The sequence below is a fragment of the Megascapheus bottae genome, chromosome 2, assembly GCF_031878675.1.
Source record: "Megascapheus bottae isolate mThoBot1 chromosome 2, mThoBot2.hap1, whole genome shotgun sequence".
In the NCBI taxonomy this organism is placed as follows: domain Eukaryota; kingdom Metazoa; phylum Chordata; class Mammalia; order Rodentia; family Geomyidae; genus Megascapheus; species Megascapheus bottae.
The window spans coordinates 9,681,054-9,825,232 of record NC_143510.1 but is presented as its reverse complement, the minus strand read 5'-3'; positions in this window follow the sequence as shown (position 1 = coordinate 9,825,232).

Here is a 144,179-nt window from a genome sequence, read left to right as displayed (position 1 = left end):
TTCCACCTCACTCCAGTTAGAATGGGCATGATTAAGAAATCTAAAAACAGCAGATGCTGGCAGGGATGTGGCCAGGAGGGATCACTACTACACTGCTGATGAGAGTGCAAACTCGTTCAACCAGTATGGAAAGCAGCAGTATGGCAGTTTCTCAAAAGACTAAACATAGAGCTCCCCTATGACCCAGCAATTCCACTACTTGGCATTTACCCAATCGTCCAGAAACAAGTACATGCTAAATCCACTAGCACAGCGATGTTCATTGCAGCACTATTCACCATAGCAAAGATATGGAACCAACCTCGATGTCCCTCAGTTGATGAGTGGATCAACAAGTTGTGGTATTTGTACACAATGGAATTCTATGCTGCGGTCAGAAAGAATGACATCGCCCCATTTGGAAGGAAATGGAAAGACTTAGAAAAAAATCATAGTAAGTGAAGTAAACCAGACTCAAAGGAACATAGGCTCAATGGTTTCCCTCATTTGTCAAAATCAGTAGAAACCTTGGGCTCTTCTAGCAGAGATTTGCAATAGAGCAAAACCTAGACACATAAGGTCTGTATACAGTATGACGCTAAATGAAAGGACCTCTAGGATATAGAAACAAAAGCCATATAATGAGTGATTATTGTCCTTAATGTGCTATGTTATCTCTCATCTCTTTTGCTGTCCCTTCGTTATCTCATATTGTTACAGTATTTCGCCGGGTTATCTGATATATTGCATACATGCGTATTTGCTTATTTGAAGTCCGACAGGAAAGGGGGGAAAACAAGATGAGGGGCGGGGGTAGGGGGAGGGAAATGGGGACCAAGACATGAGAAAGGGTATCAATGTTTGTGAAGTAATGCACCCTGTATCTGGTGAATATAATGTAACCCTTTTATTAATTACAATAAAAATATATTAAGAAGAAGAAGAAGAAGAAGAAGAAGAAGAAGAAGAAGAAGAAGAAGAAGAAGGAGGAGGAGGAGGAGGAGGAGGAGCAGGAGGAGGAGGAGGAGGAGGAGGAGGAGGAAGAGGAGAAGGAAGAAGAGGAGGAGGAGGAAGAGGAGGAGGAGGAGGAAGAGGAGGAGGAGGAGAAGGAGGAGGAAGAAATTGCATGCCCTGGAATGCATTCTAAATTATTCACAGAACTAGTAATTGTCTTCACAGAATCTGTCAATAATTAATTTTCCTAACTTAATGCATTTCAACAGAATCTCTCTAAATTTCCATATTCAAGAAAAATGTTTATAAAATATAATAAATATAAGTACAAAATTTGATAAAGTTTCGGCAAAGTTAGATATATGATAAACATTGGGAGCTCAGGTCTATAAGTGTGACATATTGTTTTCATTCTATTTCTGGCTTCTCTCTAGAGAACAGTTAATGTAGAGATCACATCTCTAGAGCTCATCTCTCTAGCTTGACCCTTCCTTATTTCTTATATCCATTCTGATAATGTGCACCTTCATAATATACTTTTTCATACTGTAATTGCAAGGATTGGAAAAGGGGTAGATTTAGTTTTTTTGACAATAGAGGTGAATTCTACGGTGATTATATTTAACGTAATTACTAGCTATCCACATTGGTGGAAGCATCACCTTGACAATAAAATTAAATTAAAAATAAATAAATATAAAATATCTAAAGCCATTCGCTCTAAAATCAGGAATGAGACAAGGATGCCCACTCTCTCCACTACTCTTTAACATACTACTAGAATTCCTAGGCAGTGCAATAAGGCAAGAAGCAAGCATAAAGGGGATCCAAGTAGGGAAAGAGGAAATAAAACTATCCCTCTTTGCAGATGAATGAAATGAAGAATTTGATATATTATTATATGTTAATCTTTTAACACAGTCATGAATTCTGTTTCTAAAACACCGAGTAGTTGGGCAATTGAAATAAGCACACTTTAAGACCAGCACAAAATTTTTTCCTACAGTACTTACAATTAAACCTCATTTTAGTAACATCACAATATTCGCGAAAAAATCTTAGTCTCTCTTTCAGATAGATATACTAATTAATTATATTCTCTTCATCAAACAAAATAGTGGGATTAGATCAATGCTGTGCATATTTATACAAATAATATAACCTTCACTTTTTGTGAGGAAAGGAATGCCCTACCAAATGAGGACTAGTTAAAATGTGGAAGAATATACCCTTGGTAGTGGGGTAGCTATTTTTACAATGAAACCTGAACTTTGTCTAACAAGTTCCCTGGGGAATTAAGAGAAAAACACATTGAAATAGAGAATATAAATTTTAGCACAAAATTACATGGACTAACTTTAGACTTTAGAGTAAATATTCACATTGTATACAACAGGACTGAATTTCTCATGAATAAAATATACAAAATTATCAATACTTAATTTTGTCTAGAAAGTAAAATGCATAATTGCCCAAACATTTCTCACTGGTTTTTAAAATGTACATGATACTTCAGATGATGACAGTTTTTGGTATTGGAAATGATTATACAATAAATTCTAACTGGTCTGAAAAAAAGGAAGTAAAGTGCAGAGGAAAGCAATTCATGAGGGGCCGAGAGCATGGCCTAGTGGTTGAGTGTTTCTCTAACATTCATGAACCCCTGGGTTTGATTCCTTAGTACCACATAAACAGAAAAAAGCTGTAAGTGGTGCTGTGGCTGTGGTAGAGTGCTAGCCTAGAGAAAAACACAAGGACAGTGCCCAGGCACTGAGTTCAAGCCCAGGACTGCCCAAAGGAAGAAGCAATTAATGAAGGAAGCATGTATATCTAAGTCATCAATGGCATAGAAATGATTTATTTTATGGAATACATTTTGACTCATATGTCAAGAATTTTTGTGACTCAGAAAATGCATTATTTGGGGCTGGGAGCATAGCCTAGCAGTAGAGTGCTTACCTAGTATTCTCAAAGCCCTAGGTTCAATTCCTCAGAACCACATACTTAGAAAAAGCCAGAAGTGGTACTGTGGCTCAAGTGGAAATATCATTTTCACCCAGTATAATCTCAGTTGCAATCAAACTATAAACAAATGGCTTTGTCCTAACAGACATGTATTTCCAGGTTTCACATCCTTATAGTCTACAAAGTTACAAAACTAATGTAAATAAACATAGTAACCATAAAGGCTTTTTCTTGCACTCAAATGGCATAGCAGTATTCATTTTATATACTCATTAGAAAAGTCCCACAGAAATTCAATACTGTTGTCAGAGGATGCTTGGAAAATGGTGGCTCTATTGAACACCAACTTGGTTAACTTGTTTTCATCAGCAGTAGCTGAGAATAGCAGGAGGACAGGACCTACAAGAGACAAGCAAGGTTCTATCTCCTTTATCCATCCAAAGGAGACACAGTTTCTCTGCATCAGAGGCAAATTTTGACAACAGTGTTATAGATGCTAGAGGGTTCTTGCAGGCCTGAATTTGTAGCCCATAACTCCTCTAGTAATTACAGGAAAAGTAAATGGAAAGCACCCAGTGCCTGACACTGGAAGATGAAAGAAGAACGGAAATAAGAATGTTCACTTCAGAACATCCAGAGGTGACAGACTACTGCCAACTACTGTAACCTCAGGTCTCATGTGTGAAGAGCAAAGCAACTTATATTCCTTAGAAGTTCCGTCCATTAACGTACTGAGGAAGTAGTGTGAAAAAAAATTACCACAAGTTCAATGGAACCCAACTTTAAATAAGATCATAAGAGTACATCAATATATTTAAGAAAAGAATAAAGCAAGTTCCTGGAAACTGACTACATCATCATAACAAGAAGATATAACAAAAGACATGGGAATCTCTTATCTACTTTTCTTAAAAGACACAAGTGGTGCTGTGGCTCAAGTGATAGAGCTCTAGCCTTGAGAAAGCCCAAGGACAGTGCTCAGGCCTCTGAGTTCAAGACCCAGGACTGGAAAAAAAAATCATCAACATGAACTCTTGTAACAATGTCTGAAACATGATTGATTCTCAATAAATTTGTTGGTGTTGAATGCATAAGCAGGTAAGTGATTGAACAAAGTTGACGCATCAAGTAAACTTTGTGGTTCCACATCCTCAATTACATCCTCAATTTTAGTATGGTGCTGATCTCTTTTACAAACTACCAGAAGGCATGGTGGAATTTGTGTAGGGTGACTGCCGTGAACAGTGAGTGCTGAGTGCTGAAATTGTGGTCTTTCATTCAGCAAAAGTCAGTGAATGCCAGGCAGACGCCATGCCTGTGATAGACAGCCTCGTTTGTGCACAATTACTTTCTTGAACCTTTCCCACATTTCCTTGTAGGCAGAGTATCATTCTTGCTCCAGTGATTTCAGGCTCAGTCCAGTCACTTGCTACAGCCAGCAGAAAGCCCCTGGCTGTGATTTTTTTGCTGCCTCTGGGCACAAGTGGGAAGGGGAGTGGTATGGTGTGCTGATCCCTGGCTCTGAGAAATGCATCATGGGAGCAGCATGCTCCAGATGGTGATTGGCTGTATCTTCAGCTTGGGCTCTGAGTGAAAAGACATACGGAATGCAGGCAATCCCATCAGGATGAAAGCTTTCCACAGCCTCATAACATGAACCAAAAAAATCATTTTTGTTACATGCCTCTGGATATACTGGGGTTGTTTCTGCTGCATAATAACTAGAGAATAGCATTAACTATTTCAGTGTCTACTGTGAATGCTGGAAAAGATGAGAACACATTATTCGTGGTCATATCTGCATCCCAGAGGCCAGAGCCACATGTCTGGTAGCCTGGTGACATTTGTCAAATGAAAGGGATTATACAAATATCACAAATGCCTGTAATGAGCTTGAGAAGCCTGAACCTCATCTGTCAGCACTTTGCAACAGCTTCGCATTGCCATGAGCAAACCCTTTCCAGGGAGTATGCCCTGCATTTCCCATCTAGCAGGCAGACATTGCTATACTGTCAATTCTTTTCCCTCAGCCACCATACTTGAGTGAGAGTGTGATTGCCTGGGTGGGTATGTGTGGGTGAGTTCACTGCTGGTGTGGTATCATCAGTACATTCCCATACTCATAGTCAGCATGATTCTCACCAGCTCTACTCTTCTGTGAGCCCATACTGCTTCTTAAAATTTGGTCAGAGTATAATGCCTGCTGAAGTCCTTTTAATTATTCTTCCCTATACCTTCTTACTATCAGAAGAAGCTTATTTAGAAGGAACCAGGGCTTAATGAGCTATTTTATCCAAACTAGCCACATAGCAAGTAACAAGTCTCACACCGCTTTGATAACTCAATGTATATACTCCAGCAGAAAGACCAGTTTAAAAATTCTGAAACTGTTCTATCAAACCACTAGCATTTCCCCCCCCCCACAGCCCCCACCCGTCTTGGCTTTCCCCCCTTATGTTTGGTATGGTTCATCAATGAAATGTTATGTTTTAAGCTTTTCTCCTAAATGACTGTATGTCATTTCTACATTCCATTTCTTCATGATTAAATGCATAAGTGTTTTATGTTTGTAGGACTGTTTCCCAGTTCCCCTAGGTCAATTATTTTTCTTTCAGATAATTGTTATAAATTCTAATGGTCCTTTCTCTTTCTGAAACATCCATTGTAATACCTCCTCTCTTTTTATCTAATTTTATTTAATTTTATATTGTTTATTTCTTAGTATAGATGAAGGACTTTAATATTTCTTTTTTTTCCAGTCCTGGGTTTGAGCTCAGACCTTAACACTGTCCTTGGACTTTCTCAAGGGTAGCGCTCTACCACCTGAGCCTCAGCACCACTTCCGGTTTTTCTATGTATGTGGTACCAGCAATCGAACCCGGATCTTCATGCATGCTAGGCAAGCACTTTAACCACTAGGCCAAACTCGCGGCCACTGAAGGACTTTAATTTTTTTTTTAAATTTTTTATTGTAATTAGTAAAAGGGTTACATGATATTTGCCAGATAGGAGGTGCATTAATTCACATACATTGATACCCTTTCACATGTCTTGGTACCCATTGCCCTACCCCTCGCCCCCCCACCCATCTTGGTTTTCTCCCCTTCCCTATCCAATTTCAAATAACCAAGTACAACTAAATTCAATATATAAGATAAGAAAGTGAGATACTCTAACAATATGAGATGACCAAGATAGAGCAAAGGAGATGAGAGACACCACAGTACATTAAAGACAACAATCATTCGTTATATGGCTTTTGTTTCAATATCCTGGAGGTCCTTTCAATTAGCTTCATACTGTATGGCCTTATGTATCAAGATTTTGCTCTATTGCAGATCTCTGCTAGTAGAGCCCAAGGTTTCTACTGATTTTGACAAATGAGGGAAACCATGGAGCCTAAGTTCCTTTGAGTCTGGCTTACTTCACTTAATATGATTTTTTTTAAGTCTTTCCATTTCCTCAAAACTAATCTCCAAAGTAACAACCATCCCATTAAAAAATGGGCCAAAGACTTAAAGAGAGTCTTCTCTGAAGAAGAAACAAAAATGGCCTATAGACATACGAAGAAATGCTCAACATCTCTGGTCATAAAAGAAATGCAAATCAAAACAACTCTAAGATTCCACCTCACTCCAGTTAGAATGGCGAGGATCAGGACAACGAATAATAACAGATGCTGGAGGGGATTTGGCCAGGAGGGATCACTACTACAATGTTGGTGGGAGTGCAAACTCGTTCAACCACTATCGAAAGCAGTGTGGCACTGCCTTAAAAGGCTAAACATAGAACTCCCCTATGACCCAGCAATTCCACTACTTGGCATTTACCCAATCATCCAGAAACAAGGCATACTAAATCCACTAGCACAACCATGTTCATTGCAGCACTATTCACCATAGCAAAGATATGGAACCAACCTTGATGTCCCTCAATTCATGAGTAGATCAACAAGTTGTGGTATTTGCACACAATGGAATTCTTTGCTGCTGTCAGAAAGAAGGACTTTAATTTTTATAAGAAATAATTATTAGTTCACTGATTTTTGTCTTTACTGATTTTCCATTTTCTTTGTTTCTATTGTTGTTTTGGTTCTACATTAAACACTAATTTCTGCAAACTGGAATTCATTTGTCGTTTTTTTTCAATGTCATTATAATGTGTAATGTATAATGTTAGGTTACTTATTTGAAACACTTCTTGTTTCTTTTTTGACTGTCCTGGGTTTTGAACTCAAGGTTTTATGTTTGCTAAGAAGGTGCTCGGTCACTTGAACCAAAACTCCAGATCTATATTGCAGTTATTTTTAAGATAGAGCCTCAGTGATGGACCTTGATACTCCTGTCCACTCTTCTCAGACTAGCTGGACTACTAGCACATGCCGCCATTCCCAGCACCTGTTGAAGTGGGATCTCATGAAAGCTTCTGCCTATACTAAATTCTGATTTTCCAGATCTCTGCCTCCTGTACAGCTGGGGTGATAGGTGTGTGCAATTGGTTATGAGAGATCTTATGACCTTTCTCCCTCCAGGATGACCTTCAATGGCCTGGGCAGTTTTGCTTTATATATTTACTCTTATGATAGTGATCATGTATTTACCACTATTATGATTTCTTGGTGAATTGGAACTTACATAACTACATATTGTTTCTGTTTATGTCTTAGAACAATTTTTACTGAAATTCTACTCTGTATGATATAAATATAGCCACTTCATTCTTTTTTTTTGCTTGCCTTTTGCATGGGACGTCTATTCTTTTCCTTCACTTTCAGCCTACACATGCCCTTAAATGTAAAGTAAGTTACTTATAGCCAACATATAGTTTGATTTTAAGCTACACGTGCACATGCACAAATACATATAAAATTTTTGAACTCAGGCACGCTTACTTGATTTACGTGGTTGGCCAGAACTCTACCATTTAAGTCAGTACAGCCCTGCTCTTTGCTTGTTATTTTACAGATGTGGTCTAGAAAACTCCTCACTGACTGGCCTTGGACCACAATCCTTCGGATCTCAACCTGCTGAGTAACTATGATTACAGGCCTGACACACCAGTCTCCAAACTCATCCTGTTTTCCATGTAGCCTCTCCAAGACAATAGTAATGTAAATGTCTCTTGTGCCATGAATATTTCATACTTTCTTATTATCACATTTCTCTCCCTTCCAAGGTAACTTTCTTTGTTTTAAAGTTCATGTGATCAAATGGGGTCTACCTAAATTTTACAATTGAGGAGAGTTTCCTTATTTTAAAACCTGGTCTACAAACTTAATCCTATCTGTAAGGCCCTTTTTGCTATAGAATGCAACATATTCATAACTTGTAGAGATTAGGAATCATTATCATACCTACTACAGTCACAAATCCAAGAAACAAATACTCATGAATACTACTTACACCGAACAAAACAGATCTGTTGTCCTAATCATAACTCAGGGATCTCTAGGAAATAAATGTCATCAACAGAATATTACTCTTAAAATAAAGCTCTTAAATTAACTTCATGAAGATAAATACATTATTTAATTTTACAATCTTTATCGCTATATGCAGTCGCTAGTACTACACAAAGGTCAAGGTGCTGTGGTGTGGGATATATGAATAGTTAATAACCAACATTTGTTCTCAGTCTTCCTCCATTTGGAAGAATAGATGGAGTCATTACTATTGTGTACAGTGCCTTGAAGCCAGTATAAATAAGTCACTTTTTTATTGGGCTTGATTTATATAAACTATTAAACATTTTCAATGGGTCAAAAGACAATATTGCCCCACAGAGTCATCTGTCATTTGTTTATTCTCATTAGCTGTATGAAAAATAAACCATGGAACTACATAAAAATATATTGGCTACTTTATGTCCCTCATTGTAGTTATCTACCTAAACAGGCTTTTTGTGAGGTTTTGTAATCTGAAGCAAGGTCACTGTCATCTAGTTATCACCTTGTCTTGGGTCCAAAAAATAGAACACAGTCCTGTAACAAGTTCTACGAAGTAGGTTTATTAGTTACAAGAATAGGAGTCCAAGATCCACTGCAAGCTGGTTCCTAACGCTAAAGAAAGCTCTCCACAGCAGTCGCCTCACTTGCACCACAGGTGAAGGATTCCCCAAAAGTTTCATCTTAAGTTTTACACGAGGACAGATGAGTTTCTGTGTTAAAGGGCATCTGTCTCCTAAATGGGACTAGAATGAGCACAGATGTTTTCATCATGACAAATTTATCATCTTGATAAATTGCATTCCTATACAATACAACCTACAGTTAATTTTGAGCATTACAAACGATGCAAAGGAAAGAAATGGGTCTCTCTAAGGCCACTCAGAAAAATGTTCCACAGAAATGAATTTAACTAATCGAGAATTTATTTACATGTGCTTTTGAAAGTTTAATACCTTCATAACCCATTATTTTATATAGTATTTTGTCTCTTCAAAGTAAAGGACAATATAACAGCTTCCATTTACTAAGTACACACTGTGTACCAGCATGGCCCTTAGTGTTTATGAATATCTGCTCATCTAATGTTCACAGAAATTTGAGGCATTTACTCTTAATAACCTCGGAGGTTTTTCAAAGAAAACAGTGAAGCACAGAGTGGCTTGTTCAAGGTCATCTAGGTTGTAAATGAATGCAGTAAGTTTTGAAGCTAAGCAGCAGCTTTCAGAACCCATATTTACATCCATTAAGCTACAATGCCAAGGATGAAAGCCTAAAAAGGGGTAGATATACCTCTGTACTCCAACTACCATTTTTAAGGTCAGTGTAAATGTTTGGAGGTGTGTAAGCAAAATTGCAATTGTGCCTTTCTTCAACTACACTAGATATAAAGTGCATGCTATAAGTAGAAATGGCAGAGTAAGGGTAAGAGATGACAGGAGATTAGGAAGAGGAATGAATATTTTGACTAGTTAGAAAGGCTGGTAGCGCTAAGAAATGTCTGAAACACAATGAACTAGATATAATCCCGGAATTCTAGCTCTGCTGCTATTGTGGGGCACATCTTCAACTAAAATAAGAAGTGGAATCTAAAACCCAGACTAAATTAGACTCATAGTTTCTAAAGATTATCTAATTTAATTATATTATTATATAAATTACAGAAACACTGCCTTTGGCCACGAAGTCAATTTACTATTTTTTTCATCTTTTTTTTTTTTTAACATTTCTCTCTTTACTTTTTTTTTTTGCCAGTCCTGGGCTTGAGCTCAGAGCCTGAGCCCTGTCCTTGGACTTTCTCAAGGCTAGCACTCTACCACTTGAGCCTCAGCACCATTTCCAGCTTTTGTCTATGTATGTGGTACCAAGGAATCGAACCTGGGTCTTCGTGCATGCTAGGCAAGCACTTTAACCACTAGGCCAAACTCCCGGCCCCAAATAGATTTTGGTAGCTCTTTTTTTTGCCAGTCCTGGGCTTGGGCTCAGGGCCTGAGCACTGTCCTTGGACTTTCTCAAGGCTAGAACTCTACCACTTGAGCCTCAGCACCACTTCGGGGTTTTTTCTATGTATGTGGTACCGAGGTTTTTTCATCTTTTTAACAAGATTCTCTTAAATGAAATTTTTCATTAAATTAATGCATTCATGTAATTTTACTCAAGCCAAGAAAACTGAATAGATATTATCATCTAAAGCAGGGAGTCTGGGACCACAGTGTCCTGGACCAGTCCACTCTTGTCTGTAAAATTCAGTGTTTCAACCAAAAGGGATTATTTCCACATTCCATTCTGATAGAATGTTTTGCTCAGGGTCCAGTAAGAACTTCTGGGAAAAGGTATTCTGTTTAGCCATTTATTAAGCACCTTAATTCATAAATAAAAACAACCCCCAAAGGATCAACAGTTGGTGAAATTATGTAGGACAGATATATAGACAGGAAGACTCTGGGCATTACATCTTTTGTAAAGGCTCATGGAGAAATAGTAGCTAAAAACTCCAGGATTTAGCTTCCTGTGTTTCTGATTTCTCTGGATGGGGAACTTTCTATGACTAATAGCACCCTCTGGCATCTGTTTCCCTAGGGGGAAAATACATTAGCCATAGAAAGATTAAATATAATGATTGTGATTTCCATTTCTGGGACAAGGCCTTTTCATCAATAATTATGATTCGGTGCCAAACTGGCAATCTTTAAGCACTGGCCCTATCGTTCATAATAATGAGCAGATTCATAACCCATGCTCCTTAGCTGTAGAAGGCTAATTAGGACTTTAACCAAAAACACCACTCATGTGAACTGCTCACAGAGGTCACTGGCTTCAGAACACCAGTTCTGGCCAAATGAACTCCATGTGCTGATCAGGAGTAAAGAGTACCTGCACTAGAAAAGAAAGTTACAGCTCAGAGTGTAACCCTCAGAGAGAGGCAAGTTTTAATTCCTGCAGGAGTATGTACTTAAACATGCAAATGGAAATCACAGCCAAATCAAATATTCCAAAGGGCAGTGAACAACTATGGATAAAATATGAAACACCACATGCTCACAGGTGGATGAGGACAAAATAAGTCAAAACATTAAAATTTATTAAATATGTATGATGATAACAAAAGACCAATTTTTGTCTGAGCTTTTTTTTGTTTACCTAAGATATCTACTAACTGCAGAAAAGATTTTAAAATATATTACTCGTCTAATATGCAGGCTACCAAACAGTACTCACTGGATTTGCTCTGACACTGCACTTTCTAATTTATAAGTCATTAATCACACATTTTCTGATGCTTTTCAGTCTCACTGTTGTCCTACAACAAGCCCTGCAGGAAAAGGATTTATTTATTCTCACAGTATCCCCAAGAGCCTAGTTAAGAGCTTGCCACTGCATGTCACTTGTATATTACACGTACACATTTTATCTATTCCACAGGTCATAATGAAGAAAATTCATGAAGGACCTCCCTGCCTCTCCGTCAAAGGAAAGCAATGAGGCTTCATTGGTCAGACCATAAAGTGCCCTGCAAAACACACGGAGGACGAGAGAAACTTATAAATGAGTTTTTGGCTGTAGAGTGGAAAAGCTTATAATTTATTTTAGGCTCTTTACCAGAATTTTGCTCCCAGGAGATAACAAATGGTCAACACACCACCAGGCCACCACTCACTAGCTATTCCCTGGTCTGTTTGAAGCACACATTGTTGATCTACTGCCTCTCACTCCCCTTTACATTGTAATTTGGTAAAGTAACAATAAAGTCTGGATTAAAGTTCATTATGTATGAAGCTAACTGTAGTAATCCATATGCTATGCTTCATTTGCACAATTCACTGTACCTATTTCCAGTGGTCGATTTTACCTTTTATTATTGATCCAATGTTATTTCAGGAGCTAAGGTAAATGAATGCCTTTGCAAGTTCGTACAATGGCTCATATCTTCTTGGTGCAGAGTGTCCTTGAACTTTTGCTGAATTACTGTAAGGAATCAGAATTCCCAATTCTATTTTCACAGTATAGTATCCTAAAGAAAACCTACTAGTTGCTTTTATGAATTTTGAAGCAGTCTAAAAGCTGTAAGAAGGAAAGAAGCCTGAAAAAGATCAGAGGTGACTGAAGAATCCATCCGAAGGTCATTCACTAAACAGGCATGACTTTCTCTAAGTCGGAGACATGAGTATCTGTGTAATTCACAGATTGTGACAAAAGACAACATTTAGTGCCTCTCATAGCTATTCCTTTCTCATACTCTGTACTGAGAGAAAAATATGGTGAGATAAAGGTTGTTTACAAAGTGCAAGTGTATAGGCAAAAATGCAACTCAGATACATGCCTATTAATTTTCAAGAGGCCACAAACAAGAATTGCTCTAAAATTTCCTTGGCTTAAAAATACCATGATAACTTTCAAAACTACTGAAAACTTTAGAAAGCATATGATTATGTGAGCTATATCAACTTATATTTTTCAAATGTGAAGTTGAAATCAAGTAACTAAAAACAGTTTGGTTATTCAACCATCTTGTAGGCCATGTTCACAAGAATTATATATTTAATGAGCTACTGATATACTCTAACAAAAATATGTGGTGAAAACTGCATTAACTTTTGACAAATCGTACACATCTCTCTAGCATTTGACTTGATAGAAGACAATATTTCTTATATTTTGTTCTGAATTAAATCTGCTTGGATTTGTCATTCTGGTTATGCTGCATGAACAAAATTTGAAGTTATTCAGATAAGAAAGTTAGAAAAGGGATATGAAATCAAAAGAGTAGTTTAGCTTACAATCTGATCAAGTATCATCATTCCAGCAGAAGTACTTTGTGAATGAGTCTCACCATGCCACACAAACTGTTTAAAAGTATGCACTCAATGTACTGAGATTTATTGACAGTATCTCACTACTCTACAAGGACATGGGGTTGTCTGATCACAATTAGGCCTGAGCACTTGGTAGTAACAGTTACAAAAACTACTAGTGTAGTGTCCTTTCAGTGATATACTAAGGCTTTACAGTGCCTTTGCCTATTATTGAGTTTGTACCAGTGAAGCAAACCTCAAACACACACAAAAAAACAGCAAATAATGCTTTATCATTACTATGGAAACCTTATCTTCTAACCTCCTAAAATCTCAAGGAAACCTAGGGGTCTGAAAACTCCATGTTGAGTCCCATCGTCTTAGCATGTAGCAGATGCAAACACTATGCTCTGTGTTTAACTAAGAATACAAGGAAAACGGGGATGGCCTATGGTCTGCATTTTTGTTCAACCTGTCAGCCTGCTCTAAGTTAATTGTCACAGAAATGAAGCTTCAGCAAGCCAACAGAAGCATTCCACATGCAAGAACCAAAAACAAAAATTGATAAGAACAAATGACATCATTTAAGTTGCCCAACTCACAGCTAAATAATGTCGTATGTTTGTATGTACAACTCTCTTCAGCCACACTATCCTCTCATGAACACGTTCCAGTTCCTACTCCCTCTGCTTCATTCCTCTTTTAATCCAACATACTTCTCATCATAAATAGCAGTTTCCTGATTATGTTTTGCTAACACATACTAAAGCATTCTTAAAATATTATCTCTGGGTGGCTTAACTACATTTAAAAGCTGTATTCTAGCCCAAAGCAATTAAAAATGGTGTAATCTAAATCTCTGGATGATAAAATTCTAAGGAGAAAACAAAATGCATATAGTTCCTAATTATCTTTGCATGCATTTTAAATCTTTCCAGAGGACAGAATATCATTTAAACATGAATAATTGTACTGCAGAGGAAATGAGTTCATCCTAGAATGCAATCTGCAAAGATAACAGTTTACTTCACTCAATGGTGGTTGAAACTTTGGCTAAATCAAATATATGAGTAAAAATCTCTTCAGGAATAAGGCAGAAAGTTTGAGAGAAGAAAGATGCAATCAATATTTCCAATTCTAAATTACAGGCTTACTAACCTGTACCATACTGCAGGTGTTGCTTGATGTGTTATAAGCAAACGATAGCAAATTTCCTCCTACACAGAATAAAATTATTACCTTGGCGCAAATTTTTTTTTAAAAGAGATGATGTGAGACCGGGAGTTTGGCCTACTGTCTAGAGTGCTTGCCTAGCATTAACAAAGACTGGGGTTCAATTCCTCTGTACCACATACATAGAAAAAATGTGGAAGTGGTGCTGTGGTTCAAGTGGTAAAGCACTAGCCTTGAGAAAGCCCAAGGACAATGCTCTGGCCCTGAGCTGGCAAAAAAAAGAAAGATGATGTGAGATAAAGTGATTATCTCTCACTAAGTTACAACTTGAAAATTGGTCCCAACTGAAATCTATTCTGCCTTTAGGCATTAAAACATGGTTAATGATACCTCATATCAGTCACTTACGTGCTATTTAGGTCTTCATAATTGAATAATATTTTATCATAAAAAGGAGTACACACTGAGGTTGGGTAATTTTCCCAGTATATATTTGTTAAAGGACTTTCTGTGTCCAACATTATGGCAAACAGACGGATGAATTCTTTGTTATAAGTACCTACAAGACAGAAGAAATTTAGTTATGTTCTTCCTAGGATCTTAGTACAATAATCTATATATCAAAGACCCTAAGAGAAATGGATATTGTAATTTTGAATGTTCTGATAAAATTTAAAAGACAAATTTTAATACTTATACATAAGAATTATGCCTTACATTTTCTAGAATTCCTGTAATGCAAACATAAATATATACCAGCTGAGTGGTGTTTTATTCAATAAACAGCTCTAGTTTAATTTCAACAAACAAAAAATGGAATCCTGTATACTTCCTGTCAATCTTTCATAGCCTTTAGCAGTTCATATTAATAAGAACAGTACAGATTTCTAGTTGTGGTGTTACAAAGCTTTATTATCTAGCATTTAGGGATCTATAAATGTAGGTGTCTTATTATCATCCAATGTTCAGATTGTAGCCACAACATAATTATTACATATTGGAACTTTATTTATAACATTATTTTTCAAAGATTATCAAAACTGTCTCTGAAACACTGGCTAAAATATTTATGGTGACATCTTTCTTTGACCCAAAAATTTAAAATCTAAACTAACCTAACATTGCATAACCTACAGAAAAAAATGGAACAAAGTGCCACTAAGAAATTAAAAGACAGACCAGAAATCTTTTTCCCTATAAGTATGGGCTAGAAGATTTTGGACAACTCATAGAAATAGAATGTATCCGGATCATCACTCTTACAGCCAATTTTTTCTCTCTCTCTCTCATTTTGTTTTAGTCCATCATGGACTAGAACTCTGGTCCTGGGTGTGTCAAATGAGACAAAGCATTGGAGTTTTTGGTTTTTTGTGGGTTTTTTTTGCCAGTCCTGGGCTTGATCTCAGAGCCTGAGCACTGTCCTTGGACTTTCTCAAGACTAGAGCTCTACCACTTGAGCCTCAACACCACGTCCAGCTTTTATCTATGTATGTGGTACCGAGGAATTAAACCGGGTCTTCGTGCATACTAGGCAAGCACTCTACCACTAGGCCAAAAGCCCAGCCCCAGGAACTGGGTTTCTAACTAAACTATCCTTCCATAGAAGTATTAGAATTGTTACTTATTTATAGATCTAAATATCTGTATGTAATATTTGATTTTAAACAAATTTGTATTTCTCTATATATGCAAGCAGAAATATAGAAACAGATACACATATATATGAATATTATATACATATTTTGGGGCACAAGGCTGGTACTCTACCATTTTGATCCACATCTACACTTCCTGATTGTTAATGGAGTTGAGAGTCTCATGGATTTTCTTAATGAGTGCTGGCTTCGAATCTTGACTCAAATATCGCAGCCTCCTATTAGTAGCTAGGATTACAGATATGAGTCACCAGTACATGACTTCCAACAGTGTTTTCAAATATTCTGATCTGAAAAATCTCCACATTAAAATCTTTTAAATTAAAATTTCATTACTTTTAAGTACCTGCTATAAACTTAAGAAAAAATGGATTTATCTTTCTTGGTAAAGAAATAAGAATAGTTTACATATTTGTCTATTGGTTATCAGTTTAAAAAGTGTACCACTTTACTTTGTCAAAAACATTTGTCTATTAATTATCAGTTTAAAAGGTATATTACTTTACTTTGTTAAACTGCATGGAGGAAAAATGGCTAGTAGTAAACATTATCACCAGCAACTTATATTTATAAAGAATTTTATAAAGTGAAATAAGTTCAAATTACCACCATTATAAATTTATGAAGTAGTGAAAACAAATTACCATATAATTACCATCCAAGTTCATCCTGATTAATAAGTACATTTCTAAGAAAAACAAGGTTTTTGAAAAGGATGACCATACTTAGAATTCAAAAAGTACTCTTTTTCCCATGAGTCCTGCTGAGATGGATAAACTGCCACTCACATTAGGTACAGTGGCTTGTGGCTGTCTGTAATCACAGCTACCCAGGAAGATTGAGCAAAAACATTAGTTAAGGCCTGGTCTCAAACCATGAGACAAGTGTGTCAGTTCATACCTAGCATCCCAGCTACAAAGAAGTCCATGAGAAGGAAGGCCAGTCCCAGGCAACAACACAAGATACTATTCAACAATAAGTAAAGTGACAAGGTCTGAAGGGATGGCTTGTGTTGACCGCCTGACTAGAAAGCATCAAGTGTTCAGTGTAAGTCCCAATACCAGTAATGATAACAACTGTCCAATAGCTGATATTAAAAACTTCCAAAGTCCCTTCAGTTACAGTGGTGTCTTTAGAGACTGGAAATCCCCATTCTCTAAACAAAAGCTCACTCTGGACTCCACAGGAAGAATATCTGTGGTGGTCACCCAGCTTCCACTCTAAAAAACTGCCAGGGCTCCCTTGACTTTCCAAATGCTCTAAGTAAAACTGGTCCAACCATTGTGAGACCCAAACAAACGGTAAACAATGAGAGGAATGTGTTTTATTTCTCACACTGAGCAACTCCTTTCTGAAAACCTTTTAATAAAAATCTTATGATCTGAATTTGATTATTTGAAATAGGAAAGGGAAGGGGGAAAACAAGATGATTGAGAGTGGGTGGGGGAGGGAAATGGGGACAAAATATGAGAAGGGGTATCAATGTATGAGAAGTAATGCACCTACTAGCTGGCGAATGTAACCTTAACCCCTCTATACATTACAATAAAAATATAAATAAATACTAATAAACATTTTATGATCTCTATAAAAATTATGAAAAATATCTCCAAATTATCATATGATGTGAAAGAATACAATCTATATGGCTTCATCACATTAGGATACATCAATAAATTAAACTTACAAGACACTATCACAAGATAATTGATACACTGATAATAGAGAAATATCGAAATTGTTACTCTAGAACTAAAGGATTCGTTTTAGCGTTAAAGAAATTGCATGCCTAGACATCTCTAGCCATAAAAGAAATACAAATCAAAACAACTCTAAGATTCCACCTCACTCCAGTTAGAATGGCCATGATTAAGAAATCAAAAACAGCAGATGTTGGCAGGGATGTGGCCAGGAGGGATCATTACTGCACTGCTGATGAGAGTGCAAACTCGTTCAACCAGTATGGAAAGCAGCAGTATGGCAGTTTCTCAAAAGACTAAACATAGAGCTCCCCTATGACCCAGCAATTCCACTACTTGGCATTTACCCAATCGTCCAGAAACAATGACATGCTAAATCCACTACCACAGCGATGTTCATTGCAGCACTATTCACCATAGCAAAGATATGGAACCAACCTAGATGTCCCTCAGTTGATGAGTGGATCAACAAGTTGTGGTATTTGTACACAATGGAATTCTATGCTGCGGTCAGAAAGAATGACATCGCCCCATTTGTATGGAAATGGAAAGACTTAGAAAAAAATCATAGTAAGTGAAGTAAGCCAGACTCAAAGGAACATAGGCTCAATGGTTTCCCTCATTTGTCAAAATCAGTAGAAACCTTGGGCTCTTCTAGCAGAGATTTGCAATAGAGCAAAACCTAGACACATAAGGTCTGTATACAGTATGACGCTAAATGAAAGGACCTCTAGGATATAGAAACAAAAGCCATATAATGAGTGATTATTGTCCTTAATGTGCTATGTTATCTCTCATCTCTTTTGCTGTCCCTTCGTTATCTCATATTGTTACAGTATTTCGCCGGGTTATCTGATATATTGTATACATGCATATTTGGTTATTTGAAGTTCGACAGGAAAGGGGGGAAAACAAGATGAGGGGCGGGGTATGGGGAGGGAAATGGGGACCAAGACATGAGAAAGGGTATGAATGTTTGTGAAGTAATGCACCCTCTATCTGGTGAATATAATGTAACCCTTTTATTAATTACAATAAAATATATTAAGAAGAAGAAGAAGAAGAAGAAGAAGAAGGAGAAGAAGAAGAAGAAGAAGAAGAAGAAGAAGAAGAAGAAGAAGAAGAAGAAGAAGAAGGAGGAGGAGGAGGAGGATGACGAGGAGGAAGAGGAGGAGGAGGAGGAGGAGCAGGAGGAGGAGGAGGAGGACGAGGAGGAGGAGGAGGAGGAGGAAGAGGAAGAGGAGGAGGAGGAGGAGGAGGAGGAAGAAATTGCATGCCCTGGAGTGCATTCTAAATTACTCACAACACCTAGTAATTATCTTCACAGAATCTGTCAATAATTAATTTTCCTAACTTAATGCATTTCAACAGAATCTCTCTAAATTTCCATATACAGGAAAAATGTTTATAAAATATAATAAATATAAGTATAAAAATTTGATAAAGTTTCAGCAAAGTTAGATATAAGAAAAACATTGGGAGCTCGGGTCTATAAGTGTGACATATTGTTTTCATTCCATTTCTGGCTTCTCTCTAGAGAACAGTTAATGTAGAGATCACATCTCTAGAGCTCATCTCTCTAGCTTGACCCTTCCTCATTTCTTACATATCCATTCTGATAATGTGCACCTTCATAATATACTTTTTAATACTGTAATTGCAAAGATTGGAAAAGGGGTAGATTTAGTTCTTTGACAATAGAGGTGAATTCTACGGTGATTATATTTAAGGTAATTACTAGCTATCCACATTGGTGGAAGCATCACCTTGACAATAAAATTAAATTAACAATAAATAAATATAAAATATCTAAAGCCATTCGCTCTAAAATCAGGAACAAGACAAGGATGCCCACTCTCTCCATTACTCTTTAACATAGTACTAGAATTCCTAGCCAGTGCAATAAGGCAAGAAGCAAGCATAAAGGGGATCCAAGTAGGGAAAGAGGAAATAAAACTATCCCTCTTTGCAGATGACATGATTCTGAATTTAAAAAATCCTACAGACTCCACTCCCAAGCTCCTTGAGCTGATTCAAAACTTTGGAAGAGTAGCAGGCTATAAAAATCAACCCTCAAAAATCAACTGCCTTCCTTTACACCAACAGTGAGAGGAATCAGGAAAGCAACTCCTTTCACAATAGCCTCAAAGAAAATGAAGTACCTAGGAATTAGCTTAACTAAGAATGTAAAGGACCTTTTTGATGAAAACTTTAAAACCCTAAAAAAGAAAATTAAAGCAGAACTAAGGAAATGGGAAAACCTCCCACGCTCCTGGATTGGAAGAATCAACATTGTGAAAATGACAATCTTGCCAAGGGTTATCTACAAATTCAATGCAATACCCATCAATATCCCAATGGCATTCTTTAAAGAAATAGAAGAGGCAATTCAAAATTTCATATGGAATAATAAAAGACCCCATATAGCAAAAACACTTCTTAGCAGAAAGAACAGCGCTGGAGGAATTTCAATTCCAAACTTTAAGACTCTATTACAGAGCTATTGTGACTAAAACAGCTTGGTACTGGCACAAGAACAGGCCTGAAGACTAATGGAATAGAACTGAGGACCCAGATCCTAAACCACAGACCTATGGCCACCTAATCTTTGACAAGGGAGCCAAAAAAATAGAATGGAAGAAACACACCCTCTTCAACAAGTTGTGCTGGCAGAACTGGGTAAGCACCTGCAGAAAACTAAAGTTGGATCCTTCTTTGTCACCTTGCACTAGAATTAACTCCAAATGGATCAAAGACCTGGAGGTAAAAGCTGACACATTGAAAAATTTACAGGAAGGAATAGCTGTTACACTAGGCCTCCTTGGCACAGGTCGAAACTTTCTTAATAAGGACCAAGAATCACAACAAATCAGAGAAAGGCTGGATAAGTGGCACTGCATTAAACTGTGGAGCTTTTGTATGGCAAAGGACATAGGTAGTAAATTAAATAGGAAGCCTACAGAGTGGGAGAAGATCTTCACCAACCAAACAACGGACAAAGGCCTCATATCTAAAATATATCAACAACTCAAAAAATTCAATCAGTCCAAAACTAATCTCCCAAGTAACAACCACCCCATTAAAAATGGGCCAAAGACTTAAAGACAGTCTTCTCTGAAAAAGAAACAACAATGGCCTATAGATACATGAAGAAATGCTCAACATCTCTGGTCATAAAAGAAATGCAAATCAAAACAACTCTAAGATTCCACCTCACTCCAGTTAGAATGGCCAGGATCAGGAAAACGAATAATAACAGATGCTGGAGGGGATGTGGCCAGGAGGGATCACTACTACACTATTGGTGGGAGTGCAAACTCGTTCAACCACTATGGAAAGCAGTGTGGCAGTGCCTCAAAAGCCTAAACATAGAACTCCCCTATGACCCAGCAATTCCACTACTTGGCATTTACCCAATCATCCAGAAAAAAGGGCATACTAAATGCACTAGCACAACAATGTTCATTGCAGCACTATGTACCATTGCAAAGATATGGAACCAACCTAGATGTCCCTCAGTTGATGAGTGGATCAACAAGTTGTGGTATTTGTACACAATGGAATTCTATGCTGCTGTCAGAAAGAATGACATCGCCCCATTTGTTAGGAAATGGAAAGACTTAGAAAAAAATCATATTAAGTGAAGTAAGCCAGACTCAAAGGAACTTAGGCTCAGTGGTGTCCCTCATTCGTCATAATCAGTAGAAACCTTGAGCTCTACTAGCCAAGATATGCAATAGAGCAAAATCTTGATACATAAGGCCATATAGTATGAAGCTAATTGAAAGGACCTCCAGGATATTGAAACAAAAGCCATATAATGAACGATGGTTGTCCTTAATGTATTATATTGTATCTCATCTTTGCTGTCCCTTGGTTATCTCATATTGTTACAGTATCTCACTTTGTTATCTGATATATTGAATTTAGTTGTACTTGGTTATTTGAAATTTGATAGGGAAGCGGGGAAAACCAAGACAGTGGGAGGTGGGGGGATTGTAATGGGTACCAAGACATGTGCAAGGGTATCAATATATGTGAATTAATGCACCTTCTATCTGGCATATATCATGAAACCCTTTTACTAATTACAATAAAAATTTTTTTTAAAAAAGTCTAATAATTTATCACTCAAAAAATAAAATTTAACAGCAAAATTTTGCCTGTCACCTGTGGCACACTTTTATATGGTAAAAGACTTAAAAGTAAAACAAAATACATAAAAATATCAACACGTGCCTAACACATAAATAATATACTTCTTATTGTTTGCAATAAACATATTATTCAACTGGCTAGTATATGTTTGACACGGATTGCATTCACTAATTGCATTTGTCATCTAGTGTGGTGAAAATTAAAGTGTGCTGGGACATATGAACCTTTAAATGAACGTAATTAATAAAGCGCATTCATGAACACTCATCGCAAACAACCATATATAATTACGTCCTTAAGAATTAAAAGCCTTAATCTCATCATTATTTCTTCAGAGTAATATGTAAGAATTTGATTAATAAACTCTAAATACTTATTAAGCCATCTACTTCTCTCTGGATTCAATTCTCGATAACTCACTGTAAGTGAACATCATTAACGCTAATGGTCATTGCTGAAAATATATGTGACTGTTCTTAATATCTTGGCTATCATCATTAGCAAATTATACAATTCCTCTCCCAGGCTTTAGGGGTTTGATTTTGTTTTGGCAAAATGGAGAAGTATTTAGCATAATCTGATTACAGCTCATACTTGAAATAATGAAAATTTCCTTATTTTCCAAAGTTCCATGCTATACTATATACATAGCACAGTTATGAAAAATTAAAACATAAAAATATCTAAGTACACTATTTATTAAGGTGGAAATTAATGAATATTCCTATTTTGAAAAATGAACAATAATCTCTCTATATAGCCTAGTTCCTGAAAACATGAAAAAGTGCAATTGACAAAATCTATGTACCAAACTTAAAATCAGTTACTTTAACCTAGATGGCAAAGGAGTACTTCATTTTTTCTGTATTATTACAAGATACATTTTTCTTGCTTAACTTTGATTAAATATAAAAAGAATACCGCTCAGTGCCCCAATTTCAAGATAAGAATCCTTTAGTGTCTCCTTATCATATTTGGGGAAGTTAGGTATTCTAATTCTTACAACACTTAAAGACAAACAACAGTATCTTCATTTTTCAGACTGAGAAAAACAAAAGCAGATCCAGAACCGGTCTCAACTACCATTCCCTAAGCCATATAGCAGACACTAAGTAGACCCTGTCTGACTCTAAAGCACGATTACTCAATATTCCTTCAATAAGCCTATCTTGGTATGTTCATAGAATAATCTCACAACTGCAAATATCAAAGGACTAAGTACTATATGGCCTTGTACTTTAATGAGACACTATATCTTTTTTATGTTTCTTTTTAATTCTAAAGGTGATATCCAAAGGGATTATTAATTATATGTCACTTCAAACGTAGTGTCAAACATAGTGTCTAGTGAGTATCATTGCTGAATTAGGTCTCCTTGGTTCTACCATTTTTGTGATTTTTCCTTCTTCTCCCCTACTCACTTACAAGACAAAGGGTAGAGAAATCAAAAACAGAGACAAAAGGGAAAAATCAGAAGATAAAAAGAACCACAAACAGTATAATAAAAAGAAAACATCTTGTTTTCATTTCTTGGAGTTCAATTCCATAAGCAGCAACGTTTTCTATGATCATATGCACATAATTACTGAGCCCTTGTGATCCTCTCCTAAGAATATCCTCCTTTAGTCTCCCTGTGTGAATGCTTTAAAGTCCTGACCAAAGTATAATATTTTGTCTTTTACTATTCATAAAGTTTACATGTAGATTTATAAGCACATTCTAATTATTACACGTGAGGAAAATCATGCACCCTATGTTTCTTTTGGTCTGGCTTACTTCATTTAATATAATTTTTTCCAAGTCTTTCTATTTCCATATGAATAGGGCAATGAGACACTACCTCTTGAAAAAGTGGTGAGACCTAATAAACTGACATGCATATAATACTGGGTGACTAGGTCAAAGTGGACAGTCACAACATTCCCTTCACCATTAATCTGTGGGCACTCAGCAGCATTCCTTGGATGAATGACATCAGTCCCTAGTTTAATATAAATGTATCATTGCCTCCTAGTATTAAAATGTGTTTGCCAGGACTGTGTGAAGGTACTTTCATCTATTTCATGCAAAGAATAAGCCATGAAACATTTTTCTTCATTTAGTGCACATATACCATTGTAAGCTCTAAGCTGTATTATTCCCTTTGTCACTAAGAGAAAAACCTATAAACTGTCTGGTTAGGAAAAGTGTTTTGCAGGTCATCATACAACAAAAGAGATCACTGGCAAATTTGGCAGTTAATTGCCTCTGATTCCCAGAAGAAGCCACATGCTGACAATGATACAAATTGCTTTAGAAAACTACTTCTAAATAGAAGATATCAGACCAGAACATAAACCCAAATGAAGTGGATAACTTTACATGCTTCCCTAATCATCTTCATTCACAAGGAAGAAACTGACTGTTTTTTGTATAGTGAGAATTGGTGTCAAAATAATCACATTTGTTAGATCATTTTTTGTGGTATATAATAGGCTTTTTTTTGGCTAGTCCTGGCGCTTGTACTTGGGGCCTGAGCACTGTCCTTGGGCTGTCCTCAAGGCTAGCACTCTACCACATCAACCACAGTATCACTTCTGGATTTTTCTGTGTATGTGGTATTGAGGAATCAACCCCAGGGCTTCTTCAAGAATGCTAGGCAAGCACTCCACCACTAGGCCACATTCCCAACCCCCTATTATAGGCTTTTATGCCAGAATCTATATTACGGTTCCATACTCATAAAATAATTAATTTAAAATGCTTTGGACTCCAAAGAGAACTTTTCAGAGATTACGTCTAGTTGACTGAGCCACTCAATCAGAAATAAAACACAAAATTAGTTGGCCCATAGTTTTTCCAAAAATATGATACTATAATTCTAATTTAATTTTTTATTAGTCAAACTTATGAACATACATTCAAAAAGTTTTACTACTAATGAGCCACTAATTCATACAAAAAAACAAATGCTTCTATTGTATTTGACCTAGTCTGCAATTCATAAATTGTGAATAAAAATAATAAAATATCTGAAATAGGATAGGAAAGGGGGAATACAAGATGAGGGGATCAGGGGAGGGAAACTGGGCCAAAAACATGAGAAGGGGTATCAATGTATGTGAAATAATGCACCTTCTTTCTGGCAAATATAATGTAACCCTTCTATTAATTATAATAAAAAGGAATATAAAATAAAAATTATAAAATACACAATTTAAGTATATAGTTATGAATTAAAAATTACGATAATCTCCATTTATTAATTCATCTACTTATCCAAAGAAATAAATGTTAAAAATCAATTATTAATAAAATAATTCATTAGGTATTGAATATTTAGGTACTAAATATTTAAGTTTATTAATCAATAATTGCTTTAACTGCAACTATTAAAGATACCAACTAAAACTGCAAGTTTTAAAATAATCAAAAAACTTAGGAACCAATGTACATAAAAGATTTTGATGTCTTTTCAATATTTATTACACTAAAGTCTGACCATTTAATTGATTAAATGTTATCAATGTTTCTGCATTTCAAAATCCTGAACATTTTGACGAATGTGCAAGATCATTAGTTGTACTGAAATTTCCTGGAGACACTATGAAATGTGTTCTCAATGGGATATTAATTAATTCAGAAATAAGTTTCTGTTGATTATCCTCGAGCTAGACATAAATATTAATAGAAGATCACTGCTTAAGAGATGATGAGATGTTTTTAAATAAAATGGACTGGAAGACTGGTTTTTGTCTTTATTTTTTTAATGCCTCAATTGCCTGGCAATCACAGGGTTCTTTATTTTTTCTTTTCTTTTAATTGTATTTTATTGTCAAAATGATATATACAGGGGTTACAGTAACATTCATCAGGTAGTGGGTACATTATTTCTTGAACATTGATACCCATTCCCATGTGTTTATTTCATCTATTGCCAACATAGTTAAAAAGTAAAAGCAAGATTCTTAATTTACTCCATTGTATAAATTTCAGGAATACTGTGAAGAAGAACTACAGAATTAATCATACCATGGTGGTCAACTTTACTACAGATATCAGAAAAATGTTCTCATAGGAAATGTCACTTAAGCAAACCAGTAGTTGTCATATAGCAAAAGTGGTATAGGTAAAACTAGGAAGATAGGTTGGGGAGATAAAGCATGCCAGGTCTATGGGAAGCTCTGAGGCTGGAGAAGGCATAAAAACACATGAGGCTGAAGGTAGGTGACTGTAAATGGAATGAACAGGTATGGGAAAGCCCTTGCTATATGAACTCTTAAATATGTGTGTATGTATTTGTAGGGTAATGTGCAGAGGGTTGCTGTTACATAAGTCAAGTATTGAATACATTTTTAACAGTGTCACCCGTTCCCTTGCTCTCTCCCAGTTTTTTCTCTCATCCTCACCTGGTGAGTATCACTGCTGCAATTTTTTAACCTTTAGTCCCATCCTCTTAAAAACAGATTAACAAAACAAAAACAAACAGCAACAAATTATTTTTTTTTTGCCAGTCCTGGGCTTGAGCTCAGAGCCTGAGCCCTGTCCTTGGACTTTCTCAAGACTAAAGTTCTACCACTTGAGCCTCAACACCACTTCTGGCTTTTTTCTATGTATGTGGTACTGAGGAATCGAACCCGGATCTTCATGCATGCTAGGCAAGCACTCTACCACTAGGCCAAACTCTTGGCCCAACAAATTTTTTAAAATACCCTCTTCTTTCTGCTTCCTGGAGTTGAATAGATATTATTTTATATGCACATAGCTATTGAATCTTTGTGATCCTCTGTCAAGATTATCCTCCTTTGGTCTCACTGTGTCAATGTCTGGAGACCAGTGTATTTTTTTATCTTGTAATATTGAGTGTGTTTACTTGCAGATTGATAGGCATATTTTAGTTACCACAAATAAGAGAAATCAAGCAGTCTGTTTCTTTGGGTTTGGCTTACTTCACTTAATATACAGAAATACAAATACAAAGAAAGTTGAGCTTCTACCTTACTGGAGTTAAAATGGCCATTATCAAAAAAGTAATAACAACAAATACTGGTAGGATGTGGCCAAAAGGAACTCTACTACACTACTGGTAAGAATGGGAACTTGTTCAACCACTCTGGAAAGCAGTACAGAGGTTCTTCAAAGTTGAAACATTAGAGCTTCCCTATGATCCAGCAATTCTACTTCTGGGCATTTATCCAATATAACACAAAATGCAATTCTACTCTTCCATCAGAGAGAATGATTTTGTACCATAGAAACACATAAATCAAAACTGAAGCCCTGATCTTTGTCCTGGGTGGCAGAGGAATGTAGTACAAGTCTTCAAAGTGTGCTGGCAATGAGAAGGAAGGGTTTGGGCAGGAGTTGGTAAAAGGTTATGGCATCAAATATGGCTTTACTTTACCAAGATGTTTAATCCCATGTAATTACAGGGATATTTTCCTACTACACTAATTGCAGAGAGAGTTATTCTTAAATTTCAAAATCCTTTCATGTATGCAGGGATATGAACTACATTTACTGTCACAGAATTATTACACACAGATTACTTCTTACTTTCTAATTTATCAATCATTTTATCATGACAACTTTTGTACAGTTTTAAGATCTTCAGAATTTCATATCATTACTAATTATGATAAAAAGAAATCATGTATCATGTAACCTTAACCTATAGGTGAGTCTTGACCCCCAGAGGAAACTAGCTAAGTCCCTTCTCACCTAACTACAAGATTCTCTCCCAATTTCCCTGCCACAGAGCCTCCTAGATCAAGGTGATTTGCACGAGTCCTGCTCTTTCCTGAGATTTATGTATCAGTTCTGTGCATGCCCTTAAAATGCCTCAAAAAAGGTAAACCCTTCCACACACAGGAACAGAGGGCATCCATGCCTGAATCTAGTCATCTCCCACAGATCCTGTCTTCTCATACAATGTCCTTCTTCCTGTAAACTTGAGTAACTATTATAAACTACTGCCATGTCCATCTGTCCAATGCTGTGATCCCTATATTCATCCATCTCTAGAAACTTGAGGCAGAATCTATCCACCACAAAGGACATGAGCAGGCAGTCATTAAACTAACAATTGGAGAAAGAAAACAGCCTGGGAAAATATGTTTGAAAGTGATGAAGTGCTTTACAAATATAAATGAGACCTCTATATTAAGCAAAGTTTCCCGATTTTTACTTTGAAAGTACCCTGCACTGCTTTATAGATAATTGAGGCCAATACAATGAACTTGTTTCTTTCTAATGGTTGTTTCTCCCAAGATCATACAATTACTAAGCATTAAAGCTGGGATTTAAAATGTTTTGTTTGTCTGAACCCCAGGCCTTTATTGCTTCTATTCTGCCATTTTGCTATCATGTACCCCTCCCCCACACTCCTTCAAGAACAAAATGCAATAAATGATTACTATTTCTATTTAAAGGAATATAAACAATCAAGAATTGATTTTCTTAAAAATAATTTGTCATTATTCTCCTACTATCCACCCAGAATTGTAGGAAAATAACCATATACAAAGCTTTTAGGCCTAGTTCCTCCATCACTGTCATTTTCTGACAGGTACAAATAGAAGATCTAACACATGAAAGGGCTAACACACACACACACACACAATAACACAACACATGAAAGGTTTAACACACACACACACACACACAATAACAAAATACATGGCTACGATTGCTGCCTACTCCACACAGCCTTGTGAAATTGCTAATTCTCATATAAAGAAGAGGAGGTTTTTCTCTACTCAATCAACACAGAGTGCATGTGCACCAAAAAGAAAGTGTAGTCATAATATTTTAACTGGGAAACCACAGATTATGCTGTTACTCTTATAATGTTTAAATGTGTTCATGACACCATTTATTTAGCACCCAACTTGGCCAATGTCTTGGGAAGATGTTTCAAAAAGCAAAGTCTAGTGTGTTAAGAAAGTACTGATAAGTGAACGTGATCATTACTCACGTGTGCCAGGGTCTGATGTGTGGACTGTTAGGCCAAGGGAGGGTCCAGAATGCAGTGCTGGGACAATCCTGTGGCCAGCTTCAATCTGGAAAATAAAAGATGACCACGTTATCTTACACTAGCAAATTAAATACAGATATTGCTCATAGTATCAGGAATCAAAAGCAAGCTTGTGCTTCTTCTACATAATCTTCAACGTGGAGAAAAGACTTTCATGTCTATTGTGACATTTACATTGCACATATGCTTGTATAAAACTAAATGGCAATATAAAGTATTTAGTCATGATTAGTCAGAATTAACAACAATACAAAACCCAAGTTAGCAGAGTAGAGAAGCTCTTTCTTCTCAAAAGTCAGCTATGCCTTCTATAACTGTACACACACACACACACACACACACACACACACACACACACACACACACACTACAAGTGCATGCATTTTGCCTTTCTAAATTCATCCTACTCAGGCAATTTTCCAAATAAGAAAAATTGTAGAAAGAGGAGGAAGCGCTGGATTTTATTTAAGCCACCAGCATCTACTGAGTGTCTAATGTCTACTTGGAACCTGGTGCACTTTGAACATGTATGTTAACTCAAATGTACACCATCTCTCAAATATGCCCCATGGTTAGCAAGAAGCAGAGATCTGCCCACCACTTTATTCTGACTGTTTTGATTCCATACCGTTCACTGGTAAACATTTGTGTCTTTCCACATGCGAACTGGCTGCTTCATCACCAGATGGAAAGCTCATTGAAGAAAGAACTCCTTCCTATCTGCTCCATGCACAGCTGTACACCCTGCCCTCCATAGGGACCTTCTATGTTGAATATGTACTATAATATGAAGAGGTTTCCCATACAACTCTCAGCAGCAATGATTCATCAGAACTCAACAATTAAGCAAAAAGCTGTATTATTTGGGGGGATAGTTTATTACAGCACAAACAGACTATTACTAGCAAACAAAAAAAAGCCTCCTCCTATGACAAGGTCCAGAGACCAAGCACGGTTTCTGTTATCCTCTCCCAGTGGACTAGCACAGACCATTCTTAATTTCCCCAGCCATGATGTATGACAACCGACATCAAACATTGTCAGCCAGAGAAGTTTACTTGAGCCCTCTTGTCCAGGGGTCTTGCCCCTGTTAATCAAATAGGAATAAAACTCCTATGAAACTGACATTATCAAGCCAATCTCTAGCCTCTTCTAAGGCCAAAATGATAAGGCAATGACCCCATCAGCCTCAAGTGTGAGTCAATACCTCATTGCACAGAGTCAATACTTCAATGCTAAGAGAATGCAAGGTGAGGGATTTTTGCAAACAGAGTGCAACAACACCATAAAAAAAAGATGGAGCCTCGTTCTGAAAATATGAGAAAATATCCCTGTGGACACTGGTAGATACCCAGATCTGGAACATAAATGGGGGTTAACAAAAGCCAGAGGTTTATAAATGGAGGCCAGAGGGTTAGAAGTTTGGCCTAGTGATAGAGTGCTTGCCTAATATGAACCAAGACCCGGATTTGATTCCTAAGTACAACATACACAGAAAAAAGCCAGAAGTGGTGCTGTGACTCAAGTGGTGGAGCTCTACCTTGAGGAAGCCAAAGGACAGTGCTCAGGTCCTCAGTTAAACCCAGGACTGGCAAAGATAAATACATAAATAAGGCCAGATGTATAAAGAGATAGGAAAAGAGAGGTGGCAGAGGCATGCAAAGTGAACAAACAACATATGAAGATCTGGAGACACAAATTTTCAAAATGTATGCATTTAAATTCATCTTTCAACTCTTAGGTGCATCCTTTTGTATTTTATATCAAGGAAAAAAACAACTCCTTACTTTGGCCAATGCATTTTAAATTCCAGTCTTAGTCTTATGCTGCTCTTTATCTAATCAAATATGTTTATTGAGAGTTACTATGTATTAAACATAACACAGAATACTGTCAATATAACTATAAACCTCAGTTCTCACTATTAATGGGGCATTTTATCTAAAACGAATTGGCGCTGTTTTACAAGTTGGGATTATAAAAGAAAGGAAAACTATAAATTGGAGTAATAGGCTAAGTCATTAAGATTATAATGATCTAAAAGGAGTTAGACAGGTAACAGACAGAGGATAGGAAGAAGACAATGGACAGCAGTACTGGAAAAGCTTCACTGCAGCATATGAAAGGAACTAGTCGGGGAAACTTGAAGTGCTCCAGGAGCAAAAAGGAAATTAATACTCCTGGGCAGACAGCAAAAGAAATGGTAAGGTAGACATCTCATGGTAGAAGGCCTTCTGGAAGAAGGAAAGGAAGAATCCTTAGTTCTTAATGCAAAGTGAGGGTTACAAAGGGATTTCTAGAACTATTCAGTTTTTTTGTAAGAACAGCTGTAAGTTTAAGGATATCTGTGAGATAAATTTCTGTCCTGAACATGGTGTTTTCTCATCATCCAATACGGCACCACAGACACATGCATGTACATGAACACTCTCTCCCTCCCTGTCTCTTTCTCTGTCTCTCCCTCTCTCTCTCCCTCCCTCCTGTCTCTGTCTCTGTCTCTCTCTTGCTCTCCCTCCCTCCTGTCTCTGTCTCTGTCTCTCTCTTGCTCTCTCTGTCTCTCTCCCTTCCTCCTGTCTCTGTCTCTGTCTCTCTCCCTCCCTCCTGGCTCTGCCTCTGTCTCTGTCTCTGTCTGTCTATGTCTCTCTTGCTCTCTCTGTCTCTCTGTGTCTGTCTTTCTCTCTGTCTCTGTCCCTGTCTCTCTCTCTCTGTCTCTGTCCCTGTCTCTGTCTCTGTCTCTGTCCCTGTCTCTCTCTCTCTCTCTCTCTCTCTCTCTCTCTCTCTCTCTCTCTCTCTCTCTGAGTGATTTTGTGCCTTTCCAAGAGCAGACTAGTGCTGTATGACTCCCACCAGCTATGAGACAAGAAGAGGTCCTGCATTTACTTAAGAAGGGGCAGAACCCAGGAGTTGTGGTATTTGTACACAATGGAATTCTATGCTTCTGTCAGAAAGAATGACATCGCCCCATTTGTTAGGAAATGGAAAGACTTAGAAAAAATCATATTAAGTGAAGTAAGCCAGACTCAAAGGAATTTAGGCTCAATGGTTTCCCTCATTCGTCATAATCAGTAGAAATCTTGGGCTCTACTAGCAGAGATCTGCAATAGAGCAAAATCTTGATACATAAGGCCATATAGTATGAAGCGAATTGAAAGGACCTCCAGGACATTGAAACAAAAGCCATATAACGAATGATTGTTTTCCTTAATGTACTATGTTGTCTCTCATCTCCTTTGCTGTCCCTTGGTTATCTCATATTGTTATAGTATCTCACTTTATTATCTGATATATTGAATTTATTTGTATTTGGGTATTTGAAATTTGATAGGGACAGGGGGAAAACCAAGACGGGTGGGGGGTGTGGGGGGTAGGGTAATGGGTACCAAGACATGTGAAAGGGTATCAATGTATGTGAATTAATGCAGCTTCTATCTGGCAAATATCATGTAACCCTTTTACTAATTACAATAAAAAATAAATAAAGAAAGAAAAGAAACAGCATGTGCACTGTTTTGCTTGCAGGCATAGAAATTACATTATTCAAAAAATATTTTCTACATAGTAGGTAGGGTAGCTACACTGGACATGAAAGGGCGGGGACAATTAATATGGATGAAACAGTCCTGTTTCATTAACTTTCCACCTTATTGTTCATTTATTTTTTCAAATTTTGGGTTTGTCTGAGAGATGAGAGATTCTCTTCTCTCTTTGATTATATCAGAATAAAAATAGATATTGGTCTGGAGGTGTGGCTCAAATACTAGAGCAGCAGATGTGCAAGCAAGTTGAGCAAATATGAAGCCATAAGTTCAAACCAAGTATTTTCTAAAATCATCATCATCATCAATAAAAATAATAAATAGCATAAGCTGGGGACAAGGCAGAAAAGTTCATGAAATGTTAATTTCTAATTAATCAGCAAAAAGAAAAAATTCAGAAGTGGAGATATGGGCTCAAGTGGTAGAGCATGAAATAGTTGAAATAGCCAAGTGAGAGCTCAAGGTCCTGAGTTCATGTCCCAGTGGTGCTTCTCTTAATCATATATGAATGCACATATACACACAGGACTGAAAATGTACATGGTATACACTGCCAAATACACAGCTCACTCCCTCCAGCAGCTCCTAAAACCTGTTTTTAGGTTGCAGGTTTGAAGTCTATAGCAACTCCACATCTCTTAGGCACCTTATTTCAAAGAGGATTGAACAGAGGGACCAGGAAAAGACTTAATTAACTAGGGCAGTATTTCTCGAGATATTTGTTGTTGACATTGCAAAAGGGACAACATATTATATTTGATTTCCCATTTTCAAAGCAGAAGGAAAGGCAATCCACAACATAGGAAACATTTCACTTTCCTTCCTATTTTAATCAATCTTGAAAGAAAGACTGGGGTGGGAACACTTAAAGCATAATTCTGCGGTTATTGAAAACCCCAAGAATGATGAACTTCATGCATATGATGTTGAAATAACACACAATGAATTGTAGGCACTCTGAACGGCAGTGAAATTTACAACTCCTTTCCTCTGTTCCAAAATAAAAAAAGAATTTCTATCTTCCCAGCAAGTGGTCTCCAAAATAAATGCTGTTCTCACACCCATGAACAAAGAAATAACTTGGGGCAAGAAAGCACAGTGTGTTTTTATTTACAAATTATATACATCACATCACTTTACTAACATGCTGCCAAATATAAAAACTGAAAAATAAACTGTATGAGATATAAAATGCATAGCGTATTAGGCATCTCAGTATTTTTCCCCACATTGTCTGACATACTGTTCCACATAACTCAAATACTGACTATGATGATGTCTCGTGCATAACTATAAATTTCTACCTCCCTAAATATCCCTTCCACACAGCTGAAAACAAAAAACTTGAAGATAACTCTTATTGCTGGCATGCCTCTTTTAGAGAGCCTAAAAGGACAGAAATAAGTTGAGACCATAAATGATTCTCTCAATTTGGGTAGGTACGATACTAACTGAGTGCTTTCCAGGTGTGAGGCATTGTAATGTCTTGTGTTTAATTTTCCCCAAAACTCCATGTGGTAGATCATCTTCCCAGTTAACAGCTAAAGAAACTGAGGACTAACGTACCTTAGAATTGGCTAGTTAGAAAACAGTAGCAAACTGTGTAAGAATCCTTTCTTGACTGAATTTATTCTGGGTCCATGGCTCACCAGAGAGAAGCTTGGATTCCCAAGGGGATCCTTAGCAACATGGGAAGGAGGGGGAAATTTGGGTTGTCTGGAGGCACAGGGAGACGTCAGGGTTCCTCTCATCTTTTGGTAGAAGCGAGGGATGCTAATATTCTGACGTGGACAGGACAGTCCAAGAACATACCTACAGTGCTGTGGAGGGAGAATCAAGAGGTATCAGAGACGAATGACGAGCCAGATATGTTCATCACAGTGCAATTTGTAATAGCTGAGTATTCCAAGACTCAATAAATTACAGTGTATCTATTTATCAGAGCTCTGTGGCTACTAGCATGACACTTTTTCAAAAGAATAACCATATGAAAAAATTCACACTTCCTATTTACATGTGCAAAAGCAATATTCACCAAAACATTCATATTCACAAGTCCTAAAAGTAATCTGGTTAGCAGGGTTGTTGTGTTAGAAAAGTATTTATATGTTTATGTATGCACATGGGAAATACTTTGGAAGACATCAGCCAAAGTTTTAATTACTATTTGTTGCTGAAGTATAGTCGAGAGTCCATATAAAATATTTTATGACAGAATCATTATGAATAGCCACACATACCACTGTAAGAAGGAAACACTCATAAGTAATATAATCTATTATCTCAAAGTCCTTATGAATTCCGTAAGGCAAAGATTTGATACCCATCTTTTCAGAATGTGTCATTGGCAGCATTTTATTTCGTTTTATTTTCTGACATCAAGTTCTTTAATAATAGAAAAGAAAAGCACCAGGTGTTTCTCACCAGGTGCCTTTGCAATGGCAGCAGAGTTCACTGGTATTTTTTTCAGAGCCAGAATAGCACCTACTATTCACATGCCCTATCTTTAAAGCCTTCATTGTTTCACTATGATTCAAAAGTGAACTTACTCACTCCCGCCCACACAGCAAGAACAATACGATCACGACACTGAACTGAATAAATGCTTGAAACTTCATAAATACTAAGTATCTCATCTCAGAATGTCTTATGAGTAGAAATCATTCTGATGCTGTCTGCCATATAATTTATCATCATCATCATCATCATCATCATCGTTTGGGTTTTTGTTCTGGTACTGGTGATGGAACTCCATCACCTGAGCCACACCACCAGTCCAACATTTTGCTGGTTAATTGGAAATGAAGAATTTTCTGTTTGGACTAGCTTCAAACTGATCCTCCAGGTCTCAGCATAGTGACTAGGTAGGATTTCATATGTCAGCCACTGGTGTCTTGCTCAGAAGTCTTACTTTATTAGAACACAGTCTAACAAATTACCCTTTATTTTACTGACAAGTACCTCATTGTGACCTGGAAAAAAAATACAACTAAAATGGCAGCAAACCTTCAAAAATACCATGAGATTTATATCGGCCAAAAAAACTGCTAAGAAAAAGTTTATTCCCCAATACAGATGAAAAATTTGACTTACAGTAGCAAGACAAACAACAAAAAAGAAAGAGCTGGACAAATATAAAAAGAAGATAAGAATTGTGATTTCTTTCAAAATTGTAATGATTAAATAAAATAAAATTTGCTTATTTTCATCTTCAAGGAATCCAAATGGTTTACATTGTATCTAGCATACAGACTATTACTAAATAATAACAGTTAACAATATCACAAAGTATAAAGGTTTTCAGAAACATAAAAATGTTAGAAGGTATTTCAGAAACTTCTTTGATTCAAATTAGAGAAGATATATCTAATTATGACATGATATGAAAAGGAATGCTGTATAAACTAAGTAAGCAAAGATATTTGCCAGTAATATTAAAAGTAATTCCTGAATGTTTCTCAAGTATGTGAAATACAGAGAAAATCAATGCATAGCATGACAATGCCACTTGTCAAAACAGTCTGTTAATTATCTTTATCATGCTCTTGGCAAAATAGGATACTGTTGGACAAATAACATCTTCACATAATTTAAATCCATGCTATGTTTTATTAATTTATTTTTATTTTTTTTAAATTTTATGTTTTTATTGTAATTAGTAAAAGGGTTACATGATATTTGCCAGATAGAAGGTGCATTAATTCACATACATTGATACCCATTCACATTATTAATTTAGATCCTCCGTTTACCCCAAGAGGGGGTGGAGATGATTGGCTACATCTTCTGTTGCAAATATACACAAAGCCTTATTTGCAATGGAACAAAAACACAAATTTAGAATTGGATTGACGAATGTCCAAAACCCAACTCTACTACTTCAGTGCCTGTCTTTGCACAATTTACATAATACTACTGACCTTCCGTGTCTCTATACATTAAAAATAAACAGTGCCAATAATCAGATCCCTCATAGGGTCCTGTAAGAAAAACAATGAGATATTATTTGTGAAGTTCTGGCAACACAGTAGGGATTTGATTGCTGTGAATTTTTTTATCTCCTTCCCATTTTTACCTTTCTGTCCTTGCTTTCATACCTAGATCTTCACAAGGCAAGTTGATCTGGAGGGAAAACAGAAAGAAGGAAGAAATAAAGGGGGGGGAGAAGGGAAGGAGGAATAGAGGGAAGGAATGGAGGGAGGGAGGTAAGAAGACAAAGAGGAATTCACCTTACCAGAGGCTTACACCTGTAATCCTAGCTACTCAGGAGATTGAGATCTGAAGATGGAGGTTGGAAGCTAGCATGGGACAGGAAAGTCTGTGAGACTCTTTAACCACCAAAATTCAGACGTGGAGCTGTGGCTCAAGGGGTAGAACTACAAGGAACAGTGCTAGGTCCCTAAGTTTAAATCCTAGTGCCAGCACCAAAACAAAGAAACTCACCTTAAATTCAAAGAATGTTCTAGGGAAAAGGAACTGTAAACAGCAACAGGCTCAAATCCCCTGATTATACAGATTGTGAAACTGAGACCACATCAGGATCATTCTATACAAACATGCATGTGCAGGGACCATTTCCTCTTATCCTCCAGAAATGTCTAAAACTAGAGGCCATTGGGGAAAAAAACCCTTCAACTTCCAGGGCTCAAAGGGCTGATTGTTCCATGGCCACAAAGTTCCCTTTTACCCAGTTTATACAAGATGTGGAAGGTGGTAAACTAGGAGTTTACCACAAAGGCATCAAATTGGAACTGAATAACACATCTCCACCAACGAAAACCCTGTAACTCATAGAGATTGAACAACACATTGTTGAGTCACCAATGGGTCATCGAAGAGATCAGAACAGAAATCCAACAGTTTATGAAATTTAACAGTAAGGAGCACACAAAATACCAACTCCTTTGGGACACAGCAAAGGCAGTACTCAGAGGAAAATATATACAATATATCAGATAACAAGGTGAAACACTGTAACAATATGAGATAGCCAAGAGACAGCAAAAGAGATGAGACATAACATTAAGGACAACAATCACTCATTATATGGCTTTTGTTTCTATATCCTGGAAGTCCTTTCATTTAATATCATACTATATGACCTTATGTATCTAGGTTTTATTCCATTGTAAATCTCTGGTAAGACAGCTCAGTGTTTTTACTGATTATGAAACCATTGAGCCTAAGTTCCCTTGAGTCTGGCTTACTTCACTTAATATGATTTTTTCTAAGTCTTTCCATTTCCTTACAAATGGGGCAATGTCATTCTTTCTGACAGCAGCATAGAATTCTATTGTGTACAAATACCACCCTTGTTGATCCACTCATCAACTGAGGGGCATCTGGGTTGGTTCCATATCTTTGCTATGGTAAATAGTGCTGCAATGAACATCACTGTGCAAATGGACTTAGTATGTTCTTGTTTCTGGACAACTGGGTAAATGCTAAGTAGTGGAATTGCTGGGTTATAGGGGAGCTCTATGTTTAGTGTTTTGAGGAACTGCCATACTGCTTTCCATGGTGGTTGAATGAGTTTGCACTCCCACCAACATTGTAGCAGTGATCCCTCCTGGCCACATCCTCTCCAGCATCTGTTGTTAGTAGATTTCTTGAACATGGCCATTCTAACTGGAGTGAGGTGGAATCTTAGATTCCCTTTGGATCCTCTTTATGCTTGCTTCTTGCCTTATTACTCTGGGTAGGAATTCTAATACTATGTTTTTAGCGGAGTGGAGAGAGTGGGCATCCTTGTCTCGTTCCTGATTTTAGAGGGAATAAGGGCCTCTCTTTCTAAGCAGATTGCTGAAATTCCACTACATTTTTAAGATAAGGAAAAGGGAAAGATGAGGAAAAGCAGAAATGTTCTCTGTCGCTTCAGCTATAAGTACTCTCTTCCTTTCCCTAAAAGTTCCTACCTGTAGATCAATCTTTACTCTCCCAGAAATAAACAAGAAAAGGAGCACTATGAAACAAAGGATCAGGGATACTAGCAAGGCATTGAGTCAGAGCAACAACCTGGAAGGAAGACAAGCTTCAGAGGACTTCCCCTAGCCAAGAGCAAAATCTTGATACATAAGGACATATAATGTGAAGCTAATTGAAAGGACCTCCAGGATAGTGAAACAAAAGCCATATAATGAATGATTGTTGCCCTAAATGTACTGTGTTGTCTCTCATCTCCTTTGCTGTCCCTTGGTTATCTCATATTGGTATAGTATCTCACTTTGTTATTTGATATACTGAATTTATTTGTATTTGGATATTTGAAATTTGAAGGGGAAGGGGAAAACCAAGACGGGTGGGGGGTGTGGGGAGGAGGGAAACGGGTAGCAAGACATGTGAAAGGGTATCAATGTATGTGAATTAATGCACCTTCTATCTGGCAAATATCATGTAACCCTTTTACTAATTACAATAAAAAAATAAAAAATAAATAAAAAAAACAAAGTGAAATGTATTAGCTCATGTATCTAAAACACTTGACCATGGCACCAAAAGTTCTGTGTGTGTTTATCTTTATGTGTGAAGTTGGTTTTCTGTTGATATTATTTGGGATTTTTGTTGTTGTTTTGTCAGTTGTGGGACTTGAACTCAGGGCTTGGGGGCTGTCCTTGAGCCTCTTTGTGCTCAAGGCTAAAGCTCTACCACTTGAGCCACAGCATCATTTCCAATTTTGGAGTGGTTAACTGGTGGTAAAAATCTCATGGGGACTTTTCTGCATGGGCTGCTTTTGACCCACAATCCTCAGATCTCAGCCTCTTTTGTAGCAAGGATTACAAGAGTGAGCCACCCATGCCCAGATTTGTGTGCGAGTTTTCCCTACTTCCCTCCATCTTCCAAGATATTTATAGATCTACTAAGCTTCCCTCATTCACATTCAGTGGGGAAAAAGTCACCTTTTCTCCAGAATTTGGGCAAAGTGCCTCTTACTCAGATTGTACCAATTTAGATGACATAGAAACAGGGTGGCTGGCCTGAATAATCTCTTGCATACAGTTTCAGATAATACATAAATATCTATAGAAAGTGTAGTAAATCAAAATGGAACTCACTCTTCAGTAAAATCAAAGGGTTCAGATGACTACCCTTATTGGGTGCTGGAAACACGTCTACAATTTTAGCTATTCAGGAAGCTACTCGGGAAGCTACCTACAGCATTGTAGTTTGAGGCCAGCTTAGGTGAAAAGTCCATGAGACTATCTCTTCCAAATAACAAAAATCAGGACTGAAGGATGGAGTGTTCTGACTACAAAGCAAGCCAAATGAGGACAAGACTGTTGTAGGGAAAAGTTGAGTGTTAACCTTAGCTGCTAAGTATAAATTAATTTTCCACCTTTATTTTTAAAGGTAGTAATCTAAGAACAAAAGTTATTTCAACTTTAATGCAGCACAACAAAAAATATAAAACAAATAAAAACTGAACTATGAATTTATGGATAGGGATGGGAGGGGAAAATGAAAGAGGGCAAAGGAAGGGATGATACTAATCAAGAAGCACTGTACTCATAACCTGACTTACAAAATTGTAACCCTTTTATACAACTACTTAATAAGAAAAATAAAAAATACAAGAAATGAACAAGAAAAGAAACATAAAACAGTGTTATCATAACAGTCAGTAGAAGAACTGCTGCCCTCTGGCAATACAAAATCCATTACCACCAAATAAATATTTGAAAGTATTACAGGACCACTACCAAAGTATTTTTATAAACTATGATTTTAAATCTCAATACTCTTATGCTTATTTGTGTTTTTGATTAGCCACTTATGAATTCTAATGATAAAAGGTCATAGAGAATGTTGACATCCACAAAATAAAATTAACATTAAATATTAGAGAACTTCTTTGAATAATGAATTGCTTGAATAACAAGGTTTGCTTTAATTAGCATTTTTGGTGTATATTTATATCTGGACAAGGGAATAAATTACAATGCAAATTATTGAATCACTTCTCTGTAAAGTTTAGAGAAAAGGTAAACAAGCACCTTAAATAACTAGATAAAAAATGATAACTAGCTTTCATATAATGACCGTATCCTACATTGAAAGTACATATAAAATTATAAAATTATATACACCTGTGCCAAAAACAAAAAAAGACAACATAAGCCAGTGCTCCAAAAAATCCTTGCATATAGAACTTTAGGTACTGATAGCCTCTTTTACATAGAAATTAAACAGCAACAGTCTATAAAGTCTATAGTCCTTTAAAAAGTATATTCAATGACCTCTGTCTCCCTGAACTGGTCATCTTCACTCTGTCATTACTTTTACCATCTCCTCCATTCTTACAGCTTCTATTCCAATATCCATGCTCGGAATGACTCAGAATTCCTCAACAAGCCTCCACCTCAGACCTCTTCCTCATGAGGGAATACTTCTCAAACCTTTATGCCAACAAATTTGAGAATCTAGAAGAAATGGATGAATTCCTAGCCAATATTAACATACCCACATTGAACCAAGAAGAACTAACCCAACTCAACAGGCCTATTTCAATCTCTGAAATAGAAATGGCAATTAGAGAACTTCCAACTAAGAAAAGCCCAGGGCCAGATGGATTCACAGCTGAATTCTATAAGTTCTTCAAAGCAGAGCTCACACCAATACTCCTCAAGCTCTTCAATGAAAATGAAACCAAACGTTATTTACGAAACTCATTCTATGAAGCCAGTATAACCCTCATCCCAAACCAGACAGAGATTCATCAAAGCAAGAGAACTCTAGACCTATTTCTTTGAAGAACATCGATGCAAAACTTCTCAACAAAATACTGGCCAACCGTCTACAACAACTCATCAAAAAAATTATACACTATGATCAAACTGGATTCATCACAGGGAGGCAAAGCTGGTTCAACATATGCAAATCAATTAATATAATTCAACACATCAACAGGAGCAAGGACAAAAATCACATGATTGTCTCAATAGACACGGAAAAGGCATTTGACAAGATCCAACACCCCTTTATGTTAAAAGCTCTGGAGAAACTAGGAATCCATGGAACATTCCTCAATGTAATAAAGGCTGTGTATGAGAAACCTACTGCTAGTATTACACTTAATGGTGAAAAATCTAAAGCCATTCCTTCTTAAATCAGGAACGAGACAAGGATGCCCACTCTCTCCACTCCTCTTTAACATAGTACTAGAATTCCTAGCCAGTGCAATAAGGCAAGAAGCAAGCATAAAGTGGATCCAAGTAGGGAAAGAGGAAATAAAACTATCCCTCTTTGCAGATGACATGATTCTGTATTTAAAGAATCCTATAGACTCTACTCCCAAGCTCCTTGAGCTGATTCAAAGCTTTGGAAGAATAGCAGGCTATAAAATCAACCCTCAAAAATCAACTGCCTTTCTTTATGCCAACAGTGAGAGGAACGAGGCAATAATCAGGAAAGAAACTCCTTTCACAATAGCCTCAAAGAAAATAAAGTACCTAGGAATTAGCTTAACTAAGAATGTAAAGGACCTTTTTGATGAAAACTTTAAAACCCTAAAAAAGGAAATTAAAGCAAAACTAAGGAAATGGAAAAACCTCCCATGCTCCTGGATTGGAGGAATCAACATTGTGAAAATGACAATCTGGCCAAGAGCTATCTACAAATTCAATGCAATACCCATCAACATCCCAATGTCATTCTTTAAAGAAATAGAAGAGGCAATCCAAAATTTCATATGGAATAAGAAAAGACCCCGTATAGCAAAAACACTTCTTAGCAGAAAGAACAGCGCTGGAGGAATTTCAATTCCAAACTTTAGACTCTATTACAGAGCTATAATTCTCAAAACAGCTTGGTACTGGCACAGGAACAGGCCTGAAGACCAATGGAATAGAACTGAGGACCCAGTTATTAAACCACAGACCTAGGGGTGAACTGCAAACCTCAGATCTTGGACACCTTAGCAACTAGGAATACAGAGCACCATCACCTGGCAAAAAAAAAAAAACAATGCTTTCCACACATCCCCTCACACCCTAACCCCCATGCGCCATGCAAGATGTGGGCTGGGAGCAACATGTGTTGGGATCCATACAGCCCATCCTACATTTGAGTGTACACCCAGATCCCACACTTACGATTGATTCAAAGGTTCTGGAATCTTCATCTTTTCTCATCACAGCACCTACAGTGAAAGGAGTCTCTGAAGAACAAATGCTCAGCATCCCGAGGCATCTCTTCCGCTGAGCAGGATCTGGGGTAGTGCTGACAGAAGGAAAAAAAGAAAAAGCCACATAGACCACACTTTCTGCTCCCACCATCTGCTACCCCACCAAGCTCCTCATGAGGCAGATCCCAGGCCAGGGAAAGCGGCAGGCGGCTTGCCAGGCCTCTCCACTCTCCACCAGGCCCTAGGCCTTCTAAACTGAAAATTCACCGCTGACTGTGAGCTGCCTCTGGAGGTCTGGCTTGGGCCTAACATGTGCTCTTCAGGAAGAGCACAAAGAACGCACAGGGCTTGGCAGGCCACACTTCACACACCTTCACAGCCACCACCTGCCCATGCCTTGTATAGACCTGGCAAGAAGCACTGCTTTACCTCAAGAGCCCTGGCCTTCCTCACACACATGCAGCCTCTGAGTATAGATAGGCTCCTTCAGGTGTTTCCCCAAGAAGAAATGCTACCAGCAGCTTACAGGCTGGGTGAACACACAACAGGCCGAGAGTGCCCCGAGAGGCCCCGGAACAAATGCCGCTCTCTCAGAGGAAGGCGGCTGCAGTGGAGCCTCTCACAGGCCAACTGATCCCGGGCAGAACCGCCCAGAACCAGTTCAGCGTCCTCTCCCCGCCCCAGACCCCTTAAGTCCTCACTCAGCCCCACCACTCTCAGCCTCTGAACCTGCTAGCCCCGGCCCTGACGACTCACATCCTCACTCCGCCCAACCCCTCTCAGGCTGAACCCACAAACCCCGCCTGCAACCCCTCAAGTCCTCAGAGTAGAGGGGCAGCAGCCCAGACCCTGTTTGCTCTGACCCCTCCCTCCCGTGGCAGCACCGTCCCCAGGCCTGGATGGAGGAAAATAAAACAATAGAGGAGGCAGTGGCGGGCGTGCTGCCGTGCCTGTCCACTCACAACCAGGCCCTGGGCCTACACTGAAAGCTCACCACTGACGGACCTGGCTCTGGAGGCCTGGCTTCAGCTTAACATGGCCGAAGGCCCTTCAGGGAGAGGAAAAATGAAGCTGCTCACCCCACTTCTCCACACACTCACAGCCACCACGCACCAGGCCCCGGCTCTGCCTAGGCTAAAAAGCACACCTCTGACAGGGAGCTGGCTCCAGAATCCTGGCTTAGGCCTAAGGGCCTTCCTCTCACACATGCAGCGTCTGGGTAGAGATAGCCTCCTTCAGGCCCTTCCCCAAGAAGAAACGCTGCCGGCAGCTTACAAGACGGGTGAACACACAACAGGCCGAGAGTGTCCTGCCCTGCTCTTTAGGCCCCAGAACAAATGCCGCTCTCTCTCTCGCACTGGAGCCTTTCACAGGCGGACTGGTCCCAGGGCGAACCGACCAGAACCAGTTCAGTGTCCTCGCCCCGCCACTAACGCCTCACGTCCTTGCTTCGCCCCACCCCTCTCAGCCTCTTAACCTGTAAGCCCCAGCCCTGACCTCTCATGACCTCGCTCCGCCCAACCCCTCTCTGGCTGACACACAAGCCCCACCTGCAACCCCTCAAGTCCTCACAGTGGAGTGGCAGCTGCCCAAGCCCCATTTGCTCTGACCCCTCCCTCCCGTGGCGGCACCAGGCCTGGATGGAGGAAAATAAAACAAAAGAGGAGGCAGTGGTGGGCGGGCTGCCGCACCCGTCCACGCTCGACCTGGCCCTGGGCCTACACTGAAAGCTCACCGCTGATGGAGCTGGCTCCGGAGGACAGGCTTCAGCCTAACATAGGCGAAGCCCCTTCAGGAAGAGGAAAAATGAAGCAGCAGGCCCCACCTCATACACCTTCACAGCCACCACACACCAGGCCCCAGGCCTGCCAAGGCTAAAAAGTGCACCTCTGACTGGGAGCTGGCTCCGGAAGCCGGGCTTAGGCCTAATATGGCCTTCCTCACACACACGAGGCATCTGGGTAGAGACAGCCTCCTTCAGGTGCTTCCCCATGAAGAAACGCTGCCTGCAACTTACAGGACCGGTGAACAGGCAACAGATGCCCGGCCTCAGGCCGAGAGTGCCCGCCCAGCTCTGCAGGCCCCAGAACAAATGCTGCTCTTTCAGAGAAAGGCGGCCGCACTGGAGCCTCTCACGGGCAGAACCGCCAAGGACCAGTTCAGTGTCCTCGCCCCGCCCCGGACTGCTCACATCCTTGCTCCACCCCACCCGTCTCAGGCTCTGATCCCGCAAGCCCCGCCCCTGACCTCTCACGTCCTTGCTCTGCTCCAGCGCTCTCAGGCTCGGACCATGCAAACCCCGCCCCCAGACCACCTGTTCCGTGCCCTGGCTCCACCACCCTGGAGCTCTCCCTCCAAGCCCCGCCCTAGACCGCTGACCTCTGTTCCTCGTCCAGGCCCCACCCCCCCGGTACTCAGCACCCCTCAAGCCCCGCCCTTCTCAAGCCTCAGCCCCACCCCGGCTCCAGCCTGCCTTTTTCTCTGGCTGTTCTTCCCACTGCCTTTGGCTGCTCTCCTCTCAGCTCCACTTCTTCCCCTTCCCACCTGGAGAGGCGGGGCGAACAGAGCAGCAGCCTGTGAACCAGGACAGACCCCTGACCACAGACCACAGACCACAGACCCCCGACCCCAGACACAGAACCCAGACCCCCGACCCCACCCAGACCCCACACACCTGACTCCAGACCCCCAACCCCAGAACACAGATCCGAGACGCCAGACTCCCGACCCCCGACCCCCGACCCAAGACCCCAGACCAGTCCCTAGCCTCGGTCCGAGACCCCATATCCCAGAGCCCTGTCCTCAGACCCCAGACCCCCGACACAACACCCCCTACCTCAGACTCAGAACCCAGACCCCGGTCCCCCAACCCCAGACCCCCGACCCCAGACCCCAGACCCTAGAACCCAGACCTCAGGCCCTAGACCCCAGACCGCAGACCCAGAACCCCGACCCTAGACCTAGACACAGACCCCAGACCCCCGACCCCCAACTCCAGACCCCAGACCCCAGACCCCTGACCCCCGACTCCAGACCCGACCCCAGACCCCAGACACCAGACCACAGACCCCAGGCCCCAGAACCCGACCCCAGACCCCCGACCCCAGACCCAGGCCCCAGACCCCAGACCCAGGCTCCAGACCCCAAAACCCCAACACAGACCCCACCACCGACCCCAAACCCGTGACCCCAGACCCAGGAACCCAGACCCCAGACCCAGGACCCCTGACCCGTGACCCCACCCCATACACCCCGACCCCACTCCCCAGAGCCCAGACCCCCAACCCCAGACCCCAGACCCAGACCCCAGACCGCAGAACCCTGACCCCAGACCCCTGATCCCAGACCCCAGACCCCCAACCCCCGACCACAGACCCCGACCCCAGGCCCCAGGCCCCAGACCCCAGGCCCCAGACCCCAGACCCCAGACCCCAGACCCCAGACCCCAGATTTTGGCCCCAGCCCCCAGACTTCAGAACCCTGCCCCAGACCACCAATCCCAGACCCCCGACCCTAGACCCCAGACCCCAGACCCAGACCCCATCTCCAGACCCAGACCCCAGACCCCACACCCCGACCACAAACCCCCGACCTCAGACCTCCGACCCCAGACCCCCGAACCCAGACCCCAGACACAGACCCCAGACCCCAGACACCGGCCCCAGACCCCAGACCTCCGGCCCCAGACCCCAGACCCTAGACTCCAGACCGCAGACCCCAGACCCCCGACCCTAGACCTTGACCCAGACCCAAGAATCCTGACCCCCAACGCCAGATCCCAGACCCCAGACCCCAGACCACTGACTCCAGACCCTGACCCCACACCCAGACCCTGGCCCCAAACCCCAGAACCCACACCCCAGACCCCAGACCCAGACCCCATCTCCAGACCCAGAACCCAGACCCCACACCCAGACCCCAGACCCCCGACCCCAGATCACAGACACCAGACCCAGACCCCAGACCCCTGACCCCATCCAGACCACAGAACCCCGACCCCAGACCCCAGACCCCAGGCCCTGACCCCTGACCCCAGACCCTAGACACATGACCCCCGAACCCAGACCCCAGACCCTGACCCCAATCCCATACCCCAAACTTCCCGGAGCGCCCGCCTGACTCAGACCCCAGACCCCCGACGTCAGACCACTGACCCGAGACCCCAACATGCCCGGAGAGCCTGCCCGACCCCCAAACCCCGACCCCAATCCCAGACCCCGACCCCAGACCCAGACCCCCGAATAAAGACCCAGACCCCCGACCCCCGACCCCAGACCCCAGACCCAGACCCCAGACCCCCGACCCTACGCAGACCCCAGACCCCCAACCGCAGACCCCAGACCCCCGACCCCCGACACCACACCACAGACTTCTGATCCCACACCTCGGACCCCTGAACCCTGACAACCGACCCCAAACCCCTGACCCCCGACCCCAGACCCCAAATGCCAGACCCCAGACCCCAGACACTGACCCCAGACCCCAGACCCATACCCCCGAACCCAGACCCCCGACCTCATCCAGACCCCCGACCCCAGACCCCAGACCCAGACTCAGACCCCCGACCCCATACCCCCGACCCCAGCCTGACACCAGACCCCCAAACCCAGACCCCAGACTGCGACCCCAAACCCCTGACACCCGACCCCAGACCTGACGCCAGACCCCCAAACCCAGACCCCCAGACCCTGACCTCAGATCCAGACCCCAGACCCCTGATCCCAGACCCCATGCCCCAGGCCCCAGACCACTACCCCAGATCCTGATCTCAGACCCCAGGCCCCGGCCCCAAACCCCAGACCCCTGACCCCTGACCCCTGACCCCACACCCCAGACCCCAGACACCAACTTGCCCGGAGAGCCCGCCCAACCCTAGTCCCCCGACCCCATATCCCAGATCTCATTCCCAGACCCCAGACCCAGGACCCCAGACCCCCGACCACAGACCCCAGACCACGACCCCAGACCCAGACTCCAGACCGCAACCTGCCCTGAGAGCCCGCCCAACCCCAGACCCAAGAACCCCGACTCCAGACCCCAGATCCCAGACCCAGACACCTGATCCCCGAACCCTGACACCAGACCCCCGACCCCTGACCCCAGACCCAGACCCTGGTCCCACACCCCAGACCCCAGACCACAACCACAGGCCCAGACCCCTGACCCCTGACCACAGACCCTCGATGACCGCCCCCAAACCCCTGACCCCAGTCCCCAGACCCCAGGACTAGACCCCCAACCTCAGACCCAGACCCCAGACTCCCAACCCCATACCCCAGACCCCGAACCCACACCCCAGTCCCTAGACCCAGAAACCAGACCCCTGACTCCCGACCCCGGACCCCTGACCCCAGACACCAGACCCAAACCCTAGACCAGATCCCAGACCCCAGACCCCAGACCCCACCCAGACCCCAGACACCCATCCACCGACCCCAGAATCCAGACCCCAGACCCCTGACCCCAGACACCAGACCCCGGGTCCAGACCCCAGATTCCCGACCCCAGACCCAGACACCAGACTCCAGACCCAGACCCCAGACCCCAACCCCAGACCCCGACCTCTGCCACAGGACCCCAGACCCTAGACCCCAGATACCGGCCCCAGACCCCAGACCCCATACCCCCGGCCCCAGACCCCAGATCCCCAGCCCCAGACCCCCGACCCCAGAACCCAGTCCCCCAACCCCAAACCCCCGACCCCAGACCCCCTCCACCAGACCCAGGACGCCCGACCCCAGACCACAGACCCCCTCCACCAGACCCCAGACCCCCGACCTGAGACCCCAGACACCGGCCCCAGACCCAGACCGCAGACCGCTCAATGCAATACCCATCAATATCCCAATGGCATTCTTTAAAGAAATAGAAGAGGCAATTCAAAATTTCATATGGAATAATAAAAGACCCTGTATAGCAAAACCACTTCTTAGCAGAAAGAACAGCGCTGGAGGAATTTCAATTCCAAACTTTAGACTCTATTACAGAGCTATAATTCTCAAAACAGCTTGGTAATGGCACAAGAACAGGCCTGAAGACCAATGGAATAGAACTGAGGACCCAGATATTAAACCACAGACCTATGGCCACCTAATCTTTGACAAGGGAGCCAAAAAAATAGAATGGAAGAAAGACACCCTCTTCAACAAGTTGTGCTGGCCGAACTGGTTAAGCACCTGCAGAAAACTAAAGTTGGATCCTTCTTTGTCACCTTGCACTAGAATTAACTCCAAATGGATCAAAGACCTGGAGGTAAAAGCTGACACACTGAAAACTTTACAGGAAGGATTAGCAGATGCACTGGCCTCCTTGGCACAGGTTGAAACTTCCTTAATTAGGACCAAGAATCACAACAAATCAGAGAAAGGCTGGATAAGTGGGACTGCATTAAACTGCGGAGCTTTTGTATGGCAAAGGACATAGCTAGTAAATTAAATAGGAAGCCTACAGAGTGGGAGAAGACCTTCACCAACCAAACAACGGACAAAGGCCTCATATCTAAAACATATCAGCAACTCAAAAAATTGAATCACTCCAAAACTAACCTCCAAAGTAACAACCATCCCATTAAAAAATGGGCCAAAGACTTAAAGAGAGTATTCTCTGAAGAAGAAACAAAAATGGCCTATAGACACATGAAAAAATGCTCAACATCTCTGGTCATAAAAGAAATGCAAATCAAAACAACTCTAAGATTCCACCTCACTCCAGTTAGAATGGCCAGGATCAGGAAAACGAATAACAACAGAGGCTGGAGGAGATGTGGCCAGGAGGGATCACTACTACACTGTTGGTGGCAGTGCAAACTCATTCAACCACTCTGGAAAGCAGTGTGGCAGTGCCTTAAAAGGCTAAACATAGAACTCTCCTATGACCCAGCAATTCCACTACTTGGCATTTACTCAACCATCCAGAAACAAGGGCATAATAAATCCACTAGCACAACAATGTTCATTGCAGCACTATTTACCATTGCAAAGATATGGAACCAACCTAGATGTCCCTCAGTTGATGAGTGGATCAACAAGTTGTGGTATTTGTACACAATGGAAGTCTATGCTGCTGTCAGAAAGAATGACATCGCCCCATTTGTTAGGAAATGGAAAGACTTAGAAAAAATCATATTAAGTGAAGTAAGCCAGACTCAAAGGAACTTAGGCTCAATGGTTTCCCTCATTTGTCATAATCAGTAGAAACCTTGGGCTCTACTAGCAGAGATCTGCAATAGAGCAAAATCTTGATACATAAGGCCATATAGTATGAAGCTAATTGAAAGGACCTCCAGGATATCAAAACAAAAGCAATATAATGAATGATTGTTGTCCTTAATGTACTATGTTGTCTCTCATCTTCTTTGCTGTCCCTTGGTTATGTCATATTGTTATAGTATGTCACTTTGTTATCTGATATATTTAATCCCCCCCTTACATGAAGGAGTCTTGTCTCCCCAGGGAGCCAGGTGGCAGGAAGCCCTTCCCACTGTGAAGACCAGTTTGCAGAATTCCATGATTTGGGGGCTTGGGAAAAAGTCAAAATATGCAGTGTTTATGCAAAAATAAAGTCTATTCAATGAATTCAAACCAGTGTTTCCACATGAAAACACCAAGACTGAAAGAAAAATTATGAAATCCAAAGATTAAATATAAAAGTCACTTCGATAAGATTAATGCATTCTATGTGTAATAAGATTCTTAGCTTCCGTCCTTGCAAATTATCAGTTGCCAAAGTTAAGGTAAGTAAAGTTATTTTCTACAAGGACTGTTCCATTTTCCTTTGTTATATAGACATTCATTCTTTTCCAACTGAAAATTTCTTTCCAGAATTGCACATTGTAAGTGTAGATTCATAGTTCTCTATCCCCAAAAGAGAATCAAAGTAGCTCAATGTTTTTCAGTTAGCTAAGAGACTACTATGCCATGTTTCCAACAGAGCATCTCTCTGGAAAACGATACTTGTGAATTATAAATTACAGAAACAACCAACCCCTGGTTAAGGAAAAATCAAATGAAGTAATTCAGACTCTCCCAGAGTGACAAGAGAATAGCTTGCCTTGTTGTGTAAAAGAACAAGTTTCCTGTCTCCTGTCCTCTGTCCACTAAAGAGTCAACAACATTTTTATTGTTTCTCAGTACTCCATTTGGAGCATCTCAACTTGCTTTTTATATGCCTTAGTTTATGAAAATAAATGTTGTACTTTCCTGGTAGGACCAAAAATAAATGATGGATCATACTGTACGTGGGTTCTTGCTCATGACAATCCAGACTGCTAACAGATTGTTAATATGTTAACAGTTCTATTATAAGATGTTCAAAAATGGGGGGGCGGGAAATGGGTACCAAGACATGTGAAAGGGTATCAATGTATGTGAATTAATGCACCTTCTATCTGGCAAATATCAGGTAACCCTTTTACTAATTACAATAAAAAATAAATTTAAAAAAAAGATGCTCAAAAATATAATTTTAAGGCCATTTGTGGAGCTGGATTCTGCATGCCAGGGGTCATCAGGACTGACATAGCTGAGAAGCTGTATGACCTCTCCACTCAGGTGTCTGCAAAGGTGTGAAGGATGAGATAACCCAGCAGTTTAGGGTAGCAGTTTTCAAGCTGTTCTGTTTACCCAGGGGTAGCCATTTTGAGCAGAATGTTAACTAACATAATACAGTAAGTATGATCGAGTTCCTTTTGGTACAGAGCTACGTAAAATTAAACTAAGGGTATTTCACATCCAGAATTTTCTGGCAATGACAAAGGTGAAGAAAAATTACCAAAGGCTGAACTCAAAGAAATTAGTGTGTATTTTGCAGTTCCTATTCTCAAAGATATTGGCAGAAACATTTAATCATATGTGATCCAAAATACTTAGCTTTGGTGTTATTCACATGTTTTATTTATTATTTATATACGTTACTTAGAAATTACGAGGTGTTCCTACACAGATTCTTGATACTGATATTATAATGGGGAAGTCTAGCATTAGGTAGGAACCTCTGTGATATCACAAAGAAGAATATACAGAAACATAATTAGTCAGATAAACAGATAGGAGTACACTCCACACATTCATCTCAGTAAATTTTCACTGAATGAGTGGCAACATTTTGAAAGAAAATATTTAGTAGATGGTTGTTACCTACTGTCACAATTGCTACCCTCAAACACTAGATAGTAACAGCGAATTCCAGCTACTGATTTAGACTGACTCAGACAAATTTCATGCAAGTCAATTTTCCTCAAACACTTCAGTGCCATACACCACAGCAAATGTTTATACTCATAAATTTCCATAAGTCAGTGTGTACTCCTACCTTACGCTGTGTCATTCAGTATTTTTTTACAAACTAAAGTATTATAGAGAGTATTTTCACATTGTTATTATGTGTTTTACTTTAGTATTTGTGTATATTTATCATTTATAGAACTGAAATTGTAGGGGAGTGTTTTGGTTTTTCAGGTGTCCACACCCCACCTGCTCATTCTCTCCCTCACATTACTAGGCAGAGGTGATATTTCAAGTAAACATGCAGAGCTTCTGTTTGCCAAGGATATTTAAATATTTTCATGATGATAACTTTATTTGGAAGCCAATTCTTTAAAAAGCCTTTAACCAGTACTCCAGATTTCCCAGCCTAGTATGTTTTTCCAGTAATTGCATATAAGCGCATAGAGACAATTTCATGCTGATGCACTCTGACTGTTACAAGGCCCTGAGCCCAACTCTGAATTCCAAAGGTAGGTTCAGCATCACCTAAAACATACATTGAGTTCAAGGAAAAAATTCCTGAAAGAAACTAAAGAAGGCTCACTACTCCCCTAACTTACAACTAAATATACACAAAAACAATGGTAATATGCCAAGTGAGAAAACCCCAAATCAACTCAGACCCGGTGATCATAAGGCCAGTGGGATGTGTGCACTGCACTGCACTGCTGGCCACGGCCACTGGGCTAGACCTCATCCAGGTGAGGAAGAGGCTCCTTCTGATATGCTCTCCACAACTCACACGCAAGTCATTCCATACGTGAGAGCACATCTGTTTTCCTCACAATTGTTATGTGGGAATAGAGCTATCTTCTTCCTAAAACTATTAGAAAGGACTTCAAACTCCAAGAAAAAAATAGAACTATTAGTATTTTCTGGCAGTTTTACATTTGTGTTATTTAAATGTAAGAAAGAAAATGTTATTTTCTATAAGAATGCCTCCTATATATAACAAAGCAAAAGGGCTAAAGAGACCAGGCCGAGCAGGATTCACAATCTTCCCAGGGCTAGAAGTTCAGCAATAATGTTTGCCTAGCAAGCAAATCCTAGAGCTGCCAAATAGAAAACAAGCAAAACCTTTTCCAATTGTATTCCCTCTGAAACATTTAAAACTTCTGCCCAATGACAATCCTTCCTGAAAAGGCCTTCTGAGGTCAGAGATACTTAGAACTGTGCGGAAGTATCAAGTCACATGGGAACAATGCAACGATGCAGGTCTTATTACTTGTGATTAGAGTCAGATAACTAACCTCACACTATGACTTCTAATAATCATTTCTATACTATACTATAGTATTCTTGAAAGAACTCATACTGCTTTACACAAAACATCTGCAGCTGTGAGGAGGAAAATGTCCACTGACTCACGCTGGAGTTGGGGTATTTTGACATCATTTTCAAGGTAAGCAAACAGAGAGAGGTTAAATGACATTGGAAGGTCACATGTCTCCTCTTTCTGAAGGAAGATGATGGTTGCGTTCCAAATAAAGAGAACTTCAACCAGAGAGAATTAGTGGAGCAGTCACAATTTGACCTTTCACCCTCTGACTGTAGCAAGCTATTAGAATTGTGTATATATGTCATCGTTATACTATTGCATGAGAAATGAATTAACTAATTTCCACACTGATACTCGTGCTGCTAGAAAATCATGCTTCCATTCAATTTTACATAAAAGTATACCAATGAATTTAGACTGTTCTACTAAATCTCATGTAATGTTTAGATTTTTATTATGTCAGGTAACTGAAACCATGTTCCCCATACTTCAGAATTTAACGTATCAGAAAAGCATGGAGAAGATATACAAATGTTTAGCTCAGTTGACAAAACTCGGGTTCCTTCTGAATTACTGTTATGTTTTTACTGCTGTCCCTGTAAGTCGGCAGTGTCAATGAGAAGCCTACTCTGTATGAATCAATAGATAATGAGATGAGTGAAGGTTTAGGATTGGAGAACACTAACACTAGTTCTTTGATATAGACTTTCAATCCCAGTTACAATATAATTATACTAACCTTAATTTTCCAATGACAAATTTGAACATTTATTTGAGAATCACAAAACAGACGTTCCTCTGCTTACATGTTTCAAAATAGTACTCTTGTTGAATTTTAATGCAACCAAGACATAATTCATATCATAAAAGAGATACAAACTTGTATGAGACTTTACTTACAAGTAGTTATTTTCAGTAGTTATTTTGTATAAGAAAGACAAGGATGTTTGTATGGCACAGAAAACATGTAAAGGGGAATTTTTAGGGAAATCAAGACAGTCTTTACGACCCATTTGATTGAATAGTATTTGTTAGCAAGGGTTATGGGAGAATTTTTGGAACCAAATGTATTAAAAACTAGTTTGGAGAAAGAGAATACCATTAAATGAATATAGAAAAAAAAGATGATATGAGTACAAAAGGTGAGAAAAATCAGAGGAACAGCTGTCTTTTTCCTTGTTGGTATTCTTTATATCAGTTTCCCTTTGTCCTCCTCTATCAATCTTCCCTACCTGGGAGTAACAGAACCACAAAAGCAAAATGGAAAGTATCAGTGGTAAATTAGCTTTCTTAGCTAGTGATAGATGTCTCATAATCAGGAAAGAAATAGGACAGCAAACTCAAGTAGTTTGTTGTATCCAAACTACTGCCTATTCTAACAGGGTACTAGAACTAGAGGTAACAAGTTCTCATTTAACCTTCTCTTCATCTCTAAAAGCAGCACTCAAAAGTCTTCACGGCTTAACTTGACGTTCAAGATCATGCATTTGGGATGTATTTATCATTGTTCAGAATAGGGGAGGAGAGTGCCCAGGTAAAAGAAAGGCAATTTCGCAAAATGAATTAAAGATAATTCAAGAGAAAGGAGATTGACAAAGAAAGAAACACTTGCCACAACTGCATACATTTTACTTATTTAAGGTACAGATAATGAGATTTTATAATGACTCATACATAAGATTACCACATAAATAATTTTATTTTCTTAAAAAATGGGAAATGCCGACCAATTCTAATAGGTGAGAGATACCAGCCAGGTTTTTGAGGAAGTTATTTAGATGGGAGGAATGATGAGTACAATAAAAGGACTCTGGATACCCCAGAACAGAAGAGCATAATAGTAGGAAATGTTTAAATAAGGAACTGTTTTCAGCAAGAGGTCATGAAGGGAATTAGCTGTTCCCACGAGTCCAGATGCTCCAAATCCACAGGGGCAATGGTAAGAATTTTATGTTTCACTGATAAGGGAATGGGGGTGATAAAAGAATTAAGCTGAAATAGACATCCTAGGAGGAACTGGTACACATGCCATGCCCATACTCCAGTTATATTTGGAAAGAAACTAAATCAGAACAATGTAATTGGAGTTACATTTCTAAAGCAGAAAATAGATTAAAAAGTAACAAATGTATGGCTTCCTTCTGCCAAGTCCTGGGTAGAGAAGGAAAAAAATCCACAACTTCTCAATACTTCGCAAAGAACCACTAGTCTTGAAAATAAGAACCAGCATCCTAGCAAAAGCAGAAAATACAGGAAACAACATCACGAGACCGAGACGTGTCACTTACTACTCAAAGTAGTGAAAGATGCAGCAAACCTGCAGATTTTAACCATAGGGTTTTGAAATAGAACAGAAAATAGGGTGCTTGAAAAAGAACTCATCCTTCTCCTTAGAGTTGAGACCAATCTCCTAGCTTTGTTCCTTGGTTCTAAACAAAGTAGAAACAATCATAAGCATCTGGATAGAATATAAAATGATACATGTACACTCTTCATGCAAGATAGACACCAGGAAGAAATCTTGTATTCAAGGAAGTAGGGTTTGCCCTGTTGAAGAGATAGGAGAGTGAGTAGGTAGGTGCTGGAGAAGGATCTTCTGTAGAATTATGAGTCAACCCAAGAAAACTAAATTTCTGTATCATAAAATTAGCCAGCAAAACAGAAAGAACAGTTCAAAAACATGAAACTTGCTTGGCTTGATTTCTGTTTATATTGGTGAAGTACTTGCTCATTGAGGATCAATATTTCCACTGCAAACAACAAGCAAACTTGACTAAAATATAAAATGACTTACGTCTGGAAAGCACTGGGGAGATTCCAAGGTGTTAAGAATTTGAGAACCAAGATCAAGGAGAGAGAGAAAGGATAAAAGCAAGAGACCTAAATACCAAATCACCACATGGAATGTACAAGTTCTAACATACAAGGTGAAAATAAAATCATGGGGTAGTTGCTAAGAGATGGAGTAGGTAGATCCACTTTTAAGCTTTGTCACCAAGTTTATAAAACAAACTTTGACAGTCATAAAAGAGGACACGGGTATTTTCTGCATGATTTTACTGATGGTAAGGCTCTACTTTGCATAAAAATGTTGAAAGAAAGCAACATTTGATCGTTGGCAAGTGGCATGCAGAGATGGAGAAACTTGAGAATACATATACCATACTAGCAACACTCTCCTTTTTGAGAAGTGAATTTTAGAAGTGCCCTTAAGATAACAGTCCAATAAGTCACATTTTTATTAGTATTTGAAATGTATTTTTGTGTAAATACAACATATGTATGCAAATACATATGTATGTAAATACGATAAAAATTTGGCTATATCTAGTATCGGTAACATTACTCCATTTATGAGGCAGCACTGTCATGATGTAATGACTTTCTAAAGGACTCACCTCAACACAGCAATGAAATTCCAAAAGGGTATAGAGGAGTCATTCCACCTGCGAACATCCTGCCCTGGATCCTCCACAGTTCATGTTTAATTCATATCTTCTGCAAACACAGTATACATCCATTCTATACTCCATAGCTCCCAACATCCTCACGTATTCCAACAGCAACTCAACAGCAACTCACAGGTCCAAACTCTCAGCTAAATCAGACATAACTAGACCTAAAACATCCTGAGGCAAATTCTGTCTAGCTAGGATGTTTTAACTCAAAGTGTTAAGGTTAAGTGCTTCTCAAACACAGTGGAAGGGCATACATCAAAAAAGAAATGGACAACAGGACCCACGTAAATTCACACAGGGAAAGCAACATTAGACCCTAAACTCTATACCAGTTCTCTGCATGTGTTCTCTATTGGACACACAGTGGTGGTTGACACCACAAAGCCTTTGGCAACCCTGCTTCTTTGGCTTTGTAAGTTCATCTATCATATATTTTTCTTCCACAAAGCTCTAAAGCAGAGAGAGACTGCCGAGAGGATGGGTTTTACTCCATCTTCCAGGAAATTGTTCTCCATTTACACCATAGATTGGCTAACTATACTTCCATCAGCATTCTGTCAAATTACCTAAGCACTCTTCTTAGAGGATTCAGACTTTCTCTACAGCACCCTTCTTTCTCCCAATCCTCACCAGCACAAACCTCAATATTTTGCTAGTGACAATACTGGTTTTCTGGCCTGCTCTTCCAAATTCTTCTGGTTTTTATCCAGCTTCAAAGCTGCTTCCACATGTTCAACTATTTGCTATAGTGATAGTCTCACTTTTCAATATCAATTTTCTTTTTTAGTCTGTTTTGTGATGCAGTCGCTATACCACAGACTGGGTCAATCATAATCAGTAGAAGTTTTTTTTTGTCTCACAGTTCTGGAGACTGGGAAGTCTGAGATTGAGAGACTGCATCTGGGAGGTGTTTCATGCTATGTCTAAAAAGACAGCAGGACAAACACAAAGTATGATAGAGAGAAGAAAAAAGCTCAAAGAAATTCACCTTTTTTTGAGAGACTTTTGAGAGTTAGAAAAGCCTACAAACCATAACAAATAATCTATTCTAAACATGGCAGTTGTAGCTGAACATCTTTGATATTTTCTCCAGTTTCTTACTAATTTAAAACACTTTGTAGTCTGTGAGCTGGGAGTTGTAAACCTTAAAAAGGTTGTATTATCAAACATTTAAAACAAATGTAGAAAAATTCATATGTAAAATCTTAATTAAAAACACATAAGAGGTAGAATACTAATTTATAGGAGCTATTTCTAACAAAGAAATAATCTATAATTAAGTTTCAAACATGATTATGAACATAGATCACCATTTTAAAATATGTCTGGATTGAAAGAATGCCACGGTTTATAAAACTGTAATACTTCTGGTGAGATGATTTTTATGGCTAAGTAAAACAAAACGTAAGATTTTAAGCAAAAATTTAATATCAATCAAACTGTTTTATTTCATTTATTTTTTCTTTTTTTATTGTAATTAATAATGCACCTACTAGCTGGCAAATGTAACCTTAACCCCTCTATACATTACAATAAAAATATAAATAAATTCTAATAAACATTTTATGATCTCTATAAAAATTCTGAAAAATATCTCCAAATTATCATATGATGTGAAAGAATACAATCTATATGGCTTCATCACATTAGGATACATCAATAAATTAAACTTACAAGACACTATCACAAGATAATTGATACACTGATAATAGAGAAATATCGAAATTGTTACTCTAGAACTAAAGGATTCGTTTTAGCATTAAAGAAATTGCATGCCTAGACATCTCTAGCCATAAAAGAAATACAAATCAAAACAACTCTCAGATTCCACCTCACTCCAGTTAGAATGGGCATGATTAAGAAATCTAAAAACAGCAGATGCTGGCAGGGATGTGGCCAGGAGGGATCACTACTACACTGCTGATGAGAGTGCAAACTCGTTCAACCAGTATGGAAAGCAGCAGTATGGCAGTTTCTCAAAAGACTAAACATAGAGCTCCCCTATGACCCAGCAATTCCACTACTTGGCATTTACCCAATCGTCCAGAAACAAGTACATGCTAAATCCACTAGCACAGCGATGTTCATTGCAGCACTATTCACCATAGCAAAGATATGGAACCAACCTAGATGTCCCTCAGTTGATGAGTGGATCAACAAGTTGTGGTATTTGTACACAATGGAATTCTATGCTGCGGTCAGAAAGAATGACATCGCCCCATTTGGAAGGAAATGGAAAGACTTAGAAAAAAATCATAGTAAGTGAAGTAAACCAGACTCAAAGGAACATAGGCTCAATGGTTTCCCTCATTTGTCAAAATCAGTAGAAACCTTGGGCTCTTCTAGCAGAGATTTGCAATAGAGCAAAACCTAGACACATAAGGTCTGTATACAGTATGACGCTAAATGAAAGGACCTCTAGGATATAGAAACAAAAGCCATATAATGAGTGATTATTGTCCTTAATGTGCTATGTTATCTCTCATCTCTTTTGCTGTCCCTTCGTTATCTCATATTGTTACAGTATTTCGCCGGGTTATCTGATATATTGCATACATGCGTATTTGCTTATTTGAAGTCCGACAGGAAAGGGGGGAAAACAAGATGAGGGGCGGGGGTAGGGGGAGGGAAATGGGGACCAAGACATGAGAAAGGGTATCAATGTTTGTGAAGTAATGCACCCTGTATCTGGTGAATATAATGTAACCCTTTTATTAATTACAATAAAAATATATTAAGAAGAAGAAGAAGAAGAAGAAGAAGAAGAAGAAGAGGAAGAAGAAGAAGAAGGAGGAGGAGGAGCAGGAGGAGGAGGAGGAGGAGGAAGAGGAGAAGGAAGAAGAGGAGGAGGAAGAGGAGGAGGAGGAGGAAGAGGAGGAGGAGGAGAAGGAGGAGGAAGAAATTGCATGCCCTGGAATGCATTCTAAATTATTCACAGAACTAGTAATTGTCTTCACAGAATCTGTCAATAATTAATTTTCCTAACTTAATGCATTTCAACAGAATCTCTCTAAATTTCCATATTCAAGAAAAATGTTTATAAAATATAATAAATATAAGTACAAAATTTGATAAAGTTTCGGCAAAGTTAGATATATGATAAACATTGGGAGCTCAGGTCCCAATGGAAGGGAGCTAGGTCAAAGTGGACAGTCACAACATTCCCTTCACCATTAATCTGTGGGCACTCAGCAGCATTGCTTGGATGAATGACATCAGTCCCTAGTGAAATATAAATGTATCATTGCCTCCTAGTATTAAAATGTGTTTACCGGGACTGTGTGAAGGTACTTTCATCTATTTCACGCAAAGAATAAGCCATGAAACATTTTTCTTCATTTAGTGCACATATACCATTGTAAGCTCTAAGCTGTATTATTCCCTTTGTCACTAAGAGAAAACCTATAAACTGTCTGGTTAGGAAAAGTGTTTTGCAGGTCGTCATACAACAAAAGAGATCACTGGCAAATTTGGCAGTTAATTGCCTCTGATTCCCAGAAGAAGCCACATGCTGACAATGATACAAATTGCCTTAGAAAACTACTTCTAAATAGAAGATATCAGACCAGAACATAAACCCAAATGAAGTGGATAACTTTACATGCTTCCCTAATCATCTTCATTCACAAGGAAGAAACTGACTGTTTTTTGTATAGTGAGAATTGATGTCAAAATAATCACATTTGTTAGATCATTTTTTGTGGTATATAATAGGCTTTTTTTGGGGGCTAGTCCTGGCGCTTGCACTTGGGGCCTGAGCACTGTCCTTGGGCTTTCCTCAAGGCTAACACTCTACCACATCAACCGCAGTACCACTTCTGGATTTTTCTGTGTATGTGGTATTGAGGAATCAACCCCAGGGCTTCTTCAAGAATGCTAAGCAAGCACTCTACCACTAGGCCACACACCCAACCCCCTATTATAGGCTTTTATGCCAGAATCTATATTACGGTTCCATACTCATAAAATAATTAATTTAAAATACTTTGGACGCCAAAGAGAACTTTTCAGAGATTACGTCTAGTTGACTGAGCCACTCAATCAGAAATAAAACACAAAATTAGTTGGCCCATAGTTTTTCCAAAAATATGATACTATAGTTCTAATTTAATTTTTTATTAGTCAAACTTATGAACAGACATTCAAAAAGTTTTACTACTAATGAGCCACTAATTCTTACAAAAAAACAAATGCTTCTATTGTATTTGACCTAGTCTGCAATTCATAAATTGTGAATAAAAATTATAAAATATCTGAAATAGGATAGGAAAGGGGGAATACAAGATGAGGGGATCAGGGGAGGGAAACTGGGACAAAAACATGAGAAGGGGTATCAATATATGTGAAATAATGCACCTTCTGTCTGGCAAATATAATGTAACCCTTCTATTAATTATAATAAAAAGGAATATAAAATAAAAATTATAAAATACACAATTTAAGTATATAGTTATGAATTAAAAATTACGATAATCTCCATTTATTAATTCATCTACTTATCCAAAGAAATAAATGTTAAAAATCAATTATTAATAAAATAATTCATTAGGTATTGAATATTTAGGTACTAAATATTTAAGTTTATTAATCAATAATTGCTTTTAATTGCAACTATTAAAGATACCAACTAAAACTGCAAGTTTTAAAATAATTAAAAAACTTAGGAACCCATGTACATAAAAGATTTTGATGTCTTTTCAATATTTATTACACTAAAGTCTGACCATTTAATTGGTTAAATGTTATCAATGTTTCTGCATTTCAAAATCCTAAACATTTTGACTAATGTGCAAGATCATTAGTTGTACTGAAATTTCTTGGAGACACTATGAAATGTGTTCTCAATGGGATATTAATTAATTCAGAAATAAGTTTCTGTTGATTACCCTCGAGCTAGACATAAATATTAATAGAAGATCACTGCTTAAGAGATGATGAGATGTTTTTAAATAAAATGGACTGGAAGACTGGTTTTTGTCTTTATTTTTTTAATACCTCAATTGCCTGGCAATCACAGGGTTCTTTATTTTTTCTTTTCTTTTAATTGTATTTTATTGTCAAAATGATATATACAGGGGTTACAGTAACATTCATCAGGTAGTGGGTACATTATTTCTTGAACATTGATACTCATTCCCATGTGTTTACTTCATCTATTGCCAACATAGTTAAAAAGTAAAAGCAAGATTCTTAATTTACTCCATTGTATAAATTTCAGGAATACCGTGAAGAAGAACTACAGAATTACTCATAGCATGGTGGTCAACTTTACTACAGATATCAGAAAAATGTTCTCATAGGAAATGTCACTTAAGCAAACCAGTAGTTGTCATATAGCAAAAGTGGTATAGGTAAAACTAGGAAGATAGGTTGGGGAGATAAAGCATGCCAGGTCTATGGGAAGCTCTGAGGCTGGAGAAGGCATAAAAACACATGAGGCTGAAGGTAGGTGACTGTAAATGGAATGAACAGGTATGGGAAAGCCCTTGCTATATGAACTCTTAAATATGTGTGTATGTATTTGTAGGGTAATGTGCAGAGGGTTGCTGTTACATAAGTATTGAATACATTTTTAACAGTGTCACCCGTTCCCTTGCTCTCTCCCTGATTTTTCCCTCATCCTCACCTGGTGAGTATCACTGCTGCAATTTTTTAACCTTTAGTCCCATCCTCTCAAAAACAGATTAACAAAACAAAAACAAACAGCAACAAATTATTTTTTTTGCCAGTCCAGGGCTTGAGCTCAGAGCCTGAGCCCTGTCCTTGGACTTTCTCAAGACTAAAGTTCTACCACTTGAGCCTCAACACCACTTCTGGCTTTTTTCTATGTATGTGGTACTGAGGAATCGAACCCGGATCTTCATGCATGCTAGGCACGCACTCTACCACTAGGCCAAACTCCTGGCCCAACAAATTTTTTAAAATACCCTCTTCTTTCTGCTTCCTGGAGTTGAATAGATATTATTTTATATGCACATAGCTATTGAATCTTTGTGATCCTCTGCCAAGATTATCCTTTGGTCTCACTGTGTCAATGTCTGGAGACCTGTATAATTTATCATGTCCCAGTGTATTTTTTTATCTTGTAATACTGAGTGTGTTTACTTGCAGATTGATAGGCATATTTTAGTTACCACAAATAAGAGAAATCAAGCAGTCTGTTTCTTTGGGTTTGGCTTACTTCACTTAATATACAGAAATACAAATACAAAGAAAGTTGAGATTCTACCGTACTGGAGTTAAAATGGCCATTATCAAAAAAGTAATAATAACAAATACTGGTAGGATGTGGCCAAAGGAACTCTACTACACTACTGGTAAGAATGGGAACTTGTTCAACCACTCTGGAAAGCAGTACAGAGGTTCTTCAAAGTTGAAACATTAGAGCTTCCCTATGATCCAGCAATTCTACTTCTGGGCATTTATCCAATATAACACAAAATGCAATTCTACTCTTCCATCAGAGAGAATGATTTTGTATCATAGAAACTCATAAATCAAAACTGAAGCTCTGATCTTTGTCCTGGGTGGCAGAGGAATGTAGTACAAGTCTTCAAAGTGTGCTGGCAATGAGAAGGAAGGGTTTGGGCAGGAGTTGGTAAAAGGTTATGGCATCAAATATGGCTTTACTTTACCAAGATGTTTAATCCCATGTAATTACAGGGATATTTTCCTACTACACTAATTGCAGAGAGAGTTATTCTTAAGTTTCAAAATCCTTTCATGTATGCAGGGATATGAACTACATTTACTGTCACAGAATTATTACACACAGATTACTTCTTACTTTCTAATTTATCAATCATTTTATCATGACAACTTTTGTACAGTTTTAAGATCTTCACAATTTCATATCATTACTAATTATGATAAAAAGAAATCATGTATCATGTAACCTTAACCTATAGGTGAGTCTTGACCCCTAGAGGAAACTAGCTAAGTCCCTTCTCACCTAACTACAAGATTCTCTCCCCATTTCCCTGCCACAGAGCCTCCTAGATCAAGGTGATTTGCATGAGTCCTGCTCTTTCCTGAGATTTATGTATCAGTTCTGTGCATGCCCTTAAAATGCCTCAAAAAAGGTAAACCCTTCCACACACAGGATCAGAGGGCATCCATGCCTGAATCTAGTCACCTCCCACAGCTCCTGTCTTCTCATACAATGTCCTTCTTCCTGTAAACTTGAGTAACTATTATAAACTACTGCCATGTCCATCTGTCCAATGCTGTGATCCCTATATTCATCCATCTCTAGAAACTTGAGGCAGAATCTATCCACCACAAAGGACATGAGCAGGCAGTCATTAAACTAACAATTGGAGAAAGAAAACAGCCTGGGAAAATATGTTTGAAAGTGATGAAGTGCTTTACAAATATAAATGAGACCTCTATATTAAGCAAAGTTTCCCTATTTTTACTTTGAAAGTACCCTGCACTGCTTTATAGATAATTGAGGCCAATCAATGAACTTGTTTCTTTCTAATGGTTGTTTCTCCCAAGATCATACAATTACTAAGCATTAAAGCTGGGATTTAAAATGTTTTGTTTGTCTGAACCCCAGGCCTTTATTGCTTCTATTCTGCCATTTTGCTATCATGTACCCCTCCCCCACACTCCTTCAAGAACAAAATGCAATAAATGATTACTATTTCTATTTAAAGGAATATAAACAATCAAGAAATGATTTTCTTAAAAATAATTTGTCATTATTCTCCTACTATCCACCCAGAATTGTAGGAAAATAACCATATACAAAGCTTTTAGGCCTAGTTCCTCCATCACTGTCATCTTCTGACAGGTACAAATAGAAGATCTAACACATGAAAGGTCTAACACACACACACACACACACACAATAACAAAATACATGGCTACGATTGCTGCCTACTCCACACAGCCTTGTGAAATTGCTAATTCTCATATAAAGAAGAGGAGGTTTTTCTCTACTCAATCAACACAGAGTGCATGTGCACCAAAAAGAAAGTGTAGTCATAATATTTTAACTGGGAAACCACAGATTATGCTGTTACTCTTATAATGTTTAAATGTGTTCATGACACTATTTATTTAGCACCCAACTTGGCCAATGTCTTGGGAAGATGTTTCAAAAAGCAAAGTCTAGTGTGTTAAGAAAGTACTGATAAGTGAATGTGATCATTACTCAGGTGTGCCAGGGTCTGAAGTGTGGACTGTTAGGCCAAGGGAGGGTCCAGAATGCAGTGCTGGGACAATCCTGTGGCCAGCTTCAATCTGGAAAATAAAAGATGACCACGTTATCTTACACTAGCAAATTAAACGCAGACATTGCTTATAGTATCAGGAATCAAAAGCAAGCTTGTGCTTCTTCTACATAATCTTCAACGTGGAGAAAAGACTTTCGTGTCTATTGTGACATTTACATTCCACATATGCTTGTATAAAACTAAATGGCAATATAAAGTATTTAGTCATGATTAGTCAGAATTAACAACAATACAAAACCCAAGTTAGCAGAGTAGAGAAGCTCTTTCTTCTCAAAAGTCAGCTATGCCTTCTATAACTGTACACACACACACACACACACACACACACACACACACACACACACACACTACAAGTGCATGCATTTTGCCTTTCTAAATTCATCCTACTCAGGCAATTTTCCAAATAAGAAAAATTGTAGAAAGAGGAGGAAGCGCTGGATTTTATTTAAGTCACCAGCATCTACTGAGTGTCTAATGTCTACTTGGAACCTGGTGCACTTTGAACATATATGTTAACTCAAATGTACACCATCTCTCAAATATGCCCCATGGTTAGCAAGAAGCAGAGATCTGCCCACCACTTTATTCTGACTGTTTTGATTCCATACCGTTCACTGGTAAACATTTGTGTCTTTCCACATGCGAACTGGCTGCTTCATCACCAGATGGAAAGCTCATTGAAGAAAGAACTCCTTCCTATCTGCTCCATGCACAGCTGTACACCCTGCCCTCCATAGGGACCTTCTATGTTGAATATGTACTATAATATGAAGAGGTTTCCCATACAACTCTCAGCAGCAATGATTCATCAGAACTCAACAATTAAGCAAAAAGCTGTATTATTTGGGGGGATAGTTTATTACAGCACAAACAGACTATTACTAGCAAACAAAAAAAAGCCTCCTCCTATGACAAGGTCCAGAGACCAAGCACGGTTTCTGTTATCCTCTCCCAGTGGACTAGCACAGACCATTCTTAATTTCCCCAGCCATGATGTATGACAACCGACATCAAACATTGTCAGCCAGAGAAGTTTACTTGAGCCCTCTTGTCCAGGGGTCTTGCCCCTGTTAATCAAATAGGAATAAAACTCCTATGAAACTGACATTATCAAGCCAATCTCTAGCCTCTTCTAAGGCCAAAATGATAAGGCAATGACCCCATCAGCCTCAAGTGTGAGTCAATACCTCATTGCACAGAGTCAATACTTCAATGCTAAGAGAATGCAAGGTGAGGGATTTTTGCAAACAGAGTGCAACAACACCATAAAAAAAAGATGGAGCCTCGTTCTGAAAATATGAGAAAATATCCCTGTGGACACTGGTAGATACCCAGATCTGGAACATAAATGGGGGTTAACAAAAGCCAGAGGTTTATAAATGGAGGCCAGAGGGTTAGAAGTTTGGCCTAGTGATAGAGTGCTTGCCTAATATGAACCAAGACCCGGATTTGATTCCTAAGTACAACATACACAGAAAAAAGCCAGAAGTGGTGCTGTGACTCAAGTGGTGGAGCTCTACCTTGAGGAAGCCAAAGGACAGTGCTCAGGTCCTCAGTTAAACCCAGGACTGGCAAAGATAAATAAATAAATAAGGCCAGATGTATAAAGAGATAGGAAAAGAGAGGTAGCAGAGGCATGCAAAGTGAATATGCAACATATGAAGATCTGGAGGCACAAATTTTCAAAATGTATGCATTTAAATTCATCTTTCAACTCTTAGGTGCATCCTTTTGTATTTTATATCAAGGAAAAAACAACTCCTTACTTTGGCCAATGCATTTTAAATTCCAGTCTTAGTCTTATGCTGCTGTTTATCTAATCAAATATGTTTATTGTGAGTTACTATGTATTAAACATAACACAGAATACTGTCAATATAACTATAAACCTCAGTTCTCACTATTAATGGGGCATTTTATCTAAAACGAATTGGCGCTGTTTTACAAGTTGGGATTATAAAAGAAAGGAAAACTATAAATTGGAGTAATAGGCTAAGTCATTAAGATTATAATGATCTAAAAGGAGTTAGACAGGTAACAGACAGAGGATAGGAAGAAGACAATGGACAGCAGTACTGGAAAAGCTTCATTGCAGCATATGAAAGGAACTACTCGGGGAAACTTGAAGTGCTCCAGGAGTAAAAAGGAAATTAATACTCCTGGGCAGACAGCAAAAGAAATGGTAAGGGAGACATCTCATGGTAGAAGGCCTTCTGGAAGAAGGAAAGGAAGAATCCTTAGTTCTTAATGCAAAGTGAGGGTTACAGAGGGCTTTCTAGAACTATTCAGTTTTTTTGTAAGAACAGCTGTAAGTTTAAGGATATCTGTGAGATAAATTTCTGTCCTGCACATGGTGTTTTCTCATCATCCAATACGGCACCACAGACACATGCATGTACATGAACACTCTCTCCCTCCCTGTCTCTGTCTCTGTCTCTCCCTCTCTCCCTCCCTCCCTCCTGTCTCTGTCTCTGTCTCTCTCCCTCCCTCCTGGCTCTGGCTCTGGCTCTGTCTGTCTCTGTCTCTCTTGCTCTCTGTCTCTCTGTCTCTGTCTTTCTCTCTGTCTCTCTCTCTGTCTCTGTCCCTGTCTCTCTCTCTGTCTCTGTCCCTGTCTCCCTGTCTCTCTCTCTCTCTGTCTCTCTCTCTCTCTGTCTCTCTCTCTGTCTCTCTCTCTGTCTCTCTCTCTCTCTCTCTCTCTTTCTTTCTCTCTCTCTCTCTCTCTCTCTCTCTCTCTCTCTCTCTCTCTCTCTCTCTCTCTCTCTCTCTCTCTCTCTCTCTCTGAGTGATTTTGTGCCTTTCCAAGAGCAGACTAGTGCTGTATGACTCCCACCAGCTATGAGACAAGAAGAGGTCCTGCATTTACTTAAGAAGGGGCAGAACCCAGGGGTGATATAATCAAGTCTCCATCACTGGTAACCTTGTAAGTCCAAGATTCAGACTTCCTAATGCTACATTTTCCAACACTTAGTTTTGAATCCATTAGTGTAAAATGTGATAATATTCATTCTCTCTCTCTCTCTCTCTCTCTCTCTCTCTCTCTCTCTCTCTCTCTCTCAATCTTACCAGATAGATAGATAAATAGATACATAAATACATATGGTAAGTATATATACAGTGAATTTATTTTAAAACACAAAGAAGATAAGGGTTGAGGTGCTTGCACTCAGAATGCAAAGCCTTTTAAAATGACATAGTAATGAATTAAATTCTGTATGTTCTCTCAGAAGGAGAAGCAAGAAGTGTCCCTAACAAAGGAAAAAGTTTAAAAAGCATAGAGAAAACATTATCATCAGTTCCTCTGCTTTGGCTTTGTAGTTGAGTAGGATGAGAACCCCTATCGCTCTGAACGATTTCCTGTTTTGCACCATGCTACAATTACTCCCCTGTTTAAACAGTGATTTTAAAAAATAAAAGAGAGAGAAGACAGAAGATGGCGCCGAGACAATAGGGACGCTGCCTAGCTCTCTCTCACAAAAAGAGAGAACCAGGGAGTCCCACGAGCCAATTATCTTAAGAAATCCACACCAACAAACTTAAAAAGCAACAGAGAAGGACTCAAAGTGGAAAAGAAATCCAGATAAAGCTCACATCCAACTTTCTCAAAGAATTCGGAACGCGAGGACCCCTCCCCCCAACTCTCTCCTCTGGCTCCAAGCTGCGAAAACTGGCGGCTGTCGGAGGGCAGCCCGACCCCTGCAGAAACCAGCATAGAACTGGTTCCACCACCGTGGAACACACACAGAAGGAACGCAGAGGCATGAGTAATACAGCAATTCCCTAAACCCATCGGGAAAGCAGAGCGGGTGTCAAGCAATAGAATTTAACTCAGACCCCTTCACCCCACCCGAGAAAGACTGGCAGGAGTAGTGGGGCAAGGAATTAAGCATCCTGTCCCTTCCCTCAACAGCCCCCTCCCTCAGGCCATTGACTGGAGATTGACAGGCAGACTACCTAAGACCCAGCACCCCATCAAGGGAGGCGGAGCTGTCCCAACTCCCCCCCGCCCAACGGGCTTAACTCCCAGCCATCTGACTGGAAACTGACAAGCAGGCGGACCCTAAGACTCCTCTCCCAGGCCACTGGATCTGGAATGTGGAGGCCGCTGGGACCCAACAGTGGGTAGGGTGTGCAGGAAAATAAGAGCCAGCATCTCTCCCCCCTCAATTCTTGAGCGGGGCATCCTCCAGGACCTTTTTGATGAAAACTTTAAAACCCTAAAAAAGGAAATTAAAGCAGAATTAAGGAAAAGGAAAAACCTCCCATGCTCCTGGATTGGAAGAATCAACATTGTGAACATGACAATATTGCCAAGGACTATCTACAAATGCAATGCAATACCCATCAATATCCCAATGGCATTCTTTAAAGAAATAGAAGAAGCAATTCAAAATTTCATATGGAATAAAAAAAGACCCCGTGTAGTAAAAACACTTCTTAGCAGAAAGAACAGCGCTGGAGGAATTTCAATTCCAAACTTTAGACTCTATTACAAAGCTCTAATTCTCAAAACAGCTTGGTACTGGCACAAGAACAGGCCTGAAGACCAATGGAATAGAACTGAGGACCCAGATATTAAACCACAAACCTATGGCCACCTAATCTTTGACAAGGGAGCCAAAAAAATAGAATGGAACAAAGACACACTCTTCAAAAAGTTGTGCTGGCAGAACTGGTTAAGCACCTGCAGAAAACCAAAGTTGGATCCTTCTTTGTCACCTTACACTAGAATTAACTCCAAATGGATCAAAGACCTGGAGGTAAAAGCTGACACACTGAAAACTTTACAGGAAGGATTAGGAGATACACTAGGCCTCCTTGGCACAGGTCGAAACTTTCTTAATAAGGACCAAGAATCACAACAAATCAGAGAAAGGCTGGATAAGTGGGACTGCATTAAACTGCGGAGCTTTTGTATGGCAAAGGACATAGGAAGTAAATTAAATAGGAAGCCTACAGAGTGGGAGAAGATCTTCACCAACCAAACAACGGACAAAGGCCTCATATCTAAAATATATCAACAACTCAAAAAATTGAATCACTCCAAAACTAATCTCCAAAGTAACAACCACCCCATTAAAAAATGGGCCAAAGACTTAAAGAGAGTCTTCACTGAAGAAGAAACTACAATGTCCTATAGACACATGAAGAAATGCTCAACATCTCTGGTCATAAAAGAAATGCAAATCAAAACAACTCTAAGATTCCACCTCACTCCAATTAGAATGGCCGGATGAGGAAAACGAATAATAACATGCTGGAGGGTATGTGGCCAGGAGGGATCACTACTACACTGTTGGTGGCAGTGCAAACTCGTTCAACCACTATGGAAAGCAGTGTGGCATTGCCTTAAAAGGCTAAACATATAACTCGCCTATGACCCAGCAATTCCACTACTTGGCATTTACCCAATCATCCAGAAACAAGGGCATGCTAAATCCACTAGCACAACAATGTTCATTGCAGCACTATTCACCATAGCAAAAATATAGAACCAACCTAGATGTCCCTCAGTTGATGAGTGGATCAACAATTTGTGGTATTTGTACACAATGGAATTCTATGCTGCTGTCAGAAAGAATGACATTGCCCCATGTGTTAGGAAATGGAAAGACTTAGAAAAAAATCATATTTAGTGAAGTAAGCCAGACTCAAAGGAACTTAGGCTCAATGGTTTCCCTCATTTGTCATAATCAGTAGAAACCTGTGGCTCTACCAGCAGAGATCTGCAATAGAGCAAAATCCTAGTACATAAGGCCATATAGTATGAAGCTAATAGAAAGGACCTCCAGGATATTGAAACAAAAGCCATATAACGAACGATTGTTGTCCTTAATGTACTATGTTGTCTCTCATCTCCTTTGCTGTCCCTTGGTTATCTCATATTGTTATAATATCTCACTTTGTTATCTGATATATTGAATTTAGTTGTACTTGGTTATTTGAAATTTGATAGGGAAGGGGGGAAAACCAAGACGTGTGGGGGGGCTGGGGGTAGGGTAATGGGTACCAAGACATGTGAAAGGGTATCAATGTATATGAATTAATGCACCTTCTATCTGGCAAATATCATGTAACCCTTTTACTAATTACAATAAAAAATTTAAAAAAAAGAAATAAGAGGAAGGACAAGGACAAAGTAGAGGTAAGTCTATCTAGAGTTCAAGGGGTTTCAACCCATAAAACTCCTCAAAACAATTTGGGCATTTTTCAGAAGAGAAATTAGTCTTGTTCCTAATGGTCCTTACCATTAGCATCCTGTGATGGGAGCTAAAAACTGTAATTAGTAGAATATTTAAATTGTCAGTGGTTGGAAGTTACCCCATTTAAGAATAAAGAATCAGTAGTTTATCTAGTGAACCACAATGTCTGGATAGCATTACCCAAGAATACGAAGAAGCGAGTCAGACATGCATGATATCCAGTACTTCAGAGAAAAATACCATAAGCACAAAACATATATTTCTACTATTTTCTTTCATCACTCACTCCTCCTCATAATATTCTCACTCATCTTTTCAAGAAAAAAAATCTAACTGAAAGTTCAACATACTCTTTGTAGATCAGCTTATAAACATTCTTAAATACATTCAAACAATCTAAGAGCAACAGTGTTTCTTGGATAAATAATGATGTCTGAAATGGTATGTGACAATACTGACATGCATACTACCTAGTAAGCCTCACATTTGATTATTGATACCCAACATAAAATTGATAATTATTTCAGCAAAGTCATAGCCTTAACATAAGATATAAAATGAAAAATTCCAAATGGCAAAATCTAGTAATTGAACTGCTTTCAGGTAAAAGGATTTCAGGGATGCTTGATTGTTGTTCTTAATGTAGTATGTGACATTATTCCTTTTCTTTTTCCCGTTTATGATTTATCTTAAAGACTAGATAAAATTATGTGCTTGCTTTATATTTGTTTAATGCAATTACAAGTGAAATTTCAAATTATGTTGATAAATACACATAAATTTTTTTCCTTAACCTATTTTAATATGTTGTCTACCTAAATCTCTCTTCACTACTGTAATTACACAGTTTTCAAATGACTGACAAGGTTTAACAATGAAGTACTTGTTTAGAGAGACACGGAGATGAAACCTAGTTTTTTTTCCCTCAAAACTAAAGAAAGACAGATAATGACAGTGACTTTCAGAGGATGAAACTCTTATTTTTCCCTACATATGTCATAATTTCAAAGGGTCAGTACACTGAGAAGAATATACTTTTCAAAACAATCCTCCAGAAAGGTCACTCCCACAGTGACAGTTACTGGCAAATTTGACAACTACCATCACCAATTAGAGTGTCTTCCTCCTGGGAGTCTGCCCCTGTTTTATTCTAGATGTGCAATTTGGCCTCTATCTGTCACAGACCTCCTCTTGGTAGGGCACAATAAGGAAACCAACACTGTTGCTTAATTTTTTTCAGCCATAGGAAATTTCAATCCACAGCCATCTCATCCATTGGTGTTAATTACTCTTCCCTCTTCCCGGAGCCCAAATTGGGAAGACAATGCCCACAGGTCACTGAAGTGCAAGACCAGGTCAACAGGAGTTTGCAAATGGCACATTCAGCAAACCCATCTATGCAAGTGTGTGTACACAAATTATTACAGCAAAGTAGGCCCGGTTCATGGCAAAACAATAAATTAAGAGAAAAGAAAAAGAATAAGGGCCTCCCTTTCTTTGCTTTTTACATGTATTTTTATCGTAATTAATAGAGGGGTTATATAATATTCGCCAGATAGAGGGTGCATTACTTCACAAACATTGATACCCTTTCTCATGTCTTGGTCCCCATTTCCCTTCCCCCACCCCCACCCCTCATCTTGTTTTCCCCCCTTTCCTATCCGATTTCAAATAACCAAATAAACATATATACAATATATCAGATAACAAGGTGAAACACTGTAACAATATGAGATAGCCAAGAGACAGCAAAAGAGATGAGACAACAATCACTCATTATATGGCTTTTGTTTCTATATCCTGGAAGTCCTTTCATTTAATATCATTCTATATGGCCTTATGTATCTAGGTTTTATTCCATTGTAAATCTCTGCTAGGACAGCTCAGTGTTTTTACTGATTATGAAACCATTAAGCCTAAGTTCCCTTGAGTCTGGCTTACTTCACTTAATATGATTTTTTCTAAGTCTTTCCATTTCCTTACAAATGGGGCAATGTCATTCTTTCTGACAGCAGCATAGAATTCCATTGTGTACAAATACCACACCTTGTTGATCCACTCATCAACTGAGGGGCATCTGGTTTGGTTCCATATCTTTGCTATGGTAAATAGTGCTGCAATGAACATCACTGTGCAAATGGACTTAGTATGTTCCTGTTTCTGGACAACTGGGTAAATGCCAAGTAGTGGAATTGCTGGGTTATAGGGGAGCTCTATGTTTAGTGTTTTGAGGAACTGCCATACTGCTTTCCATAGTGGTTGAATGAGTTTGAACTCCCACCAACATTGTAGTAGTGATCGCTCCTGGCCACATCCTCTCCAGCATCTGTTGTTAGTAGATTTTTTGAACATGGCCATTCTAACTGGAGTGAGGTGGAATCTTAGATTCCCTTTGTATCCTCTTTATGCTTGCTTCTTGCCTTATTACTCTGGGTAGGAATTCTAATACTATGTTTTTAGCGGAGTGGAGAGAGTGGGCATCCTTGTCTCATTCCTGATTTTAGAGGGAATAAGGGCCTCTCTTTCTAAGCAGATTGCTGAAATTCCACTACATTTTTAAGATAAGGAAAAGGGAAAGATGAGGAAAAGCAGAAATGATTTCTGTCGCTTCAGCTATAAGTACTCTCTTCCTTTCCCTAAAAGTTCCTACCTGTAGATCAATCTTTCCTCTCCCAGAAATAAACAAGAAAAGGAGCACTATGAAACAAAGGATCAGGGATACTAGCAAGGCATTGAGTCAGAGCAACAACCTGGAAGGAAGACAAGCTTCAGAGGACTTCCCCTAGCCAAGAGCAAAATCTTGATACATAAGGACATATAATGTGAAGCTAATTGAAAGGACCTCCAGGATAGTGAAACAAAAGCCATATAATGAATGACTGTTGTCCTAAATGTACTGTGTTGTCTCTCATCTCCTTTGCTGTCCCTTGGTTATCTCATATTGGTATAGTATCTCACTTTGTTATTTGATATACTGAATTTATTTGTATTTGGATATTTGAAATTTGAAGGGGAAGGGGGGAAAACCAAGACGGGTGGGGGGTGTGGGGGGGAGGGAAACGGGTAGCAAGACATGTGAAAGGGTATCAATGTATGTGAATTAATGCACCTTCTATCTGGCAAATATCATGTAACCCTTTTACTAATTACAATAAAAAAATAAAAAAATAAAAAATAAATAAAAAAACAAAGTGAAATGTATTAGCTCATGTATCTAAAACACTTGACCATGGCACCAAAAGTTCTGTGTGTGTTTATCTTTATGTGTGAAGTTGGTTTTCTGTTGATATTATTTGGGATTTTTGTTGTTGTTTTGTCAGTTGTGGGACTTGAACTCAGGGCTTGGGGGCTGTCCTTGAGCCTCTTTGTGCTCAAGGCTAAAGCTCTACCACTTGAGCCACAGCATCATTTCCAATTTTGGAGTGGTTAACTGGTGGTAAAAATCTCATGGGGACTTTTCTGCATGGGCTGGTTTTGACCCACAATCCTCAGATCTCAGCCTCTTTTGTAGCAAGGATTACAAGAGTGAGCCACCCATGCCCAGATTTGTGTGCGAGTTTTCCCTACTTCCCTTCATCTTCCAAGATATTTATAGATCTACTAAGCTTCCCTCATTCACATTCAGTGGGGAAAAAGTCACCTTTTCTCCAGAATTTGATCAAAGTGCCTCTTACTCAGATTGTACCAATTTAGATGACATAGAAACAGGGTGGCTGGCCTGAATAATCTCTTGCATACAGTTTCAGATAATACATAAATATCTATAGAAAGTGTAGTAAATCAAAATGGAACTCACTCTTCAGTAAAATCAAAGGGTTCAGATGACTACCCTTATTGGGTGCTGGAAACACGTGTACAATCTTAGCTATTCAGGAAGCTACTCGGGAAGCTACCTACAGCATTGTAGTTTGAGGCCAGCTTAGGTGAAAAGTCCATGAGACTATCTCTTCCAAATAACAAAAATCAGGATGGAAGGATGGAGTGTTCTGACTACAAAGCAAGCCAAATGAGGACAAGACTGTTGTAGGGAAAAGTTGAGTGTTAACCTTAGCTGGTAAGTATAAATTAATTTTCCACCTTTATTTTTAAAGGTAGTAATCTAAGAACAAAAGTTATTTCAACTTTAATGCAGCACAACAAAAAATATAAAACAAATAAAAACTGAACTATGAATTTATGGATAGGGATGGGAGGGGAAAATGAAAGAGGGCAAAGGAAGGGATGATACTAATCAAGAAGCACTGTACTCATAACCTGACTTACAAAATTGTAAGACTTTTATACAACTACTTAATAAGAAAAATAAAAAATACAAGAAATGAACAAGACAAGAAACATAAAACAGTGTTATCATAACAGTCAGTAGAAGAACTGCTGCCCTCTGGCAATACAAAATCCATTACCACCAAATAAATATTTGAAAGTATTACAGGACCACTACCAAAGTATTTTTATAAACTATGATTTTAAATCTCAATACTCTTATGCTTATTTGTGTTTTTGATTAGCCACTTATGAATTCTAATGATAAAAGGTCATAGAGAATGTTGACATCCACAAAATAAAATTAACATTAAATATTAGAGAACTTCTTTGAATAATGAATTGCTTGAATAACAAGGTTTGCTTTAATTAGCATTTTTGGTGTATATTTATATCTGGACAAGGGAATAAATTACAATGCAAATTATTGAATCACTTCTCTGTAAAGTTTAGAGAAAAGGTAAACAAGCACCTTAAATAACTAGATAAAAAATGATAACTAGCTTTCATATAATGACCGTATCCTACATTGAAAGTACATATAAAATTATAAAATTATATACACCTGTGCCAAAAACAAAAAAAGACAACATAAGCCAGTGCTCCAAAAAAATCCTTGCATATAGAACTTTAGGTACTGATAGCCTCTTTTACATAGAAATTAAACAGCAACAGTCTATAAAGTCTATAAAGTCCTTTAAAAAGTGTATTCAGTGACCTCTGTCTCCCTGAACTGGTCATCTTCACTCTGTCATTACTTTTACCATCTCCTCCATTCTTACAGCTTCTATTCCAATATCCATGCTCGGAATGACTCAGAATTCCTCAACAAGCCTCCACCTCAGACCTCTTCATTTGCTAGTTTCTCCTGCTTGGATTGGAATTTTCTTCATGCCCTTCTCTCCTACTTCCTTCTGTTTTTTTTTTACCTAAATATGACATCCATGGTAAGTCCTTCTCTGACTACCCACCTGAAACAAATAAAATAACTTCCCCAATACCATTTCTTACTTTTTACCAATACTTCACCTGTGTGTATATAGATATTACACATCGGCCTATATACACACACATATACATATATTTAATTTATTGGGATATATTCCTAAGGGACACATGATGCAAAATACAAACAGCAATAAAGTAGAGAATTAAAGTCATAGAGTTAGTGCTTTCCATAATTCATGCCTGTGCTTTTGGTCTAGTGATTAAAATGCAAATCAAAGACATCTTCCAGGGGACCTGACTAGGCAGCAATCCCTCAGGTGAACAAGAGTGTATTTCAGACAGCACCATCCTTTGGTGAAATAAGCGGCTTTTTGGCAGGTCTGTAAGAGTATGAGGAAAATGAGAGGATCACTCATTATAACTGCCCTCCTGGAGTCCTTTCAAGAATATGCCTCCCTACAGACAAAGGGAATTCAAAGGCTAAGAGGCACTCCACTAAAATTTACAGGAGGCTTTGGCATAGATCCACATGAAAGATAAATACAGAAGTGCAAAGGATAAAAGATGTGTCAGGTTGACAATATCCTTCATGTGCTGTGGAAAGCAGTGTTTCTGAAGATGCAAATCCAGCCTGTTGAACAGTCCTTGGCAATGACATTTTAAAAGAACATCAGGAAACTAGACGACCTATAGGGAAAATGGCTTAGAATCCAAAATTAGAGAAGCTGAGCACTAAAGCAAAACATGTACTGCCTTCTAAACCTTATTGTTCAAAGATCACTGCCATTTGTGGTGTAGAAATTACAAAGTTGAATCACTTCCAATAATTTCTGTGTTAACAAATGATGTATAACCAAAATTTATGGTATCACAATATTCTGCTCTCCTTTCTAAGGGGTTCTTTCTCTCACATTTAACAGGATTTTACAAAGTAAAATAGATACTTTTCGGTAGTGCAAGCTAAAGATTCCTGTAAACGTTCAAAATCGGGCCAGGACTTTGGCTTAGCAGTAGAGTGCTCTCCTAGGATGCATGAAGCCCTAGGTTCAATTACTTGGTTAACCACATACCCAGAAAGAGCTGAAGTGGTGCTGTGGCTCAACTGATAGAGCAGTAGCCTTGAGAAAGTTCAAGGACACTGTCCATGCCCTGAGTTCAACCCCAGGACTGGCAAATAAAGAAAAAAATTTTGGTGACTCCTCTATACATTGCAATAAAAAATTTTCAAAATCATCTTTTATAAAATTATAAATCAAGATATGTAATGGGAAGAAAATGGCATGAGCCATACGGTACCCTGCTCTCAATAACCATTCTTTCCTCTATATTTCTTTGGGAATACAAAATACTATAAACACAAATTATTAATTTATATCCTAAATTCCTGAACCCATATAAAATACATAGAAAAAATTAATATATTCAATGGTTTCCCTCATTTGCCATAATCAGTAGAAACTTTGGACTCTCCTGGCAGATATTTGCAATAGAGAAAAACATTGATACAAAAAGGCCATATAGTAGGACACTGAATGAAAGGATCTCTAGGATGTAGAAACATGTCATATAATGAATGCTTGTTGTTCTTAAGGTACTATGTTATCTCTCATCTCTTTTGCTGTCCCTTGGTTATCTCATATTGTTACAGTATCTCACTTTGTTACCTGATATATCGGATATATTTGTATTTAGTTTTTTGAAATTGGATAGGGAACAGGGGAAAACAAGATGAGGGGTAGGGTTGGGGGGGAGGGAAATGGGTACCAAGACATGTGAAAGGGTATCAATGTATGGGAATTAATGCACCATCTATCTGGCAAATATCATGTAACCCTTCAATTAATTACAATAAAAATTATGAAAAAATTAATATATTATAAGTTCTAAATTATGATTTCTTTAATTTTTTATTGTAATTAGTAAAAGGGTCACATGATATTTGCCAGATAGAAGGTGCATTCATTCACATGCATTGATAACCTTTCACATGTCTTGGTACCCATTACCCTACACCCCGACCCCCCACCTGTCTTGGTTTTCCACCCTTCCTTATCAAATTTCAAATAACCAAGTACAAATAAATTCAATATATCAGATAACAAAGTGAGATACTGTAACAATATGAGATAACCAAGGGACAGCAAAGGAGATGAGAGACAACATAGTACATTAAGGACAACAGTGTTTCGTTATATGGCTTTTGTTTCAATATCCTCGAGGTCCTTTCAATTAGCTTCATACTATATGGCCTTATGTATCATGATTTTGCTCTATTGCAGGTCTCTGCTGGTAGACCCCAAGGTTTCTACTGATTATGACAAATGAGGGAAACCATTGAGCCTAAGTTCCTTTGAGTCTGGCTTACTTCACTTAATATGATCTTTCCTAAGCCTTTCCATTTCCTAACAAATGGGGCGATGTCATTCTTTCTGACAGCAGCATAGAATTCCATTGTGTACAAATACCACAACTTGTTGATCCACTCATCAACTGAGGGACATCTAGGTTGGTTCCATATCTTTGCAATGGTGAATAGTGCTGCAATGAACATTGTTGTGCTAGTGGATTTATTGTGCCTTTGTTTCTGGATGGTTGGGTAAATGCCAAGTAGTGGAATTGCTGGGTCATAGGGGGGTTCTATGTTTAGCCTTTTAAGGCAGTGCCACACTGCTTTCCATAGTGGTTGAACGAGTTTGCACTCCCACCAACAGTGTAGTAGTGATCCCTCCTGGCCACATCCCCTCCAGCATCGGTTGTTATTCGTTTTCCTGATCCTGGCCATACTAACTGGTGTGAGGTGGAATCTTAGAGTTGTTTTGATTTGCATTTCTTTTATGACCAGAGATGTTGAGCATTTCTTCATGTGTCTATAGGCCATTGTTCTTTCTTCTTCAGAGAAGACTCTCTTTAAGTCCTTGGCCCATTTTTAATGGGATGGTTGTTACTTTGGAGATTAGTTTTGGAGTGATTCAATTTTTTGAGTTCTTGACATATTTTAGATATGAGGCCTTTGTTCGTTGTTTGGTTGGTGAAGATCTTCTACCACTCCGTAGGCTCCTAATTAACTTACTAGCTATGTCCTTTGCCATACAAAAGCTCCGCAGTTTAATACAGTCCCACTTATCCAGCCTTTCTCTGATTTGTTGTGATTCTTGGTCCTTATTAAGAAAGTTTCGACCTGTGCCAAGGAGGCCTAGTGTATCTCCTATTCCTTCCTGTACAGTTTTCAGTGTGTCAGCTTTTACCTCCAGGGCTTTGATCCATTTGGAGTTAATTCTTGTGCAAGGTGACAAAGAAGGATCCAACTTTCGTTTTCTGCAGGTGCTTCACCAGTTCTGCAGCACAACTTCTTCAAGACGCTGTATTTCTTCCATTCTATTTTTTTGGCTCCCTTGTCATAGATTAGGTGGCCATAGGTCTGTGGTTTAATATCTGGGTCCTCAGTTCTATTCCATTGGTCTTCAGGCCTGTTCTTGTGCCAGTACCAAGCTGTTTTGAGAATTATAGCTCTGTAATAGAGTCTAAAGTTTGGAATTGAAATTCCTCCAGCACTGTTCTTTCTGCTAAGAAGTGTTTTTGCTATACAGGGTCTTTTATTATTCCATATGAAATTTTGGATTGCCTCTTCTATTTTTTTAAAGAATCGCATTGGGATGTTGATGGGTATTGCATTGAATTTGTAGATAGCCCTTGGCATGATTGTCATTTTCACAATGTTGATTCTTCCAATCCAGGAGCATGGGAGGTTTTCCCATGCTAGTATTTTAATAGTTTAACGGCCCTCAGAGTTTGCCATACAATTTTTAAGAGTAGATAAAACAGGCTTCCAAATCCCAGATCTCCTCCTTTTCTCTCTTTGTGTAAAACTGCTACAGAATAAAAATTTTATTGTACTGAACAGCTTTAAATAATTCAGATAACAGCAATGAACTACTTTTATGACACTATCTAGAATGCTTTCATGGGCATAAATACCTAGCTTTGTTTTAATGGGCTACACAAAAGTTTATCCTAAATTTGCAGTATTTGCAAAGGCCTTTAAGATACAGGATGTTTGTACAAGATGATGTATATGCCCTCATTGGATGGTGACTTTTGTCCCAGGTCAAAAAAAGTTAAGTTTAATCATATCAACATGCATCATTATAATATGCTAAATTAAAACCAAGGAAATATTTTATCCTCAGGTAACTCTTACTTTAATTTGAAAAGTCTCTCTGAAACAACTAGGAACTGAATTAGTTGGATTTATTTTTTTATTTTTATTAAGTTTACTTATCAAGGATATCTTGAGATTTTCCTGGATACAAGCCCAAGGTGCAGGAAGAATAAAACTTTTAGAGGCACAAAAGTTAAAGAATCTTTCCAAGGTACTGGTCAATGGGTGTTAGCAACAGGATGTGTACATGATCACACTGAGTGAACACAGGTGGCTAGAAATGATGACAAAGAAGATTCTAATGTATACTAAGCACTTCCTACATTTCTCACTATTTTGAGCCTTCCATATACATCTAAACTTTTTAAATTTTTTTACATCTAAACTTTTGATAAACTTTTCTGAGATCACTCTTCTCAATTCACAGTCACAAAAACTGAGCACTAGAGATAGGGGTAATACCTGCAAAATCACACAGCTTCCAATGGCATGCATTCTGAACCCAAGAGTTGCTTGATTCCAACTCCATGTTTGGAGAGAAAGGAAATACTTATAATGACCAGAGATATGCCAAGGACTATCCAGCACAGCTGAAAGTCTACACTCACATTGGCTATATATATAAAATAGGAGAATCTAAAGCCAGATGGTTGTAAGGAGATGGAACATTCATGGACATCCTAATGGACATCCATTAATTCTTTTGCTCGGGAGTTTCTTCATGGTTATCTAAACCCCACACATATCATCAAGCTGCCAGCACTGACAGTCATCTAGAAAGTTATACAGCCAGGGTCACTCCTACTGCCCAAATACTTTAGCCATCTGGAGTGAAATCAAATATTGAATTGTCAGTCATGGGTCTTGAACTCTGGCCTGGATGCAGCCCCTGATCACTTCAACTCAAGGCTAGTGCTCTACCACTTGAGCCAGAGCACCACTTCCAGTTTTCTGATGGCAAAGTGGAGATAAGAGTCTCATAGATTTTTGTGCCCAGACTAGCTTTGAACTGAGATCCTCAGATATCAGCCTCTTGAGAATTACAGATGTAAGCCACCAGCACAAGGCTGACACTAACCTTTTAATTGACATGGATAAAGGAATAAGATCCTGCCATAGGGAATAGGAACAAATACACTCACACCTGTTATCAATCACTCCAAAGTGAACTGTGCACAAGAAGTCACTGAGAAAGAACCCCCAAATCAGAGGTCCTCCTTTTAAAATACTTCATTCAATATTTCACTTGGCTTAAGAATAAGCTGCAATAAATACTTCCACCAAACTAGCAACAATGCCCCTCATCTACTCCTATATACAAAGAAACCAATGAGGCTAATAGATATGAACTAAAACAATGGGGCAAGACTAAAGCAGCCACATGAAGCATCAGGGTGGCTGGCTAAAGGACAGGAGAGCAAGGGCTGTGCTGCAGAGGCCAGGAAGCCCAAGGCAGTAAGACCAGATCACATCACAAAATCCAAAGGAGAGGACTTGAGAGAACTGTTCTCTTCCTGATGGCTTCATTCCATTCATGATTCACATAGAAATATACCCTACTTCTGCATTCCACCTGTCTACCATGAAAAGGCAGAAAGAGAGAAATTAATACCCTCCAATAAAAAGTGACTAGTAATAGCAGTTACCAGCATTTTAAATGGAATCATTATTCTATCTCATGTCAACAGCTCTGCAGCAGAGGGGCACATTTTCAAAATCTTGACAAGTATTTTAAATCCAGATATCAGGTTTTTCTAGTTACAATAGCACACACAGGAAGCACTTACCTTCCTGACTATATATTGTCTTGGGTTTTAAACCCCCAGAGGGGAATGCTATATTCTACACTTAATTCTGAATAACCTTTTTCTTTTAAATAACTCATTGCTTTTATAAAGCAGATTATATATTTCAGTGGAGTTTTTCTATTATAACATTTTATTTGACTTTCATCGTCTTATCCCAAGTGTATAGACAGAAGCTGAAAAAGAATACTTTCCCAAGAACACATAGCTACTCAATACAAAAAATTAAGGTAAGAATCTGAATCTTCTGATGTAAGGGAAACAAACCTAATTTTTCAGATTTGCTTATTTTCAACAACAACAAAAAAGCAACAGTGATTTTTATTGTATAGCCTCCCTCTTAAATTGACTACTCAGCCTAAATCATGGATCAGACACGAAGAAACCTTAAATAGAAGGTCTAGGACAATTACTGTTTAATCTTAGAAATTATTTTTTTTAATTTCAATATATAGAGGGGTTAGAGTTATATTCGCCAGATAGAGGATGCATTACTTCTCACACATTGATATCCCTTCTTATGTTTTTGTCCCCATTTCCCTCCCACTACCCCCTACCCTCATTTTCCCCTCCTATTTCAAAGAAACAAGTAAACATCTATATAATATACCAGGTAACAAAGTGGGATAATGTAACAATATGAGATGAACCAAAGGGCAACATAAGAGAAGGGAGAAAAACATAATACATAAAGAGTAACTTATACTTAAAGTCTTGTTTCCATGTCCTGGAGGTCCATTAGTTTGGCCTCATCCTATATGGTCTTCTGTATCTAGGGTTTGAGCTATTGTAATCCTCTGCTAGGAGAGTTTTAGATGTGTACTAATTATTACAGATGAGGGAAACCATTGAGCCTATGTTCCTTTAGGTCTGGCTTACTTCACTTAATATGAATTTTTCCAAGTCTTTCCCTTTCCTTACAAATGGTGTGATGTCATTCTTTCTGATGGCAGCATAGAATCCCACTATGTATAAATACCACATCTTGTTGATCCACTCATCAACTGAGGGGCACCCTGGTTGGTTCCATATCTTCGCTATGGTAAATAGTGCTGCAATGAACACTGTTGTTCTAGTGGATTTAGTATGTCCTTGTTTCTGGACCAATGGGTAAGTGCTCAGTAGTGGAATTGCTGGGTCTACAGGGGGCTCTATGATTAGCCTTTTGGGGAATCGTTATACTGCTTTCCATAGTGGTTGAACAAGTCTGCACTCCCACCAACAGTGTAGTAGTGTTCCCTCCTGGTCACATCCCCACCAGCATCTGTTGTTGTTAGAATTCTTGATTATGGCCATTCTAACTAGAGTGAGGTGGTATCTCAGAGTTTATGCATTTCTTTTATGTCCAGAGATGTCAAGCATTTCTTCATGTGCCTAGAGATCGTTCTTATTTCTTCTTCAAAGAAGTCTCTAAGTTTTTGGCCCATTATTTAATGGGATGGTTGTTTCTTTGGAGATTTGTTTTGGAGAGATTCAATTTTTTAGATATTTTAGATATGAGGCCTTTGTTGTATGGTGAGTAAAGATCTGTGGGCTTTCTATTTAACTTGCTAGTTATGTCCTTTGCCATACAGAAGTTCTGCAATTTAATGCAGTCCCATTTGTCCAAGCTATCTTTAAGTTGTTGTGTTTCTGTGTCTTTATTAAGTGTGTTTCTGGGTTTTTATTAAGAAAGGAGGACTCTCCTATTCCTTCTTGTAAAGTTTTTGAGGTGTATGCTTTTACCTCAAGGTCTTTGATCCATTTTGAATTAATCCTGGTGTGGGGTGACAAAGAAGGATCCAACTTTAGCTTTCTGCAGGTGCTTAGCCAGTTCTGCCAGCACCACTTGTTGAAGAGGATGTCTTTCTTCCATTCTATTTTTTGGCTCCCTTATCAAAGATTAGTGGCCATAGGTCTGTGGGTTGATATCTGGGTCTTCAGTTTTATTCCTTTGGTCCTCAGGCCTGTTCTTGTGCCAGTCCCAAACTGTTTATCTTAAAAACTGTTTTAAACGATAATGTAACCGATTGCTAATAAAGTGGAATGAGGATAGATCATTCCTCTAAGCAAGAATTTAATCTGGACTGATAAAGGTGGATTGTTAGTACAATGCTCTACTGAAAGACTTAAAAACAAAAGGAAGAAAAGGACAATGTCATGGATTGAAGGTGTGTGGGATGATATTTACTGATGTGGACTTCAGGAGCTAATGGGATTAGATTAGACCATTACAGTTGGGTTTTCATGATGGGATTGTATGCATATAAAAAGAAAGGCACTCCACTGCTGTATCTGTGTGGCCATAGGAGGACATAACCAGGACCTCACCAAGAACCTAACCCTCCTGAGCCCCTGATCTTGGGCATCCAGCTCCAAGAGCACTAAGGACTGAAACATCTCTAGTGTAACACCCCAACTATGGTATTCTGGAAGGGCACTCTGAGCAGGCTGAGAACAGTGCCGATGAACAGATGTCATCTGTGGCCACATTACAAGCTAAGTGTGGCAGCAATTCCACACACCAAGTGATCCCTGTCATTATGTGAAATTGTGACTCAACAGCCAAAGTAAAGTCATTTTTCTATACTGTCTTCTAAAAGATATGACAACAAAAATCTAGCTCTTAGTAAGTTCTAGTTACTGAAATACCACCAACCTCTAGCTTTTCAAAACACAGCTAATGAGTTAAATGGGGACCAAGACATGAGCAAGGGTATCAACGTTTGTGAAGTAATGTACCTTCTATCTAGTGAATATAATGTAACCCTTCTATTAATTATAATAAAAATATATTTAAAAATAAATAAAAACAAAAACACAGTTACATATATATATATATATATATATATATGATAAATTAATGGAAAACTCGCAAGTACCACTACTCTATTTAGAGGACTGTCTCAACATAACACTTCTCTATGAGATGACATATACTAAGGACAATACCTATGCATCCGCCAGATGAATCCCAAAACCACCAATACTCACAAACCCTGTTCTGTGATGCCTTTCCACCTCAACAAAACACAGAAGCACTGGCTCTAACTTTGATAGTCTGAAGTATGACCACAGAGTAATATGCATTTTCTCCTTCATAATTTCACAGATCGATTTAGTCTATCCATGAAAAGCATGAGGTAGTAAGAAATTTACATTTTATGCCAAAACCAAATTTTCACTTTAGGAAAACTGTAAAGAATAAGGTTATTTACCTACCAAAGTAAGAATTTTCTTCATTTTTAAGCAAAGTTATTATAAATGTTTATCATATGAACTCAATAAGAAATCGAATTTTAAGTTTTAAGGAATAATAAAAGAACTCTATTTGTGACTCTCACCAAATATAATCGCAGATATTATATTTACATAAATGTATTTTTGAATTTCATATTGAAGTTAATATCAAAGTACTGGAGAATATATATTTGATAATATACATTATTCTAAACCCAGAAATATAGAATATATGATAGCTTCAGCTTCTGAAGAGCATTAATCATCAGGGTAGAGTATTTTAACTTAGCTAACATTGACTTTTTCTTCTTTTTGGCTAGACCTGGGGCTTAAGCTCAAGGACTGGGTACTGTCCTTGGACTTTTTCAAGGCTAGAGCTCAATCACTTGAGCCACAGCATGACTTCTGGCTTTTTCCATGTAAGTGGTACCAAGGAATCAAACCCAAGGCTTTGTGCGTGCTAGGCAAGCACTCTACCACTAGGCCACACTCCCAGCCCGTGAAGTCAAGATTTTGAGGTCCAGAGAAAGAATTCTGTTAAGCAGTAAACGCAAGGGATTTAAATCCTAACAGAGTAGAAGTCAAACTCTGCCCCTTCCACTTTCTGACTGTATAATCTGTAAGTGATCAGCAGTCAACCTGCTTCCTTATAATATGTGTACTTACCAAACATGTTGCCAGGTGGAATATCTGAGATGAGATGAAGTGAAAAAGAAGTGAGAACAGTACCGCACTCAAGATAAGAAGCCAATGGCAACCATTATTTAAGGAAAACAAGGAAACGTCTATATACAAATATATGTATAATTCTGTTGGTGGGAGTGCAAACTCGTTCAACCACTATGGAAAGCAGTGTGGCAGTGCCTCAAAAGGTTAAACATAGAACTCCCCTATGACCCAGCAATTCCACTACTTGACATTTACCCAACCATCCAGAAACAAGGACATACTAAATCCACTAGCACAACAATGTACATTGCAGCACTATTCACCATAGCAAAGATATGGAACCAACCTAGATGTCCCTCAGTTGATGAGTGGATCAACAATTTGTGGTATTTGTACACAATGGAATTCTATGCTGCTGTCAGAAAGAATGACATTGCCCCATTTGTTAGGAAATGGAAAGACTTAGAAAAAATCATATTAAGTGAAGTAAGCCAGACTCAAGGGAACTTAGGCTCAATGGTTTCCCTCATTCGTCATAATCAGTAGAAACCTTGGGCTCTACTAGCAGAGATCTGCAATAGAGCAAAATCTTGATACATAAGGCCATATAATGTGAAGCTAATTGAAAGGACCTCCAGGATATTGAAACAAAAGCCATATAATGAATGATTGTTGTCCTTAATGTATTATGTTGTCTCTCATCTCCTTTGCTGTCCCTTGGTTATCTCATATTGTTATAGTATCTCACTTTGTTATCTGATATATTGAATTTATTTGTATTTGGTTATTTGAAATTTGATAGGGAAGGGGGGAAAACCAAGACCGGTGGAGGGTGTGGGGGGGGGAGGAAAATGGGTACCAAAACATGTGAAAGGGTATCAATGTATGTGAATTAATGCACCTTCTATCTGACAAATATCATGTAACCCTTTTACTAATTACAATAAAAAAACAAATATGTGTATAATTACATATTGTATGTAATTATAATATAGAATTATATATAATTGCATATTAAACATTTATTATACAACTGCTTTCATGAGACATGTGGTAATTATTTCATGTATCTGTCCCCTTATTGGAGACCTAGCTCCCAGAGGCAGATTTCGCCTTTTTCCACATTTAATAAGGATCTTCATACATATTTGGTGCAGAATGATTTTTTGTACATGAAGTAAAGCTTAAGTGGCTATTATTTTTAAGCTATTATTTCCAAGTATTTTATCTAAGAAGCAGAACTATGTAGCCCTGTATTCTGCTTCAAATATTTAGAAGTATTTAGGATAAATTACCTTCCGAAAACTTCCATCAAATACAATACTAAAAGGGGAATCTGTTCCCAAGAAAAATACGCTGTGCTATGCTTTTCAGCTGGTAGTAGAGTTCAAAGTCTCAAGGCAAGTATCGAGTTAATGTCTAACAACTGAACTGCTATTTCATTTTAAGTACTGACAGTGTTCTTAGCAATCGGCAAAGAAGAAAGGCTGTAATGTTCTTTCAGATACAGGGACAGAACTGTTGGTTCTGGGCTGTAACCCCAGCTGCATAATTTACATTCAGAAGGTTATTTTCAAAGCCAAAAGATCAAGGACTACAAAGGCTTCAAGTAAGAAATTTAGGAATTACTGTATCTAAAAGTCTTCATATTTTAAAACTGTCTTCACATGATAATAGGATTCTGAGTATAATGAAGAAAAGAAAGTCTTCACTTTTCCCCCTGGAAAATGAATTTTTCCCATGGGGAATGACCTGAACTAGTTTAAAGTTATGTTCATAGATATTTCACGGGTTGCAGTTAACTACAGAGTGCTGAAGGAGTGGACATGTTTCTGGAATCCTGACTCAACTAAACTGAATCAAAGCAGAAGCTCTGAGTACCCCCTCACACCTGCTTCCGAAGCTGCATCCAGGGCTTACCTGGCCTAGACAAAGCTCAGCAAATCTCTGAAGGTGGGTGCTCAATTACAGCAGGAAGAGGCTACCTCCCATCAGTTAATCTAACATCTGCCTGGAAAGCTAGAAGTGTTGACTGTGATCTAGAGCAGAAAACAAGGTGGTAAGTTTGCAGTAAGGAGGCAAAGAAGGAAGGTGAAGTGTACAGTAGAGACAAGAAAGGCTACCACAACCACTTAGGTAAGAGTTCTGACCAGCCATTTCAACTGTCTCCAACTTACTACTCTAGAAGGATCTTCTTCTCGCTAGGGTATTGTGCTCAGCGTTTGGAGTTCTTTACTTTCCCCTTCTCTGACCTGTGGCCTTAGGAATTGAATCCATTTCAAGTAGTGCCTATGCACTGATGTGATCCCCAGTGTTCATCTTGAGTACTGCCTGTGCTCTTTTGATATGGACATGTAGGCCATCTAATGCACCACTGCTAATACAGGACCCTTGAACATGTGCCCCACGTCAGCCATCCCAGCCAGTCAGAATCAATGGCAGCACCACCTACTTACTTCTGTTTTCCCCAACAACATTCTAGTCAAAACAACTCTTCCCTGTCACTCCCAAAGGTCTTCCACAGGCACCTTTGTTCCCTAGCATTCATTCCCCACACTGCCAGACCCAGGCATTTCCTTTTCTTTTGAAGAACAGCAACTTCACAATCACAATTCTGAGGAAACATTTACTATGGTTTACCTCTGCTCCTAGAACCAACTCTTACTGTAGTCAAAAGTCCCTGCATCATCTGTTCCCTCCCAATGACCACTTTTCCTCCTCCTCCTCTATTCAAAATATACCAGTGCCTTGAGCATGGGAAGTCCCATTGGAACGGAGCCCATGAAGTCATTCTCTTTTCACTCTTAGGGAAAGGATTTTAAATAAAATTCACTGTGTACAAAATTTCTCTTGGATGCTATATCATAATCTCTGGTTTGGTTCTTTGTACACTGTCCCTCTTTCTGTCCTGGGAGTCAGTCCTTCAAAACCCTTGTCATTGCAAATTCCTCTCCTTATCTGGAAATTATGTTCCCATCTCCACACAGGATCCACTGCTTTTCCCTATACAGGACTGACAGTGATCCACAATTAAATATTCCAGGATGCGTTCTGATTTGATTACTCATTCTAGTAAAAGGCCACATGGGGCTTCAACAAAACACTGCACAGTGGGAGAAGGGTTTGGCAATTCAAATCAAGATGATCCTGAAGACTTTGCATATATTTGTTTCCTCCATTAGTCTGCTCTCTGAACATACAATATTTACTGCCTCCATTGGTATGCTCTCTATACATATATTTACTGCCCCTGTAGTATATCAGGCATCATATACATTTTGAAGGGTGACTATCAGCAAATGTACGTGAAAAGTACACCTTACTCCTGCAATCACTCATGATACTCATATGTCCAAATACACTTCAAATGACAACCAGTATCTGCTCTAATGCGAATTGATCTGCAAACCTTACTTTGTTCATAGTACACATAACATATTACATTTTAATGTAGATCTGTTTCATTATCTCTGTACATGCTCTTTTCCACATCAAATTAGGTCTTATCCTTCTGTATCACAAGAGTAGACTATAGCACAGTATAAGCAACACAAATATTTGCCTCACATTTCCAACTCAAAAGACACAAAATGACTGGGAAATAAACCTTCAAAATATCTCTGTTTTTCCATTTACCTTCATCCAAATTCCCCTCCATCCCCCCATTTCCTCATGACCGCTTTCAATTGTTAAAAGGAGCACATCATGGAGAGAGGAGGATGGATTTTTCTTCTACTCTATAAATACATACTTCGTAGACATATGTATATAAATATACATATTGCATAAGCAAATTTAATGTATCTTAAAATATAATTTATAAGAGGACAACACTTTTCCAAATGCAACTCAGCAATATGAATTTTTAAAGTAGGGTTGTTTCACAGTCATTGGGTGACTGAAAGGTGACTTTCACCCGCAACTACATTAGTTAGTCAGCAATTCAATTTTCTCAGATCTGTAAGAGGGGGTAATAGCTGCAAATTGTCCTGACATATGCTACCAGCTGCTTCTGTAAAGCAACAGTTATACAACTTGCTCTCTCTCAGTTTGAAGCAGAAAGAAAAAAATTTTCTTTAACAGTTATTTTCCATTTTCAAGTTTGGAATTAAAAGTCTGAAACTGCCTCTGTGCACAGTACACAAAAGCCAGTTCACAAAAGCTACTCTGATACATAATTTTAACTGCTGACTCATTTTTTCACAATTTGACCACATTTTAATGTTTCCATGAAATTTTACACTACATCTGAAATAATACCGCATTTTTTCAAGAACTGTTCAGATCCCTCACTTCTTGAAGCCTAAAAACCATGGTGAGTGGTGTGTTCAGTGTATAATGCAGGGAGTACTTGCCACAGGTCCAAGCAGGAGAAACTGAAGTTCCAGGAAATCAGAATGTGACTACTACAAAATGAGTGTCTTGATTCCTGTTCCTTCATTCAACAACAGTAACATTCAACTCCACATGAGAAAACCATTCCTATCAGGAAATCATTCTACCTTTAATTCATGCTATTTATCCAAACTCAACAACACCACCTGTGATTTTCATGGTCTCCAGAGTGTCATGCTATGCTCTGTTCTTATAACTCAGTCTTACTCCCAAGGCATGGCCCACTGACTATCTTCTCCTGGGAGGACTTCCTCGAAATTCTTCAGCAGCCCATTCTCCAGCTCAGAATCATTTTTAGTATATTTTTATTGTAATTAATAGAAGGGCTACATTATATTCACCAGATAGAAGATGCTTTACTTCACAAACATTGATACCATTTCTCATGTCTTGGTCCCCATTTCCCTCCCTCCACCCCCAACCCTCATCTTGTTTTCCCCCCTTCCCTATCCAATTTCAAATAACCAAATAAACATATATACAATATATCAGATAACAAGGTAAAATACTGTAACAATTCGAGGTAACTAAGGGACAGCAAAAGAGATGAGAGATAACATAGTACATTAAGGACAACAATCACTCATTATATGGTTTTTGTTTCTATATCCTGGAGGACCTTTCATTTAGCATCATACTATATGGCCTTATGTATCTAGGTTTTATTCTATTGGAAATCTCTGCTAGGAGAGCCTAAGGTTTCTACTGATTAGGACAAATGAGGGAAACCATTGAGCCTATGTTCCTTTGAGTCTGGCTTACTTCACTTAAAATGATTTTATTCTAAGTCTTTCCATATCCTTACAAATGGGGCGATGTCGTTCTTTCTGACAGCAGCATAGAATTCCATTGTGTAGAAATACCACATCTTGTTGATTCACTCATTAACTGAAGGGCATTTGGGTTGGTTCCATATCTTTGCTATGGTAAATAGTGCTGCAATGAACGTCATTGTGATAGTGGATGTGGTATGTCCTTGTTTCTGGACAACAGGGTAAATGTCAACTAGTGGAATTGCTGGGTCATAGGGGAGCTCTATGTTAAGTCTTTTGAGGAACCACCTGTCAGGAAGGCTCTTTTCCTTTGTTTTGCAGAAACTGTTCTGTATTCAAACAGAACCCTACCTGTATTACTCACTTCTGGAAAGGATTGTACTGCACCACCTAGCAAAAACACTGAGAAACTTCAGCTTCCTGAGCAACTAGCTGCAAAAAACTATGAAACATAAGTAATACACTACTTCGTTTTTTTTTTGCCAGACCTGGGCTTTAGCTCAGGGCCTGAACACTGTCCTTGGACTTTCTCAAGTTTAGAGCTCTACCACTTGAGCCTCAGCACCACTTCCGGCTTTTTTTTCTATGTATGTGGTACCGAGGAATCGAACCCAGGTCTTCATGCATGTTAGACGAGCACTTTAACCACTAGGCAAAACTCCCGGCCCCAGTGATGTCTTTCACATATCTTACATGCTAGCTTAAGCTCCCAGACTTAACAACAAAGAGGTTTTATTATAACAGTTCTAAACACTCATATATTTTGACCATATTCATTCTTTTTTTAATCTCTGCTCCTCTTGTTCATTTCTGGTTGCGTATCAAGCTCATGATTAAAAATGAAATTAATGTCCCCTAAGATATATTCCTCTTTGTTATGGCTTGTATCTAAAATGTTGCCACAAAGCTATATGCTAAAGATTAGATTGCCTGCTGATATGCTTTTTACAAAGTGGTGGGATCATGAAAACTTTGTTCTCACCAAAGGATCAACCTACTCATGCGTCCACAATTTGATGAGCTATTGGGAAGGGATAAAAACTTTCCAATTTGAGCTGGGACTTAAGGTTGGTAAATGCATCCCTGAAATGTGTCCTTGTAAATGATCTTTGTTCTGCTATCTTCTCTCTCCTATTTCTCTTCTATCTCTGCTCTCCAGTCTTCAATTCTCTTTCTCCTTCTTCCACATCTCTCCTTTTTCTCTTCTCTCTCTGTCCTGCCTACTTAACGTGAATAAAGAGCTTCCTCCTCCACATACTCCTGCTAACATGATGTTCTGCTTCTCCCCAAAGCAGACTGAAACTCCAGAAAGTATATTCCAAAACAAATGTTGCCACCGTTAAGCTGATTTTCTTAGGTATTTTGCCATAGAGCTAGAAGGCTAGCACATTCTTTTACTAGCTATTTTTTCATATATTTTTATTGTAATGAATAGAAGGGTTACATTATATTCACCAGATAGAAGATACATTACTTCATAAACATTGATACCCTTTCTCATGTCTTGGTCCCCATTTCCCTCTCCCCACCCCCGCCCCTCATCTTGTTTTCCCCGCTTCCTTATCTATCCGATTTCAAATACCTAAATAAGCATATATACACTATATCTGATAACAAGGTGAAATACTGTAACAATATAAGATAGCAGAGGGACAGCAAAAGAGAGGAGAGATAACATAGTACATTAAAGACAACAATCACTCATTATATGGCTTTTGTTTCTATATTCTGGAGGTCCTTTCATGTAGTGTCATACTATGTGGCCTTGTGTATCTAGGTTTTGCTCTATTGGAAATCTCTGCTAGGAGAGCCCAAGGTATCTACTGATTATGACAAATGATGGAAACCATTGGGCCTATGTTCCTTTGAGTCTGGCTTACTTCACTTAATATGATTTTTTCCTAAGTCTTTCCATATCCTTACAGATGGGGCAATGTCATTCTTTCTGACAGCAGCCTAGAATTCCATTGTGTATAAATACTACATCTTGTTGATCCACTCATCAACTGAGGGGCATCTGGGTTGGTTCTATATCTTTGCTAAAGTAAATAGTGCTATCTAGCTATTTTCTTTACCACTGCTTGCAATACTTCATTGATATCTCAGAGGCACACTCTGACTCAGCTTTCAGATATTAATGATTCTTTTATTTCTTTACACAAATAAAATTTTCCATTGTCCTTCAACTCTTCTACTCAGTAATCTTCAGTAGCTCTCTATTTCATCCAATAATAGGCCAAAATTTCTCCTGAACCAGGAAACAGAAACTGAAGTCTCTGAGCTAGCTAATTAAACTTCTAAATTTCAAAATCACCATCTATGCATATGTGTGGACATTTATATAGTAATATTCAAATGGTAAAAGATTCTTTATAATCTTTTCTATTCACCTAATGAATTATTCACATCATCATATAATCTTCTACTCCTTGGTTATGATTCCCACTGTGATCTCATTCACAATTCGTTATGGATCCCATTTCTTCTAAGTTTCTCTTATTTCTACTTAGGATGGTTTTCTCACACCAGTAACCTTATGTTTGACCTAATTTTGAAACTATTTTCTGACCCTGATCGAGAGCTCAGACATCAAAAAGATATTCACCATCTTTCTAGAAACTGGCTTTGGTTTAACCCTAAAATGAGTAAATAGGTGTTCTTCATGAACTGCACTCAAAGCTTACTTGCTACTTAAAGCAAGACCTCAAAAAACATCACAACTCATAAAATCAGTAATATCCCAGAGTTCTTTTGTAAAGAACTTCAAGCATTTACATATATGAAATGAAACTGATGTGCAGTCAAAAGGACAGAAACAGATGGTTCTGCCATCACTTAATATGACACTTGTTTCTCCAGGCTGGTGAACAGAAGGAACCAGTTGTAGAAGGTGAAAAGGGTCTTGCAATTTAGAACCCACTGAAGTATAAAATGCCACCAAACTTGTCTCAAATTAAAACACATTTTAGTTTCTTCATTTGAAATCCTATACTGCGTAAGATTAAAAATCTCATAACTACCCAGATTTAAACTCTGAGCTTCTGATCATCTGAGGCCTGAAAATACTGGTTTGTGATGAACAGGTCTTAGGAAAACAGAAGGGGCATTTCAAATTCAAGATAAAACTATATCCATTGAAAATCTATATAACTGTCCAAACAAGAGTTTTCAAGATAAAATATCCAATTTATTTTAAAGTAAGATGTTTTAAATGTTCATATTCACCAAGTTTCACCAACTTACATATTCCTTTATGTAACAGTGATTTATTGATAAGAAATAATACAGTATAATGAACAGAGCACAATATCTGGTATTGTATACCTTGGGTTTCCTTTCCTACCTCCCCTACTTGTTGATTCTGTAGATCTATAGTCCTGGAACAGAAGCCTGGCTTTATAAGATTCACTTTTCTCTACTGTCATGAAGCAGAATGTAGCATGTAAGTCCAGACAGTATTTGGCATTTTCTGAGCAACTACGTATAAACTCACCTCCTTCACTCACGTTCCTTCTCCTGCCATGTCCTATCATGCACATGTTGAGCACAGTTCAACTCCAAAGTTCAGAGTGTGAAAAAGTTCAAACTTTATACTTAATGCTATGAATATTATCTCTCAGCCCAGAAAGCAGAATCACAATTCTGCCATTCTTTGGTGTCACTACTTTTCATCATTCACACTGCAGCTTAAATTTTGCACCCAAGAAAAGTCTAAATCACCAAGTTTGTACATTTTTATATTATATATCTGACAGTACAGTGACTAGGATTCATGTAGCCCATTATAATTCTCAGTTGTTCATCTTTTCTTAGAGCCTGGTTATTTTCTTTGGTGTCTAAAGTTATTTCATTAGGTCCAAACAAGATAAAATGATTTGCATTTCCATACAGAATTACAGGATTTTCCCATGCTTTGACTACTTGTACTTATTCAATTAATTTATAGAGTTATTTATTTTCGCTGTCATACAAGCTTTGAACTCAGGGCCTTGGGCTTACTAAGCTGGTACTGACTCTGTAACTGAGTCAAGTCTCTAGTCCTGTTTTTTAAGAGTCTCATTTAACTCCCAAGCACACACTCAAGTCACAATTGACTTACTTTATGCTTCTCATAGGTGCTGGGCTAAGAAACACAAACCACCATGTCTATGGCTTGTGAAAGTGATACACACATTTCAGGGCTGGCCTCAAGCTGTGTCCTCCAATATTTCCCTCCCCAGAATCTAAGATGACAGGTGTGAGCTACCGGTAACCCCACTTGACTTATTACAATTTTTTTTTTGCCAGTCCTGGGCTTGGGCTCAGGGCTTGAGCACTGTCCTTGTACTTTCTGAAGGCTAGCACTCTACCATTTGAGCCTCAGCACCACTTCCGACTTTTTGCTATGTATGTGGGGTACCAAGGAATTGAACCCGTGTCTTCGTGCATGCTATGCGAGCACTCTACCACTAGACCAAACCCCGGCCCTTACAATTTTTTTTATAATTTGAAAGCAGTTCAAGAAAAGAGATTACTCCTCAGAAACCACCAGCTCTCACAAAGTGCCTTACACAAAATCAACCAATTCTATAGAAGCCTTAAATAAATTAGTGTGTATATCCTTCTACTTCAGTTCTGCAATTCCACCTGCTCATAATTCTCCAACTATGCCTCAAATAGGTTTATATTTAATGTTATTAATGGCTTCATGTTATTCCTCCTCTTAGAAATAGCAGTTTTACACATGTCTTATTAACGATGGATTTCTGTCATTAGACAGAGCTCAGTGTATAAAAAAATTTGGAACTCTCTGTTGTGTCCAAACCCTATGACATATATCACCATCCAATCTGCCTGTGTACAACAACAGTTCTCCTTTCACTTTCAAAGTATTTCTACTTTTGATAGTTGCTATCATTCCCAGTTCAAGAATGCCTACAAAAGGAAGAAAGAAGAATCTAATTAAACCAAAAAGAACAGCTAAGTGGAAGGAAAATATTATCTATTGCCCACATATTGACATTCTTATGAATTATTCAACTTGGATTTGTGCAAAACCTCCCAAACTGTGATTGCATCTGTATGGATAGATGCCTTTGGAACATGGTGGGAGCGTGATTCTTTAGGTAGGAAGTAGTTACAGTGGAAATTTCTGTGGTGCTATCATCTACATGCCAAAGAGTTCTGTGGTTTGTTTTTGCTTTTGGAGAGACTGGTGATTGGTCAGGGTGAAAGGAGAGTCTCTAAATTCATCATTTCCAAGCAATACGAAGCCTGGGTTCTATCATTTATTTCTTGTATGTTTGTCTATTATCTCTCATTTGTCATACTAAGCTACTTCAGGAACTCCTCTTCATAGATATTTGTCTGCTATCTGCTATTCTAAACAAGAAATAATTTGGGGATCATGTAAGGTGATCTATTTGAGGCAATCCTACTGAGAAACACTAACGTGGGATTTGCTGGCTCCCACTCTGTATTCAGCAGCATTGTGACATAGTTTATAGACTTCATTTTATTCTCTCCCTTATTTCCTTTTTCTCAATCACAACATGAACTAGGGTAGATTTAATAGTTTATAAATAATTCTGACACCTAAAGTAAGGTTTTGTTTTTTCTTGCTTTTTACTTAACCAAGAACAGAGATTGTTATGGTTATGCTCCGTGCCACCTTATTAAAACAAAGAGCCCAAACAGCCCAAACTAAATTTTCTATCTGGCAGATAATTCAACAGACTCATTTTAATATTCTGCTTAGCAACTGCAGTTTTATGGATACATACTGCCCTCTGCAAAGATGCACTGCATCCAGGGACAGAGGAAGAAAAACATTCTCCAAGTCCTTCATGTACATGGAAAATATATTCATTAATATATCCTACCACTTATTGAAGAAGGAAAATAGTTGTGAGGCCTAAGCCCTTCCCTCCTACTCTACTAGCTTGGCCCGGGGCTGTTGGGCACCAGAGGCAGAGAGACTTGCTTTTAACACACATTTCACTTTAAAGATGCTGACAGTCTCCATTTGCTGACAGTGAAAAGCGAATGCTTTATGATCATGCAGGTTACCACGGACTAGTAAATTCCCTATTGCAAAAAATAAGCCACAATTTAGCTTTTAACATAAGCTGTTACTCTCAAGGATATAGAATTTGCTACAACTACACTATGGCTCAAATAACTAGAGATGGAAGGACAGAAATTGTGTAAATATGTCTATTTAAGAACAATATGAAATTCCATATGTAATACGCCAAACAGAAAACAGAAAAACATTTGCCTAATAGTAAAGAAGAAAGAACTGAACAAACAACATCAACTGAAGAAAAAATATTTTAATATGATTCTGTTGTTACTCTTAATATGTTGTAAAGAGGGGTAACCATTTCATAAGGTAAATAATGACAATTCTTTGTGTTTGCTGGTTCTGGGGTCTGAACTCAGGAACTGGGCATGATCACAGACCATTTTTGCTTAAGGATAGCTCTCTACCACTTGAGACAGAGCTCTACTTCTGGAAATTTGGGTGGCTAATTAGAAATAAGGTTCTCAAAAGACTTTCCTGCTAAGCTGGCTTAGAACCATGATCCTCAGATATCAGGCTCCTGAAGAAATTAGGATTACAGGCATGAACCAGCAAAATTTAGCTGAGTACAAGTTTCCAACTTCCTTCCTCTCATCTCTGACAAGATACACAGAAGAAAAGCATTTTTTAAATTTAAAATGAAACTTGATTGCAAAACCTAGAACTTTTGAACATTTAAGGAATTTTGCTACATTAACTGAGGTAAGAGTTTTATACCCATAAGGGTATATTTGGAAAGTACCATATTCTCTCTAGTAGGGAACATGAATACCAAAAGATGTTCCCTTCACCATCAAACTGTCAAATCTTGCAAAACTACCAGACAGAATTTTGGCATAAGTATCAGCTTCTAGAAGAAAGTAGGAAATGCTTTCAATAAACTTGCAAATTTGAGTCTAGCATTTCAATTCAATAACTAATAAATATTTGAACTCTACTTACAGTAATTTTCACATTACTATGACGTCTCACAACAGATGGTTGTTAATTGATTCAATTGTTGTCTGAAAAACAGTACATCAAGAATAGTAGTCTTTCCTTCAAAACTTTGATTTCACATACAAAATAATTTAGCAGGGCCAAGTCATTTGAACAAATTTTAAAACATCTCTTTAGCAGAAATTTCCTTATGCTAATTAAATTGTAATACAAAATTTATCTTCAATATACTATATTTCCTCCACTCATTCTAACATATATCTTTCTAGTGCTGTGTCTAAGATTTAATTGAAATGGTGAACTGACCTCAAGTTTTTCCTTCCCTAATCTCCATACATATCCATCAACAATTTTTGTAGAATACCTATTCTTTTTAATGAATTTTAAATATATTTAGAAATGGTGTGATATTCTATTGTTCTTTATATTATGTAGTAAAACCATATTATATACCTTTTGAAAAATCTCTCCAAAATCCCAGAAAATTGTTCTATCTCCAGTAAAGCATTGTTCTTTCCAAGAAAGAAAAGTAAATAGAGAAAGTAAACAGAGGAAATGGCAAGGAGGTGGGCAAGATTAGGACAAAAGGAAAGAAACAAATAAAAAATAAGGATATACAAAAAATAAAAAGAAACAGAAGGTACAAATAAGAATAAGAGAAGCTGAAATATTGAAAAAAACCCAACTAAGTTTAAAAATGAGCAACTCCTAACGCTTATCTCAAACAAAATGGGGCATTGTCAAATAACATATAGACTAAAATCTTCAGGGAAAATGGGGCAGTACTGACAATGGTCTTATCTCAGTACTGAGAGACAATTAGCCCTAGAGTAAACAGGTGTTGAGAGCAAAATTAAAACGATTCAACCATTTCCAATGAAATAATCTCAAGTATTTTTATAGGATAGCAAAGATATACAGCACCTATGAAATAAATGCTATAAGATCTGGAATATGATTAGGTATTCTAAGAAAACGAATGAGCAGAAAATACAGTTCATCAAAACCTATCTGGAGTTGACATTGTTGTTAGAATTATCAGACAAGAAGTACTTATTAGTTTTTGTAACTTTCTGTTTAAGTGTAGATATGGGAGATACTTTAAAAATGAACATGTAGAGATGAAAAGTACAATGTGCGTAATGGGCCCAAGACACTGGGTTACTGACACTTTGAAGATCATAGACTCAAACATTAATGCACTTCAATACACATGATACACACCACTCAAAAGATAACAGCATGGAAAACATAATTTAAGAAAGTAAACATTTATCACTGAGCCTGTGAAGCTTTTAAGAAATAAAACAGCATCAAATATGAACCCTACAGAGAAAAAGAAAAGAACATAAAATATCTGAAGAAATAATGCCCCAAATTTTCTAAGAAGCCCATTAAACTTAAGCACAACCCATAAAGAAAGCTATATACAAGATTTCATAAACAACCTCCTCAAACCAATGATAAAGAAAAAAGCTTTTCAAATTTTGAGTTTCTGAAAAATAATGAGAAATAAGGCAAGCAATGTACAGAAGAGAAATGATTAAAAAACAATGAGAGGTTAAGGGAGGGAGGTGTGGAGGAGTCACCACTGGCATGTCTAGGGGTGGCGCCAGCCCAGATGACCCATGCCTGGCTTCCAGTCAAGGTTTGTGGCCACACCAAGACAGCATTGTTTCAGCAGTGAATAGGCAGAGACACAGCTTGAAACAGAATGCTTGGAGATTGTAGCAAGGGGAAAGACTACAGTGAGGAAGCAAAGTATTCAGTGGTAAAGGACAACAGCTACAGTGAAAATAAACATTTGGAAAATGGAAAACTACAATTTTAGTCATGAGCAAAGAAAATCTTAGCAGTTTAAGAGACCACAAAGACGGATGGGGGGTGTGGGGGGGGAGGTAAATGGGTACCAAGACATGTGCAAGGGTATCAATGTATGTGAATTAATGCACCTTCTATCTGGCAAATATCATGTAACCCTTTTACTAATTACAATAAAAAATTAAAAAAATCTAAAAAAAGAAATCTGTTGTAAAAATCAATGGTAATAAATTCTTTAATAAAAAAAGAAAAGAAAAAAGAAAAAAAGAAAAAAAATCCATTAATGCTAGTCACTGGTGGCTCATGATTTTAATCCTAGTTAATCAGAAGGCTGAGATCTGAAAATTGTGATTATAAACTAGCATAGGGTAGAGTCAAGAAATGCAAATCAAAACAACTCTAAGATTCCACCTCACTCCAGTTAGAATGGCCAGGATTAGGAAAACGAATAATAACATGCTGGAGGGTATGTGGCCAGGAGGGATCACTACTACACTGTTGGTGGGAGTGCAAACTCGTTCAACCACTATGGAAAGCAGTGTGGCACTGCCTTAAAAGGCTAAACATAAAACTCCCCTATGACCCAGCAATTCCACTACTTGGCATTTACCCAATCATCCAGAAACAAGGGCATGCTAAATCCACTAGCACAACAATGTTCATTGCAGCACTATTCACCATAGCAAAAATATAGAACCAACCTAGATGTCCCTCAGTTGATGAGTGGATCAACAAGTTGTGGTATTTGTACACAATGGAATTCTATGCTGCTGTCAGAAAGAATGACATTGCCCCATGTGTTAGGAAATGGAAAGACTTAGAAAAAAATCATATTTAGTAAAGTAAGCCAGACTCAAAGGAACTTAGGCTCAATGGTTTCCCTCATTTGTCATAATCAGTAGAAACCTTGGGCTCTACCAGCAGAGATCTGCAATAGAGCAAAATCCTAGTACATAAGGCCATATAGTATGAAGCTAATTGAAAGGACCTCCAGGATATTCAAACAAAAGCCATATAACAAATGATTGTTGTCCTTAATGTACTATGTTGTCTCTCACCTCGTTTGCTGTCCCTTAGTTATCTCATATTGTTATAGTATCTCACTTTGTTTTCTCATATATTGAATTTAGTTGTACTTGGTTATTTGAAATTTGATAGGGAAGGGGGGAAAACCAAGACGGGTGGGGGGGCGGTGGTTAGGGTAATGGGTACCAAGACATGTGAAAGGGTATCAATGTATGTGAATTAATGCACCTTCTATCTGGCAAATATCATGTAACCCTTTTACTAATTACAATAAAAATTTTAAAAAAAGAAATAAGAGGAAGGACAAGGACAAAGTAGAGGTAAGTCTATCTAGAGTTCAAGGGGTTTCAACCCATAAAACTCCTCGAACCAATTTGGGCATTTTTCAGAAAGAGAAATTAGTCTTGTTCCTAATGGTCATTACCATTAGCATTCTGCAATGGGAGCTAAAAACTGTAATTATTAGAATATTTAAATTGTCACTGGTTGGAAGTTACCCCATTTAAGAATAAAGAATCAGTAGTTTATCTAGTGAACCACAATGTCTGGATAGCATTACCCAAGAATACGAAGAAGCGAGTCAGACATGCATGATATCCAGTACTTCAGAGAAAAATACCATAAGCACAAAACATATATTTCTACTATTTTCTTTCATTACTCATTCCTCCTCATAATATTCTCACTCATCTTTTCAAGAAAAAAAATCTAACTGAAAGTTCAACATACTCTTTGTAGATCAGCTTATAAACATTCTTAAATAAATTCAAACAATCTAATAGCAACAGTGTTTCTTGGATAAATAATGATGTCTGAAATGGTATGTGACAATACTGACATGCATACTACCTAGTAAGCCTCACATTTGATTATTGATACCCAACATAAAATTGATAATTATTTCAGCAAAATCATAGCCTTAACATAAGATATAAAATGAAAAATTCCAAATGGCAAAATCTAGTAATTGAACTGCTTTCAGGTAAAAGGATTTCAGGGATGCTTGATTGTTGTTCTTAATGTAGTATGTGACATTATTTCTTTTCTTTTTCCCGTTTATGATTTATCTTAAAGACTAGATAAAATTATGTGCTTGCTTTATATTTGTTTAATGCAATTAGAAGTGAAATTTCAAATTATGTTGATAAATACACATAATTTTTTTCCTTAAACTATTTTAATGTGTTGTCTACCTAAATCTCTCTTCACTACTGTAATTACACAGTTTTCAAATGACTGACAAGGTTTAACAATGAAGTACTTGTTTAGAGAGACACGGAGATGAAACCTAGTTTTTTTTCCCTCAAAACTAAAGAAAGACAGATAATGACAGTGACTTTCAGAGGATGAAACTCTTATTTTTCCCTACATATGTCATAATTTCAAAGGGTCAGTACACTGAGAAGAATATACTTTTCAAAACAATCCTCCAGAAAGGTCACTCCCACAGTGACAGTTACTGGCAAATTTGACAACTACCATCACCAATTAGAGTGTCTTCCCCCTGGGAGTCTGCCCCTGTTTTATTCTAGATGTGCAATTTGGCCTCTATCTGTCACAGACCTCCTCTTGGTAGGGCACAATAAGGAAACCAACACTGTTGCTTAATTTTTTTCAGCCATAGGAAATTTCAATCCACAGCCATCTCATCCATTGATGTTAATTACTCTTCACTCTTCCCGGAGCCCAAATTGGGAAGACAATGCCCACAGGTCACTGAAGTGCAAGACCAGGTCAACAGGAGTTTGCAAATGGCACATTCAGCAAACCCATCAATGCAAGAGTGTGCACAGAAATTATTACAGCAAAGTAGGCCCGGTTCATGGCAAAAAATAAATTAAGAGAAAAGAAAAAGAATAAGGGCCTCCCTTTCTTTGCTTTTTTCATGTATTTTTATCGTAATTAATAGAGGGGTTATATAATATTCGCCAGATAGAGGGTGCATTACTTCACAAACATTGATACCCTTTCTCATGTCTTGGTTCCCATTTCCCTTCCCCCACCCCCACCCCTCATCTTGTTTTCCCCCATTTCCTATCCGATTTCAAATCACCAAATAAACATATATACAATATATCAGATAACAATGCGAAATACTGTAACAACATGAGATAGCCAAGAGACAGCAAAAGAGATGAGACATAACATAGTACATTAAGGACAACAATCACTCATTATATGGCTTTTGTTTCTATATCCTGGAAGTCCTTTCATTTAATATCATACTATATGGCCTTATGTATCTAGGTTTTATTGCACTGTAAATCTCTGCTAGGACAGCTCAGTGTTTTTACTGATTATGAAACCACTGAGCCTATGTTCCTTTGTGTCTGGTTTACTTCACTTAATATGATTTTTTCTAAGTCTTTCCATATCCTTACAAATGGGGCGATGTCGTTCTTTCTGACAGCAGCATAGAATTCCATTGTGTATAAATACCACACCTTGTTGTTCCACTCATCAACTGAGGGGCATCTGGGTTGGTTCCATATCTTTGCTATGGTAAATAGTGCTGCAATGAACATCACTGTGCAAGTGGATTTAGTATGTTCTTGTTTCTGGACAACTGGGTAAATGCCAAGCAGTGGAATTGCTGGGTTATAGGGGAGCTCTATGTTTCATGTTTTGAGGAACTGCCATACTGCTTTCCATGGTGGTTGAATGAGTTTGCACTCCCACCAACATTGTAGTAGTGATCCCTCCTGGCCACATCCTCTCCAGCATCTGTTGTGAGTAGATTTCTTGATCATGGCCATTCTAACTGGAGTGAGGTGGAATCTTAGATTCCCTTTGTATCCTCTTTATGCTTGCTTCTTGCCTTATTACTCTGGGTAGGAATTCTAATACTATGTTTTTAGCGGAGTGGAGAGAGTGGGCATCCTTGTCTCGTTCCTGATTTTAGAGGGAATAAGGGCCTCTCTTTCTCAGCAGATTGCTGAAATTCCACTACATTTTTAAGATGAGGAAAAGGGAAAGATGAGGAAAAGCAGAAATGATCTCTGTCCCTTCAGCTATAAGTACTCTCTTCCTTTCCCTAAAAGTTCCTACCTTAGATCAATCTTTCCTCTCCCAGAAATAAACAAGAAAAGGAGCACTGTGAAATAAAGGATCAGGGATACTAGCAAGGCATTGAGTCAGAGCAACAACCTGGAAGGAAGACAAGCTTCAGAGGACTTCCCCTAGCCAAGAGCAGCACCCCATTCTCCAGCAAGTAGCTCCCCTGGAGAGGGACATCCAAGGCCTCATTGCTTTCCAAGGCAGATACAAATCAAGATTGCTACTAAAAATTCTCCCATTTTTCAAGTGGTAGCTTAAATATTATAAAGATGCAATAAATAAACCAACTTAAATGCTGCTGGAGAACAAGCAAATAAGTATATTCAAAAGTTACTTGTGTCTACTTCAGTTTAGTCTTCATAACTCTCCAACTTGATTTTTTTAATCAGGACAAAAAGCAGCTATTTTAGAGACATTAAAAGGATTACATGAATAAAGTACTTTTGATTATACATTGTACAATATACACTGTAAATGACTACTAGATATCTGCTATACACAGTTAAGTAGGATTTTAATTTTAGCTTACCCCAAGGCCTACCCTTTACCAATTCAACATTATCATTCCTTTAACAAAGCCCTATTTTAGAGTTTTTATCATAAGTCCCTGATTGATCCAAGGGTTAACTGGCACATTTGGAAAGCTAAACATTGGTTAAGTGTCATTTTTCTCCTATAAAAGAACATCTAATTCAAAGTGAAATGTATTAGCTCATGTATCTAAAACACTTGACCATGGCACCAAAAGTTCTGTGTGTGTGTGTTTTTTTTTGCCAGTTTGGGCTTGAGCTCAGGGCCTGAGCACTGTCCTTGGACTTCCTCAAGGAGGCTAGAGCTCTACCACTTGAGCCTCAGCACCACTTCCGGCTTCTTTTTCTATCTATGTGGTACCATTGTATCTATGTGGTACCCGGGTCTTCGTACATGCTAGGCAAGCACTTTAAACACTAGGCCAAACTCCCGGCCCCAGTGTGTGTGTTTATCTTTATGTGTGAAGTTGGTTTTCTGTTGATATTATTTGGGATTTTTGTTGTTTTGTCAGTTGTAGGACTTGAACTCAGGGCTTGGGGGCTGTCCTTGAGCCTCTTTGTGCTCAAGGCTAAAGCTCTACCACTTGAGCCACAGCATCAGTTCCAGTTTTGGAGTGGTTAACTGGTGGTAAAAATCTCATGGGGACTTTTCTGCATGGGCTGGCTTTGACCCACAATCCTCAGATCTCAGCCTCTTTTGTAGCAAGGATTACAAGAGTGAGCCACCCATGCCCAGATTTGTGTGCGAGTTTTCCCTACTTCCCTCCATCTTCCAAGATATTTATAGATCTACTAAGCTTTCGTCATTCACATTCAGTGGGGAAAAAGTCACCTTTTCTCCAGAATTTCGAGCAAAGTGCCTCTTACTCAGATTGTACCAATTTAGATGACATAGAAACAGGGTGGCTGGCCTGAATAATCTCTTGCATACAGTTTCAGATAATACATAAATATCTATAGAAAGTGTAGTAAATCAAAATGGAACTCACTCTTCAGTAAAATCAAAGGGTTCAGATGACTACACTTATTGGGTGCTGGAAACACGTCTACAATCTTAGCTATTCAGGGAGCTACTCGGGAAGCTACCTACAGCATTGTAGTTTGAGGCCAGCTTAGGTGAAAAGTCCATGAGACTATCTCTTCCAAATAACAAAAATCAGGACGGAAGGATGGAGTGTTCTGCCTACAAAGCAAGCCGAATGAGGACAAGACTGTTGTAGGGAAAAGTTAAGAGTGTTAACCTTAGCTGCTAAGTATAAATTAATTTTCCACCTTTATTTTTAAAGGTAGTAATCTAAGAACAAAAGTTATTCCAACTTTAATGCAGCACAACAAAAAATATAAAACAAATAAAAACTGAACTATGAATTTATGGATAGGGATGGGAGGGGAAAATGAATGTTATGTGGGAATAGAGCTATCTTCTTCCTAAAACTATTAGAAAGGACTTCAAACTCCAAGAAAAAAATAGAACTATTAGTATTTTCTGGCAGTTTTACGTTTGTGTTATTTAAATGTAAGAAAGAAAATGTTATTTTCTATAAGAATGCCTCCTAAATATAACAAAGCAAAAGGGCTAAAGAGACCAGGCCGAGCAGGATTCACAATCTTCCCAGGGCTAGAAGTTCAGCAATAATGTTTGCCTAGCAAGCAAATCCTAGAGCTGCCAAATAGAAAACAAGCAAAACCTTTTCCAATTGTATTCCCTCTGAAACATTTAAAACTTCTGCCCAATGACAATCCTTCCTGAAAAGGCCTTCTGAGGTCAGAGATACTTAGAACTGTGCGGAAGTATCAAGTCACATGGGAACAATGCAACGATGCAGGTCTTATTACTTGTGATTAGAGTCAGATAACTAACCTCACACTATGACTTCTAATAATCATTTCTATACTATACTATAGTATTCTTGAAAGAACTCATACTGCTTTACACAAAACATCTGCAGCTGTGAGGAGGAAAATGTCCACTGACTCACGCTGGAGTTGGGGTATTTTGACATCATTTTCAAGGTAAGCAAACAGAGAGAGGTTAAATGACATTGGAAGGTCACATGTCTCCTCTTTCTGAAGGAAGATGATGGTTGCGTTCCAAATAAAGAGAACTTCAACCAGAGAGAATTAGTGGAGCAGTCACAATTTGACCTTTCACCCTCTGACTGTAGCAAGCTATTAGAATTGTGTATATATGTCATCGTTATACTATTGCATGAGAAATGAATTAACTAATTTCCACGCTGATACTCGTGCTGCTAGAAAATCATGCTTCCATTCAATTTTACATAAAAGTATACCAATGAATTTAGACTGTTCTACTAAATCTCATGTAATGTTTAGATTTTTATTATGTCAGGTAACTGAAACCATGTTCCCCATACTTCAGAATTGAACGTATCAGAAAAGCATGGAGAAGATATACAAATGTTTAGCTCAGTTGACAAAACTCGGGTTCCTTCTGAATTACTGTTATGTTTTTACTGCTGTCCCTGTAAGTCGGCAGTGTCAATGAGAAGCCTACTCTGTATGAATCAATAGATAATGAGATGAGTGAAGGTTTAGGATTGGAGAACACTAACACTAGTTCTTTGATATAGACTTTCAATCCCAGTTACAATATAATTATACTAACCTTAATTTTCCAATGACAAATTTGAACATTTATTTGAGAATCACAAAACAGACGTTCCTCTGCTTACATGTTTCAAAATAGTACTCTTGTTGAATTTTAATGCAACCAAGACATAATTCATATCATAAAAGAGATACAAACTTGTATGAGACTTTACTTACAAGTAGTTATTTTCAGTAGTTATTTTGTATAAGAAAGACAAGGATGTTTGTATGGCACAGAAAACATGTAAAGGGGAATTTTTAGGGATAGTTATGATTTTAACGTAGCCGAGATTATGATGGAAATCAAGACAGTCTTTACGACCCATTTGATTGAATAGTATTTGTTAGCAAGGGTTAAGGGAGAATTTTTGGAACCAAATGTATTAAAAACTAGTTTGGAGAAAGAGAATACCATTAAATGAATATAGAAAAAAAGATGATATGAGTACAAAAGGTGAGAAAAATCAGAGGAACAGCTGTCTTTTTCCTTGTTGGTATTCTTTATATCAGTTTCCCTTTGTCCTCCTCTATCAATCTTCCCTACCTGGGAGTAACAGAACCACAAAAGCAAAATGGAAAGTATCAGTGGTAAATTAGCTTTCTTAGCTAGTGATAGATGTCTCATAATCAGGAAAGAAATAGGACAGCAAACTCAAGTAGTTTGTTGTATCCAAACTACTGCCTATTCTAACAGGGTACTAGAACTAGAGTTAACAAGTTCTCATTTAACCTTCTCTTCATCTCTAAAAGCAGCACTCAAAAGTCTTCACGGCTTAACTTGACTTTCAAGATCATGCATTTGGGATGTATTTATCATTGTTCAGAATAGGGGAGGAGAGTGCCCAGGTAAAAGAAAGGCAATTTCGCAAAATGAATTAAAGATAATTCAAGAGAAAGGAGATTGACAAAGAAAGAAACACTTGCCACAACTGCATACATTTTACTTATTTAAGGTACAGATAATGAGATTTTATAATGACTCATACATAAGATTACCACATAAATAATTTTATTTTCTTAAAAAATGGGAAATGCCGACCAATTCTAATAGGTGAGAGATACCAGCCAGGTTTTTGAGGAAGTTATTTAGATGGGAGGAATGATGAGTACAATAAAAGGACTCTGGATACCCCAGAACAGAAGAGCATAACAGTAGGAAATGTTTAAATAAGGAACTGTTTTAAGCAAGAGGTCATGAAGGGAATTAGCTGTTCCCACGAGTCCAGATGCTCCAAATCCACAGGGGCAATGGTAAGAATTTTATGTTTCACTGATAAGGGAATGGGGGTGATAAAAGAATTAAGCTGAAATAGACATCCTAGGAGGAACTGGTACACATGCCATGCCCATACTCCAGTTATATTTGGAAAGAAACTAAATCAGAACAATGTAATTGGAGTAACATTTCTAAAGCAGAAAATAGATTAAAAAGTAACAAATGTATGGCTTCCTTCTGCCAAGTCCTGGGTAGAGAAGGAAAAAAATCCACAACTTCTCAATACTTCGCAAAGAACCACTAGTCTTGAAAATAAGAACCAGCATCCTAGAAAAAGCAGAAAATACAGGAAACAACATCACGAGACCGAGACGTGTCACTTACTACTCAAAGTAGTGAAAGATGCAGCAAACCTGCAGATTTTAACCATAGGGTTTTGTAATAGAACAGAAAATAGGGTGCTTGAAAAAGAACAGAAGAGGTTTACTCATCCTTCTCCTTAGAGTTGAGACCAATCTCCTAGCTTTGTTCCTTGGTTCTAAACAAAGTAGAAACAATCATAAGCATCTGGATAGAATATAAAATGATACATGTACACTCTTCATGCAAGATAGACACCAGGAAGAAATCTTGTATTCAAGGAAGTAGGGTTTGCCCTGTTGAAGAGATAGGAGAGTGAGTAGGTAGGTGCTGGAGAAGGATCTTCTGGAGAATTATGAGTCAACCCAAGAAAACTAAATTTCTGTATCATAAAATTAGCCAGCAAAACAGAAAGAACAGTTCAAAAACATGAAACTTGCTTGGCTTGATTTCTGTTTATATTGGTGAAGTACTTGCTCATTGAGGATCAATATTTCCACTGCAAACAACAAGCAAACTTGACTAAAATATAAAATGACTTACGTCTGGAAAGCACTGGGGAGATTCCAAGGTGTTAAGAATTTGAGAACCAAGATCAAGGAGAGAGAGAAAGGATAAAAGCAAGAGACCTAAATACCAAATCACCACATGGAATGTACAAGTTCTAACATACAAGGTGAAAATAAAATCATGGGGTAGTTGCTAAGAGATGGAGTAGGTAGATCCACTTTTAAGCTTTGTCACCAAGTTTATAAAACAAACTTTGACAGTCATAAAAGAGGACACGGGTATTTTCTGCATGATTTTACTGATGGTAAGGCTCTACTTTGCATCCTGAGGAAAATTCTGTCTAGCTAGGATGTTTTAACTCAAAGTGTTAAGGTTAAGTGCTTTTCAAACACAGTGGAAGGGCATACATCAAAAAAGAAATGGACAACAGGACCCACGTAAATTCACACAGGGAAAGCAACATTAGACCCTAAACTCTATACCAGTTCTCTGCATGTGTTCTTTATTGGACACACAGTGGTGGTTGACACCACAAAGCCTTTGGCAACCCTGCTTCTTTGGCTTTGTAAGTTCATCTATCATATATTTTTCTTCCACAAAGCTCTAAAGCAGAGAGAGACTGCCGAGAGGATGGGTTTTACTCCATCTTCCAGGAAATTGTTCTCCATTTACACCATAGATTGGCTAACTATACTTCCATCAGCATTCTGTCAAATTACCTAAGCACTCTTCTTAGAGGATTCAGACTTTCTCTACAGCACCCTTCTTTCTCCCAATCCTCACCAGCACAAACCTCAATATTTTGCTAGTGACAATACTGGTTTTCTGGCCTGCTCTTCCAAATTCTTCTGGTTTTTATCCAGCTTCAAAGCTGCTTCCACATGTTCAACTATTTGCTATAGTGATAGTCTCACTTTTCAATATCAATTTTCTTTTTTAGTCTGTTTTGTGATGCAGTCGCTATACCACAGACTGGGTCAATCATAATCAGTAGAAGTTTTTTTTTGTCTCACAGTTCTGGAGACTGGGAAGTCTGAGATTGAGAGACTGCATCTGGGAGGTGTTTCATGCTATGTCTAAAAAGACAGCAGGACAAACACAAAGTATGATAGAGAGAAGAAAAAAGCTCAAAGAAATTCACCTTTTTTTGAGAGACTTTTGAGAGTTAGAAAAGCCTACAAACCATAACAAATAATCTATTCTAAACATGGCAGTTGTAGCTGAACATCTTTGATATTTTCTCCAGTTTCTTACTAATTTAAAACACTTTGTAGTCTGTGAGCTGGGAGTTGTAAACCTTAAAAAGGTTGTATTATCAAACATTTAAAACAAATGTAGAAAAATTCATATGTAAAATCTTAATTAAAAACACATAAGAGGTAGAATACTAATTTATAGGAGCTATTTCTAACAAAGAAATAATCTATAATTAAGTTTCAAACATGATTATGAACATAGATCACCATTTTAAAATATGTCTGGATTGAAAGAATGCCACGGTTTATAAAACTGTAATACTTCTGGTGAGATGATTTTTATGGCTAAGTAAAACAAAACGTAAGATTTTAAGCAAAAATTTAATATCAATCAAACTGTTTTATTTCATTTATTTTTTCTTTTTTTATTGTAATTAATAATGCACCTACTAGCTGGCAAATGTAACCTTAACCCCTCTATACATTACAATAAAAATATAAATAAATTCTAATAAACATTTTATGATCTCTATAAAAATTCTGAAAAATATCTCCAAATTATCATATGATGTGAAAGAATACAATCTATATGGCTTCATCACATTAGGATACATCAATAAATTAAACTTACAAGACACTATCACAAGATAATTGATACACTGATAATAGAGAAATATCGAAATTGTTACTCTAGAACTAAAGGATTCGTTTTAACATTAAAGAAATTGCATGCCTAGACATCTCTAGCCATAAAAGAAATACAAATCAAAACAACTCTCAGATTCCACCTCACTCCAGTTAGAATGGGCATGATTAAGAAATCTAAAAACAGCAGATGCTGGCAGGGATGTGGCCAGGAGGGATCACTACTACACTGCTGATGAGAGTGCAAACTCGTTCAACCAGTATGGAAAGCAGCAGTATGGCAGTTTCTCAAAAGACTAAACATAGAGCTCCCCTATGACCCAGCAATTCCACTACTTGGCATTTACCCAATCGTCCAGAAACAAGTACATGCTAAATCCACTAGCACAGCGATGTTCATTGCAGCACTATTCACCATAGCAAAGATATGGAACCAACCTAGATGTCCCTCAGTTGATGAGTGGATCAACAAGTTGTGGTATTTGTACACAATGGAATTCTATGCTGCGGTCAGAAAGAATGACATCGCCCCATTTGGAAGGAAATGGAAAGACTTAGAAAAAAATCATAGTAAGTGAAGTAAACCAGACTCAAAGGAACATAGGCTCAATGGTTTCCCTCATTTGTCAAAATCAGTAGAAACCTTGGGCTCTTCTAGCAGAGATTTGCAATAGAGCAAAACCTAGACACATAAGGTCTGTATACAGTATGACGCTAAATGAAAGGACCTCTAGGATATAGAAACAAAAGCCATATAATGAGTGATTATTGTCCTTAATGTGCTATGTTATCTCTCATCTCTTTTGCTGTCCCTTCGTTATCTCATATTGTTACAGTATTTCGCCGGGTTATCTGATATATTGCATACATGCGTATTTGCTTATTTGAAGTCCGACAGGAAAGGGGGGAAAACAAGATGAGGGGCGGGGGTAGGGGGAGGGAAATGGGGACCAAGACATGAGAAAGGGTATCAATGTTTGTGAAGTAATGCACCCTGTATCTGGTGAATATAATGTAACCCTTTTATTAATTACAATAAAAATATATTAAGAAGAAGAAGAAGAAGAAGAAGAAGAAGAAGAAGAAGAAGAAGAAGAAGAAGAAGAGGAAGAAGAAGAAGAAGGAGGAGGAGGAGCAGGAGGAGGAGGAGGAGGAGGAAGAGGAGAAGGAAGAAGAGGAGGAGGAAGAGGAGGAGGAGGAGGAAGAGGAGGAGGAGGAGAAGGAGGAGGAAGAAATTGCATGCCCTGGAATGCATTCTAAATTATTCACAGAACTAGTAATTGTCTTCACAGAATCTGTCAATAATTAATTTTCCTAACTTAATGCATTTCAACAGAATCTCTCTAAATTTCCATATTCAAGAAAAATGTTTATAAAATATAATAAATATAAGTACAAAATTTGATAAAGTTTCGGCAAAGTTAGATATATGATAAACATTGGGAGCTCAGGTCCCAATGGAAGGGAGCTAGGTCAAAGTGGACAGTCACAACATTCCCTTCACCATTAATCTGTGGGCACTCAGCAGCATTGCTTGGATGAATGACATCAGTCCCTAGTGAAATATAAATGTATCATTGCCTCCTAGTATTAAAATGTGTTTACCGGGACTGTGTGAAGGTACTTTCATCTATTTCACGCAAAGAATAAGCCATGAAACATTTTTCTTCATTTAGTGCACATATACCATTGTAAGCTCTAAGCTGTATTATTCCCTTTGTCACTAAGAGAAAACCTATAAACTGTCTGGTTAGGAAAAGTGTTTTGCAGGTCGTCATACAACAAAAGAGATCACTGGCAAATTTGGCAGTTAATTGCCTCTGATTCCCAGAAGAAGCCACATGCTGACAATGATACAAATTGCCTTAGAAAACTACTTCTAAATAGAAGATATCAGACCAGAACATAAACCCAAATGAAGTGGATAACTTTACATGCTTCCCTAATCATCTTCATTCACAAGGAAGAAACTGACTGTTTTTTGTATAGTGAGAATTGATGTCAAAATAATCACATTTGTTAGATCATTTTTTGTGGTATATAATAGGCTTTTTTTGGGGGCTAGTCCTGGCGCTTGCACTTGGGGCCTGAGCACTGTCCTTGGGCTTTCCTCAAGGCTAACACTCTACCACATCAACCGCAGTACCACTTCTGGATTTTTCTGTGTATGTGGTATTGAGGAATCAACCCCAGGGCTTCTTCAAGAATGCTAAGCAAGCACTCTACCACTAGGCCACACACCCAACCCCCTATTATAGGCTTTTATGCCAGAATCTATATTACGGTTCCATACTCATAAAATAATTAATTTAAAATACTTTGGACGCCAAAGAGAACTTTTCAGAGATTACGTCTAGTTGACTGAGCCACTCAATCAGAAATAAAACACAAAATTAGTTGGCCCATAGTTTTTCCAAAAATATGATACTATAGTTCTAATTTAATTTTTTATTAGTCAAACTTATGAACAGACATTCAAAAAGTTTTACTACTAATGAGCCACTAATTCTTACAAAAAAACAAATGCTTCTATTGTATTTGACCTAGTCTGCAATTCATAAATTGTGAATAAAAATTATAAAATATCTGAAATAGGATAGGAAAGGGGGAATACAAGATGAGGGGATCAGGGGAGGGAAACTGGGACAAAAACATGAGAAGGGGTATCAATATATGTGAAATAATGCACCTTCTGTCTGGCAAATATAATGTAACCCTTCTATTAATTATAATAAAAAGGAATATAAAATAAAAATTATAAAATACACAATTTAAGTATATAGTTATGAATTAAAAATTACGATAATCTCCATTTATTAATTCATCTACTTATCCAAAGAAATAAATGTTAAAAATCAATTATTAATAAAATAATTCATTAGGTATTGAATATTTAGGTACTAAATATTTAAGTTTATTAATCAATAATTGCTTTTAATTGCAACTATTAAAGATACCAACTAAAACTGCAAGTTTTAAAATAATTAAAAAACTTAGGAACCCATGTACATAAAAGATTTTGATGTCTTTTCAATATTTATTACACTAAAGTCTGACCATTTAATTGGTTAAATGTTATCAATGTTTCTGCATTTCAAAATCCTAAACATTTTGACTAATGTGCAAGATCATTAGTTGTACTGAAATTTCTTGGAGACACTATGAAATGTGTTCTCAATGGGATATTAATTAATTCAGAAATAAGTTTCTGTTGATTACCCTCGAGCTAGACATAAATATTAATAGAAGATCACTGCTTAAGAGATGATGAGATGTTTTTAAATAAAATGGACTGGAAGACTGGTTTTTGTCTTTATTTTTTTAATACCTCAATTGCCTGGCAATCACAGGGTTCTTTATTTTTTCTTTTCTTTTAATTGTATTTTATTGTCAAAATGATATATACAGGGGTTACAGTAACATTCATCAGGTAGTGGGTACATTATTTCTTGAACATTGATACTCATTCCCATGTGTTTACTTCATCTATTGCCAACATAGTTAAAAAGTAAAAGCAAGATTCTTAATTTACTCCATTGTATAAATTTCAGGAATACCGTGAAGAAGAACTACAGAATTACTCATAGCATGGTGGTCAACTTTACTACAGATATCAGAAAAATGTTCTCATAGGAAATGTCACTTAAGCAAACCAGTAGTTGTCATATAGCAAAAGTGGTATAGGTAAAACTAGGAAGATAGGTTGGGGAGATAAAGCATGCCAGGTCTATGGGAAGCTCTGAGGCTGGAGAAGGCATAAAAACACATGAGGCTGAAGGTAGGTGACTGTAAATGGAATGAACAGGTATGGGAAAGCCCTTGCTATATGAACTCTTAAATATGTGTGTATGTATTTGTAGGGTAATGTGCAGAGGGTTGCTGTTACATAAGTCAAGTATTGAATACATTTTTAACAGTGTCACCCGTTCCCTTGCTCTCTCCCTGATTTTTCCCTCATCCTCACCTGGTGAGTATCACTGCTGCAATTTTTTAACCTTTAGTCCCATCCTCTCAAAAACAGATTAACAAAACAAAAACAAACAGCAACAAATTATTTTTTTTGCCAGTCCAGGGCTTGAGCTCAGAGCCTGAGCCCTGTCCTTGGACTTTCTCAAGACTAAAGTTCTACCACTTGAGCCTCAACACCACTTCTGGCTTTTTTCTATGTATGTGGTACTGAGGAATCGAACCCGGATCTTCATGCATGCTAGGCACGCACTCTACCACTAGGCCAAACTCCTGGCCCAACAAATTTTTTAAAATACCCTCTTCTTTCTGCTTCCTGGAGTTGAATAGATATTATTTTATATGCACATAGCTATTGAATCTTTGTGATCCTCTGCCAAGATTATCCTTTGGTCTCACTGTGTCAATGTCTGGAGACCTGTATAATTTATCATGTCCCAGTGTATTTTTTTATCTTGTAATACTGAGTGTGTTTACTTGCAGATTGATAGGCATATTTTAGTTACCACAAATAAGAGAAATCAAGCAGTCTGTTTCTTTGGGTTTGGCTTACTTCACTTAATATACAGAAATACAAATACAAAGAAAGTTGAGATTCTACCGTACTGGAGTTAAAATGGCCATTATCAAAAAAGTAATAATAACAAATACTGGTAGGATGTGGCCAAAGGAACTCTACTACACTACTGGTAAGAATGGGAACTTGTTCAACCACTCTGGAAAGCAGTACAGAGGTTCTTCAAAGTTGAAACATTAGAGCTTCCCTATGATCCAGCAATTCTACTTCTGGGCATTTATCCAATATAACACAAAATGCAATTCTACTCTTCCATCAGAGAGAATGATTTTGTATCATAGAAACTCATAAATCAAAACTGAAGCTCTGATCTTTGTCCTGGGTGGCAGAGGAATGTAGTACAAGTCTTCAAAGTGTGCTGGCAATGAGAAGGAAGGGTTTGGGCAGGAGTTGGTAAAAGGTTATGGCATCAAATATGGCTTTACTTTACCAAGATGTTTAATCCCATGTAATTACAGGGATATTTTCCTACTACACTAATTGCAGAGAGAGTTATTCTTAAGTTTCAAAATCCTTTCATGTATGCAGGGATATGAACTACATTTACTGTCACAGAATTATTACACACAGATTACTTCTTACTTTCTAATTTATCAATCATTTTATCATGACAACTTTTGTACAGTTTTAAGATCTTCACAATTTCATATCATTACTAATTATGATAAAAAGAAATCATGTATCATGTAACCTTAACCTATAGGTGAGTCTTGACCCCTAGAGGAAACTAGCTAAGTCCCTTCTCACCTAACTACAAGATTCTCTCCCCATTTCCCTGCCACAGAGCCTCCTAGATCAAGGTGATTTGCATGAGTCCTGCTCTTTCCTGAGATTTATGTATCAGTTCTGTGCATGCCCTTAAAATGCCTCAAAAAAGGTAAACCCTTCCACACACAGGATCAGAGGGCATCCATGCCTGAATCTAGTCACCTCCCACAGCTCCTGTCTTCTCATACAATGTCCTTCTTCCTGTAAACTTGAGTAACTATTATAAACTACTGCCATGTCCATCTGTCCAATGCTGTGATCCCTATATTCATCCATCTCTAGAAACTTGAGGCAGAATCTATCCACCACAAAGGACATGAGCAGGCAGTCATTAAACTAACAATTGGAGAAAGAAAACAGCCTGGGAAAATATGTTTGAAAGTGATGAAGTGCTTTACAAATATAAATGAGACCTCTATATTAAGCAAAGTTTCCCTATTTTTACTTTGAAAGTACCCTGCACTGCTTTATAGATAATTGAGGCCAATCAATGAACTTGTTTCTTTCTAATGGTTGTTTCTCCCAAGATCATACAATTACTAAGCATTAAAGCTGGGATTTAAAATGTTTTGTTTGTCTGAACCCCAGGCCTTTATTGCTTCTATTCTGCCATTTTGCTATCATGTACCCCTCCCCCACACTCCTTCAAGAACAAAATGCAATAAATGATTACTATTTCTATTTAAAGGAATATAAACAATCAAGAAATGATTTTCTTAAAAATAATTTGTCATTATTCTCCTACTATCCACCCAGAATTGTAGGAAAATAACCATATACAAAGCTTTTAGGCCTAGTTCCTCCATCACTGTCATCTTCTGACAGGTACAAATAGAAGATCTAACACATGAAAGGTCTAACCCACACACACACACACAATAACAAAATACATGGCTACGATTGCTGCCTACTCCACACAGCCTTGTGAAATTGCTAATTCTCATATAAAGAAGAGGAGGTTTTTCTCTACTCAATCAACACAGAGTGCATGTGCACCAAAAAGAAAGTGTAGTCATAATATTTTAACTGGGAAACCACAGATTATGCTGTTACTCTTATAATGTTTAAATGTGTTCATGACACTATTTATTTAGCACCCAACTTGGCCAATGTCTTGGGAAGATGTTTCAAAAAGCAAAGTCTAGTGTGTTAAGAAAGTACTGATAAGTGAATGTGATCATTACTCAGGTGTGCCAGGGTCTGAAGTGTGGACTGTTAGGCCAAGGGAGGGTCCAGAATGCAGTGCTGGGACAATCCTGTGGCCAGCTTCAATCTGGAAAATAAAAGATGACCACGTTATCTTACACTAGCAAATTAAATGCAGACATTGCTTATAGTATCAGGAATCAAAAGCAAGCTTGTGCTTCTTCTACATAATCTTCAACGTGGAGAAAAGACTTTCGTGTCTATTGTGACATTTACATTCCACATATGCTTGTATAAAACTAAATGGCAATATAAAGTATTTAGTCATGATTAGTCAGAATTAACAACAATACAAAACCCAAGTTAGCAGAGTAGAGAAGCTCTTTCTTCTCAAAAGTCAGCTATGCCTTCTATAACTGTACACACACACACACACACACACACACACACACACACACACACACACACACACACTACAAGTGCATGCATTTTGCCTTTCTAAATTCATCCTACTCAGGCAATTTTCCAAATAAGAAAAATTGTAGAAAGAGGAGGAAGCGCTGGATTTTATTTAAGTCACCAGCATCTACTGAGTGTCTAATGTCTACTTGGAACCTGGTGCACTTTGAACATATATGTTAACTCAAATGTACACCATCTCTCAAATATGCCCCATGGTTAGCAAGAAGCAGAGATCTGCCCACCACTTTATTCTGACTGTTTTGATTCCATACCGTTCACTGGTAAACATTTGTGTCTTTCCACATGCGAACTGGCTGCTTCATCACCAGATGGAAAGCTCATTGAAGAAAGAACTCCTTCCTATCTGCTCCATGCACAGCTGTACACCCTGCCCTCCATAGGGACCTTCTATGTTGAATATGTACTATAATATGAAGAGGTTTCCCATACAACTCTCAGCAGCAATGATTCATCAGAACTCAACAATTAAGCAAAAAGCTGTATTATTTGGGGGGATAGTTTATTACAGCACAAACAGACTATTACTAGCAAACAAAAAAAAGCCTCCTCCTATGACAAGGTCCAGAGACCAAGCACGGTTTCTGTTATCCTCTCCCAGTGGACTAGCACAGACCATTCTTAATTTCCCCAGCCATGATGTATGACAACCGACATCAAACATTGTCAGCCAGAGAAGTTTACTTGAGCCCTCTTGTCCAGGGGTCTTGCCCCTGTTAATCAAATAGGAATAAAACTCCTATGAAACTGACATTATCAAGCCAATCTCTAGCCTCTTCTAAGGCCAAAGTGATAAGGCAATGACCCCATCAGCCTCAAGTGTGAGTCAATACCTCATTGCACAGAGTCAATACTTCAATGCTAAGAGAATGCAAGGTGAGGGATTTTTGCAAACAGAGTGCAACAACACCATAAAAAAAGATGGAGCCTCGTTCTGAAAATATGAGAAAATATCCCTGTGGACACTGGTAGATACCCAGATCTGGAACATAAATGGGGGTTAACAAAAGCCAGAGGTTTATAAATGGAGGCCAGAGGGTTAGAAGTTTGGCCTAGTGATAGAGTGCTTGCCTAATATGAACCAAGACCCGGATTTGATTCCTAAGTACAACATACACAGAAAAAAGCCAGAAGTGGTGCTGTGACTCAAGTGGTGGAGCTCTACCTTGAGGAAGCCAAAGGACAGTGCTCAGGTCCTCAGTTAAACCCAGGACTGGCAAAGATAAATAAATAAATAAGGCCAGATGTATAAAGAGATAGGAAAAGAGAGGTGGCAGAGGCATGCAAAGTGAATATACAACATATGAAGATCTGGAGGCACAAATTTTCAAAATGTATGCATTTAAATTCATCTTTCAACTCTTAGGTGCATCCTTTTGTATTTTATATCAAGGAAAAAACAACTCCTTACTTTGGCCAATGCATTTTAAATTCCAGTCTTAGTCTTATGCTGCTGTTTATCTAATCAAATATGTTTATTGTGAGTTACTATGTATTAAACATAACACAGAATACTGTCAATATAACTATAAACCTCAGTTCTCACTATTAATGGGGCATTTTATCTAAAACGAATTGGCGCTGTTTTACAAGTTGGGATTATAAAAGAAAGGAAAACTATAAATTGGAGTAATAGGCTAAGTCATTAAGATTATAATGATCTAAAAGGAGTTAGACAGGTAACAGACAGAGGATAGGAAGAAGACAATGGACAGCAGTACTGGAAAAGCTTCATTGCAGCATATGAAAGGAACTACTCGGGGAAACTTGAAGTGCTCCAGGAGTAAAAAGGAAATTAATACTCCTGGGCAGACAGCAAAAGAAATGGTAAGGGAGACATCTCATGGTAGAAGGCCTTCTGGAAGAAGGAAAGGAAGAATCCTTAGTTCTTAATGCAAAGTGAGGGTTACAGAGGGCTTTCTAGAACTATTCAGTTTTTTTGTAAGAACAGCTGTAAGTTTAAGGATATCTGTGAGATAAATTTCTGTCCTGCACATGGTGTTTTCTCATCATCCAATACGGCACCACAGACACATGCATGTACATGAACACTCTCTCCCTCCCTGTCTCTGTCTCTGTCTCTCCCTCTCTCTCTCCCTCCCTCCTGTCTCTGTCTCTGTCTCTCTCTTTCTCTCCCTCCCTCCCTCCTGTCTCTGTCTCTGTCTCTCTCTTGCTCTCTCTCTCTCTGTCTCTCTCCCTCCCTCCTGTCTCTGTCTCTGTCTCTCTCCCTCCCTCCTGGCTCTGGCTCTGGCTCTGTCTATCTCTGTCTCTCTTGCTCTCTCTGTCTCTCTGTCTCTGTCTTTCTCTCTGTCTCTGTCTCTGTCCCTGTCTCTGTCCCTGTCTCCCTGTCTCTCTCTCTCTCTCTGTCTCTCTCTCTCTGTCTCTCTCTCTCTGTCTCTCTCTCTGTCTCTCTCTCTGTCTCTCTCTCTCTCTCTCTCTCTCTCTCTCTCTCTCTCTCTCTGTCTCTCTCTCTCTCTCTCTCTCTCTGAGTGATTTTGTGCCTTTCCAAGAGCAGACTAGTGCTGTATGACTCCCACCAGCTATGAGACAAGAAGAGGTCCTGCATTTACTTAAGAAGGGGCAGAACCCAGGGGTGATATAATCAAGTCTCCATCACTGGTAACCTTGTAAGTCCAAGATTCAGACTTCCTAATGCTACATTTTCCAACACTTAGTTTTGAATCCATTAGTGTAAAATGTGATAATATTCATTCTCTCTCTCTCTCTCTCTCTCTCTCTCTCTCTCTCTCTCTCTCTCTCTCTCTCTCTCAATCTTACCAGATAGATAGATAAATAGATACATAAATACATATGGTAAGTATATATACAATGAATTTATTTTAAAACACAAAGAAGATAAGGGTTGAGGTGCTTGCACTCAGAATGCAAAGCCTTTTAAAATGACATAGTAATGAATTAAATTCTGTATGTTCTCTCAGAAGGAGAAGCAAGAAGTGTCCCTAACAAAGGAAAAAGTTTAAAAAGCATAGAGAAAACATTATCATCAGTTCCTCTGCTTTGGCTTTGTAGTTGAGTAGGATGAGAACCCCTATCGCTCTGAACGATTTCCTGTTTTGCACCATGCTACAATTACTCCCCTGTTTAAACAGTGATTTTAAAAAATAAAAGAGAGAGAGGACAGAAGATGGCGCCGAGACAATAGGGACGCTGCCTAGCTCTCTCTCACAAAAAGAGAGAACCAGGGAGTCCCACGAGCCAATTATCTTAAGAAATCCACACCAACAAACTTAAAAAGCAACAGAGAAGGACTCAAAGTGGAAAAGAAATCCAGATAAAGCTCACATCCAACTTTCTCAAAGAATTCGGAACGCGAGGACCCCTCCCCCCAACTCTCTCCTCTGGCTCCAAGCTGCGAAAACTGGCGGCTGTCGGAGGGCAGCCCGACCCCTGCAGAAACCAGCATAGAACTGGTTCCACCACCGTGGAACACACACAGAAGGAACGCAGAGGCGTGAGTAATACAGCAAGTCCCTAAACCCATCGGGAAAGCAGAGCGGGTGCCAAGCAATAGAATTTAACTCAGACCCCTTCACCCCACCCGAGAAAGACTGGCAGGAGTAGTGGGGCAAGGAATTAAGCATCCTGTCCCTTCCCTCAACAGCCCCCTCCCTCAGGCCATTGACTGGAGATTGACAGGCAGACTACCTAAGACCCAGCACCCCATCAAGGGAGGCGGAGCTGTCCCAACTCCCCCCCCCCCGCCCAACGGGCTTAACTCCCAGCCATCTGACTGGAAACTGACAAGCAGGCGGACCCTAAGACTCCTCTCCCAGGCCACTGGATCTGGAATGTGGAGGCCGCTGGGACCCAACAGTGGGTAGGGTGTGCAGGAAAATAAGAGCCAGCATCTCTCCCCCCTCAATTCTTGAGCGGGGCATCCTCCAGGACCTTTTTGATGAAAACTTTAAAACCCTAAAAAAGGAAATTAAAGCAGAATTAAGGAAAAGGAAAAACCTCCCATGCTCCTGGATTGGAAGAATCAACATTGTGAAAATGACAATATTGCCAAGGACTATCTACAAATGCAATGCAATACCCATCAATATCCCAATGGCATTCTTTAAAGAAATAGAAGAAGCAATTCAAAATTTCATATGGAATAAAAAAAGACCCCGTGTAGTAAAAACACTTCTTAGCAGAAAGAACAGCGCTGGAGGAATTTCAATTCCAAACTTTAGACTCTACTACAAAGCTCTAATTCTCAAAACAGCTTGGTACTGGCACAAGAACAGGCCTGAAGACCAATGGAATAGAACTGAGGACCCAGATATTAAACCACAAACCTATGGCCACCTAATCTTTGACAAGGGAGCCAAAAAAATAGAATGGAACAAAGACACCCTCTTCAAAAAGTTGTGCTGGCAGAACTGGTTAAGCACCTGCAGAAAACCAAAGTTGGATCCTTCTTTGTCACCTTACACTAGAATTAACTCCAAATGGATCAAAGACCTGGAGGTAAAAGCTGACACACTGAAAACTTTACAGGAAGGATTAGGAGATACACTAGGCCTCCTTGGCACAGGTCGAAACTTTCTTAATAAGGACCAAGAATCACAACAAATCAGAGAAAGGCTGGATAAGTGGGACTGCATTAAACTGCGGAGCTTTTGTATGGCAAAGGACATAGGAAGTAAATTAAATAGGAAGCCTACAGAGTGGGAGAAGATCTTCACCAACCAAACAACGGACAAAGGCCTCATATCTAAAATATATCAACAACTCAAAAAATTGAATCACTCCAAAACTAATCTCCAAAGTAACAACCACCCCATTAAAAAATGGGCCAAAGACTTAAAGAGAGTCTTCACTGAAGAAGAAACTACAATGTCCTATAGACACATGAAGAAATGCTCAACATCTCTGGTCATAAAAGAAATGCAAATCAAAACAACTCTAAGATTCCACCTCACTCCAATTAGAATGGCCGGATGAGGAAAACGAATAATAACATGCTGGAAGGTATGTGGCCAGGAGGGATCACTACTACACTGTTGGTGGCAGTGCAAACTCGTTCAACCACTATGGAAAGCAGTGTGGCATTGCCTTAAAAGGCTAAACATATAACTGGCCTATGACCCAGCAATTCCACTACTTGGCATTTACCCAATCATCCAGAAACAAGGGCATGCTAAATCCACTAGCACAACAATGTTCATTGCAGCACTATTCACCATAGCAAAAATATAAAACCAACCTAGATGTCCCTCAGTTGATGAGTGGATCAACAATTTGTGGTATTTGTACACAATGGAATTCTATGCTGCTGTCAGAAAGAATGACAATTCCCCATGTGTTAGGAAATGGAAAGACTTAGAAAAAAATCATATTTAGTGAAGTAAGCCAGACTCAAAGGAACTTAGGCTCAATGGTTTCCCTCATTTGTCATAATCAGTAGAAACCTGTGGCTCTACCAGCAGAGATCTGCAATAGAGCAAAATCCTAGTACATAAGGCCATATAGTATGAAGCTAATAGAAAGGACCTCCAGGATATTGAAACAAAAGCCATATAACGAACGATTGTTGTCCTTAATGTACTATGTTGTCTCTCATCTCCTTTGCTGTCCCTTGGTTATCTCATATTGTTATAGTATCTCACTTTGTTATCTGATATATTGAATTTAGTTGTACTTGGTTATTTGAAATTTGATAGGGAAGGGGGGAAAACCAAGACGTGTGGGGGGGCTGGGGGTAGGGTAATGGGTACCAAGACATGTGAAAGGGTATCAATGTATATGAATTAATGCACCTTCTATCTGGCAAATATCATGTAACCCTTTTACTAATTACAATAAAAAATTTAAAAAAAAAGAAATAAGAGGAAGGACAAGGACAAAGTAGAGGTAAGTCTATCTAGAGTTCAAGGGGTTTCAACCCATAAAACTCCTCAAAACAATTTGGGCATTTTTCAGAAGAGAAATTAGTCTTGTTCCTAATGGTCCTTACCATTAGCATCCTGTGATGGGAGCTAAAAACTGTAATTAGTAGAATATTTAAATTGTCAGTGGTTGGAAGTTACCCCATTTAAGAATAAAGAATCAGTAGTTTATCTAGTGAACCACAATGTCTGGATAGCATTACCCAAGAATACGAAGAAGCGAGTCAGACATGCATGATATCCAGTACTTCAGAGAAAAATACCATAAGCACAAAACATATATTTCTACTATTTTCTTTCATCACTCACTGCTCCTCATAATATTCTCACTCATCTTTTCAAGAAAAAAAATCTAACTGAAAGTTCAACATACTCTTTGTAGATCAGCTTATAAACATTCTTAAATACATTCAAACAATCTAAGAGCAACAGTGTTTCTTGGATAAATAATGATGTCTGAAATGGTATGTGACAATACTGACATGCATACTACCTAGTAAGCCTCACATTTGATTATTGATACCCAACATAAAATTGATAATTATTTCAGCAAAGTCATAGCCTTAACATAAGATATAAAATGAAAAATTCCAAATGGCAAAATCTAGTAATTGAACTGCTTTCAGGTAAAAGGATTTCAGGGATGCTTGATTGTTGTTCTTAATGTAGTATGTGACAGTATTTCTTTTCTTTTTCCCGTTCATGATTTATCTTAAAGACTAGATAAAATTATGTGCTTGCTTTATATTTGTTTAATGCAATTACAAGTGAAATTTCAAATTATGTTGATAAATACACATAAATTTTTTTCCTTAACCTATTTTAATATGTTGTCTACCTAAATCTCTCTTCACTACTGTAATTACACAGTTTTCAAATGACTGACAAGGTTTAACAATGAAGTACTTGTTTAGAGAGACACGGAGATGAAACCTAGTTTTTTTTCCCTCAAAACTAAAGAAAGACAGATAATGACAGTGACTTTCAGAGGATGAAACTCTTATTTTTCCCTACATATGTCATAATTTCAAAGGGTCAGTACACTGAGAAGAATATACTTTTCAAAACAATCCTCCAGAAAGGTCACTCCCACAGTGACAGTTACTGGCAAATTTGACAACTACCATCACCAATTAGAGTGTCTTCCTCCTGGGAGTCTGCCCCTGTTTTATTCTAGATGTGCAATTTGGCCTCTATCTGTCACAGACCTCCTCTTGGTAGGGCACAATAAGGAAACCAACACTGTTGCTTAATTTTTTTCAGCCATAGGAAATTTCAATCCACAGCCATCTCATCCATTGGTGTTAATTACTCTTCCCTCTTCCCGGAGCCCAAATTGGGAAGACAATGCCCACAGGTCACTGAAGTGCAAGACCAGGTCAACAGGAGTTTGCAAATGGCACATTCAGCAAACCCATCAATGCAAGTGTGTGTACACAAATTATTACAGCAAAGTAGGCCCGGTTCATGGCAAAACAATAAATTAAGAGAAAAGAAAAAGAATAAGGGCCTCCCTTTCTTTGCTTTTTTCATGTATTTTTATCGTAATTAATAGAGGGGTTATATAATATTCGCCAGATAGAGGGTGCATTACTTCACAAACATTGATACCCTTTCTCATGTCTTGGTCCCCATTTCCCTTCCCCCACCCCCACCCCTCATCTTGTTTTCCCCCCTTTCCTATCCGATTTCAAATAACCAAATAAACATATATACAATATATCAGATAACAAGGTGAAACACTGTAACAATATGAGATAGCCAAGAGACAGCAAAAGAGATGAGACATAACATTAAGGACAACAATCACTCATTATATGGCTTTTGTTTCTATATCCTGGAAGTCCTTTCATTTAATATCATACTATATGGCCTTATGTATCTAGGTTTTATTCCATTGTAAATCTCTGCTAGGACAGCTCACTGTTTTTACTGATTATGAAACCATTAAGCCTAAGTTCCCTTGAGTCTGGCTTACTTCACTTAATATGATTTTTTCTAAGTCTTTCCATTTCCTTACAAATGGGGCAATGTCATTCTTTCTGACAGCAGCATAGAATTCCATTGTGTACAAATACCACACCTTGTTGATCCACTCATCAACTGAGGGGCATCTGGTTTGGTTCCATATCTTTGCTATGGTAAATAGTGCTGCAATGAACATCACTGTGCAAATGGACTTAGTATGTTCCTGTTTCTGGACAACTGGGTAAATGCCAAGTAGTGGAATTGCTGGGTTATAGGGGAGCTCTATGTTTAGTGTTTTGAGGAACTGCCATACTGCTTTCCATGGTGGTTGAATGAGTTTGCACTCCCACCAACATTGTAGCAGTGATCCCTCCTGGCCACATCCTCTCCAGCATCTGTTGTGAGTAGATTTCTTGAACATGGCCATTCTAACTGGAGTGAGGTGGAATCTTAGATTCCCTTTGGATCCTCTTTATGCTTGCTTCTTGCCTTATTACTCTGGGTAGGAATTCTAATACTATGTTTTTAGCGGAGTGGAGAGAGTGGGCATCCTTGTCTCGTTCCTGATTTTAGAGGGAATAAGGGCCTCTCTTTCTAAGCAGATTGCTGAAATTCCACTACATTTTTAAGATAAGGAAAAGGGAAAGATGAGGAAAAGCAGAAATGTTCTCTGTCGCTTCAGCTATAAGTACTCTCTTCCTTTCCCTAAAAGTTCCTACCTGTAGATCAATCTTTCCTCTCCCAGAAATAAACAAGAAAAGGAGCACTATGAAACAAAGGATCAGGGATACTAGCAAGGCATTGAGTCAGAGCAACAACCTGGAAGGAAGACAAGCTTCAGAGGACTTCCCCTAGCCAAGAGCAAAATCTTGATACATAAGGACATATAATGTGAAGCTAATTGAAAGGACCTCCAGGATAGTGAAACAAAAGCCATATAATGAATGACTGTTGTCCTAAATGTACTGTGTTGTCTCTCATCTCCTTTGCTGTCCCTTGGTTATCTCATATTGGTATAGTATCTCACTTTGTTATTTGATATACTGAATTTATTTGTATTTGGATATTTGAAATTTGAAGGGGAAGGGGGGAAAACCAAGACGGGTGGGGGGTGTGGGGGGGGAGGGAAACGGGTAGCAAGACATGTGAAAGGGTATCAATGTATGTGAATTAATGCACCTTCTATCTGGCAAATATCATGTAACCCTTTTACTAATTACAATAAAAAAATAAAAAAATAAAAAATAAATAAAAAAAACAAAGTGAAATGTATTAGCTCATGTATCTAAAACACTTGACCATGGCACCAAAAGTTCTGTGTGTGTTTATCTTTATGTGTGAAGTTGGTTTTCTGTTGATATTATTTGGGATTTTTGTTGTTGTTTTGTCAGTTGTGGGACTTGAACTCAGGGCTTGGGGGCTGTCCTTGAGCCTCTTTGTGCTCAAGGCTAAAGCTCTACCACTTGAGCCACAGCATCATTTCCAATTTTGGAGTGGTTAACTGGTGGTAAAAATCTCATGGGGACTTTTCTGCATGGGCTGCTTTTGACCCACAATCCTCAGATCTCAGCCTCTTTTGTAGCAAGGATTACAAGAGTGAGCCACCCATGCCCAGATTTGTGTGCGAGTTTTCCCTACTTCCCTCCATCTTCCAAGATATTTATAGATCTACTAAGCTTCCCTCATTCACATTCAGTGGGGAAAAAGTCACCTTTTCTCCAGAATTTGATCAAAGTGCCTCTTACTCAGATTGTACCAATTTAGATGACATAGAAACAGGGTGGCTGGCCTGAATAATCTCTTGCATACAGTTTCAGATAATACATAAATATCTATAGAAAGTGTAGTAAATCAAAATGGAACTCACTCTTCAGTAAAATCAAAGGGTTCAGATGACTACCCTTATTGGGTGCTGGAAACACGTCTACAATCTTAGCTATTCAGGAAGCTACTCGGGAAGCTACCTACAGCATTGTAGTTTGAGGCCAGCTTAGGTGAAAAGTCCATGAGACTATCTCTTCCAAATAACAAAAATCAGGACGGAAGGATGGAGTGTTCTGACTACAAAGCAAGCCAAATGAGGACAAGACTGTTGTAGGGAAAAGTTGAGTGTTAACCTTAGCTGCTAAGTATAAATTAATTTTCCACCTTTATTTTTAAAGGTAGTAATCTAAGAACAAAAGTTATTTCAACTTTAATGCAGCACAACAAAAAATATAAAACAAGTAAAAACTGAACTATGAATTTATGGATAGGGATGGGAGGGGAAAATGAAAGAGGGCAAAGGAAGGGATGATACTAATCAAGAAGCACTGTACTCATAACCTGACTTACAAAATTGTAAGCCTTTTATACAACTACTTAATAAGAAAAATAAAAAATACAAGAAATGAACAAGACAAGAAACATAACACAGTGTTATCATAACAGTCAGTAGAAGAACTGCTGCCCTCTGGCAATACAAAATCCATTACCACCAAATAAATATTTGAAAGTATTACAGGACCACTACCAAAGTATTTTTATAAACTATGATTTTAAATCTCAATACTCTTATGCTTATTTGTGTTTTTGATTAGCCACTTATGAATTCTAATGATAAAAGGTCATAGAGAATGTTGACATCCACAAAATAAAATTAACATTAAATATTAGAGAACTTCTTTGAATAATGAATTGCTTGAATAACAAGGTTTGCTTTAATTAGCATTTTTGGTGTATATTTATATCTGGACAAGGGAATAAATTACAATGCAAATTATTGAATCACTTCTCTGTAAAGTTTAGAGAAAAGGTAAACAAGCACCTTAAATAACTAGATAAAAAATGATAACTAGCTTTCATATAATGACCGTATCCTACATTGAAAGTACATATAAAATTATAAAATTATACACACCTGTGCCAAAAACAAAAAAAGACAACATAAGCCAGTGCTCCAAAAAAATCCTTGCATATAGAACTTTAGGTACTGATAGCCTCTTTTACATAGAAATTAAACAGCAACAGTCTATAAAGTCTATAAAGTCCTTTAAAAAGTGTATTCAGTGACCTCTGTCTCCCTGAACTGGTCATCTTCACTCTGTCATTACTTTTACCATCTCCTCCATTCTTACAGCTTCTATTCCAATATCCATGCTCGGAATGACTCAGAATTCCTCAACAAGCCTCCACCTCAGACCTCTTCATTTGCTAGTTTCTCCTGCTTGGATTGGAATTTTCTTCATGCCCTTCTCTCCTACTTCCTTCTGTTTTTTTTTTACCTAAATATGACATCCATGGTAAGTCCTTCTCTGACTACCCACCTGAAACAAATAAAATAACTTCCCCAATACCATTTCTTACTTTTTACCAATACTTCACCTGTGTGTATATAGATATTACACATCGGCCTATATACACACACATATACATATATTTAATTTATTGGGATATATTCCTAAGGGACACATGATGCAAAATACAAACAGCAATAAAGTAGAGAATTAAAGTCATAGAGTTAGTGCTTTCCATAATTCATGCCTGTGCTTTTGGTCTAGTGATTAAAATGCAAATCAAAGACATCTTCCAGGGGACCTGACTAGGCAGCAATCCCTCAGGTGAACAAGAGTGTATTTCAGACAGCACCATCCTTTGGTGAAATAAGCGGCTTTTTGGCAGGTCTGTAAGAGTATGAGGAAAATGAGAGGATCACTCATTATAACTGCCCTCCTGGAGTCCTTTCAAGAATATGCCTCCCTACAGACAAAGGGAATTCAAAGGCTAAGAGGCACTCCACTAAAATTTACAGGAGGCTTTGGCATAGATCCACATGAAAGATAAATACAGAAGTGCAAAGGATAAAAGATGTGTCAGGTTGACAATATCCTTCATGTGCTGTGGAAAGCAGTGTTTCTGAAGATGCAAATCCAGCCTGTTGAACAGTCCTTGGCAATGACATTTTAAAAGAACATCAGGAAACTAGACGACCTATAGGGAAAATGGCTTAGAATCCAAAATTAGAGAAGCTGAGCACTAAAGCAAAACATGTACTGCCTTCTAAACCTTATTGTTCAAAGATCACTGCCATTTGTGGTGTAGAAATTACAAAGTTGAATCACTTCCAATAATTTCTGTGTTAACAAATGATGTATAACCAAAATTTATGGTATCACAATATTCTGCTCTCCTTTCTAAGGGGTTCTTCCTCTCACATTTAACAGGATTTTACAAAGTAAAATAGATACTTTTCGGTAGTGCAAGCTAAAGATTCCTGTAAACGTTCAAAATCGGGCCAGGACTTTGGCTTAGCAGTAGAGTGCTCTCCTAGGATGCATGAAGCCCTAGGTTCAATTACTTGGTTAACCACATACCCAGAAAGAGCTGAAGTGGTGCTGTGGCTCAACTGATAGAGCAGTAGCCTTGAGAAAGTTCAAGGACACTGTCCATGCCCTGAGTTCAACCCCAGGACTGGCAAATAAAGAAAAAAATTTTGGTGACTCCTCTATACATTGCAATAAAAAATTTTCAAAATCATCTTTTATAAAATTATAAATCAAGATATGTAATGGGAAGAAAATGGCATGAGCCATACGGTACCCTGCTCTCAATAACCATTCTTTCCTCTATATTTCTTTGGGAATACAAAATACTATAAACACAAATTATTAATTTATATCCTAAATTCCTGAACCCATATAAAATGCATAGAAAAAATTAATATATTCAATGGTCTCCCTCATTTGCCATAATCAGTAGAAACTTTGGACTCTCCTGGCAGATATTTGCAATAGAGAAAAACATTGATACAAAAAGGCCATATAGTAGGACACTGAATGAAAGGATCTCTAGGATGTAGAAACATGTCATATAATGAATGCTTGTTGTTCTTAAGGTACTATGTTATCTCTCATCTCTTTTGCTGTCCCTTGGTTATCTCATATTGTTACAGTATCTCACTTTGTTACCTGATATATCGGATATATTTGTATTTAGTTTTTTGAAATTGGATAGGGAACAGGGGAAAACAAGATGAGGGGTAGGGTTGGGGGGGAGGGAAATGGGTACCAAGACATGTGAAAGGGTATCAATGTATGGGAATTAATGCACCATCTATCTGGCAAATATCATGTAACCCTTCAATTAATTACAATAAAAATTATGAAAAAATTAATATATTATAAGTTCTAAATTATGATTTCTTTAATTTTTTATTGTAATTAGTAAAAGGGTCACATGATATTTGCCAGATAGAAGGTGCATTCATTCACATGCATTGATAACCTTTCACATGTCTTGGTACCCATTACCCTACCCCCCGACCCCCCACCTGTCTTGGTTTTCCACCCTTCCTTATCAAATTTCAAATAACCAAGTACAAATAAATTCAATATATCAGATAACAAAGTGAGATACTGTAACAATATGAGATAACCAAGGGACAGCAAAGGAGATGAGAGACAACATAGTACATTAAGGACAACAGTGTTTCGTTATATGGCTTTTGTTTCAATATCCTCGAGGTCCTTTCAATTAGCTTCATACTATATGGCCTTATGTATCACGATTTTGCTCTATTACAGGTCTCTGCTGGTAGACCCCAAGGTTTCTACTGATTATGACAAATGAGGGAAACCATTGAGCCTAAGTTCCTTTGAGTCTGGCTTACTTCACTTAATATGATCTTTCCTAAGCCTTTCCATTTCCTAACAAATGGGGCGATGTCATTCTTTCTGACAGCAGCATAGAATTCCATTGTGTACAAATACCACAACTTGTTGATCCACTCATCAACTGAGGGACATCTAGGTTGGTTCCATATCTTTGCAATGGTGAATAGTGCTGCAATGAACATTGTTGTGCTAGTGGATTTATTGTGCCTTTCTTTCTGGATGGTTGGGTAAATGCCAAGTAGTGGAATTGCTGGGTCATAGGGGAGTTCTATGTTTAGCCTTTTAAGGCAGTGCCACACTGCTTTCCATAGTGGTTGAACGAGTTTGCACTCCCACCAACAGTGTAGTAGTGATCCCTCCTGGCCACATCCCCTCCAGCATCGGTTGTTATTCGTTTTCCTGATCCTGGCCATACTAACTGGTGTGAGGTGGAATCTTAGAGTTGTTTTGATTTGCATTTCTTTTATGACCAGAGATGTTGAGCATTTCTTCATGTGTCTATAGGCCATTGTTCTTTCTTCTTCAGAGAAGACTCTCTTTAAGTCCTTGGCCCATTTTTAATGGGATGGTTGTTACTTTGGAGATTAGTTTTGGAGTGATTCAATTTTTTGAGTTCTTGACATATTTTAGATATGAGGCCTTTGTTCGTTGTTTGGTTGGTGAAGATCTTCTACCACTCCGTAGGCTCCTAATTAACTTACTAGCTATGTCCTTTGCCATACAAAAGCTCCGCAGTTTAATGCAGTCCCACTTATCCAGCCTTTCTCTGATTTGTTGTGATTCTTGGTCCTTATTAAGAAAGTTTCGACCTGTGCCAAGGAGGCCTAGTGTATCTCCTATTCCTTCCTGTACAGTTTTCAGTGTGTCAGCTTTTACCTCCAGGGCTTTGATCCATTTGGAGTTAATTCTTGTGCAAGGTGACAAAGAAGGATCCAACTTTAGTTTTCTGCAGGTGCTTCACCAGTTCTGCAGCACAACTTCTTCAAGACGCTGTATTTCTTCCATTCTATTTTTTTGGCTCCCTTGTCATAGATTAGGTGGCCATAGGTCTGTGGTTTAATATCTGGGTCCTCAGTTCTATTCCATTGGTCTTCAGGCCTGTTCTTGTGCCAGTACCAAGCTATTTTGAGAATTATAGCTCTGTAATAGAGTCTAAAGTTTGGAATTGAAATTCCTCCAGCACTGTTCTTTCTGCTAAGAAGTGTTTTTGCTATACGGGGTCTTTTATTATTCCATATGAAATTTTGGATTGCCTCTTCTATTTTTTTAAAGAATCGCATTGGGATGTTGATGGGTATTGCATTGAATTTGTAGATAGCCCTTGGCATGATTGTCATTTTCACAATGTTGATTCTTCCAATCCAGGAGCATGGGAGGTTTTCCCATGCTAGTATTTTAATAGTTTAACGGCCCTCAGAGTTTGCCATACAATTTTTAAGAGTAGATAAAACAGGCTTCCAAATCCCAGATCTCCTCCTTTTCTCTCTTTGTGTAAAACTGCTACAGAATAAAAATTTTATTGTACTGAACAGCTTTAAATAATTCAGATAACAGCAATGAACTACTTTTATGACACTATCTAGAATGCTTTCATGGGCATAAATACCTAGCTTTGTTTTAATGGGCTACACAAAAGTTTATCCTAAATTTGCAGTATTTGCAAAGGCCTTTAAGATACAGGATGTTTGTACAAGATGATGTATATGCCCTCATTGGATGGTGACTTTTGTCCCAGGTCAAAAAAAGTTAAGTTTAATCATATCAACATGCATCATTACAATATGCTAAATTAAAACCAAGGAAATATTTTATCCTCAGGTAACTCTTACTTTAATTTGAAAAGTCTCTCTGAAACAACTAGGAACTGAATTAGTTGGATTTATTTTTTTATTTTTATTAAGTTTACTTATCAAGGATATCTTGAGATTTTCCTGGATACAAGCCCAAGGTGCAGGAAGAATAAAACTTTTAGAGGCACAAAAGTTAAAGAATCTTTCCAAGATACTGGTCAATGGGTGTTAGCAACAGGATGTGTACATGATCACACTGAGTGAACACAGGTGGCTAGAAATGATGACAAAGAAGATTCTAATGTATACTAAGCACTTCCTACATTTCTCACTATTTTGAGCCTTCCATATACATCTAAACTTTTTAAATTTTTTTACATCTAAACTTTTGATAAACTTTTCTGAGATCACTCTTCTCAATTCACAGTCACAAAAACTGAGCACTAGAGATAGGGGTAATACCTGCAAAATCACACAGCTTCCAATGGCATGCATTCTGAACCCAAGAGTTGCTTGATTCCAACTCCATGTTTGGAGAGAAAGGAAATACTTATAATGACCAGAGATATGCCAAGGACTATCCAGCACAGCTGAAAGTCTACACTCACATTGGCTATATATATAAAATAGGAGAATCTAAAGCCAGATGGTTGTAAGGAGATGGAACATTCATGGACATCCTAATGGACATCCATTAATTCTTTTGCTCGGGAGTTTCTTCATGGTTATCTAAACCCCACACATATCATCAAGCTGCCAGCACTGACAGTCATCTAGAAAGTTATACAGCCAGGGTCACTCCTACTGCCCAAATACTTTAGCCATCTGGAGTGAAATCAAATATTGAATTGTCAGTCATGGGTCTTGAACTCTGGCCTGGATGCAGCCCCTGATCACTTCAACTCAAGGCTAGTGCTCTACCACTTGAGCCAGAGCACCACTTCCAGTTTTCTGATGGCAAAGTGGAGATAAGAGTCTCATAGATTTTTGTGCCCAGACTAGCTTTGAACTGAGATCCTCAGATATCAGCCTCTTGAGAATTACAGATGTAAGCCACCAGCACAAGGCTGACACTAACCTTTTAATTGACATGGATAAAGGAATAAGATCCTGCCATAGGGAATAGGAACAAATACACTCACACCTGTTATCAATCACTCCAAAGTGAACTGTGCACAAGAAGTCACTGAGAAAGAACCCCCAAATCAGAGGTCCTCCTTTTAAAATACTTCATTCAATATTTCACTTGGCTTAAGAATAAGCTGCAATAAATACTTCCACCAAACTAGCAACAATGCCCCTCATCTACTCCTATATACAAAGAAACCAATGAGGCTAATAGATATGAACTAAAACAATGGGGCAAGACATGGCAGCCACATGAAGCATCAGGGTGGCTGGCTAAAGGACAGGAGAGCAAGGGCTGTGCTGCAGAGGCCAGGAAGCCCAAGGCAGTAAGACCAGATCACATCACAAAATCCAAAGGAGAGGACTTGAGAGAACTGTTCTCTTCCTGATGGCTTCATTCCATTCATGATTCACATAGAAATATACCCTACTTCTGCATTCCACCTGTCTACCATGAAAAGGCAGAAAGACAGAAATTAATACCCTCCAATAAAAAGTGACTAGTAATAGCAGTTACCAGCATTTTAAATGGAATCATTATTCTATCTCATGTCAACAGCTCTGCAGCAGAGGGGCACATTTTCAAAATCTTGACAAGTATTTTAAATCCAGATATCAGGTTTTTCTAGTTACAATAGCACACACAGGAAGCACTTACCTTCCTGACTATATATTGTCTTGGGTTTTAAACCCCCAGAGGGGAATGCTATATTCTACACTTAATTCTGAATAACCTTTTTCTTTTAAATAACTCATTGCTTTTATAAAGCAGATTATATATTTCAGTGGAGTTTTTCTATTATAACATTTTATTTGACTTTCATCGTCTTATCCCAAGTGTATAGACAGAAGCTGAAAAAGAATACTTTCCCAAGAACACATAGCTACTCAATACAAAAAATTAAGGTAAGAATCTGAATCTTCTGATGTAAGGGAAACAAACCTAATTTTTCAGATTTGCTTATTTTCAACAACAACAAAAAAGCAACAGTGATTTTTATTGTATAGCCTCCCTCTTAAATTGACTACTCAGCCTAAATCATGGATCAGACACGAAGAAACCTTAAATAGAAGGTCTAGGACAATTACTGTTTAATCTTAGAAATTATTTTTTTTAATTTCAATATATAGAGGGGTTAGAGTTATATTCGCCAGATAGAGGATGCATTACTTCTCACACATTGATATCCCTTCTTATGTTTTTGTCCCCATTTCCCTCCCACTACCCCCTACCCTCATTTTCCCCTCCTATTTCAAAGAAACAAGTAAACATCTATATAATATACCAGGTAACAAAGTGGGATAATGTAACAATATGAGATGAACCAAAGGGCAACATAAGAGAAGGGAGAAAAACATAATACATAAAGAGTAACTTATACTTAAAGTCTTGTTTCCATGTCCTGGAGGTCCATTAGTTTGGCCTCATCCTATATGGTCTTCTGTATCTAGGGTTTGAGCTATTGTAATCCTCTGCTAGGAGAGTTTTAGATGTGTACTAATTATTACAGATGAGGGAAACCATTGAGCCTATGTTCCTTTAGGTCTGGCTTACTTCACTTAATATGAATTTTTCCAAGTCTTTCCCTTTCCTTACAAATGGTGTGATGTCATTCTTTCTGATGGCAGCATAGAATCCCACTATGTATAAATACCACATCTTGTTGATCCACTCATCAACTGAGGGGCACCCTGGTTGGTTCCATATCTTCGCTATGGTAAATAGTGCTGCAATGAACACTGTTGTTCTAGTGGATTTAGTATGTCCTTGTTTCTGGACCAATGGGTAAGTGCTCAGTAGTGGAATTGCTGGGTCTACAGGGGGCTCTATGATTAGCCTTTTGGGGAATCGTTATACTGCTTTCCATAGTGGTTGAACAAGTCTGCACTCCCACCAACAGTGTAGTAGTGTTCCCTCCTGGTCACATCCCCACCAGCATCTGTTGTTGTTAGAATTCTTGATTATGGCCATTCTAACTAGAGTGAGGTGGTATCTCAGAGTTTATGCATTTCTTTTATGTCCAGAGATGTCAAGCATTTCTTCATGTGCCTAGAGATCGTTCTTATTTCTTCTTCAAAGAAGTCTCTAAGTTTTTGGCCCATTATTTAATGGGATGGTTGTTTCTTTGGAGATTTGTTTTGGAGAGATTCAATTTTTTTAGATATTTTAGATATGAGGCCTTTGTTGTATGGTTAGTAAAGATCTGTGGGCTTTCTATTTAACTTGCTAGTTATGTCCTTTGCCATACAGAAGTTCTGCAATTTAATGCAGTCCCATTTGTCCAAGCTATCTTTAAGTTGTTGTGTTTCTGTGTCTTTATTAAGTGTGTTTCTGGGTTTTTATTAAGAAAGGAGGACTCTCCTATTCCTTCTTGTAAAGTTTTTGAGGTGTATGCTTTTACCTCAAGGTCTTTGATCCATTTTGAATTAATCCTGGTGTGGGGTGACAAAGAAGGATCCAACTTTAGCTTTCTGCAGGTGCTTAGCCAGTTCTGCCAGCACCACTTGTTGAAGAGGATGTCTTTCTTCCATTCTATTTTTTGGCTCCCTTATCAAAGATTAGTGGCCATAGGTCTGTGGGTTGATATCTGGGTCTTCAGTTTTATTCCTTTGGTCCTCAGGCCTGTTCTTGTGCCAGTCCCAAACTGTTTATCTTAAAAACTGTTTTAAACGATAATGTAACCGGTTGCTAATAAAGTGGAATGAGGATAGATCATTCCTCTAAGCAAGAATTTAATCTGGACTGATAAAGGTGGATTGTTAGTACAATGCTCTACTGAAAGACTTAAAAACAAAAGGAAGAAAAGGACAATGTCATGGATTGAAGGTGTGTGGGATGATATTTACTGATGTGGACTTCAGGAGCTAATGGGATTAGATTAGACCATTACAGTTGGGTTTTCATGATGGGATTGTATGCATATAAAAAGAAAGGCACTCCACTGCTGTATCTGTGTGGCCATAGGAGGACATAACCAGGACCTCACCAAGAACCTAACCCTCCTGAGCCCCTGATCTTGGGCATCCAGCTCCAAGAGCACTAAGGACTGAAACATCTCTAGTGTAACACCCCAACTATGGTATTCTGGAAGGGCACTCTGAGCAGGCTGAGAACAGTGCCGATGAACAGATGTCATCTGTGGCCACATTACAAGCTAAGTGTGGCAGCAATTCCACACACCAAGTGATCCCTGTCATTATGTGAAATTGTGACTCAACAGCCAAAGTAAAGTCATTTTTCTATACTGTCTTCTAAAAGATATGACAACAAAAATCTAGCTCTTAGTAAGTTCTAGTTACTGAAATACCACCAACCTCTAGCTTTTCAAAACACAGCTAATGAGTTAAATGGGGACCAAGACATGAGCAAGGTTATCAACGTTTGTGAAGTAATGTACCTTCTATCTAGTGAATATAATGTAACCCTTCTATTAATTATAATAAAAATATATTTAAAAATAAATAAAAACAAAAACACAGTTACATATATATATATATATATATATGATAAATTAATGGAAAACTCGCAAGTACCACTACTCTATTTAGAGGACTGTCTCAACATAACACTTCTCTATGAGATGACATATACTAAGGACAATACCTATGCATCCGCCAGATGAATCCCAAAACCACCAATACTCACAAACCCTGTTCTGTGATGCCTTTCCACCTCAACAAAACACAGAAGCACTGGCTCTAACTTTGATAGTCTGAAGTATGACCACAGAGTAATATGCATTTTCTCCTTCATAATTTCACAGATCGATTTAGTCTATCCATGAAAAGCATGAGGTAGTAAGAAATTTACATTTTATGCCAAAACCAAATTTTCACTTTAGGAAAACTGTAAAGAATAAGGTTATTTACCTACCAAAGTAAGAATTTTCTTCATTTTTAAGCAAAGTTATTATAAATGTTTATCATATGAACTCAATAAGAAATCGAATTTTAAGTTTTAAGGAATAATAAAAGAACTCTATTTGTGACTCTCACCAAATATAATCGCAGATATTATATTTACATAAATGTATTTTTGAATTTCATATTGAAGTTAATATCAAAGTACTGGAGAATATATATTTGATAATATACATTATTCTAAACCCAGAAATATAGAATATATGATAGCTTCAGCTTCTGAAGAGCATTAATCATCAGGGTAGAGTATTTTAACTTAGCTAACATTGACTTTTTCTTCTTTTTGGCTAGACCTGGGGCTTAAGCTCAAGGACTGGGTACTGTCCTTGGACTTTTTCAAGGCTAGAGCTCAATCACTTGAGCCACAGCATGACTTCTGGCTTTTTCCATGTAAGTGGTACCAAGGAATCAAACCCAAGGCTTTGTGCGTGCTAGGCAAGCACTCTACCACTAGGCCACACTCCCAGCCCGTGAAGTCAAGATTTTGAGCTCCAGAGAAAGAATTCTGTTAAGCAGTAAACGCAAGGGATTTAAATCCTAACAGAGTAGAAGTCAAACTCTGCCCCTTCCACTTTCTGACTGTATAATCTGTAAGTGATCAGCAGTCAACCTGCTTCCTTATAATATGTGTACTTACCAAACATGTTGCCAGGTGGAATATCTGAGATGAGATGAAGTGAAAAAGAAGTGAGAACAGTACCGCACTCAAGATAAGAAGCCAATGGCAACCATTATTTAAGGAAAACAAGGAAACTTCTATATACAAATATATGTATAATTCTGTTGGTGGGAGTGCAAACTCGTTCAACCACTATGGAAAGCAGTGTGGCAGTGCCTCAAAAGGTTAAACATAGAACTCCCCTATGACCCAGCAATTCCACTACTTGACATTTACCCAACCATCCAGAAACAAGGACATACTAAATCCACTAGCACAACAATGTACATTGCAGCACTATTCACCATAGCAAAGATATGGAACCAACCTAGATGTCCCTCAGTTGATGAGTGGATCAACAATTTGTGGTATTTGTACACAATGGAATTCTATGCTGCTGTCAGAAAGAATGACATTGCCCCATTTGTTAGGAAATGGAAAGACTTAGAAAAAATCATATTAAGTGAAGTAAGCCAGACTCAAGGGAACTTAGGCTCAATGGTTTCCCTCATTCGTCATAATCAGTAGAAACCTTGGGCTCTACTAGCAGAGATCTGCAATAGAGCAAAATCTTGATACATAAGGCCATATAATGTGAAGCTAATTGAAAGGACCTCCAGGATATTGAAACAAAAGCCATATAATGAATGATTGTTGTCCTTAATGTATTATGTTGTCTCTCATCTCCTTTGCTGTCCCTTGGTTATCTCATATTGTTATAGTATCTCACTTTGTTATCTGATATATTGAATTTATTTGTATTTGGTTATTTGAAATTTGATAGGGAACGGGGGAAAACCAAGACCGGTGGAGGGTGTGGGGGGGGGAGGAAAATGGGTACCAAAACATGTGAAAGGGTATCAATGTATGTGAATTAATGCACCTTCTATCTGACAAATATCATGTAACCCTTTTACTAATTACAATAAAAAAACAAATATGTGTATAATTACATATTGTATGTAATTATAATATAGAATTATATATAATTGCATATTAAACATTTATTATACAACTGCTTTCATGAGACATGTGGTAATTATTTCATGTATCTGTCCCCTTATTGGAGACCTAGCTCCCAGAGGCAGATTTCGCCTTTTTCCACATTTAATAAGGATCTTCATACATATTTGGTGCAGAATGATTTTTTGTACATGAAGTAAAGCTTAAGTGGCTATTATTTTTAAGCTATTATTTCCAAGTATTTTATCTAAGAAGCAGAACTATGTAGCCCTGTATTCTGCTTCAAATATTTAGAAGTATTTAGGATAAATTACCTTCCGAAAACTTCCATCAAATACAATACTAAAAGGGGAATCTGTTCCCAAGAAAAATACGCTGTGCTATGCTTTTCAGCTGGTAGTAGAGTTCAAAGTCTCAAGGCAAGTATCGAGTTAATGTCTAACAACTGAACTGCTATTTCATTTTAAGTACTGACAGTGTTCTTAGCAATCGGCAAAGAAGAAAGGCTGTAATGTTCTTTCAGATACAGGGACAGAACTGTTGGTTCTGGGCTGTAACCCCAGCTGCATAATTTACATTCAGAAGGTTATTTTCAAAGCCAAAAGATCAAGGACTACAAAGGCTTCAAGTAAGAAATTTAGGAATTACTGTATCTAAAAGTCTTCATATTTTAAAACTGTCTTCACATGATAATAGGATTCTGAGTATAATGAAGAAAAGAAAGTCTTCACTTTTCCCCCTGGAAAATGAATTTTTCCCATGGGGAATGACCTGAACTAGTTTAAAGTTATGTTCATAGATATTTCACGGGTTGCAGTTAACTACAGAGTGCTGAAGGAGTGGACATGTTTCTGGAATCCTGACTCAACTAAACTGAATCAAAGCAGAAGCTCTGAGTACCCCCTCACACCTGCTTCCGAAGCTGCATCCAGGGCTTACCTGGCCTAGACAAAGCTCAGCAAATCTCTGAAGGTGGGTGCTCAATTACAGCAGGAAGAGGCTACCTCCCATCAGTTAATCTAACATCTGCCTGGAAAGCTAGAAGTGTTGACTGTGATCTAGAGCAGAAAACAAGGTGGTAAGTTTGCAGTAAGGAGGCAAAGAAGGAAGGTGAAGTGTACAGTAGAGACAAGAAAGGCTACCACAACCACTTAGGTAAGAGTTCTGACCAGCCATTTCAACTGTCTCCAACTTACTACTCTAGAAGGATCTTCTTCTCGCTAGGGTATTGTGCTCAGCGTTTGGAGTTCTTTACTTTCCCCTTCTCTGACCTGTGGCCTTAGGAATTGAATCCATTTCAAGTAGTGCCTATGCACTGATGTGATCCCCAGTGTTCATCTTGAGTACTGCCTGTGCTCTTTTGATATGGACATGTAGGCCATCTAATGCACCACTGCTAATACAGGACCCTTGAACATGTGCCCCACGTCAGCCATCCCAGCCAGTCAGAATCAATGGCAGCACCACCTACTTACTTCTGTTTTCCCCAACAACATTCTAGTCAAAACAACTCTTCCCTGTCACTCCCAAAGGTCTTCCACAGGCACCTTTGTTCCCTAGCATTCATTCCCCACACTGCCAGACCCAGGCATTTCCTTTTCTTTTGAAGAACAGCAACTTCACAATCACAATTCTGAGGAAACATTTACTATGGTTTACCTCTGCTCCTAGAACCAACTCTTACTGTAGTCAAAAGTCCCTGCATCATCTGTTCCCTCCCAATGACCACTTTTCCTCCTCCTCCTCTATTCAAAATATACCAGTGCCTTGAGCATGGGAAGTCCCATTGGAACGGAGCCCATGAAGTCATTCTCTTTTCACTCTTAGGGAAAGGATTTTAAATAAAATTCACTGTGTACAAAATTTCTCTTGGATGCTATATCATAATCTCTGGTTTGGTTCTTTGTACACTGTCCCTCTTTCTGTCCTGGGAGTCAGTCCTTCAAAACCCTTGTCATTGCAAATTCCTCTCCTTATCTGGAAATTATGTTCCCATCTCCACACAGGATCCACTGCTTTTCCCTATACAGGACTGACAGTGATCCACAATTAAATATTCCAGGATGCGTTCTGATTTGATTACTCATTCTAGTAAAAGGCCACATGGGGCTTCAACAAAACACTGCACAGTGGGAGAAGGGTTTGGCAATTCAAATCAAGATGATCCTGAAGACTTTGCATATATTTGTTTCCTCCATTAGTCTGCTCTCTGAACATACAATATTTACTGCCTCCATTGGTATGCTCTCTATACATATATTTACTGCCCCTGTAGTATATCAGGCATCATATACATTTTGAAGGGTGACTATCAGCAAATGTACGTGAAAAGTACACCTTACTCCTGCAATCACTCATGATACTCATATGTCCAAATACACTTCAAATGACAACCAGTATCTGCTCTAATGCGAATTGATCTGCAAACCTTACTTTGTTCATAGTACACATAACATATTACATTTTAATGTAGATCTGTTTCATTATCTCTGTACATGCTCTTTTCCACATCAAATTAGGTCTTATCCTTCTGTATCACAAGAGTAGACTATAGCACAGTATAAGCAACACAAATATTTGCCTCACATTTCCAACTCAAAAGACACAAAATGACTGGGAAATAAACCTTCAAAATATCTCTGTTTTTCCATTTACCTTCATCCAAATTCCCCTCCATCCCCCCATTTCCTCATGACCGCTTTCAATTGTTAAAAGGAGCACATCATGGAGAGAGGAGGATGGATTTTTCTTCTACTCTATAAATACATACTTCGTAGACATATGTATATAAATATACATATTGCATAAGCAAATTTAATGTATCTTAAAATATAATTTATAAGAGGACAACACTTTTCCAAATGCAACTCAGCAATATGAATTTTTAAAGTAGGGTTGTTTCACAGTCATTGGGTGACTGAAAGGTGACTTTCACCCGCAACTACATTAGTTAGTCAGCAATTCAATTTTCTCAGATCTGTAAGAGGGGGTAATAGCTGCAAATTGTCCTGACATATGCTACCAGCTGCTTCTGTAAAGCAACAGTTATACAACTTGCTCTCTCTCAGTTTGAAGCAGAAAGAAAAAAATTTTCTTTAACAGTTATTTTCCATTTTCAAGTTTGGAATTAAAAGTCTGAAACTGCCTCTGTGCACAGTACACAAAAGCCAGTTCACAAAAGCTACTCTGATACATAATTTTAACTGCTGACTCATTTTTTCACAATTTGACCACATTTTAATGTTTCCATGAAATTTTACACTACATCTGAAATAATACCGCATTTTTTCAAGAACTGTTCAGATCCCTCACTTCTTGAAGCCTAAAAACCATGGTGAGTGGTGTGTTCAGTGTATAATGCAGGGAGTACTTGCCACAGGTCCAAGCAGGAGAAACTGAAGTTCCAGGAAATCAGAATGTGACTACTACAAAATGAGTGTCTTGATTCCTGTTCCTTCATTCAACAACAGTAACATTCAACTCCACATGAGAAAACCATTCCTATCAGGAAATCATTCTACCTTTAATTCATGCTATTTATCCAAACTCAACAACACCACCTGTGATTTTCATGGTCTCCAGAGTGTCATGCTATGCTCTGTTCTTATAACTCAGTCTTACTCCCAAGGCATGGCCCACTGACTATCTTCTCCTGGGAGGACTTCCTCGAAATTCTTCAGCAGCCCATTCTCCAGCTCAGAATCATTTTTAGTATATTTTTATTGTAATTAATAGAAGGGCTACATTATATTCACCAGATAGAAGATGCTTTACTTCACAAACATTGATACCATTTCTCATGTCTTGGTCCCCATTTCCCTCCCTCCACCCCCAACCCTCATCTTGTTTTCCCCCCTTCCCTATCCAATTTCAAATAACCAAATAAACATATATACAATATATCAGATAACAAGGTAAAATACTGTAACAATTCGAGGTAACTAAGGGACAGCAAAAGAGATGAGAGATAACATAGTACATTAAGGACAACAATCACTCATTATATGGTTTTTGTTTCTATATCCTGGAGGACCTTTCATTTAGCATCATACTATATGGCCTTATGTATCTAGGTTTTATTCTATTGGAAATCTCTGCTAGGAGAGCCTAAGGTTTCTACTGAT